The sequence below is a fragment of the Larimichthys crocea genome, chromosome X (genome assembly GCF_000972845.2).
Source record: "Larimichthys crocea isolate SSNF chromosome X, L_crocea_2.0, whole genome shotgun sequence".
In the NCBI taxonomy this organism is placed as follows: domain Eukaryota; kingdom Metazoa; phylum Chordata; class Actinopteri; family Sciaenidae; genus Larimichthys; species Larimichthys crocea.
The window spans coordinates 20290900-20412795 of record NC_040020.1 but is presented as its reverse complement, the minus strand read 5'-3'; the positions used below and the strand labels follow the sequence as shown (position 1 = coordinate 20412795).

Genomic DNA, 121896 nt, shown 5'->3' with positions numbered 1-121896 from the left:
CTTTTATACATTCATAAAAAGACACCCACACAAATATGGCATCTCTTGGCACAAACGCTAAGAAACGCAGCAAAATGTGTGCGCTCAAGTTTGCATGTAAATGCAAATAAACACACGCCCACACACACACCCCCTGGTAGCCATCTCCATAGCCACGATCACACACCCAGAACGCAAACACACCAACACACAGGAGAGGAGAATCAAGCAGGGAAGCACCGAAGAGCAGAGCCTTAGGAGGAAAAAAAAACAAAACAAAGAGACACACATGTTCATTTAGCAGCGCAGGCAGATCAATACATATACATGGAAGCAAGGCCACAGTGCTATTGATTATAATGGGGACTATTCTCTTCCACTGGCAGTGCCCATGCATGTGTAGAGCTTATTAACATCTCGTTAGTCAGCATATTTCATGAGACACAAATACCTCCAACAATTGCAGCTAATTAAAGTGCTGCTCACATCATTCAGGACACAACAAAACATTAGAACACACAAGAAACAATGCTCCGATCAAACACGCTGTGTACATTTGGTGTCTGGCATGAGTGTATGTGTCAGCGTTTGATCAAGCCGTCATAAAAGAACCCAATTCTGTCACACACATTCACAGAAACACACACAGACGGAGAGACAACAGGGATGAGAGACAGACAGAATTCATTAAGGGGGGAGAGATTCCTCTCTCTGTCTCTACGTCGCTCTCTCAATCTCTCCTCTTGAAACTCGTTTAGTGCGGCGATGAGGATTCAATCTGCCGCTTGATGCGGTACGTGGGATGTAATTACAGAAGGAAAGAACGAGGCAGAGCTTCCACTGATTAGAGAGAGAGAGAACTTATGATTATGTATGTACTGTATGTGTCTGTGTGGGAGAGACACAGGTGACTCTTCGACAACATCAGCACTGTGTAGTTTCTGTCTAATGTGAAATGAACAATAACATATTTCAGATCAGCTCGTACGTACTGGTTTATGTTTTTTAGAATCTGTCTCCTCCGTTTACAGCAGGTCAGCGAAAGACTCTTTGTGTTCCCGATCCTGACAAATTAAATTATACAAATGTGCTCCTTCAGTTCTAGTTCATGGAAATGAAGCTGGAAAATTGTGAAACATAAATATACACAACCATAGTTCTTTTGCTGTCTTACTGTGATTTAGTATTTTGTACATTTTTGTTGAGAACCAATAACACAGTAATCCCCTTTGCACATCGGCCAACTTGGAGATTATGTCCGGTGCCACAACAAACGGAAAATGAGATGAGATATGGAGGGATGAGATTTTGAGCATATGGTTATGATTCAAGCTTCAGATAAAGTGCAGAAAGAAACTCTGGAAATAAAGAATATCTTTATTATTTACAAATGTAAACATACAAAATCGAATAATCTAATATTATAGAAAACAAGATGAATCCATATCTTCATTTAGTCCATATGCCTCAATTGCATTCAACATGCCTTTCCCTGCATAAGACTTTATTCACAAAATGGCCTAATCTGGGAGATTTGTTTGATACTAAAATATGAGGATGGAGGCAAATCCATGATATGCAGTAACGTAATGATGGGCCATTATATACTTATATACTTCCTGTTGTGAACAGCTGTCTTAAAACTGAAGGTGTGGTATTGTGTACAAATTGTAAATCTAAATTCTTGGTTTATAATTCTGGCCTATACAAATAAAACTGAATTGAGTTGCGTTCTGCATTCTCAACGTTAAAGGCACATAAAATGTCTTCCCCTTGTATATGTTGTGTGTCCAAACATCACAGTAGTTACTGCACCTTATTAAACTCTGACTATACCGTAACCGTGATGTCATCCCTCAAGGTCTCATCATGTTAATCCTCCTTTTTCTGGATTGGAACATTACTAATCCTACTCTGTTGAGTGTAAGACCACAATTATCCTTTGCCTACACTTTGAACCTTAATTAAATCAGTAATGACTGAGGCCTAAAACATGTAGCCAGCATGAGCCGTGTGCAGCCATACACACACTGTCTGTGAGATATAGTACATTACATGTGTTTCACATTTTGTAAACGTGCATGTCAACTCCATGGTGAGGAAACATGTCAGGCACCCTGCTGTGCAAGATGTTACATGTTACTTTAAGCATGTTTTAAGCCTGACACAATACCCTACCTCACACACAATGAAAGACCTGAAGGTTGGATGACCAGGACATGTAGCTCAGTACTTCACTTGTCTGAGACAAAAGTGGGCAGAGAAAATGACAGAAACAAATCAAATCACGTGAAGACGTGACATTTCAGCCAAGCAGACAGTCAGAAGAAACATCCAAAGACAGAGGTAAAAATTTCATCCCTTCACTCGCACCCCCTCTTCTTGTTCATCTTGTTACTTTTTCATAATTAGCTCATTTAAATGCGAATGACTTGCCTAGGTGATACTTTAATAAAGATACACAGAGAAAGAAGATGAGCAAATAAACAGGAGAGAGAAAGACAGTGCATGTGAGGGTGTATGAGCAAAACGCATATGGCAGTGCATGTGTGAGTACTTGTGTGGGAGAGCCATATGCTGCAAAATGGCAGCCCAGAGGGGGTGAGAGACTGATGAAGATAGAGTGTGAGAACTGGAAACAAGAGGGAAAGACAGAATGGTGAATGCACGAAAGAAAGAGAGGACGACGTGAGAGAGAGAAAAAGTGTGTGTGATAGTTTTGAGACTAGATCGAGTGTAGCAGAGCTGTCAGCTGTGTGTCACATGGGGCAGATGAAACCTGACATACTCTGGCTATCGCCCACTCCTCCCTCCATCAGTCTTGCTCTCTGGCGGGGAGTGTCCCTCTCAGCCCTTTTCTGGAGAGTGTTATTGACTGCGCCGGTTCGATGCTGGCTATTTCCATTTTCTCCTGCGGGGAAAGAGGAGACAAAGCAACCGAAAATGTATTTCACTTTCACTGCGTCCGAGGTTGAAACCAGAAACTCATCAGTCACTGTGACACTCTCTATCTTTTCACTTTCCCTCGCTCTTCCACTCTGCGTGTGTAAGACAGTTTTTTTTTATATATATATATACTCAAAACAGCTTCCACACACACACACACACACACACACACACACACACACACACACACACACACACACACACACACTGCTCTCTGTAGTTCATTCCCAAGAGGGGCCCCGGTTGGTAGAGGGCATAAACAAAGCCAGGTACAGCAGTCCATCTTTACCTCACACACTGACACACACGGTCTACATGCACGTCACACACACTGATAAAGAGATGTGTCAGCTCACACATGCACTCAAACACATTTACATATATGCAGACATATAGTGACAGACAATCACACAGCGGTTTACATAGGGAGAATACGCACCCACAGACACACACACACACACACACACAGACACACACATACACACACACCTCTGAGCTCAGCTGTGTGGAATGAGGCCACTTTGAAGTGCTTAAAAACGTCCTCCCTCCATCCGCACCACTATCCGCTCCCTGCGGGATGTCTGCTATGGCAACAAACACCACGCACACACACACGTGCACACGGGCGCACACGCACACACACACACACACACACACACACACACACACACACTTTTGGTCCTCACACACACATATGCATCCATGAATCTAAACACGCATCAACACAAAGAACAGCATCGCACTGCGTGACCACAGCATTGAAATCACCTCAATCTGACCCAATAGTATCTGACAACAAAATACACACACACACACACACACACACACACACACACACACACTAACAAAAATGCAACTTCAGCCTCTGTGATAGCAAACATATGGAGTAATGTACTGTAATGATCTGGGGCTTGTTGGTACAAACTACAGTGTGGCAGAGAGACAAAGGAGAGAGAGACAGAGGAGGAGGCTGAAGGAAAAAATAAGGAAATAAAAGAGAATTTTTTTTTAGGATGTTGAGGATGGAGGTTTTCTGTCAGGAGACATTTTTATTGACCTCTAGTTGTATCTTGGTGCACACATACTGTAGTTTTGGTTGAATTTGTTTGGAGGTATCTGTCTCTGAGATTTCTGCCTACATCTTTCATGCTCCTGTTACTCCAGAAAACCCCAACAACATGCTGTCAGCACTGTTTACAGAAACCCATTTCTTCAGTAAAAAAGTGGCTCCAAAGGCAACTGTTGACAATGTGGGAGTATTTTGACATTTTTAAAATATAACTATACGCGGTGAGCCATACAAACAAAATTCCACTCATCCACAAATATCTCAGAATCTAGATAGATAAAACCAACACATGGTCTGCTTTTCGTACATTGGTTGAGCTTTGCACACAACGGCTGATTATGGAGTCAAATATATGATTTAAATACTCTCAATGTTGAGTTACAGTAGCAATTATTTTAAGCTTTTCCACACATGATTCAAAACAGGGATGAACCATTATTAAGATTAGAAGCTCAACTGTCACATCTTAAAGTCTTTTATGGATTAGGATCTCTATTTATCTCCATTTAGGCCACCTATCTTAATAAAAAATACTTCCTGTACTTAAACTTGACACTGATGACAGATTCAGTTTTAAAAACTAAGTGGCGCTTAATACCCTTTTTTTTTTAATAGCAGTAAATTACGCTCAGCAGGCTGACAGCTGAGTCTAATTCTCTTATCATTTTAGTCTATAGTTGTCATATATTACCCTTTGTTTTTTTCGCACAGTGTGTTTCCAGCAGTTTTTATCCAACAAATGTGTTCCAGCAGATGGAAACACTGACTATTGCTGAACTCCAACATGTGAGTACAGTACGTCACTAACCACCTGACCACTCAGCTTTCAGGATCTCACTTGGTCTTAAATTACACAACACTGCCTTGATCTCTGCCATTTGCACTGTGATCAACCCTTATGCCCTTGTAAACACATTCCTTCCTAACAAGCAAGCGGAGGTCGATACTACATCCTCTAATTCTAGCCCGCAGGCACACGCCACGCCCGGCCCCAAATCTAATTTTGCCCCAGGCTTTTTGGGGGGCCGCGTCTGTCAGAGCAGGCAGTTAGTCGCTTCTATTTCACAGGTAATCTCTCCTGTATTGACTTAATGGGTTCTGGCTCTGTAATAGAGGTCATTTAGAGTGATGGTTTAGTGCTGTGGAAGATTATGGGTGAAAGTGGGGCTTACCAATCCTAATGTTACATTTTAGCTGCAATTTGGGGATATTTACACTTTTCCCTTCAATCCCTAACCCCTGTGGTCACCCCCTCCCAAAAACCCCTGGAGTAGCACTCAAACAGCCCCTAGAGACCACAGATTTACAGGATCATCTTCCCGTTTGTGTGTATGTGCGAGCGCAGAGTGGTTTGTGCATGGCTGAGGGGTATACATTGATTTGGTTTTGTTAGGCAGAGAGGATTTGCACCACGGCGAAGCTTTAGCTCTTTTAAAGTCTCTCTCTTGATTCCTCTCACACTCTCTTCCTCTTTTCAATAGGGACAGGGAAGTAATTAACAGCTATTTAAATTCCCTTGATGGATTTTGTGGACAGAGGAGAGAGGGGAAGGGGGCAGTGTGGTGAAAGACATGCTCTATCCTGTGATGCTTAATGCTGCCATTTGCAGACAGTAATTTTGTCCTAGAGAATCTTTTTTAAAGATTGGTTCGAAAAAAAAAAATCTATTTCCTGATGTAGCATTATTCAGTAATGAAGTGGAATAATACAAGAAGCTGCTAATGCATTATGAAAACCTTTTTGCATTTATGTCCGCTGCCATCGATTGCATCAAAATTTCAACTCCCCCGCCTGTCCTCAGAGTGGTTCAGCTGCCTTGTCTCAAACACATGCTTTTAATGCCAATCAATCCCCTTCCAGTATATTCCATAAGTCAAACGCTATTTCCTATTGTTTACTCTCTAACCTGCAACCCAATAAAGGCTGAACTGCTGACTCTCCTCCTGTTACAAAGTAAAATCAATTCCCAACACGTTTTAATGACCCACACCACATGCATAAATCAACTTCCTGTTGACAAGTCTCCTGTCACCACTTGCCAACAGGAAGCCAGTGAAATCTTCATTCCTGTCCATCCACCACTTTTTTAACAAAAGTCAATCACAGGCGTATTTCACTTCTCCAATCAAACGGTTGTCCCCAGATGGAAACGGCAGCACTTCCTGTCAACATGTTTCAGCTTCCTCTCTGGTCCCCCTGTGATAACGGCTGTGTCATGTGCGTCAGGGCTGCCAGATCAGATGTCCCGTGTCCTGCGCGGATATCAAACCAGACAATGGACCTCCTGCTGCAGGCAGAGAGAACGTCGTCTACCCAGAAAGCATTCATTTCCCTTCACGGGCTAATCCTCCATCCCAGGAGAGACGAGCGGGAGGCTAATGAATACAGAGGAGGAAATGTGAGTCTGCAAGGCGCTGCGTGCCCCACGCCATCAAACGCACACCGTCTTTATACACACATGTACATTGTTTGGATAGATGCATGGATGCATCAACACATCCCATTTGAACACTCACACACACTCGCACACACTCGCACACACACACACACACACACACACACACACACACACACAGCATTCTGTTGTGCTCAACTGTTGGTCAGCAGTATAAATATTCAATGCAATGTAAGGTGAAACGCTTGAATGTGCTGAGCCACACACACACACACACACACACACACACACACACACACACACACACACACACACACACACACAGTTTATTTGCTGTGTCCAAGATAGGATAAGTCCTATTATGAAAGAGGGTGATTATAGAACTAACACGGCCTACTTTCCAGACAGGGATGTGTGTGTGTGTGTATAAGTTGCATAACATCAACGGCAGCTAACCCCATGCTGTTATACAGGCAGGAGCTCAAACAAGTTTTCTGTGTTTGTTTATTACAAGTTTTAAGTTACATAAATTCCATAACATAACATGATCCTCATAACATCACGATTATGAACTTTAGTTTCCTGCTTTAGTTTTTCCAAGACTGAGAGTGGAGCATGAAGAACATTTATTGAAATGACTGAACACTGACTAAAAACCAATCCAAATCCAAAAATCACTGACTGCATTCTTACATAAACTAAAGAAATGCCACAACTACATCTGTACATTTACATGATAAGAAAATAACATCAAATGTAATTAATAATATCAAGTGACTTAATCTGTGATGTGATCATTCTGTTATTATTGATGACTTTACCATCATGAAAATTGAATTTATAAACATTATCACAGTATATTATGTGTTTAAATCAGATTTGTATAATAAGATCCATTGTTACTTCTCCATATCTAATTTATTGATTCACTCGTCTCATCTCTATTCTGTGTAGCTACAGTGGCTCATTTCCAAAAGTGATTTTCTCTCTCTCTGAGATTTAACACTTAACTTTAACACAGCACACTGTATTTATCTATTTTTATCCTTTATCTGGAAAATAAGCTTGTCTCAAACTGGTCTGGTGATATCATGGTATTAACTGTAATGTGAGGTGGCAGAAAAAGGGAAGAGTCTTGATTCTGTTAAAGTGGGAGCTGACATCTCTATAGCTACCTGTCCAGCCACAAGCCTGTAATCTGCCTCCATCAGGTGTCTGATAGCTCTGCATATAAATACTCACCATTACCGAGAGCCTGGAAAGGGGCCGATCGAACACAGGCCTCCTTACCATGAGCACACGCACACACACACACACACACACTATGGACACGAAAATATCACCTCCTCAACTGGTAATCACAAGCAAATGTTCTCAAAATAGAAGTGATAACTTCTACTCAAAGCCGATATATAGATCCAGTGAAGTGTAAAAGTCCTCGGTAATGCTTTTAGGCCCCAAGAGCTGTGTGCGTGTCTGTGAGAGAGGGAGTCATCTCATGCTGAGAGACAGATGCCCCTCCCCTGGATCGATGGCCCTCGCTCTAGGTTTTAATTAGCTAATCAGTGGAACATGGGCTTTTAAGCGTGGTGGGAGAACGCGGCTAAAACCTGCCGTCAATACCTATTAAAATGGCCGCCTCAGCTGTGGCTGTGCAGGCGAGGCCGTTGGCTCACAGCCATCGCCTTTTATGGCATTCGAACCAGCTTAACGCTGTCATGAAACTTAATGAATAGCTGGAAGGGCAACGTGAGTTAAACAGCAGTGAACCGACACAAAACTACAGAGAGGTATCTGCTCATGGGTGTGTCTTCAACTTGCATTAGCCTCCATTATTATATTCTGTTATTCATCAGAACACGCAGAGGACAGTTTCACAACCTATCCCCTACATCTTACGCCACAATTAATCCAGCAATATTTTGTTTCTTCAGCAGACTGACAGTTATGTTGACATTCAGGAAGTACTGATTTATCAGCTTACAATAACACTGTTACGCAGTAAAAGGAGAGTAGTCCTGTGACTGACCGCTGTGTGCACTTGTCACGTGCTGTGTAGTGTAAACTGCTTTGCCTCTGTATGTGTTTGGTGTGCGTGCTGGCATGAGTGTGTTAATGAGTTGTTTGCTTTGTGCCCAAATCCCTACATGTGTGTGTGTGAGCACATGTGAATACCCACGTCAGAAACCTTAATTAATGAGTGTTCCGTGCATATCAGAAAGACCACTATGCGTGACTTTGTGCCGTGTATTTGTATACGCATGACTGCGTGTGTGTACTGGCAACATTTATGTTTACCTTGAGCTCAAGCGTGGAGGTGGTGTCTGAGTTTGGGTGACAGCTTACTGTTGGTTTTCCACCTGTGGTCACCAGTCAACTTCCAGGACAGCGCAAGGACCTCCGGATGAAAACACACTAACTGGAGGGTGAGACACAGAGAAGTTATTAGTAGATCCTGGTTAGCAGGATTTTTTTTTGCATACCGCAGCTGATGCAACTAAAAGATAAAAAAAGAAAGGAGAGGAAACTGCAACAAGATCCAGACTCAGAACAACCAGGCTTTGTTACCTGTGTGACACTTTGTTTCCTCTCGGTTTCCACACTAACCACTGACTATCTCTGGGACAACTCCCACGTAGCCAGCAGTGGCCTGTAATTAGGAGTTAAGTTTGATTTAACTCCACTGTGATGATATGGCACAGAGTAAGAAAAACACAACTGATGCAACCCAGAGCAACTGTTTAGTCTGTCACTGTTCAGACACCATCTGCATTCCCAGCTACGACTCAAATGAACTATGCCTCCAGAAACTCACAGTATGTGCTCTTGCATGCGTGGATGCAAACACACAAGCACGTCTGGTGCTTCTACTAGAGAAGATGACTCTATAAGTAGCATGAGATAACCTTTTAACAGCCTAGAGAATATCATTGTGAATGGCCACTGAAAAAAAATATCTACACTGCACTGATGCAATGATGTACACTCATTTTGGCCCCAGCAGTGTTCTGGTTTCTGCATGTAGTCCATGTACGATTGACCGATCATTTCTGAGGGGGTTTTGGTTGCAACAGACTGTGTGGAGATTCACATTGTCGGACAAAGATTTCGCTTTTTACTTGTTTTTTTAAAGTTATCTGCATGCTAACTGGACTGCAAAAACAGTCTTGGCCTGGATATTTGTTATCTATTTTACAGATATCTGCTGACCGGAAACCAGAAACATTGTTTGTTACTCTCAGAGGCTAAATCGTTATAAGACCAATGGGCTCTGGGACTGACTCCTTATATTAAGTGCACTGATGAGTTTAAAGCCATTCTTCTTTATTGATTTTATTTTAACCTTTTTATAGCCACCACAAAAGAAGAGATGTAGATAAAGACGAGGCAGCAAAGGTAAAGAATGTTTTCAAAGCTTTGAGAAGACAGAGAGGTGTGGATCAAGCATGTGCTTTGTTTTATCACACAAGTTTTTACATTTGACGGTGAAGATATTCTCACACGCACTTGTTCATGCAAACAAATGAACTGTTAACAGGATATTGCTATGTGATTACACCATCAGTTTAAGGCCATCAGTCCATCAGCTGCTGAAGAGTTTACCGTGTGTGTCATCATTGCTGTCCAATGTACAAAGTACAGATGCAACTGTTATGGGAATCCCAGTTTTATTACAAGCTTTCAAACAAACAAGGCACTGTCACTGTGAGACCTGACTGGAAATCCAAACCTTTGGACCATGTGTGCTGTCAGATGGACTGACTGGCTGCAGTCTGGCTCTACTGAAATAATTAGGGACAATCATCTAATATCTACCAACGTATAATGCAGCATTATGTATATTTGAAGGTTGGTTGGTGAGCAGAAACATTTAAAAACGCATTTTGAAGGTCTTGTCTTCGCAGGCTAACTACAATGTTCTTGTTGGATTAAGTCCTTTCGCCCTAAGCAGCAACAGCTCAAGCAGGAGGTTTCGCTAAAAGGCTCAGGCTGCCTTTTGTGGCCTGAGAAGAAATGTTTCTCATTTAACAAATCCACTTTCTTCTCATGAAGACGGCTGACCTTCAAACATTATGATGTTAATCACTTTCAGATAAGATCAACTTCATAGAGTCCATGGAGACATTTTGGAAAATGTCCCTGCAGCTTTCTGTTATCAGTTAACAGCTTCAAAAGCGTACAGTAATGTTGTTTATTTAACCACAGAAAATTGAATGGAAATTTTCTGAAAACAAAGCGCTGTCACAACTATTTTAATTAAGATGGAAGGTAAAAGATATTTAATTCAGTCTTGTGCCAAGTACAATACACTCAGATATGAGCATGCACAAAAATCATCAGTATATATTGAATAAATTATTTGAACTCAGTTTGTATTTTATGTGTGAAAAAAAAAAAAAGTTCACAAGAACCCAAGTACATTTACACATGAAGAAAAATATTAAAAACATATAAAATAAAATGTAATTCAATACGGTTTCGATCACTATACTAGCACTATATTGTGCAGACATTCACATTGTTTGCTCTGCCACATCATCCACCTGCCACAGTGCATGAGATCACCAGCACATTACCGCTTTACAAATCCACAGCTGCTTTTATGAGGTGCGATTGCTTGGCCCAGGGTACTCTGGGGATTCTTTTTTTTTTCTAAAGGTATAATACACACCAGTACCGAGCAATAAAAGAAAGAACAACAAAAGTGTCCATTTTCACTAGAAAGAAGCGAAGGAGGAAGAATATGAGGGAAACGGTCAGAGAGGGAGGAAAAGAAGAGCAGGAAAGAGTGTGTGTGTGTGTGTGTGTGTGTGTGTGTGTGTGTGTGTGTGGAATCGTTCAGTGCTTTAATATGATGACACCAGGCTGGCAGAGGCCATTATCAGCCTCGTAGACTGCTCTGAACACAGACAGAGAGACAGAAAGAGAGAGCACCCCCACTTTAATAAAAGGGGCCCTTTGCCACTGTCTGATTAGAAATATCATTTCCTGATGCCCGTTTTTTTGCTCCATTAAATTGGTCAGAACTGAGCAGGGAGAGACTGTATATAATAAGCTACAGGGAAGGAGGACTGTAAAATAAGTGAGGTGATAGACAGGGAAGGGCTGCTCTGGCTAACAAGCACACGCGCACACACACACACATACGCACATGCACACACCGTTGTGCACTTACTAAACCTGGTGAGGTGCAGGCGCTTTAATCTAAATCGTCTGCCTCTGCTTTGATTTCCTTCCATGAATTTAATCTCCTGCCTCTTCAGCCTGTCCCTCAAAGACAACACAGGCATAAATAACCCCCCTCTCCCATCACACACACACACACACCAGGTGACCTACATAACAAACCTGATCACCATCATTAACTGCAGTATCTTGCTCAGTGTAAGTCACATTATTTGCGTGCTCACACAGTTACTGAGATGATTGTCATGTAAAGTGTATTCCAGTGTGACATCAAGCGGTGTTCTTTCATTGCTATCACTGTGAATGTTACTATCAATTAGTATCATAATAATTATTCATGAGGATAATTATCATGTCATTTTTCACGTGTGCATGTTAGCGTCACTGCCACAGCAAATAGATAACGATCGCTATTATTAAATGCTTCATCTGTGTGTGTGTGTGTGTGGGGGTGTCTTTGCATGATTACATTATCATCATGAGGAGAAATGGTCGTTTTGGAATGAAACAGACACTCCTTCCCAGCTGAGTGAGGGAGATGGCCTGATAAGTGGGGAGGTAATAAATAGCCTGATCCTGCCGAGAGCAGCATGCAGACAGCCAAGCACACACACACGCACAGTCACACACTCTCTCTCTTTCTGTCTCTCTCTCTCTCTGTTCGGCCCCTGTGGCCAAAAAGGCATCTGCTGCTCATGCTGATGTCATCTGGAGATAATAACCGGGCCCAGCGTGGCACCGGGCCACAGCCATCTTCTCAGACCCCCTCCATGCTGCGTGGGCTTACTATGATCTGGCAACCCGCATCTGGGGGGACTGAAAACCTGGCAACCCACAGCTGGGTTGGTGGAGGTGGTGGGGGGTGGGGGTGTTGGAGACATGCAAAGTGTAGCCGCTGGGCTGGAGGGCACCAACAGTGAACAGTTAACAAGTTACTCTGGGTGTGTTCAGGGTCTGGCAGCCCACAAGTGGAGTGGATATACAGTCTTCTCCCCTGCTACGAGCCAGACAGCCGCAGTAACTGGACAGACGAGTGAGCAGCACTGCCTGCAGCTGAGGGGGATACTTCACAGACATCAGTGACTGCACATCGGTGACAAAGTCAACATGTAAACACAATGTAGATTGTTGCTCTTGGGTGCAGAATGTGGGCCTTGTTGTGATGCACAAGTCAGGTAATATTGTGGCTGTTATGTGCCCTGCTAGATTTTCTATTTTCAGTGTGCAGTTTTTTTTTTTTCCAATTGGCATGAGGAACTAATTTCACACACTGCCAACGATGACACAATGTTACAATTAATGTAGAATATCAAAATATTCACATTTAATGCTGATTTTCTTCAAGGTGTGACAACTGTATATTTGGTCACTCATAATACTCTACTTGTGTATTTTCAATTTACACAAAAATGAAAGGAAAGATCAAAAGATTTTAAAAGTGGGGAGCACATTTAGCAAGTTTAGGGAGTAGGGGCTGACTGTCAGTAGGGATTTGGCTCCTGCCTCCTGCAGACCTTCTTCATTATATGGTTATAACGTCATAATACAGTAAGTTCATGTACCTACAAAATCTGATCCCTTAATCCAGTCCCCCCTAACTTTTTAACCCTTAAGTAGCATGGACCGTTACAAAGGCAGACATGCATGATGGCACCAACACACACACATGCACACCTCCAGACACACCTCCAGTATATGTGTTACGTTCATAATGTGCATAATGCACAGAACCCACAGACACACACACAACTGACATTATGTTACCACAAGGTTGGCCACTCTCGCCATAATTCACCTTGCCAGAGTCCTCTGTGGGTTAGTAAATCTATCTGTGTACATGATCACTGCGAGGTAAGAGCACAGGATCTGTTCACCACACTGATGCGCTGAAAGGGGCTGAAACAAGAGAACAGAACAGAAGAATTGAGTTACTTTGGTCAGGATGGCTCCCTTTCCTGCCGCCCACCTAAACTGTGGTCCATTATAGGAGCTCTTAAAGGAGCTAACAGGCGTCAATCTACCCATTTGGACAGCAGCGAGTGGGTGGACTATTAAGTGGCTGCCTGGATGGCCTCTCCTATTGTCTTCCTCTGTTTCTCTCCTGCTGACACACTCAACCTTTCCCCTGCTCTGGTGTTTTCCTCGCTGGTTTCTGGCTCGCTTCTTTTCACTGGTACTTCTTTTTTTGCGTCAATCTTAATTACCTGTCCATTTATTCCTTGTTCTATGTTTTAAACTTCACTCTTTAAGCTTACCTTTGTCTTGCACCCCCATCCCTCTCTGTCTTTATCACTCTTTACCTCCACCTGCCTCTCTCTGTCTCTTTCTATCTGTGCCTCCTTCTCCTCTCAGACCTGCTTGTCTGCTATCTGTGAGCATCAAACTCTCTGTGCTGCCCCTGTCTGTGGAGGAGTAGGAAGCCTTGAAGACGAAGAAATCAAATTGTCTGCTAGCATCTAATTCCCCCCGACATCCACTTCAGCCTGGCTGTCTTTACCCGCATCCTGGAGGGGCGAGAGGGGAGGAGGAGGAGGAGGAGGGGAAGGATGGAGGCTGCAGAGGGATGCTGGAGGTAGTAAACGAAGGAGTGGGGGTGAAAATGTGTGTATGTGTGAGTGTGTAGAACAGAAGTGTGTGTGTGTGGGGGGCAGTTGGCTGGAGGCGGATTCTGACTCCCTGTGCTTCTTGTCAGATCGACCGTGGATCAACCTGAGGCTCAGACCTCACCTCAGCATGAATTTACAACACATGTGCACGTGAACACACATGCATACGCCTGCACGCACACAAACACTCATGCATCCTACAGTATATACACCACCCTTGCACACACTGCTACATTTCTTCGTGACTAGGTCCTGACAGGCTTACAAACAGGCAGTCAAAGTAAAAACTACTGGATCCTTCTCTTACAACTGCAAAGGGAACCTTCAGATTACTGGATGTTTTTCGTGAATCATTGCAAGGAGGTTTTTAGTCAGTACAATTTAATTTGGACATTAATAGGTGGAGATTAAATAGTGTAGTGAGACAAAAGTCTAAAATAATGTCCATTCATCTTTGATTTTCAGGAATCTTTTTAGCTGAGTTCATAAAAAAACAACATATGACATGCAGATAATAAAATGTACATGCTAAAATTAGACCTCCATGCATGTAAAAACCAGATGACTGTGCAGACTGAGTGGAGACTGTTAAGTAAATATGTTCTATGTATGCAAATATTCTGCATACAGTACTATGTCAGATCTTTTTGATGGACAGCATATTGCTAAAAAAGAAAATAATTGATATATACTGTAAAATAATCAGCATTTTAACTCAACATCAAAATTAGAATAAAAGTGTACACCCTCAGGTTGTCTCTCACAAGCTTCTATTTGCTAATAATTTTTATGAATAATTTAACAACACTCATCAGTTAGATCCTACTATGTGCTACACGTGTCTTTGTCTGACGTATTCAATTTTCAAAGTTCAAAGTTAATTCTGTTACACACTCATGAAAATGTAACGGTTGATCCCTGCTTTGAGACAAAACCCGTGAAATGAGGTAATAACAGGAGACCTCCAGTCTCATCATTATCTGTGGTGTACTGTGGGTAAATGACATCATTATCAGAGGGTATTGATTGTCTTGTGGCTGGGTGACAGCAGGTCAGCTAATAGATGGTGGTTATTCCAGCCGAGGCTACGTTTATAGACTGTAGAGAGCTTAAGACCAACACATTAGCGCTTCAGTGGAGACGGGCAGTAAACTACAAGGTGTGATTATCGAACCTAGCGCTGACATGATGTCTCATATTTATGTCAAGACTTTCTGAAGAAATTAAAACATCTCTGCCTGCAATACAGCGCTCATTATAATTATAGCCACAGCTGGCATGTGCACACAAACAAAGACACACCTGTACTCGCACACACAGACATATCATACATACCCACACGCACACTAGGTATGAGCCCTCTGACATACTGCATACATTATCTGTCTGAATAAATGACAGTCCTGCATGTTTCCATGGAACTTGTTAGAAAGGTGTATCATGTGCCAAGGAAGAACCAATTCAATTTTGGAAACATGAGCGAATACACAAATTATTTTTCACTTCCTCTACTATTGACCTTGGCAGAGGTCTGCTCTCTCTGAGTGCCCTTCTAGTCTAAACATGCAATTTATTTTGATTTTATTTAATCAAAAGCAGCCTTGAAAACTGTTTAAGCACAGCACACAGCCATATTTTTGAGTGTGTCACATGACCAACCAACCATGTACTTTCACACTCCAGGAGTATTTGACTGTGACAGTATCACCTTTATGTATTTCTTCTCAACTGTCTCTCTATTCCAACATCCCACCTACCGCCACATACATTTTTTATGAAGCCTTCCTCATTCTTCTTTGTGCACCTCTATTTAAATAGCTCCACTATTTAAAAGACACTTGCGCTGAAATCCTCTTTCCTCCTCCCTCTCCCTTTTCCTGAATGCTTCTTTTCCCAACTGTGCTTTATCTGGCTGAGTAGGACGATGCTGCCAAGCGGTCGGGCCATCACCGCAGTGACTCTGACCCTGGCATTGTATCTCTCTGACTCTTTCTGACCTCTGGGCACAATGGCTCCACTCACAACCTTCCAGCCCGCCTCGAGCCTCACTGTCAGCCAGAGAATGGAGGGGGAGAAAAGAGAAGGCGATGGAAGGGGAAGGGCAGAGTGAGACGAGCAGAAAGAGCGCGTTAAAGTATATACGTGTGCATCTGTGCGTGGGTGTGTGTGAACATACATGATAAGTAAGTACGGCTTCTACTGTGACATGCACATCACATGAACCCTGAAGTTCCAGAAATGGAAAAGAATAATAAATAAAAATCAAATCAGATAAAGTAAAATCCCAGACAGCACGCTCTATGAAAATACATCTGCCAGAAAATTCTAGATATCTTTGTGCAGCACTTTAATCTTTTAACATTTCACTTGATTCATCGTGATATAGGTGCTACCTTTACAAAAGGATCGGATCATAACTGAAAATTGAAATCACGCTCTGTGGGTGTGAACAAGAATGTGTCCAGACAAGTTTGTAATAAATGATCTGTGGTGTTTTGGAACAGACGCCAAACATCCTGTGTCTGCCTGCTCTGTTTCTTTCCCATTATCGCTTTTATTTTATCGACCTTTCACTTTGAAAACCTTATTTGATTTATGAGATTTGTGTTTAGGGGGATTTAAACCTGCCATCTTTAATGTCTTTTAATTAATAGCAGTCTTTCATGTGTGCTTGAGTATTACACAGATACAATACATTTACTACGTTTCTGTTACTAAGAAAAGCTGATGGGCTTGTCTTGGCAGGTCCAAGGTGAAGATGCCAAAAATCCATTCAAAACCAACAGCACTGAAAGAATGGATTTCACACCATGGGTCTATTTTCCCATACTGATATTAAACACAAGCCCAGGGTCACACTTTGATGTCTGTCTAGTTGTGGTTGATGAACACACAAGACAGTATTATAGTAAAGACCACCCAAACTGAGGCAAAGTCAAATCAAATGACCAGGTCATGACGAGTGTATGACAGGACCATGACCAGACGGTATATAGCCAACATAGGTAGCCAGTATTCACCAAATCTCTTTGGGTGGGGCGTGGTCCAAGCAGTCTGTTTTCTTCTGTGCTTTGTCGGTTCACAATTTAATGATATCCCTGCAGATTTGGTCTTGAACGGTATTGAAATAAAAATCCAGAGTCCTCTTTGTCTGAGACAGAAAATTGCAGATTTTAGTTTGAATGTAATAATATGTAATATGCAGGGTTAGGCAGTAGTGACACTACAAGTAGCGGCCTTACTAGTTTCACTACATTTCTTAGTCATGTGGTGTTAGCGTCGCCGTTTTTTAAATAACTTTTCCGTATTCTTTTCAGTAACTCTTCTATTGAGAGGTGTGTTTGCATCCACCCAAGCTACATTCTCCAAAACATTTCCCAGCAGAACCTGTGGCTGCGGTCTGAAATAAAACTGCTCAGGATAAGTAAGTGACACGACTACCATACGCGAACGTGTATGTGTAGTCAACAGAAGCACTTAGTTTGACGCTGACATCCTGTACCGATCATTGTCTACAGTTAACACTAGCCAGGAACAGTTTTTAAAATAATGATAAAATATAATATAATATATAACACAATATAAAATGAAACAAAAGACAAACCTAAATAAACAAATACAGCAAACATTTAACACTAACCAACAAGGCAGACAACCAAAATGCAAGTTTCTCCAGAACATGTGTTAGCTGAAATGATTTGTTTGAATTGTATGTAGATTTTGGATACTAAGCTGACGCATATCAAACCCACATGTAATTATTCTCAATTGCAGTGGGCCCTAAAAACAAAACACAGACAATCAGCACAGGTATTTATGGAATTCAGCTTAAAATAAATAAAATTCACAGAAACAAAACTGAAGAGTAAAGATAGTAGCTAAGTCACGTTAATAATGATTAAATACACATTGTTACTGTTGTTCATTGTAAGTCATGGGATGTCTGTTTCTCTCTTTGTTCTTGCTTTGTGCTGGATTGTCATTGAGCCCTTATGGAAAACTTTTCTGCATTTGCCAAGTCAAACAAGTCCATCACTCTCTACAACAACTTGTTTGGCAGCTTGTTTTCTGCATGTGTTTTTTGTAGATCTATTTTTATTTTCATTCAGGCTTGCATCAAGTTTTCTACTCATTCTTTGGGTTTTTGTGTCTTTTTTCCTACATTTCTACTGTGTCTATTCTGAGTGCGATGTTTGTGGTTTCAGTATAATAAACGTGTTGAAGATGTATACATGTTATCCATCACAGACTAATACACTAATTGTACACTTGTGTAATATTACTGCAAAAATGACGAGGAGCAGAATTATAAACAATGACGCTTCTGTCAGTCCTGTTTTTTTTCACATCTTTGCATTACAATCATGTTTTGGTGTACATTATTGGTTGTAGTGATATTACATTTACCTACACACATTATGAAACAAGAACTTATGTGCATTTTCTTTCATGGTTCAAAAAGAAACTTGTGATGATAGAAGCTAGATTAGCTGTTGGCACAGCACTTGTGTGCTAAGAAACTGTTGACTGAGCACAGTTCCCATGAGGGCTTAATCCCTGCTGGTACAGAAAGAGGCAGGGCTGCCCTCAAGGTGAGCTCTGAATGTAAGTGAGTGTGGAAGACAGACAGATGATTGCCTGGACAGACTCACACGTGGGTTTGCAGCCACTCTGTGTGACGAGTTTCACACCATGCCGGGTCACCAGAGGGCCAGCGCTCTGCAAGGGGCGAGAGAGAGACAGAAAAGAGAGAGATTTCTGTTTCAGTCTTAAATATCACCCTAAGTTTAGAGTTTAGAGAGTTTAATATAATTTGTGTTGGTTGCAACTAAATTAGAACTTACGAAATTACCATAACTAACAGCTGCGGGCTTTTGTCCACTGTGAATTGTCATTCAAATTCCTTTCTAACCAGTTTTACCTGGTGCTGTTGTCTTGAATGAAGAAGCTATGATAGATTTACTGTACATTACATTCCCAGCATTCCATGACAAACAAACAGACATCAGGTATCATCTAGCTGGTAGAGAAAGAGACATAAGAGATATTTCTCTTGGGAGTTGGCGTACACAAAAATAGAGATAAGATTGTGAACACTGACACAACACATCACACTGATGTCAACATTGTGAGCATCTGGACACGCAAAAAAAATGGCAGACGGTAAATGCAGCACACCACATAGTAAATAGGGAACGTTTTGAACACAGCCGGGAAATGGCCTCTCAAGCGCAGTCTGTACACGCCGCACTGTCCTGAGGAAAGCTCTAATTAGGCTAAATAAGTGAAAACACCTGTGTAGGTCAACCCTGGCTATGAGAGGATATAAGCAAAGGTGTTTATTGCTTACCAGTAGCAACGGGGGGTGAAAACATTATATTCTCATTATTATATAATGTAATCCATGCTTACATTTAGTTTCACATTTTTAAATTAGTGCGCTCACACGTGCAAGTTTATGAAAGTTAGGATGTTCAGTTTGCTGAAAACGTGTAAGAGAGGTGCATTTTTGTCTGTTGAGCTGTATTCCCAACATTCAGTCAACCCTCATTTAAATATGAGTGGCGTGGACAAAATATGAGAAACACCTCTCAGTATAAGACAATTTTTATGATACTGCTCCAGCAAAACTTCACAAGAATCCTCACACCCACGCGTATTGTTATCGCCAGATAATCACAGGTCTTTTTTCCTCCAAATTTGAATGGTCTTCATAGCAGTGTACTGCAGAGCAGAGCCCTATTGTTTTAATTAATGTGACAGTTTTACTCTCACATCAAGGAGAGAGGAATTTGGCAGAGGAAGGCGTCTCTGACCGTAGTATGAAATCGCTTGCGCTTACAGCACACAAAAACACAGCTCCTGCCTCTAAATCACAGACAGACACACGCACACATATGGACAGAGACGTGCAGGCAGACGCACGAACACACGCACACACAAACACACTCACTATGATTTAGGGTAATTGCAAATAACAAGCCTTCTGCTCTGACATCCAACCTCTATCAATTAAACATCAAATATTCTCCCCAACAGTTTTGCTGCCAAACACATTCTTCATTCCTTTAATCCCAAAAGCTGAAACTCAGCCCAGTTAAAATGCCAGAGAGTGAGAGCGAGAGAGAGGAAAGAGAGAGACAGGGGAATCAAAGCATGTTAATCGAGCCCTACAGTGCAGTATACAGTGTGTGTGTGTGTGTGTTTTTTTGAGAGAGACAGTACAAGAAAGAAAAGGGGAGCCAGAGTAGATGTGCATGTAATCATTTTTATTCTTGAACCCCCACCTCTCTCTTTCTTCCCCCTTTCTCCAGCCAAGGTCTCTCTAGCCTCTCTCCCTCTCTCTGTCTCTCTCTCTCTCTCTCTCTCTCTCTCTCTCTCTCTCTCTCATGTCACTGTCTATAATGCACTCTGACAACACACAAATCACTGGAGTGGTTTCCCAGCAACAGGAGGGAGGGTTTGGGGTTTTGGACCCTGATGGAGCCAAAAACGTCTTCCAGGAGAGGAAATTGATTCAGTGGAAGTCTTAAAAAAAAAAAGCCTTCAGATCCAGTCAATAATCACCACCAGATAAAAAAAAAAAAGAGGGAGAAGGGGTGTAGGGGGGCGGGGAGAGGAGCATTGATTATGCTTGTTTTCTCCTACTCAGTACACGCAGGCAGTAAAATCAAGAGCTGGGAAACAGCCAATGAAACAGCATGACAGTCTGATGAAAGACAGTGGTGCTTTAGGCTTGTGGTCAGAAATCAAAGTGCCCCCCTCTCATCTCTCCCTGCTCTTCCCTCTCTCAGTAGGAACCATGTTTTCCTCTCACAACCACTCCCTCCACCACATTTGTTTCTCTCTGCCTCCCCCCTGCGGTCACTGATGGTCATGGCAACTCTTTTAGCTAGAAAATAATCATCAGTCAGTAAATGTGTCTTATGAGAAAGATTCTCTGGCTTTTTAAGATCCAAGGACTCGTTATCTCTACATTTACAATAAGGTGCACTTACAAGGTTTAGACATTTTTACTAAGACTGGCTGTTGCGGACTTGTGATATTAATAGTTTCATAGATACTTTCCAGAAAAAGAAGAAAATTGTGTTCCTGTCCATGTGATCATACCTCAGTTCATTTCTCTAACCTCTTTACTGCTCATTGTTTGCAGAGACTTGAGATCTCTCATGTCACACAATGGCCTAGAATATCATTTTTACATATGAATCGATTGAATCAATTCATTTTTGAGTAGCGAAATCAACAATTATTCGAGTATTCCAGTTTTTGCAGGTCAACTCTTGTTGTAAAGTACCCTTCTGCCATCTAGTGACTTGTTTGTTCCCAATAGTCACTCACTGTTATTGAAATTATAGATTATGGTGGTTACATACAGTGGTTATCACAGCCGATAGCATATAGCTTATCTTTTTTTTAACGAAGTTGTCAAACATTCAAAACCAATGAACTGTTGATCTAAATTAAGATTCAGTAGTCTGACAAAGGTAGTGCTACATGTAGTAGTATCGTGACAGCAGACTGGTTGCACAGCTTTTCATTTTTACACATTGTTCATAGCAGGAAACTCACAGGTGTAGTTGATAATGATAGCTGCATTCCACTTAAGAGAGATCCTGAGATTGTGTCTGCTTAGTTACTGAGTTACTGAGTCTCTCAAATGACATCTGTGCTCCTCTCACTGTCACTGTGCTTTGCGTCGTAGAGATGCACAGAGAGCTGCAAATAAAGAAAGAGAGGAGAAATGAGGAAACATGTTTTTAGAGAAATGAGCTGTCCTTCCCTCTGAAGCATCACATGAAGCGAGGTCTGTTTCTGATAACTGTAGCAGCTAGTCACCGCTGGATCAGCTATCAGTCGACTGTAACACACTGTACAGACTTTTGATGGAATCTATGTCTGCACACACGTACACTCTGCTGATACTGTTAAAGACACAGTGATCAGTGTTTAACAAGCACCTGCACATGAGTAACAACCTGTACTGTGTCCTGCACTGACAATATGCATTTATATTCATTATTTACTGCACCTTACATACATTTACATGATTATTTACTAACACTTAACTTTATTTACTGATAATGTTATCATGAATTCAGTATTATATAACCCAATATAGGATTGTGTTGTCTTTTGAACATTGGAAATCATTTATTCTGCTGAATGTTTCAGGAAAGACTGGTTCGTCATGAATCATGTGACTTATATCAACCCCTTAAGTTAATGGGGAAAAATAACAGATCATGGAAAGACAAAATCTTTCTAATAAATGTTTGTGGTTCTTTCGTTAAGACAGTTAACCGAATGTTCACCTAGACAGTGGACCTGAAAACAAATAAAATATGGAACTCTGGCTGGTAAAAGCGGCTCTTGTAGCCCCACTCATGGCTCCTCAGAGACCCCTCCAAGCAGATATAAGAGCTCAGGGTTCCAGTGAGGAGCAAGAACAAATCAAATAAGAGACATGGGATGTACCCCTGGTTCACTGTCACTGTTACACTTAATGGAACTGAGCCATCCTTAATGTCATTAGGGCCACCTGTGTTTCTGATGAGTCAGAATGTCCCTTATGATGTAAACATATGATGTAAACCCCAGAAACCTTTGGGCTGCCAGGTTGTGAAGACAATGTTTAATAATTCATGCCCTCTAACTAATATGAAAAACATGTTTAAAGCAAAATAAATGTTTTATAGCAGTTTAAAGGACAATTCACAAAGCGCTAGCTATGCCCAACGACGGTGTAAAAAGTAAATTGCTACAAGGAACAGAAATGTCACATATTTGAAAATAAAGGAATATAAAGTGACCTCATTGTACTTATATCTTCCCATAATACATTAATGCTATTATAGTAAATATTAAATACACTAAAGTACAATAAAATGAATACAGCATAATTCAAATAAAATCAGTTAATTTGACATTTACCATTGATATTATAAGAAAGTGTGCCTCAATTTCCAGCTGTAGCTCAGCTGAGCCTGTTACAGTATATGGTGCTCACATTGTATAGACTACGGCCTGAGGGCAAAATGTCAATCACCTGCAGAGCTGTAGGCTAAACTGAAGGAGTGGAGGTGAAAAAAACATTCCCAGTCCACAAATTCACCTGAATGAATTTGTCCTCTTGAATGAACTAGTTTATTACACCGCTAAAGCCCAATTAAGCTAGCAGAACACCTACCTGTAATCCCCTGCTCTTTCTCTGTCAATGAAGCTCGAGGCAGCTCTAGCCAGGTGAGGACCCCCCGCCGGGGTGTCACAGTGTTTATGAGAAGTTAATAATATTGTCACTGAACGAACCAGCAGGTCTAGACACATTGTATACTAGACTTCTGTATGTTTTTTTCCCACTCCAAATGTCGTTTCTATCTTCTTGCTCCCTCTTCTGGTGACGCAGTTGATAATATGTGACCCGTGACCTTTAATTACGCACCGCTGACCCTCCTCATTAAAGCCTTAAATGATTCCACCTGAGACACCTTCATAAAATAATTATCAATACAACAATAGAAGAGAAAAGAAACATCTTACAATAATATAAAAATAAGATATAGACCTATAGAGGGGTTTAGTTTCTTAGTTCCACTCAATAGACATTTTTTCACAGCAGCCATTTCGACATGAAATATTAGGCTCAACGCAGGTGTTTCCAATGATACAGTACTAATTAAGGCTCAGTTCAGTTTAGTGCAGCAGAGACTTTCCTGTTAACCAACATGCACCACAGCAGCACCCTGACCCTGTTTGGCCTGAATGGAACGGGAACCTTCATTAGCATCATTGGTAACACCTGTGTTTACTATAATATGCCAAAATGGCTGCTGTGAAAAATGTCTATGGGATCATGGTTATGTTTTTTGATCCCCATAGACATTCAAGAATTGAGCATAAAAAAACTAATATTGCTGTTTGGTATAATTTCAGATACACTAAATATATAAAAAATGTCCTCAGGCATTTAATAATTTCTGACTGTAGAAAAAACAACACTAAAAAAAAAGAGTCCCCCAAACTACTGTATCTCTTTAACCTGTTATTATGTGATTTCCTTTTGATGTCATAACTAATTAAATATTTTATAACTAATATAATATTTTTCTATTAAATATAAAATAGAAAGACTCTATTAAGATATAATAATATAAGCATAAAATTAACATAATTCATACTGTATAAAGTCTCATATTTCTACAGGCCTATTTAATATGCCTCTTTAAACTTTTCCTGTCTTGACCCTTGAGTAAGCTCTGACTCTGCCTCTCTTTAAAGAACGAGTTAGAGCTGTGCAGCCTACGATTCTGAAGTATCTACAGTGTCTTCTCCTCCTGATGTAGGCAGTGAATACAGTGTATCTGAAGAACCTTTTGTGGGTTTTGTCTCTTCTGATTATGGTTCTCTTGAAGGCTGCAGTCCTCGTCTTTTTCTCGTGGGAAGAGGCAATGGTGGATGGCTCATTCTGCTCCACCTCATGGGCAACATGCAGCAGGTTGTTGTCCGGTTGTTGAGTGGAAGGACCAGGAGGGTCAAATGAAAATATGGAAGGCACGCAGATCTTAGAGGCCACTGTCTCTGCAGGAAACAACACATTTTTGCACATGAAGATTTTATTGATGTGAATAGTGAGAGGCATTGAAAACAAAAAATATTAAAGAAAACTCCATTGAAGAGTCTGCCAACAAAATTCACAGGACGTCAAAGGGATGTCATGAATAGTAGTCAGACAGACTGAATGTTTATGAATGCTTGGCAGCACCATGAGGAAGTCAGAGAGGTGATGAAGAGTAGGAGTAAGAAGAAGAGAGAAGCTTCAAAAAAGAACTGCAGTAACATCTGTGTCATGAACCCGACATACAGGATACAGTCCTCTCGTGATGGAGACTCTAATCACATGCTCTGCATTTCACTTTCAATCTAGAATCTTGCAAACCAATTGTAGAATGAGATATAGTGACAACTCTCTGCTGTCCAGTAATCTAAATCTAATTGATTTAATTGGATTAACATAAAAAATGTCTACAGACTGTAGAGGTTATGGATATGACAGATCCTGAGCATTAAAAGAAAATCCCTCATAGTGGGAAATGATCTACAACATGTAGATATACAGAACATACAAGTCATCACAGTATGTTTTAATGATACATGTTTGTTTTTAGAGGACACCTCACACCATTAAACAAATGCCTCAAAAAGGGAGGCAACATTATGTAGAAAATGTTTCTGGGTATAGTAAGTAGTGACACAGCTTCATACACAAGTACAATACATAGCACAATATGAGAGTCCTTTGTTCACCCAGTTACTCCTAAGTATCATAGATACATACTCATGTTTACAAAAATATTTCTTGTAAAGCTTGTTTATACTCTTCTAAGATATTATCAACATTTTATCATGTTAAAAAAAAGCCCTTTGAGTACTAATAATAATTCCTTCTATTTGTATATTTTCTGTGTTTTGTAAGATTCCGTTCTGTTCTGTCCTCGGCTTCACCACAGGTCAGGCTCCACCCAGACAATCTTCTTCTGCTCCTCCCAGATGATGGTGCGCAGGCTGGTCAGCAGGGACGTCTGGTCACACCAGGAGTCTGGAGCCATGCTGTGATAGAGACATGGCAGCTTGTCCAGCAGCGGCTCCTCGCTCCTCGAACACGCCAGCAACTGCTCCTCTGACTGGCCGTGACGCTGCAGCTTTGACCTGGAAGTGTAGGAGTGGTGAAGGAAATAAACGTCAGGAGCAGTTTGTTTAGTGGGAGAAACGGGCATCTACTGTATGGTCTGAAAAATCTTTTTTATTGCTATTTTTATTTCGATTTTGTTGTGGTGATTATCTAAATGTGATATCAGAGTCGTGACAAGTGCAGTGATTTAGTCAGTATTTGTATGAAGTAAAAGGAGCAGAGTTTACCTAAGTTTGCGAGCACTACGTGTAGTCTGGCCGATGAAGATAATGATGGGGAAGATCTCGGCCCGGTGCAGCCGGCGCACACAGTCCAGCCCCAGCGGCAGCACACAGTGAATCCCCTGTAGGATGATGAGAAGAATACATGGGTTAAAAAAAAGAGAATTTTACATTAAAACTTTTTAATTTGGTAAATCTTATAGAAGCCTGTACTTCTAAAATGAGAGCATCATTTATGACAGTGTCATAATGACTAACTAACAAACTAAGACTAGTTTAGTTTGTACGTTTGCTAATTAGCACTAAACATGAAGTATAGTTGAGGCTGATGGGAATGTCATTAATTTAATTTTTTTGTCATTAATTTTGCAGGTGTTGGTCATAAACCAAAGTATCGGACAAGTAAAATACTTTGACCTGATGATGCTGTTGGAGATAAAGGTCCCTGTTTTATAGACGTGTTCGTGGTTACATAACAGCCTGCTGTCGTCTGCATGTGATTTAATGAGGGTAAACACAGTGGACAATCCTGCGTAATGGCTAATGGTTTAATGCATCTACTGGCTGGAGAGTTTATTTATGTTTTAAGCAATATTCAGTTATTGTGCATTTTTTCCACTTGCAAATTTTTATTTCCATGGTGCATGAGAAAAAGGTCACCAAAGTCATTAGAATTCATCCTCTCATCCAGCACTACCATAGAGCTACAGTAACCTAACTCTACTTCCTTTCACACCGCAATTTATCGAGCCTCATTCTTCTTCTTTTTGAGTTACCTGCCACCACAATGTCCAAATCTAATATATGTGCTTGTGTCGAATGTTCTGACCTTCTTCATGACTTTCTCGACACTCTGCAGGGTGTAGCAGCAGTTTCTTCCCTGCTCGCACTCCTCCAGGATCTCAGACCTCTGCAGCAGGGCTGCATGCTCACTGGAGTTCAGCACCTCTGTATGGCAGAAGAGTGGGGAGGAAGGAGAGGAGGGAGAATCAGAGAAGTGATAATTTATTGAAATTATCTTGGAAAAATGCATTTATTAGACATACTTTATGGTCCCTATCGACAAATCTGTTCTAACACATTCTTAAACACATCTGCGAACCTGAAATAAACCTTTTGTGTGCATAGAAGAACATTTAATGTCAACTGAATTCTATGAAGACCTTCACTAGTGGGATCTTTAAATAATTTGGTATATTTTTAAACATTTATTATCTGATTTTCTTGCAAATGTAACTTTTTATATAACGTTTGGCACAGTCCACACCACAGAATTAAAATTATATATAAAATTAAAATTTAAATATTAAAATAATAATAATAAAATGTTGGAATGAAGGACCAGTGGTAGAGCTCCTTCTTACATGATGGGAGTAGCAGTCTGTTGCTGAAGGAGCTGCTTAAGGCCTCCACAGTCTCATGCAGGAGGTGAGAGTTGTTCATGATGGATGTCAGCTTTGCTACCATCCCACACCTCCTCTATGAAGTCTAGTGGTCAGTCCAAGACAGAACTGGACAGAGGTAGCTTGCCCTATTATTAGGCCCTGACTTACTTGTAATGACCAAATTTTCCCACAAAGATCATTGAACTTTCATTCACCTTACAGCTACAGGGAACACTGACAGCATTTACTGTCTTTACAGCCTCCATCATTTTTATTACTATTTATTCACAAAGTTTATTTCCTTCCTGGTTTGCAGCAACAGACAAACATGATCTGTCAAGTCAAACAGACTTATCGGTCAGCACAGGAAACAGTGTACCTCCTCTGCATCTAAAAATTTGTCGCCAGTGGCATATGCTCCAGCGGAAATAGACCCACATGCGGATTCATTTTATTATATAACAACACAGTATTTCTTACCGGGCTCACAGAGCTGAAAGCCTTGCCAGCCTGCTAGCTTCTTGTCCAGGATGCGTCCCAGGACAGTGGGCAGCAGAAGGACAGGCCTGCAGATGGGTGGGTAGTGGGGGGTGACCAGGGTGTAGGGCATGAGGGATAAACAACTTTTGGCTGCAGATGTGTCATCTACAAAAGAAATAATATATACGTGAGAAAAGCAAATCTTTTCAAACAGTAGATTCAAGATATTATACTTTAGTGACTGTGCTGCTGCAGACATTATTTACCTGAGTCTGTATTCTTGGTCTTTTCATCCTCAATGCTGACCCACAATGGGTTCCTTCCCTGGCGTCCAGTGCTGACAATCCTCACTGCCTTCTCCTTATTCTGGGCCACGGGACGCCACATCTGGTGAGAGAGAGGAGTGAGTTAGCACTGTGAGATTTTGGATGAGGTCACTGGGTGTCAGTGTTTTCGATCATTCTTACCTTTTGGGACTTCTTTTTCTGAAAGCTCATGTCTTCAATTGCTCGAATCAGAAGTCTCTGTGCCCTGTGTCATCAGAAAATCATTACAAACAATTCATATTTTGACTGTCAAGAAACTGAACCGATCCTGACTCCGACATTTCGTCAGTGTACCAACCTGTAATAGTTGGGTACAGTTCCACTCTGGAGGTCCAGCAGCTGACAGGGGTGAACTTGGCTAGCGTGCCATGAGTCCTCAGTGCTGGCGGGTCGTGTGTTTGTCACGTGAATAATGTCATTGCAGGACACGGCCAGCGTTCCGTTTGGGCCGGCGGGGAGGGACATGTTGACACGTACGTAGAAGGAGTCTCCGGATGATGACTCACTGCTCTGCAGCTGCTGAAGCAGCACCTCATAGTCTGCACAGACACAGGATAGCAGTTTAACCCAACTAACTAACCACTGTATATTTTTATCCTATACATTATTTACAAAACTGTCATGTAAGGTTTGGTTGTAGCTCCAATTCAGACTCAACAACTTACCATACTGTGACGACCTGCCAAACAATCAGTCACCCGATAAAAAGTCATCAGGTTTGTGCACATTTGCTCCTGTCATCCCGTTTTTCTGTATTTTGTTAACATGTTCGTTAGCACTGGTTTGGTCAATACTGGGTTTGAGGCAATTATATAAATCACTCCTTATGGCAGTGTACTGAATATGGGTGATGAAATATTCAGGAACCCTGAGTGATGAAACTGTTTGGTGGAATGTGTAACAAAACAACTTTTTTTTTATTGTGACCAGTCCAAAACACACAGTCAGGTGGACGGATTCTCTCACTCACCCTCACAGATTTGTGAACATAATTTATTTTAGAAATAAAATTTTGTGCTCATAGAATAAGTATGAGATATTTTACCACTCTCAACTCTATATGAACTATGTCTAATGACGATATATCATCTTTATCTAGTTGCATTTTGTTTTAATTAATCTGGTGTTTGATCAAAATATTTATTATTTGATTTTCTTCCATTTTTTGGGAAATAATTTTTTTATTTTAACTTTTGGCAGAGGCCACATAAATAAAATAATAAAACACCCATCTCTGGTACTGTGTGACATTATGTACATTTGTACTAACTTTCCCTTTTATTAGGTGCTTATTCAGTCCACATTATGACAGTATTCATTACAGATCATTTTAATGTCAAGTATTTTTGTTCTCTTAAATACAGTAGACCTTGTAATGACCAAAATTCCCCACAATTATTATAAAACTTTATTCTGCAAGAATTTACTGTCTTACCATTTATTTTAATAAAACTCCATCAGTTTTGTGCATGTTTGTTCTTGTTATGTTGTTTTCTTCAGTGAGCCTAGCACAGGTTAATATCTATGCATCATCTGGTTTGGTCAATTCTGGGTTCGAGACAATTATATTAATCGCTTATGTCAGTGTACTGTATACTGGTGATGAAATACCTAGGAACTCTGAGTGATGAAATTGTGTGGTGGAATGTGTAAGTTATGCATAGACTAGTCTAGACTGTTGGCTAAATGTTTTTGACAGTGTGGTGAGCCAGTTAGCAAGCCATTCATCATTTACTGTGATGCAGTGCTAGCTCCTGGTCCTGCTGCTCTGGCATGATTTTTGGATAAGGTCAATATACTTTAAGGGTCCCTGGGGGTTGGGCCTTAAGATGTTAAGCCCCAGCTTCTTATTTAGGCATCTACTCGAAAATGACATACACAAAATGAATAACTTTTGATACATGATAAATCCTGCTCTGCATCCTTGCATTTCCCCTTTATTCATTCATGTTTTAGTTTGTTTTCCTCTTATTGAAGACAACTTCACTTGCTGCTTTTGTGTGTTTCCTGCTTGTGTGATTATCTGTCCCACCCTGATCGGTTTACTCTCTCTTGTGTATTTAGTGTGTGTTCCCTTCAGTCTGTGCCAGTTCGGCTTTGTACCCAGTTGTCTAGCGGTCCCGCCATTATCTTGTGTTTAGTGTTTTCTAATCTTAGATCTCTGCTTGAAGTCGTCTTTCTTGTTTTCTCTACTACCAGTCTACCCAATCTGTTTTTTCAGGACATGTCTGAGACGTGCTATTGAGTCCATCTTCTTATGGTTGCTCCAGTTACAATACAAACATTGCATGTCTCAGTTCAAGTAGTCTTGTGTACTTTAAAGAATGTTGCAGCTCAGATGAATTCTTGCTGAATGTTTCATAATAAAGACACCCTCATAAATACAGCAGGTTGCTCAGCATCACATCCTGTTGTTACATGAGTCTGCTTCCTCATACTGATTCAGATGAAGCAATAAACTATTATTTTCCAGCTAATTCCAAGAGCCCACGTAGTTGCTGTCATTTATTGTATTACAGTGCTTCCTTATGATTTTATTCTTGCATGTGTGTTTACATCAGAAATGCTTGTATGTTTTATAAAGACGGCGTGGGACATACCATCTTGCCTAGGCCGGAGGGAGAGGTGACAGAGGCCTGTGATCTGGCCAAGAGCCCACATGGCTTCCTCTAAGGTGGAATCCTCCAGCACCATCCTCAAAGCCCGCTGGTTCTGCTTGTACTTCACCTGTAGAACAACAGTCTTATGAGAAACAACTTCATGTAAGCAGAATAATCACAATTAGGGATCAGAAATGGAAACCCACCTCTACTATCTGTGCCCCGGGGCTGATGCCCACAGTATGGGCGGCGCTTCCTTCTGTCACCTTGTGCACAAACACTCCGGTCTTATTGCCTCCAATCACTGCTAGCTGGCTGAGCAGCGCCTCTGCCTGGAAGGAGATGCTGAGCACACGGCCGTTGACACGAATCGCTTTTGGACGAGAGCGCAACAGGAAGGGAGGAGCTGAGGTTCTTGACAGGCTGGTGAGAGAGTAGAATTTGATTATTTCAAGGACCATACTTTCCACTTTTCCACAGAGAAAAATGTTACTGCTATACTACTACTATGCATACTGCTATTCTCTCTCATCGAGTGCCATCACTTTCTCAGTATTTGGTTTATAAATAAATACCTGTATGACTGATGACATTACCGTCAGTGTCAATTGTACACTGTGTTTAGTTTTCAACATGCTAAATAAGGATGCATGACCCACAGATATTGACACTTGGCATCACTTGGCATCCGGTGAGGCTCTGCAAGGGCAATACTGCAGCCATGTTTACGTTTGCCTTTCTCAAGTGCATCACTTGTTCAGGTCAGGTGAATAACTTGGCCGGTCAACAACACTGCACCGAACATTCATTAATATCTTTAGGGGCTGAAGACTACAAGTTCAAAAAACTGATATAAATCATTTAGAGGTGTGGAGTTTGAAATGTGAGCTCACTTGACCTCTGTAGCCCAGTTGTCATCTCTGCTTGAGGCTACAGTAGAAGCAAGATGCTACATTAACCTCTACTAGCATCAAACACTCGAATCTCCCACTGAACTGTCAACAGTTGAATAGCATTGTGAGTAATGTAGGTGGTGAATTAAAACAATAACTCTGGATTATGGATTGTTAGAGGAATGCAATGCTAGATTGGTGGAGTACTTGTTAAATGTGACGGTCAGCACTTCAATCATTTCAAATCCAGCATACATGATTAGACTCAAAACACTGAACATGTCACGGCCCCATTTTATGATTTAACGCTATGAGCCCTTACAGTATACCTCATACCATAATTGATTATTAAATCAAAGTTATAGGCTGAAGGTGGGTATGTTGTGCTTAATTCACCAGTGCTGATGATTGATTATTCATCTCCAATACTTTTATTACCCTCTGTTAGATTTATTACCACATTAAGTGTATGCAAGACCTTTAATGTGCAGTGTAGGTATCTTACACATTCAGGTAGACCGCTGTCTGCTGCACTCAGGAAAAAAACAACAACTGTAATATGAGACATGAGCCTCTTTACTCATAACAACGTTGGTCCAGTGGACCGTCTCACCCATCAGTGCTGGTGCCATTAGAAGAGGAAAGCCTGGGTGTCTGCTTGTCTTCACTGGCCGCTAAACAAAAGAGAGGCTGTTTAATGATTTGGCATCAAGGTTGTTTCCCTGGAAATAATGTGCCAGGGTTAATGTGTCACTTTACAGCTCTGGCAAAAGTCCAACGCTGAACAATAGCAAATGAAGGTCATGGCAAACAACAGCAAACCACCACCCGAAACAGACCTAAACAAAGGCAGTTCATATGTTTTCTATACATACCACTGGGGAGAAACACAAAGTCGTCCAATAGAGAGTCAGTCTCTGCTGTTTCCAAGCTACAAGAGAAAAACAAAACAAAACAACAGCTACATGAACACCTCATCAGATTTTTCTTTGTCTTTTAGTGGCATATACAAACATGTCTTTTGCACTGACAATTCTGTGTTAGCTTACTTTAATAGAGATGCTACGCTCAAACCCATAGACTGGTTTGGTGAGTAGGAATAATTATAGTCTGTTGATGACAAAGCTAAATCTTTTGTCCACACTCTGAACGGCACATCACGTCTATTCACGGTGTGCTCTCAACTGTGGTTTGTCTCCATCCTAAACACCCTCTTGCAGCTCTCTATTCCATAATTTGCTTTCAATCACAGTTATTTGTGTCTCCTGGTAACATCTGATCCCAATTAAGCCCCCTCTTATCTGTAATCCTGTAAATCAATAATCCACCTGGATGCCATCATGTTAACAGAAAGGAATGTGGAGGGCTACAACATCTTCAAGTCATCCTTCCTGGTGGGTGCACTGCCAACAGCCTTGGACTTAATGTACTTTCGAATACATGAGCACACAGTGACATACAGAGAAGAGGAATGCGGAAACACACACACACGCACACTCACACACAGACACACACACACACACACATACACACACCTGCTATCTACATAAAGGGCCTCCTCCCTTCTGCGGAGAGACTCTGGACTGGGAGGCTCAGCGTTTCGGGATCGGACACTGTTTACTGCAGCATCTTCACACTGTACACAAACATAACAATACACATGGCATACATGTAAATACACAAAAAGTCATTATTGGATAAACAAAAGTGCAATAATGAAGAACATTTTAAAACAGGTCACAAAATACACTAATTGAGTTAAGGTATATAATGTACTGGGCTGGCTATTATTTGAAATGTTTATACGATACCTGGATTTACGTCTACATACCCACGTTTTCATTCTTATTTTCAGTTTAATAAATAATTATTATTTATATTTATTATATTCTTCTTGTTGTCAACAAATAGACCAAAACCAACATGTCTGATGTGTTGGTAAGATCAATTGATTGATCTTGGTTTACTTTCTCTTGTCAGTGTTGAAAAACACACACACACACCTCTGAATTAAAGGGACTGTGTAACATGGGGTTGACTGCATCCATGCGGCGAAGTCTACGTCGAGTTAGGAATGTGGACTCTTCAGAGCTGGATCTGGAGTAGTCCCAGTCCACCTCGATCTCCTTTGACAAAAACATAAACATTATCAGCTCTGTATGTGTTGTGTTCATGTGTGCACTGATATGTGTTTGTGCAAGAAATTACTTGGGTACTGCTCTGCCTCTGTTCCCCGGGGCTGCGATTGGCCTGCAGACTGAAGACCCGCTCTTGGAACTCCACCAGCTGACACCTCAGGGTGTCCTTCTCAGCGAGGACGCGGGCGATCATAGCCTGGGCCTCATCTCTGGACAGGTACGCCTAAAAGCACGGGTACAGTCAGTTCTTATTTATTTTAGTTGTTATTCATGCAGATAGACAACATCATGTGGAAATCACAATGACTTAACTCGTCACACGCCATCTCACAGTGGGAACATGCAGGTCTCAGTCACTTCATTGTATAAGAATTAATGTACGTGCTAACAGTCATGTGGTATGCAGGAAGTTGCAAGAGTGGCGTCTGTGGCTGGCAGCTTGCTATCTTTTGACACATTCTTGTGAACATGACAACTCAGGAACAACACATAATAGAAACTTGACCTTGCAACAATGTTTGAGTCATATGCCTCTCACTATTTATAATCATAGAATAAATAACAGAACGCCTTAAACGTAACACCATCATTTTACAGATTTACTTTGAAGGATATATCTTGTGAGGAAAACGGCAGTGATATCTTGATGTTAATTCTTAATTCTACATTCATATGAAAATTTAAGAGCAAGCTCTGCAATCACTGCAGTCACATTCATGCAGGTCCTTTGTGTCACACATCATACAGCAAGCATGATCCACTAATTACATCTCGGAGCTGTCGACTTGTGCTGTTGGTTACAGCACAGTAGAGCAGCTGGCAGCTACAGTACGTGACTTGCTTGTGGCCACCTGACAGTTGTCAGGGTGTGGGTGGATTGTTCATTTTAATATTTATAGAGAACAAGCCCCAGTGATATCAAGAAGAAGAAAAGAAAACAAGAAACTGGAAACTGTTATTGTGTGGGAATGACAGGTGTTCCAAAACACGATGTTTACGTGCAAAAATTGTGTGCTTTTATTTCAATTCTGCTCCATGACGACATAAAAGATTGATATTTCCAGGAGAGGAGAGTTTAACCAATGTCCTTCATCAGAAAGAGATAGATAACTGCACACACCCGCAACCACACACACACACAACAGGGAGTTACAGACAGTAAAGATCCTGTTGATATTTGCTGCTCTGAATATGAATATCTCCCAAAGACAGAAAAGTTTGAGTGATGGTACTATTATCAGTTCCTTACCTGGTCTCTCTCTGCCTGCAGCTCTCTCATCTGGTTCTGGATCACAGTGTTCTTCTGCTGGTGCATGTCACAGTCCAGGGTCAGCTGCTGCACCTGGAGGCTCAGGCACTCCTTCTGATCCAAGAGCTGAGCGCAAAGACAAACATGTTATAATAAAGTGGCCTCGAGTGGTTTAGGGATATATTACAGATGTACAGGTAAGCAAGTCAATACGCTGTGTGTCTGTCCACACACGGAAACTGGCCTTAAAAATCATATTACATATAGTATATAATATTACCATTTAAAAAGTTTTACTATAGCACTGTCTGTTCACTTTAACTTTCACATTAGAATATGTCAGTATTAAACAGACTGCTCAGGAAGTAGCTTTAATTTGTGATTCCCCTCTGGCCAAAGTCCTTTGCATGTCACGATCAATGACACGATATGTTTTGCTGACATTTTCTTATCTATGATGACTGGAAAACATAAACAAACACACACGCACCCCTTGCTTCTCAGTTAGCAGCTTTTCATTCTCCTCTCTGTAACACCTGAGCTGCTCCGCAAGCTCCACCTGGCTGTCTATGGCCTCAGCCAGGTCCTGAGCCAAGATGTCCTGACGAGCCTGACAGAGACACAGCAGTGACAGCAGATGAGATACAAACATGAAGACACAGGTAGGCTCGAAATATTATGAGTGAAAGCTATCACTGTACCACATAAGTCAGTGAAATACACAGAATAAATAAGTGATTATTCTCACTGGGTCCAGTTTTTCCACCTTCACCAGCTGGCAGCGCAGACTCCTGAGTTCCTCTTGCAGTTGTGGAGTCTCAGCATAGGCAGCACACCTGAGCGAGCGTCGCTTCTGGAACTCGTTTTCTGTTTGTGCCTTCTGCAGCTCAGTCTGCAGCTGATACACCTGCAACCACACAGGAACAACAAAGCTGATGGGGCTGCAACTATAACTATCCATTTACTTTTCTGATTAATAATACATGTTTGTCTATAAAATATCAAAATTATGACCACAATCCAAGGTGACGAGCAACGACAGTATAAAGTGACGACCTAAAATTGTGTGTATTGTCTCACCAGTAGTTCCATAATCTTGTACAACTAATCAGTTATCAAAAGTATTGTTGATTAACTTCCTGTCAGTCAACTAAATGATTAATAAAAATGAATGTTTCAGCACAAAATGTTGATACACTACACAATGTAAGTCCATCACATGTTTAGTATCATCTCTGCTCTTTTATGATACTCATCATTGCATACTGATGACTACACAGTTGAGGGACGTTTGAGTGACAGATATAAAAAATAATTATCAACATAGATATATTAAGTCTTTTTATAGGAATAGGCTCCAAAATCACTGGATCCTGCCCACATCACAATGCATGTGTTATGTCATAATGCAACTCAGTGGCCTTTATTAGAGCCTCTGTGATAGGTAAAAACTATTCTGTGCCCCTGGTGTGAACTGAAACACTAAGTCGTCTGCTAAAAATGCCAATTTCTATGAACAGTCTCTAAGCCCAAGCCAAGATTACTCGAATGATGTCACTCAGAGAAAGCCCCTCCACAGCCACAAAAGACATTATACTACACTGTTTTTAAAGTCTTTGTTCAAGGTGGGTCCCAAGGCACAGATCAGAGCACAGATGCATAATCTTCTAAATCTATATCAACCCTCAATGCTCAGATTTCAGTTCTTTAACCTGTTCTTAAAGCTTTTGAGGACTTTCCCCTGAGATCACAGCTTTGTGTTCCAGGGAGGAGACTCGTTCTGAGATTTCTAAGGTGGGAAACAGACTCACTTACCTGCAGGTTGAGGTCATGGAAGCGCATGTTCACGGCAGATTTTTCCTCCATGGTTGCTGTGTAGCGCATGTATAAGTCACACTTCTCATCTTTCAGTTTGGTGACTTCATGCTGTAAAGAACACAAGTGTCTCCGCATGCGTTCATTTTCAGACTGAAGACATCTGGACTTCTCCTCCTGCCCCATTATCTCCCTAATCTCTGACTCCAAGGAGGAACAGCGTGCAGTCATTCTCCCAGCCTCACAACGCGCCTCCTGGAGCTCCTTCTGCATGCCCGTTACTGCTCTGACCAGATATTCTGTCAGCTCTGAGTACTTTATCAGGCCTGCAAGGAGATCGGTCCAAATGACACATACAGCAAATAAGACAAATTGACAAATATTCCCTTAAAATACAGAAAGACACTGACCACTGAATCTTGAAGGCTCAGTGCTGGGTTTGCGTCCAGTAACTTGGGTGTACAGGGTCGGGTAGTGGATCATCAGGCTCTCTAGCAAGGCCACAGCACCATTCCTCCCATGGGTCCTGAGCAGATCCAGCATATAGCCTGGAAACAGAAGAACACAGTGTAATACTATCTGTAAGTCCCAATGAACAAGTCACTGACCTGAAAATGAAAATACTAAATAGAGTCTATATTTAGCAGCAGTGTGCCCTCATTTTCCCAATGATTTTTGATTAAGTTATTAAGATAAAAGTTATCTTTTAGTAGAGCTATGAATGAAAAACGAGGAGATAAACTTGTTACCTGACCCAACCTAACCTTTGACTCAACAGACTTTAACTAAAGATATGAAGAGAATTACTGATCAAACCAACAGAGAAAAGTGTTTCCTGTAGAAATCTTTCATTTAAGAAGTAATAGCTCTGCATTTTCATTTCTCTTAAGAGAGAGAAAGCACACTACCAATAGTTTTGAATCAGCAATCATGAATGAATCATAATTATGATTAGCAATTTGAAAAAATAGTTAATAACAAGGACACTACAGTGTGTAAACTCTCAGGCAGCATATCGTGTTCTTTTACTAATAAATTGTTGTTCTTAGTATAGAGGAGCAGTGGGATTTTTTGAAAATATACTCTACAATCAGTGCAAACAAATCAGGTGCAGTAAAAGGAGGAAAAACAAAACAGTCATCTACAAACAGAGGTAGACTATAGTTCTCAATAATGCCATGGACAAGTTCAAGTCAAGTAAAAAAATCTCACTCGTTCTCATGCTGCGGTTGGTGAGGTTGTGGCAGGAGATAATTTCATCCTCATCCATCTCTGTGAGCACCCTGGCCTGCCTCAGGTACGGGATCAAGATGCACGGCCGCACCCCCAAAGAGATCCTGTGCCGGTTGTCGTTAATCAGTTCCCACAATTCCTCCTCGCCCATCTCTCCCAGGTCTGGACCCTCAGGAACACACTCCTCTGCCATCCTGAGTGTGTCTGATAGAGAGACAATTGCCTGCTGCTGAGGTGACGGTCACAGCCGGAGCAATCGGAGCGAACACACACCGTGAGCTGCAAAAACACTTGTCACGCACTCATTCCTGGAATACAGAACAGTAGACTGACTGGAAGAGGCAGAAAAGCACTATAAAAAGGCCAAGCTCTTTCCACGCCCCGTGGGTGTTTGTGTCAAAGCATGTGTGTGTGTTTATGTGTGGGCGTGTGGGCAAACCTGTAAGACAAGACCTCTGCTAAGGCAGAGCAATAAGGTACTAGTGAGGCAAGCGTGCTGGCGCAAACAGGGCTGAAACACAGGCTTTTACACTCAGCCACATTTCAGACACACACTCTCACTCTCACATATTCCTCTTCTATTCACACTCTTGTTTGCTTTTAACAGAGATGAATGGAGTCCGGCCACAGCCAGTGGCGTAAATGAACCGACTTGTCAACACGGAAAGATTTGATGACATGAGAGTTCGCCTTAATAATTCCTAATCACAGTAAAGCAAACACACATACCACACCGCTGACAGGAGCAAACACTGAGCTATGAAGTGCAAAGTCCTCTGTTAAAGGAAATAGGGTTGGGGGGAGTAGCTGACACGGGCTGTCAGCGCAAGGTCAAAAGGTATCCAATACTGTTAACTAACTTACCACATTTGTGTGTGAACTCCCTGTTGACTGTACTGTAAAGGGTTTATGCAAACACATGGCAGCTATCAGGCAGACCAAACCTTTTGTAAATGATGTACTGGCGTAAAGATTAGAGGAAAGCTAGTGAGCTCACCACCTACAGGAAATATGAAAATCAAAAGGAGAAGTTTGATTTTATAATTAAATAAAAATAAATTAAATTAAAAAAAAAAAAATTGTGTAGAGCTTGAGCAATCGGAGGACTCTCTCTCTCTCTTTCTCTCTCAAACACACACATATAGCTACACACACACACACACACCCACACACACACACACACACAAAGAGCTATTAATGTCTTTCTAATTAATATTAATTAATGCTGTGGTTTAAGATCAAAGAAAGTTACAATAGTGGAAACTATGACTCAGTGGATGTGGCATGTCACATCATGAACAATGACAGTTCATAAATCTTAGGTATAATACAGTATAATTCGACTGCTTGGCACACCAAATTTTTATCAACAACAAGGAGAGTTAACAAAACATGCCCCCCCCTCCCTGCATCCCGTATGCTTCTGTCAACAGTACAGAGCTTATCTCCACCATATCATTTCATACAGTGTGGGCCACATTACTAGGGATTTCCCCATAGAATATAAACATATTAACATACATAGATAACATACAAGGAAAACAGAAGAGAAATAAAAATAAAAACTATTCGGGGGAATATGCTACACACACAATACCCGATCGCTACATATTTCATGAACACCTATTGGCTTAGCTCCTTAAAGTTCGTGTAAAGTAAGAATAAATGTGTGTTCTGAGTTTGTCTGACCAAAGAAGAAAGTGTTACCACCACACAGCCAAATTTGAATGATTAAAAATATTGACAAGTTTATGTAATTAGGTGTTAAAATTGTGTAAAAATTAATTCTCAGCTCCAGGACTGTGGGGGTCCACTGAATGTGCTGAAGCCACGTCCACTCAAGGGAGCAGTCAAGAAGCAATTTTGAATCAATGAAACATGTCAGTGAAAATGACGTGACTAACTTTTAAACACTCTGAGTGAGATGAATTAATCTCTATCTCTCTGCTTGGGGTGCAGGGGAATGCTCAGGGTGGGCTCAGTGTGTCATTGAGCCACCCTTTAGGACCGCGCACAAAATCCTGGACTGAAAGCTGGTGAAAAACTGTTTTAACCCCTTACTGCACATTTCAATTATATATAGTTCGAAGTTTTTTCACGTTTTCAGCAATTATTTTCCAACATCTTTAATATATTTTGAAAGAAATCTCATATTTGCCTTTACACAGACTTTAAAGTCAGGCGATGTAACCATTGTAGCAAAAAGTAGTTATAACAAAATAATGTGAGAAGTACTGTAACGGTATTACAATTGGAGTCAACTGACTTACCCTTGAAACCCATTGGCTGTTGTCTGACAGAAATTTGACCTCTGGAGACAACAGCCAGTGTTTCTGGCCTTCCTGTGTAGCCAGTGGATATTCTGAAAATAGATAATAAGTATCTGGGCCGAGAGTTCCTCTGCAGTCTGATTAGGGACTTCATACAGAAGAATGACAAAAATGCCACATTTGTGCTAATCTCTATCAACAGATTAATTAAATTTTTAATGGATGGTAAGTGCTTTTTTAGGAGGAGGAGCTTAAGGTGCTGGAAATCAAACCAGCAAACCTCTGCTTACTAGATAAACTGCTCTATCTAAACTGCTCTATCTCAGCCACAAATAAAATAAATGCAGATAAACATAAAACAAATATAATATCATAGAGCTAAATCATTGTTAGATGATAGCCAATGGGTTCTGAGATTCCATTTGGAGCAATGCATTCTGCCTTTTTTGCTCTTCACACGGCCTGTTGGAGCCGAAGCCCACACAAACATGTTTGGTTAGTACTACTCAGAGTACAAATGGAAACCAGAAGCCAACATCTTGGCTCTGTGCTGACAGATTCTGCATTCATATACAAATACAGTTATCTGTTTTTAGAGATTACAGATATAGAGCAGTATCTACCTGAAATTTGCTAACCTTCTAGCTTACATTAGTCGTCATAAGCTACTGGTCACACCAGACCAGGAAAGGCTGTAGCAGAAATACCCCTAATTGTATTGATTTGAGCAAGAACTCAACTTTTAACTTTTGAAATAATGTCATATTTCTTCTCTCAAAAGTTATATAGTCTACATGTTCAACCTTAATGTGAGACTAAGAGCACACGTGCACTGCACAAGGTTCATAATTATGTTGTCTGCAAATGTTCTCAGTCATCCAGGTCATCTTTCTTTGAGAATAGTTGAATCTGGGTTAACTGAACTTGGTTGTAGATCCGTAAAGACATTTCACCTCTCATCCAAGAGGTTTCTTCAGTGGCCTGGGGCAGAAACTCACTATAGCCTTGGTGGGATCGTTAACCAGGCCATTGGTCAGAATCCAAGAAGCTCTTCATTTAACTGGGAATTGATTTGTTATAAGTACTTGACTAAACAGGTTACAAGTCTCCAGAAAAGATGACTGCACGAAATAAGCATATACAAAGGAAACGCATGTTATCTATAATAATATACGAAACAAATTATGGGAGATCAATACTTGCTGTTGATGCAATACTTGATGCTGTTAACCTGGAAGTGCAAGAAATGTCGTCACTGTACTGTACAGCTGAGTACATGGTGACACATACAAGATGTGTTAATTGAGATTTAGGTTAGAGATACTGTATGTGAGAGAGGAGTTTGAGTTCTTTGTATGAACTACTTGTTTAGCCTTGCTCCAGGGCCTATGCACCCATACTCCCAGTTCTAATGATACTCTGTAGGGTGCCCCGGGGTGCTGTGGAAAGTCCTAACAGTACAAGATGTTCACAGAAAGTACACAATCCAAGGAGCCGGTTCCACAGCATTGCATGACAAGGTTTGGTGGCCACCCTTGCAACGGTGTCACCTGCAGTATGTGAGGGTTGAAATAATTTGAAGTCAATGTCATGTGCAGCAACAGCATACAGCTGCTAGATATTGGACAAGTGGCACATGTTTATTTCAGCATTTGACAACGCAGACATAGTGTGAATCAAGTTGCCACAGCAAATAACATTTCCACCCATGTTAAATGTGCAGGGGCTGTGTTTTATGACTCCGCTCACAAAGATAAATAACACTACATCTGTAATTGAAACATCTTACAGATTCCAGCTACGCAGCAATGTGTGAAATGTGTCGTATCCAGGTTTTGTGGATCAACATCGGGCTACTTTGACTCGCTTGATTCACGTCAGATAGAAGTTAGGGCATTGAAGCAGCTCAGAGCAGTGCAGTGGCTGCACCCACTTGTTAATGTAATGTTTGAACGGTATACCATACAGGTCAGGTGAGGTAAATTCCTGGTGTGGGTAATGGTTAGCAAAATGCATTGTACAATAGGAAAATCATTAGCACTGATTATGAATTGTATAGAGTAGGAACTATATGCTAATTGCAAGCTTATTTTATACTCATAAGGCTGTTTTTTGATGTTAATATACTTTTTTTATGTAAATGATGTAATATGTGTATAAAACCAACCAACAAAACAAACGTGACTATTGAAAGCAAAATTTTATGTAAAGTTAGCTGGTCTGTTTCTTTGTGCATTATACTTAATGTGCTGACTATACTTAATTTAGCCAGTATATACAGTACATCACCAGTATGAATGCACTAAAAAAAGCTTCATATTGTATGTGAAGAGGCATTTGTTAAATAAAACAAAAGTGCATTTTCAGCATTTGCATTTTATATGCATAAATAAATCTTATTGGGGAGATTTACATAAAACGAACACTGTAAAGAGAGGCAGAATGTGTAATTTATGTGATGAATATCACATATTGTTTGGCTACAGTAAAATATGTTAGATGTCAACAATCAACAGAAATAAGCAGGTCTGTTTGCATAGTTACTTACATGCTTTGAGGATTTTAGTGGGAGTGAAACACACAGGATTTAAAAAGCTTAATGTGCTGTCTCCCTTTTTACTGAACAAATAAAATGTGTATTAGCTTAATGTATGATTAGACTGAATGGTTTCAGGTATCCAATTAGTTTTTTGGCCATTGCTGCACTAATGTTTGGGACAATGTTTCAAGCAACTCTTAATGTGTTTAACTAACCTTCCATAATTTAAAAGTGCTGGCAACTGGATTGCCAAACAGTATAAAGGATTTAGTTATTAGTATTACTGTTTCATAACTCTTTATTTTATCACACTGTTTCACAATCAGTATTTCATTCCAAGCATAAATGAATGCAAACATCAACATGCTTGACCTCATTCTCTCCGGTCATCACTTATCTAATCTTTCCCTTCATTTTTACTCTGCTCCTGTACTCACTGTCATGTCTATATCTTCCCCTGACTTTCAGGACGCCTGGGTCTGTGTCCATGCTGCCAGAGTTCTCGACAGTCTGCGGAGCGCCCCCTGGTGCTGAGGGAACTCCTCACACACGCGGTGCAAGATGGTGCTGGCAGCGTGCACACGCTCCATCTGGCTCTGCAGAAAACCTCCAATGGATTCGCTGGTGGACGAGGTTTGGTAGCTGCCCTCACACACCCCCTGCAGCTTTTTGGTCCGGCTCTGTAGAACCACGAGGTGGGCAAGGTTCTAGAGAGGGGTAATATAAAGAATGAGCATGGCTATGTTTTGTGCTTTCACAAGTTAGAAAATATACAACACTGGGTATAAAGAAGAACAAGAGTAAATATTTCTTGTATTCTTGGTGTGTGGGAGTGGTTTCATGAGTAGAAACTATGACGCAGATTGGTTTCAATTATAAACACTGTTACCACACCTCCATAAGTTACTGGCAGAAGACGAGGGTGGATATTTTAGTTCTGAATGCAGACTTGATTGACTGGTTATCATTTATTGATTGAATGTTGGTAGGTGAAGCAATGTATAGGAACAATAGTGACAGTGTATTTGTTTTAGGAAAATATACTTTTGTACTTTTTATGTGATTGTAGTACTTCAAATTTGTACTTCAGTACAGTACTTGAATAAGTTGTACATTCCATTCATGCACACAACATATGTAAAGACCAGTATATAAATACACACTGGCAACACACTTTTCAAAGCAGATTTGCAGTATGTTGTGGTAGTATGTGTTAATTTGTTGTAATGCAGTAAACAGAGTGTGCTCCTCACCCTGTCTTTGGTGTCCTGGAGATTCACAAACTCAGGGTCAAGGATGTAGCTGGTGCCGCAGAGTTCTAGCACCTGCTGCTTCTGCTGCGCAAGCCTGTCGCTCAGACTCTCCTGGTTCTCCTGTAGCTCCCTGATCACCTCCCCACACTCAACCACATGCTGATGACATACATACATGCAGGCATATAGGATAATTGTGCAACATGCTCCAGGCCCATGTGCAGATATGGAAAATCCACATCTCGTACCTTATGCGTGTCCTGGATCTTGCGCTGCAGGCCATGTGTGATGCGGTTCAGCTCACCCTTTGTCGTCTGTTTGTGGGTGCTCAGGACCATGGCCTCCCTGCGCAGGACGATGGTCTCCCTCCTCGCCACTGTTGCTTCGCTCTCTCTCAGCAGTCGCTCCTGCTGCTTCATCAGCTGGTTGAGTCGCACCTACACAGACACACACATGTTGAATGCACTCAAGACACATTCAAATAAATAAAATGAATGTACACACAATGAATAAATAAATGTACACACATCTATGTACAAAAAGCAAACAATAGATGACAATTCAAGATTACTGTACACTGTCTGATAAGGTGTAATCATATTGTGTGTTTACCTCCATACGATGTATTTCAGCCTTCATCATCTGGATGTCTCCCTGGCCCACCTCCGAGTCCACGGCTGAGCGAGTCTCTTTCACAAGCTGGGTCTTCTTCTCCCACAACATGATCTGCCGCCTATTGGCCACATGCACACAACAAGGGATAAATGTAAAAACCAATACTGAGTATGTGAAAAAATGGACTGAGATGAGCTGTCATTGACTAAAGTATTTCATTCCTATAGATATGTATTCATCATTGGAACAGTGACTGACTCTGCCTCCACCAGACTGTTGAGGAGTCTCTCTTTTTCCTCCTGGGTCTTCTCGTGTTTCATTTGCATCTCAATGGACTCCCGCTCAGCCTCCTGAACACAATACATCACATTTATCAATCGTTTACTAATAAAACAGTAAAAAAAGAACAAAGTTACAAATGAAGGAAATCATGCTGTGCCTTAAGTCTGTGAAGGAAGTCCGTCTCCATCAGTGTGTTCTCCTGCTTCAGCGCCAGGCTGAGCTGTGCGTCCTTGCTCAGCCGGGTGTTGAGCTTCAGCAGGTCTCCTTGCAGCATCTTTGCATTCTTCTCCAGCTCTGTTGCCTCACGGTGCTCTACTTCAATATGACCTAGAGGGATTGGAGTTGGTTTGATGGCAGCTCGAGCACAGGGGATGTTTCACTATGTGTAAATGGTTTTACACTAACATCAGGTTATTTAAAGTAGTGCTTACAACTTATTGACATCTGACTGACTGTGTGCCTATTTGTGCACGTGTCCATCTTTATAACTATATTACGTACTGTCCAAGCGTATTTTCTTCTGCCGCATAGCTGTGTACTCTGTCTGCAGTTTGAACATGTCCTTGCTGTTGGCTTCTATCTCCTGGGTCAGTCCTACTAGAGTCCCCTGCCGTTTCATCCAGAGCTGCTTGTCACTCCTGATATCCGCTGCCAACTCCTGATTCTGATCAACCATCGCCTCTATCTTTATTTGCAGAGGACTCAGATCCTCATGCTGGGAATGGAGACACACAAATCACAAAAGCAGCAAGTGTTTTATTTTGATTTTTCTAAGATGGTTTCTATTGAATTTATATTCCACATAAACAACAGACAACCAGGAATTTCTGCTTCCCGGTCTCTCACCCCAGTGCTGGCTGCGATTTCATAGATCTTTTTATTATAGTTGGCGATGGTGGCCTGCTTCTGCCCGATGAGTGTGACGAAGGAAGAAACCTTAGCCTCGCTGGATGTCAGTAACTTATTGTACTTTGTGAACTCCTCATCTAGGGCCTCCTGGGTGAGGGCCAGGCTGTCCAGATGTTGGCTGAGCTCGCTGCTCTCCAGTCCCACTATTTTTACATCGTTCTCCAGCTGCCACAACTGAGAGATCTAAAGGGGAGGGAGAGACGATGAGCAGGACAAAACTGTATATATATATATATATCCTTAGCATAGTTGTACGTGTGTTGTCTGTGCTGTTTTTTTAATGCTCTTATACTCTTGCTCTTTTTGCATTTTTTTGCATCCTTCATCGATCTCCATGGTATGTTACATAATGGTGTGTTAAATGGGCAGTTAAGTTCAGTTTACTTGTCACCAGAATATAGCAGCCTATAAAACAGTTGCATAATGTCTCATTAAAAAATAACCCTGGTGATTTCTCAAATTGAAACAGAAGGCTGAGTAATAAACTGTTTTTTTTAATTTAATCCACACTAGGGACTAAAAGTACTTCTTTAAATAACCTAGTACGAAACTGTATGCCTCAAAGTATACTTAATGTATTAAATAATATGATCGTATTAATGAGTATAATTAAAACATAATCGCTTGTGTGTATATGAAAGGACTCAAAGGGACTTTGATGGACAGATCTTTGCTGTCAGTGCCCTTTTTGAAACTTCAAATCCCATCTTTACCTTCTCCTTCTTGAGTGTGGCGATTTTGCTGGTGAGCCTTTGGGAGTATTTAGCGGCTTTGTTGTGGGTGAGCTTCTGCTGCATGTGGGTCATGATCTTGTCCTCCAGCTCCAGACGCACAGCACTTTCCTTCTCAAACTGCCTCCTCTGATCGCTCATTTCAGCCTGGTGGGTGCTGCTTTCCTAGAACAATGGAGGGAAAGAATTGGAGGGTGCATACCTCTCTGGATAAATTAGGTGCAGAGCTGTCAAAACAGAAGCCTTAGTCCTCTGGCTACCTTGGAGAGCCTGGCGAGAGTGCGCTCTGTCTCCCTCAGAGTGCGGAGGCAGGTGCTATAGTGGGCCTGCAGAGCCTCTTGCTGAGCCTGCTTCTGACTGATCAGCTTTTTGGAGGTGGCACCGTCCATCTGGGACCAGTTCAGCTGCATAGTTAGGGTCTCATTTTTCTCTTGCTCTTCAGCAGTGGATCTCTTGTAGCCTTCAATCTCTCTGTCCAGCAAGATCACCTGATGATCGACAGTACTGAGGTACACAGAGACAACAGTAAAGAATCAGTGGATGCATGCTTTCATTTTTGTTACTTTAACTCTCAGGTTATTAGTGTGTCTTACACATACTGTGTTTGCTGCATATTTTCTACACACATCTGCATATGTTCAAATGCATATCATAGAGGAAACCAATGATCTGTCACTGTAGAGAGAGACCATCTTTAAGATGTTGTTCATGAAGCATGTCTCCAGCAGAGTTAGTTATTTGTACATTTGGTATGCATTAACCCATTTAAAAGATTAATAGCATTTTAACATTCGGCCTCTCCTTGTGCTCACTCTCACCGCACAGCCTCCTGCATCGCGCCGAAGGCCTCATCTCGTCTCCTCATTCCCACCAGGCTGCTGCTCCACTGCTGCAGCAGCTGTTTGCGTGCCATTACCAGAGACTCCATTTCCATCTCAGCCTACACAGAGACACAAAAATGAGTAGACTTGTGTTGTGCCTGTTGTTGTAGAGATAATTCACAGACTGTCAGACAATATGAGAATGTAGAATGCATAGTATATGTTTTCATGTTTTTTCTTATAATTAGTTAAGTTAATCTCATTTATGGCTTTAGATTCTTCAGGGATTCCCCTAGGCTGTCCTATCACATCCAAATAAACATGTGGCTCTGCAGAATAAGATCTTTTGGATCGAACTATTTTCTGGGGTACCTCCTCTATTTTAAGGATGTCACTAACTCCTTTATACACTACTCGTATGGGCACTTTCATCCTCACCAGGGTGCAAAGGCCAATCCACCTGGGAGGGAGTGTGTTACGTAAAATATCTTCTCCACACATCCAATAACTGTCAGCTACAGCGGTTGTTTGTTCAGCTAAAATTTGGATACTAGGCACTGTCATGGTTATATTCAGACACGTCTGATCTACTGGTCCTGGGTTTTCATACCATACAGGGGTTGTAGGGAAAGCCGGAGTTACATTAGCATGTGGAAACCACAACAATACCCAAGTTACTTTACAATCTACAGTAGTGTTACCTACACTGATTCCATCCCAGTTTCTACTGTTATCAGCGAAGCCTCCACTAGCAAAGCATTCATAGTCAGCTGTGTTATCTATTTTATAGTCTGTAGGGGGCTCCTTCTGAGAAGTTAACAGGTTGAATTCAGCACATTAGTGACTAGTTGTAACTGTGTGTGACTTATAGGGCTATCAAATCCAGTCAATACTGTACTGTCTTTTTTAATTATTGATAGCATTAATAAGAAATTTGATTTTTTTTTACTAATCAATATCTTTACATTAACAATGGATTAAATGATTATGTGTAATGTTAAAGGTGCCACTTATAGTGATAAATTCACTGATAGGTTTCCGTAATTTTAGCATCTTTTAGCTTATTGTTTTGGTTTTCCAGATCCAGGTCTGCTGGACTGAATGTATGCTACCTGCAGCTAATAAGCCAGATACTGTATGTCAAATTGAGCTAAAAAGAGAGTGAATATTGGCATGCTAATGTTGCTCTGTATCCAACTGATATGTAAATAGACTGTTTGGTAACAGCCAAGCCAACTTCATGAGGTGAAAAATAATACTTGTTTGGTGATTAAAGGTATATACTGTTTTGTTCCCTTATATAGTTACCTCAGAGAGAGCCTCTTTGGCTGCCTGTGTCTCCTCTCCTTGGGCACTGGCCTGGGCTTCATACATAGCTATCTGCTCTGTCAGCCTCTCCATGTCCTTTGTCAGGCGCTCTACATACAAATCCTGATGACACATGAGTATTTTCAATTGATAACAGTCAATTCATCAATGATAACGCCTAATACAATCAAAACATTTTGTTTTTAATCAGACTGTCCACCTGCTTCAATTTCTGCTCTTCGGCCTGGCTCTTCTCAGCTCCCACTTTGCGTCTGGTGTTTCTCATGACTTTGACATTAGAGCGCAGATCTTCACTGACTCCTTGTGTAGAGTTGAGATGCTCCATTAGGTTGTCTATTTCTGCCTGCAGCTTGGACACTATAGAGGAGATACACAGGAGTTAAAATTAATACAATGCCCCAGACCACAAAAAGAACTAAGCAAGACCACAAAATGGCAACTCAGTCTCACCATTGGCTTTGGCTCTGCTGTCCTGGCTGGTAACTCTGGAAAAGTGGCCCTTCATTGCCTCTAGCTGATCCTGTGTCTGCTGATGTTTGGCTTCAACCTCTGCCTTGGAATGATGAAGGCCCTCCAGCTTGGTCTGGAGCCTGGCCAGCTGTTCCTGAATCCTGAACATGTCAATATTTACCTGCTGCATGTGGTTGGTATCTGCTTTTTCCAGTGCCAACTAGGGCAGTGGGAGAGAGAGCACAGAAGAATGAGAAAACAAAGTAACAAGAGTCGATCATTTTATCAAACTCTTGACACCATAAAAAAAAGAACAAACTGAATTTCTATACAGATCAACAGCACCATCTTCTGGACATATTGAGACCCTATAGATTTAAAGTGAGGGATCTTTTTTAGTATTTTTGGGGGCATTTTCACCTTTCTTTGAAAGTGAAGGTGAAGGCAGGAAGTAATCAACCCTGCTGCGCTGCAATAAGGACTCAGCCTCGGTACATTAGGCACACACTACAAGGTGAGCTACACATGAACTACATGTTATGTCTATGTGAGTACTAATAGAGCAAAGATTGTTAAGGACAGAAAGAAGTGAAAATGTTGTTGACCAACCTTTTCCTGCAGTCCCATGTTGATCCTCTCTAGCTGTTTGCTGAGCTGGTTGTTTAGAGCAGCTTGCTGTCTTCTGACCAGGGGCTGCAGAGAGATTAAACATGGCATCAGTGTCAATAAACCCACTGTGGTACAGATGTTTATGACTAGAAGCAAATTCATCTCAGCATTAACATAGCTTGCCTAGCTAAGGGTTACAAGTGCACCTAATTCACTAATATACTCAAGGCACAGATAACACATTGATACCATTATTCTCTCTGAAGAATTGTGAAGCAAAATCTAGTTATTGGATTAACACTGATTGCATAAAAATTGAAGGAGAATCAGACATGTTCAGAGTCAAGAAGAATGAACTCCTCCTCCTCCTCCTCCTCCTCTGGCAGTGGCTCCTGATCCTCCATGTCTTCTGATGTGTTAAGGTTTGAGAAGTGAGGTATCAACATCAGCTGAGTAACATTTTCTTGCTCTGAAACAGAAAATAAAACACATTCTTTAATCAATTACCAAATTCAAATGTGAAAGATATTGTGGAGTTTGGTCTTGTTTGAGTTGTCCCGTTGGATCTTCAAGATGGACATATTTGTATCTTCATCCATATATGGACCTACACTTTTGTTACCATGTTATTCTCTTTGTTCATTGGGAATTGTAGTTCCTCTATTGTTGATGAAGATACTGTAATCTTAGGCACAGTATTCAATCTAAATTAAGATAGTAACAAACCTTTGAACTAGGGGATCCTAAGCAAACTAGTAAGAAATTAGCTGTTGCACTGCATTCAGTTTGCCCTGATTTCTGAGCTCCCAATTCAATTATCCTATATGATAAATGATATTGTATTAAACTGTGAGATGTTCGGGCGGCATGGTGATACAGTGTTTAGCATTGTGGAACTGTTCTCCCTGTGTTTGTGTGGGTTCTCTCCGGGTACTGCGGCTTCCTCCCACAGTCCAAAGACATGCAGTTAATAGGTTCATGCACAAAGATGAAAGAATGAACGTGAATGCTTGAATGATGTTTGTCTCTATGTGTCAATTCTGTGATGAACTGGCTACTTGCATACCCTGCCTATCGCAGTCAGCTGGGATGGCCCCCAGTGACCCTGATAAGGATTATGGATGGGAAGGATGTGATATGCTCTGTCATACCGTGTCGCTTTGTGCTGACTTGCAAATCTAAAACAGGGCTAGTGTGCACCTGACCTGAATTTATGGCTGCAGGGGAGTATTCATTTGCACCAGCGTGGTCAGGGTGAAGCTGACGGGTAGGGGCATCGGACTGATCCTGTGAGCCATGCTGGGACAAAGTGACAAAACATGTATACATTTAGACGGCATATAGTGTTAGATGTCCACATGTTAGACTTTTACAGGAGATAACGATTGTATGCAAGGACAACATCACAGCACCAAGATAAAAGATGAAATAAATATACCCATGTCTCCATAAGGAGCCGATAAAGGAGCAAAAAGTGAAAAACGAGACACTAAAGTGCTTTATTCCTCAGATCACATACCTCTTGAGCAGGTGGGACAGTGGCTCCACACTCCTCCGCTGCTTCGTCTCTCCCCTCTGGACCGACGCTCTCCTCCCGTCCCTCCTCCCCGCCCCGCTCACCTCCAGCACTCTGCATTGGACCTGTGATGACGGACAAGTGGTCTGAAGATAGTGAACGTCGTGTTAGCGAACTTTCAGCACGTCGTTTCACGTCTCTAACTAATATTTAAGTAACAAATATATAATATGCATTTCTATTCTATTTCCATTTTTTTCCACTTGAATTGAAGGTGAATCTTCTCAAAACAAGTAGCTCGAAAGCCAGCACTAACGCTAACATCACTGGCGTCTTGTAACTTAGCCATGGACCAGTTCACGTCACTTAACGACGGCGTAACGGCCAGTGGAGCACAGAGAGGTCGAGGAAAACCTTAACCCACAGCTAACCTTAGATATTAAACACATAAGATACATAGAGGGTATAACTAAATGAAATAATACCCATAACTTACATTAATCTTGTCAACACTCGGCTACAGCTTTAATTACTTACCGCCGGTGCACTATCACTGACAAACAAGCGCACTGACGTTGCTAGGCAACTCAAACTTCCGTTTGTCATGGCAGACCGGATGCAGGGCAGCTTGTCGAAGTACAAGCCAAGAAGTGTGTGTTTAGGTGAAATGTGTGTGCAGAACTAAAGGACAGGGGCAATATATAATTGAAAGTTTCTGTTTTTATATAGAAATATACCTCTTATTAGCTAATAGACGTTTTTTTCACTGCAGCCACTTTGGCATGACATAATAGGCTAAACGCAGGTGTAAGCAATGATACTAATTAAGGCTGAGTTCCATTCAGGTCAAACAGGGTCGGGGTGCTGCTGTTGTACTTGTTGTTGGCTCACTGGAGTCTTTGCTGCAATAAATGGAACCTACCTTAATTAGTATTATTGGAAACACCTGTGTTGACCCTATTGTTCATGTCAAAATTATATGTGTTGTGTTATACCTAACTACCTAGCACTATATCAATACATTGTCCAATATTACATAATAGCGTAACACTGAAAGGCGCCATTCTGTTGCCAAATGAATACTTACTTTTGAACACACTAGAAAAGGCTTTGTTACAATCTGGAGCAAATCAAATCAGAAGGAATTCAGAATGCATAATATAAAGCAAAAAAAAAAAAAAAAGAGAAGTCCTTCATCAACAGAAATTTATTTTGCTCTATAAATAAGGCAGATACACATAATCACTGAATTTGGCTTTAAAATGATGATAATTTTAAAAAGTCATTAATAATTTACAGATACAAATCATGGCATATCTTCATATATCCTCAAAATCTCATTTCATTCTGTTTATTCCAAAGAAGTACACAAAAAAATACAACCATAACCCACCTCATGTAGTCATTCAAAAACAAATACTTAACAAGGAACCAAGGCATAAAGGGAAAGACAATCATACAGAAAACAATCCATTTCATATTACTGTGCTTTAGTATCCTAATAAGAAGAACTCCTGTAAACAATGTTAATGCAGATATTGTAGCACAATTGTAAATATTACCTCACCACACTGTATCAATACAGGATGTGTACCTTTAAGCAGAGAGATCTGGCACTGTAGGCCTAATCAAAAAGGACTTTGGTTAAAATTAGAAACATGACACAGTTAAAAAGGTATTTTCTGAAAGGGAAACTGTGGATAAGGCTTTACATTCTTGGCAATAGATGCTCTACTGTACAGTACGTACCATGACTTCATCCAATTGTGTACATACAGCATGGCGGCGAGTCTTTTTAAAGCACTGTCATATATCAAAGTTGGTCATTTAAATTCACTTCCAACAATATCATCATCTTCATCTTTATAAACATTAACACAGTTAAGTATAAATGATGTATAGATAAACAGGTTACACCACCTGGTACGCCATAAACGAACGATTGAATGACACACAAAAAAAGAAAAAAGATATGCAAGATAAGATAGTGTTTATCAGAAGAAAAAAACAAAAAGAAAACCTTCACTTGCATTTGTGCAATAATTTGCATACCACGGTCAAAATGTGACTGGGCAAAAACTGTTGTCATACAATAACAATAGGAACAAAATACTATCCATACATACATTCAACAGATGTGTTAGAGGCCTCGCACTCCGCATTAGACATACATTTTTATATATCTATACAAGATCGTACTATAGCCTATGTAGCGTTTCTATCATTGCACTTATTGGGTTGTGTATTTGTCATTAGTATGGAATAGACATAGTGAATGACACTTTTCCTAAATAATGCATGTCTGCTCCTAAGAATTATTTCCATATAGACATGGGTAAGGGCATCATTGGCATAAAAAAAAAGATCTTGGCAAATGAAGGGAGGTGTTTAGGGTGTGGTCACAGCACAAATGAATACTGTCAACTGTTAACACCTGATCAAAAACTGCTGACATAAAGCCACTTTAAGGTTTAATGTTATAGTACATTAACCTAACATCAAGTATCTGAATTTTTCCAGTACACTTCTTAAACCTGCTTACACTTTATTTCTCCACAACAGAAATGACAACTCTCCATCACACTCTAACCATTCAATATGAAATACCCCTAATATCACCATACATTATATTGTAAATCTCCACTTACTGTTAGAATGTTTGTAGAATAAAGGGGCTACTACCATACTCCATCTCGCTCTCTAGCCTTAGCAGAAACATGTAATCTGCAGTCTGTAAGGTATCTGGTGAATGCTTTCACATCAAAGGATATCATATGACATTATGTTTTTGTATACCCCCATATATTCGCCTCATTAACTTAAAGCAACCCCAATTCGGAGCCATATCTCTTCACATATCAGTACCTATTCAATAGGTCTTTACCGTCATATAAATCCTTCAAAAGACAATTTTCTTCAGGCAAGATAAATACTACTGAACACAGCAGCAAGCAACAGTTTATCTTTAGTGTTTCCATGCGTGACTCTACCTCATTCCTTTAAAATTCAGGTTGTCTCCTGTACGGTAAGTGAGAAACCCACTCACTACGGGAATGTATTTCTATGACAGTAGAGTCTGACTTATTGACTTTGGCTCCAGTTCCCATTTTGAGACATCATAAGCTCTAGGAAATACTGTAAACAATCTTTATGGCTGGCTGGTGCTGTCCCTGTCTGGCTGGGGAGGCTCTGGGTCCACTGCAGGGCAAACTAAGGGTCCGCCAGCTGTGCGTGGGTCCATGGCAGAATGCATGATAGTCAGCCACACATCATCCATGTTTGGCATTACAAAGATTTTCTAAAAGAGGAGAGAGAATGATAGATAAACAGTGAGTGGTCATTATCAATTTTTAGTATTCTTGACACATTTTTGACATTTTGAGCTTGTAATATTGTTGAATTAAGAACTGAATATGATTTATCCTTTGGATGTATGATGGCACGCTCATACCAGCAAAATTATGGACGAAATGCAATTATATTCAATGGAACTGCTGCAGAGGAACACATGGTGAGGTCAGCCTAAGCTTTGTCTTCTGTCTTTAAGTGTGTTACGTTGATTATGCATGTCTCATGCAGTTTGTCATTAAATTTAAAAAAAAGAAACAGCTTCAACAAACTTCCTTAATGTGTCTAGGCACCATGTCTCCAATTACAGAATCTAAAAAATAGAAATGTTATATACAATACCTGGAATTCCTGGTCCAGTTTTTTCTCTATCCAGTCTGTAACATGAGCCAGAGTGACTTCTCTTTCTCCCAGTTTAGGTCGTGCCTTCAGTTCCAGGTGAGGTGGTGTCCTAAAGCCATACCTGCAACAGGAAAGGTTAAAACCATCAATGATTTACTTAAACACACCATTTAAAATTGGCAAATGGCATCACAATGTAGCAAAGCAGTGTGTTATCACCACCAGCAGAGGGCAGTCATGTATTGAACAAAGTGATACATTTGATGTAAAACATGCAGTTGCAGGGTAGAATAAATAAGTACAGATATCTTTATCTTTATTTGTCACATGAATGATCCAACATTTAGAAACAGTATGTGCCTTTTAGGTAAGTTATTGCTGACACAAGACAGGAAACTGGCTAATTACGGGTCATCTGTCACTATCAACAGTTTGCCATTTCTAAAGATGTAATTGTTTGCCACTCTGACAGACATTCATTTTGCACAGCATTTCACCCTTTACAGAGAAGAAAAACAACACTTCCTTCACGTACCATATCCTGTCAGTGGGCGGAGGGGGTATGTTGACAGCCAGTGTTCCTCGGAGCTCCTGCAACTCCACTGTGAGCAGAAGGGGTGTGTTAGACACTTCCTCCATCTTCTTTTTGATGAACTCTGTTTCCGTGGCCTTCTGGAAGTATTTGGATTTGGTGATCTTGTCCACGAAGCGCATGATCTTGCTGGGTTTATGTCCTCCAGCCCAACTTTATTCAATAAAAAAAGAGTGTTAGGGTTTAAATCACATACCAAACTTAGTCTAGATGTACTTCCATCTAATAATATCATTTTTTATTTTATTTTATCTGACCAAGTAATGGATTATGTTGTCAGGAGAGTGAAGTGATTCAATAATGAATTCCTAGCCATGCCTGCCAACATATTATTGGCAGATAGTTTTCACTGTGAGGCCTTCCCTACCATGCTCACAACATGAAAAACTGTTGTCTCCACCTTTTTCTCAAAGCATTACTATATCCTTTTCTAAATTAAACACAGGTAATATATATATATATAAACTCATTCTCACCCCTCTGCTCCAGCTGAGTCATTTGAAAGCTCTGAGGAGTCTTCTTCATCTGATGAGCCTGCGCTGGATGACTCCTCATCACTATCAGCCAGGCAGTAAGTCCGTGGCCTGTATCTGGACACACATAAACAAACGCATGAGTTACAGTGAATACACAAGGACAAACGCTCTCACACACACACACACACACACACACACACACACACACACTCCTGCATGCATGCACTAACACATGCAAATGATTCTGTGATCCAAAAATGATAAATTCACAAATGAGGTGGGAGATGTGAGTGAGTGTGCATGACTGCTCACATGAACACCATCACTAAACCTCTGGAAACATCATCGCTTTGAGACAGAATTCAATAAGTTACCCTAAAAAAACAAAACTGCTTCTCAGTCTGTCTTCTGCAGTGTTCTTACCATTGTGACCTTTCAGATGTTGTCTGGTGTGAAACTGAATCTAAACTTGTTTGTTTATGAGATCTGGCAGAAATAAGCTCACTTCTCTTTTACTGGCAAACGGTCTAGACCTCAGAGGTACATACAGTACACGCACACTGTATTTTATGGATGCACCAATCCAACACGGTGGATTGGTAATGGCACAGACACTGACCATATTAAGTGGATCGGGTATCAGTACAGTTTCATGGTAAATGTCATTACAAAGCTCAGTGTGTCAGCTATCAGTTACATTCATTTAGCCAGTGACTCAGTTTTAGCGCCACAGTATTATTCAGTAGAATAACATACACTGAGATGTTGTTGTTGGGTTAGAAAGTTTGATCCGTGCATCTCTACCATCTTTACCCTGAAATATGTTCTGTTCCTCTCTATTGCTAAGATTGGACTTGGGGAGGCAAAAACAACCAGAAACAATGATGAGCTGAACACACTAAGAAATTAATAATTGATGAGATGAAGCACAGGGTGGTAAGATGAAATGAGCCAACCCCCAAAACTATAGACGCACAAAAGTAGAGAATGAGAGGCAAGCAGGAGAAATCATTATTAAGTCAAGCAGCACTCACCAAGAGCAGAAATACATCCAATTAGCAGCCGCAAAAAGGCAGAATCCAGAGAGCAGAGAAAAGAAAGGAGAAGATATAAAATATAGCAAAGATACAGAGCACTGAGTGCGAGCCAGACACAGTGTGGGACCTGACAAAGATTCAAATTATTTTAGAAGTCTTGTAGTACTGTTTGAAGGTCTCGGAATCAGAAACGCATATATATATATATATATAATATATATAGATATATATATATATATATATATATATATATATATATAATATATATATATATTTATATATATTTATTTCTTTTTTTTAATAATGTATTAGTTATTTATTTATTTTATTTATATTATTTTTTACACTGTCTGTCTCAGTTTCAGACAAAGAATTATTTACTACCACCATTACAGTGATTAAATGTAAAACTGCCTACTTTACAAGCAACCAGTAACTTCACTAATTTGTAATAAAATGTGCCACTTAAGGTGCAATCTGCAAAACAGTACCCACAGGAAAACAACAAGAAAGTATGTTAATTTTGTCATGCAACGCTTACTGAGATGGCTGGGACCTAGAAACTGCACTTAGAAAGGAAGCACTGTAAAGATAGTCAGCAAAGCTAGTCTTGTCTGTGTACAATGTGTTCTTGGTTATGACTTAGTCTCGGCTTAGGTAGTCTTGACAACAGTGCTGATTTTTAGGTTGCGTAGTGGGGAAAAAACATTTCTAAAAATGTGTATGATGCCATTTTACTGTCTTACCCATCTTTGCCAAATTCCCCTAAGCGCACACTCTCTCCCTCCTTGCCCAGGCGAATGAGATTCATCTTTGTTTCCAGGGTCATCAGGAAGGAACCACTGTAGGAGATTTCTAGGTCAAACCACAGACCTACAGAGAAACACAGTGGTTATTAGAAATGTTGATCTGAGAGAACATGTAGGAAGTGAAACTGAAAATTTGGAGATATAAGATAAATATGCAGTAAAACAGGTACTCCATTGTCATAGCAATGATGAGCACTGGTTCATAAATATGTTATCTTAAATATCATTGTATTGTCCGACCATATATACAATGGATAGTTAAAAGAAACAGACACAGAGAGTACTTCAGGCCATCGTCCTTCTCCCTGCCTGCTATATTTCTCTGCCTTTATCTCACTCCTTTGTTTCCACACTTCTCATATTCTTCCCTCACTGTCTCGTCCTTTCTGTAGCACCACTCTCCCCCACCCCCCGAGCATCACAGAAGCGGGGGGACCCCGACAGATTTTGTTTTCTTGATCTCTCCGCTTTGACTTGCTTTGACTCAGTGAAAAACTTGGTGAAGGAAAAGGGGAGGGAGAGAAGGAAAGATCACAAGTTCCTTTGAACAGAAGAGAAATAGTTGTGTGTGGGGGGGGGGAGACGCAATCTTCCCCTCTAGCCCCCCGTTTGATATCAGCAGGGGGGACTGGCTGCATAAACAGGGCTCTCCCTCTCTCTCACTATTCCTTTTTAAGTCTGCTCTGCCAAACCTGCTGTAATCTAAGTACAAACTCCTCAAAAGGCTCAGTTGAAAGCCTGACTTGCATGGGGCATGCTATTCACACAGGATCACATGTTCTTGTGTATGACCATAAATTAGGTCCAGTTTCTCTTTACAACACTGGGAGGCAGCAGAGAACAACAGAATGACACAGGAAAGAAAAAACCGAAACACCTTGCACTTTGCTACAACTACGACTGTAAAAGGCATACAAATGAATGAAGCCATTGGGTGCACAGCTACAAGAGTCTTCATAATTAGACTTGTAGTATGGGAAGGCAAACATGAGCACAGACATCACTGAGACCCTCCTCACTGCTGTGTTGGTCCTGAGCATAAGCTGGTTGTGCTAAATGATGTGATAATGCAAGTCCAGTGTGCGACAGAAAAATAATCAGCGAGTGAAAGCAAGTCAGAGAAAAACAAAGTGGGAGAGAAATGAAAGTCGAAAAAAAGTAAGAACAGATGGTTAGAAAGTCAAAGATGGTTTGAGAAAACGTGAAGTAAAATCAGTTTGTTAGGCAGTCAAAGTGAAACACATGCTGAACAATCTGAGTTTGCTGAAACCTGTGGGCTTTGCTCTACCTGCCTGGGCTGAGGTGTGGTGGATAATTAGACTGTGTCTGGCTCGGATGAGGTTTGTTAGTTTGTGGAGAGGAGAGAAGATCCTCAGTGCAAGCTGCTGTACCAAGGCAGTGCTTCCTTAATTGGGGTGAAGCCGTGTGGTGAAGAGTTGGGAGTGTGTGTTGCAAATATCGTGAGAAGAGAAATTCCTTTATACGTGCAGTGTGACAGCATGCACGTAGCCAGAAATGGATGAGGCAGGAGTGTATGTAAAAACAAATGTTCATGGACACAAATGGAGAAACAATTCCTTGTAGAGATATGCACACACACACACAGCTGGAGAGGTTCATCGATCCATTGCACTCAGCATGCTTGTTCCAGGAAGGACGGGGGTGAGACAAGGCAAAGGGAGAACTTGAGATGCCTCGAGGATAAGCTACAAACACAAGTGGAAAAACCAAACATAACATTTCCATGTAAAGTTTTTTGACTACTTCCTTGTGTAAAAAGAAACGTAAAAATCAAACATTCTGCAGAAAAAGGAAACAAACAAAAGACACGTGGATAGTCTTATTTTGGGGGATTGACCGCTTTCCTTTTTCCTAGAAATGAGGCACGTTTATGAGGCCGTTTTAGATTGATCAATTCACATGCAAGATGCAAAACATTTGGCGACGTATTAAGGTTTCTGCATCAAAGTGCAACCCAAGCTGACGTCATGTCCACAACTTCAACAAAATGATGGCCTATGTACAACAGTTTAGCTCGGAGTGGCTGCTGAGATGCATTTCGCCTGGAACTGTTTCAATAAATGCCGTCTCAGTCGGAGATGCAATCAATTCTTGCTCTGATTATAGGGTTATGCGGGTGCTGCAGTGATAAAAGTGAGGCGGCAAGTGACTCACGGCGCAGGAGGGAGGAAGAGAGACACTGACACTAGAGAGAGAGAGAGAGAGAGAGAGAGAGAGAGAGAGAGTGTGAGTGAGTAAGGATTGAAGGAGTCAAAGAGGAAGATGAAATGAAAGGGAATGAAAGAGGAAGAGAAAACTGGGAAGACGCTGAAGACTGTGCAGAAGAAGAGACAACTGATGTCTCGATGTGGTACATAAGTATGGAAAACCTGATGATGAATGTCTGAATAAAATGGCGTACAAAGCTCATTCTGATCAAAACTATAACACAGCTAGCTGAGCAGCGCTGATGCTTTATCTCTGCTTGAGCCAACGTGGTTGTGCAATTGCAGCAGGCAAATCTACGGCCCCTTACAAAGACCTCACAGAGCTAAGCTTCGATTGATCCGATCCACAGATAACCGTAAGTCGTGCTAAAGTGCTTAGAGCCTGGCTCTATTATACTCAGCTAAAACCTCACTAACCAATCAAATTCTATTACACTTGTAAAAACAAAGCTTCAGGTTATGAAGGGTTTCCAAGCATAGAGTACACGACACAATCCGTTTTGTAACTCGTACAACTATTCGGTAAACAACAACACCCTCCTGAACTCTGAACAGTGCTACTGTTAGTCAGACAGTCTGGCAGCAGCTGGAGGGGAAAGGGAAAGGTACTTTATTTAGCCAGCCGAGGACCTACAAGTAACAAACACATCTCTCCAACCTCGAGGACGCCACTGCCTGTCAAGCTGAGTGGGTGTAAGTGCATGTTGCACTCCAGTGTGATGAACACTTAACCTCCGTTTGCAAGGGCTTACTGAATGAAGCAGTTATTGTTTCTATTGGCTATAGTTTTACTATTGCTGACTTTTTGGGCCTGATATTTTTGGCTTGACCATTGCTGTAATCAAAAATGTATCTAATGGCTTTCCAGTAACCAAAATGATGATGTGACCTTACAGCTCGGTGCTACTGTTATCAGCATTCTAACTGGTTGTCAGAGATTCATGGTGATTAATATTGTAACCACAATCTCAGTCCGGGTGGCGTTTTTCACTTGAGAGTTTTTCGGAAGGAGAATGTGTCAGAGTCATCTAGACACACACACGGTGCTGTGATTTTATTCGTCCCAGTGAGAAGACTGGACAAAGAATGGGAGCAGTGACCAGTCATGATTCAGTGGATTGCAATAGTATTCACCCCATTTGACATCTGACTTTGTGAAAGACAGTAAAAGCTGTCAGTTTTTGATATGAGTACTGAGTAAATACATAGTGAAATTAAATGCATATTGATCTGTATACTCATTCGTTGTTCTTGTTTGCAATCAAGCTAGTTCAACTCTTTGTTTACACCTCTGAGCACGACACTGAAGCAGTCTGTGCGCCAAGTGATGGAAATTGTGAAATGTGGCATGATTCTTGCTTTTAAGAAGCTTTGCCTTGTTTACTGCACATACACTGTACGTTCAATTAATTAGCTACTTTCTGTTGCGTTTAATTAGTCCCGTGCTCGTGGGACTGCACTTGTGCATGCATGTATCATTTATATGTCAGAGTTTTAAGATTGATAAAACACGTTTTTCTGTGTTAGTTTGTACACACTTGAGTTCAAATTCATGTGTGTGCAAGAGCATAACAAATGCAACTCCATATGCGTGTGGCATAGAGTGATGGAGATTGAGTGATCTAACAACATACTGTACATCAAGACACCAGTAAAAATTTAAACCTGCAGCAAATGACCACACCTCTGTGATTATTGGAGTTAGCATAGTTACCAAATGTAGATGACCATTGCTTTATATTATTTAGATAGTGTTTTGTTGGCTCTTCTTTTTCTTCTTCTCCGACATTACATTCCTTGTTATTTTGATAAACTTTGAGAGAGGCGAGACACAGTTAATACAGATGTCATGCTGATTCTATCCAAACCACTTTATAACTTGTCCAAGGATACTTCAAGTCCCTGATTTCACCCCTGATGTAGTGTACATGGTATGTTCAGATAATTTATCAAAAGTTGTCACTTTTTACTTTTACTTTACAATATCGTGGTGTAAACAGTCATCTAGGGATCTGACCCGGGATGTGTCACATGTGAAATTGTACTTCCTTTAATGAGCCAGTAAATGCCAAGAGGGAGCACTGTGGCCCTGAGAACAGTTCCAAAATGTTCAAAGAAACTTGATTAAATTTTGTTTTAGTGTAAAATTCAACATCCAAGATGGGAACACCTTTTCTAGCTAGTTCTTTTTGAGGTATGTGGGGCAGGGTGTGGACTTAACACCTCCACTGACACATTTCTTGTGGGAAAACAACACTTTAACTACTTAATGTGTGTCAACTCTGTAGCAAAACATATCCTGATACACCTGAAAAAACTAGCCTGTATTACTACCTGCTTGTCTTTCTTATCTCTAATATGAACTTAGCTAACTGACCAACAGGAGATCAGGGCAAGAGTATTGTTCTTTCAAACACTCAAATGTGCTCTGTGGATAAGCAAATACTTCACAATGAGACATCCCATAATATAAAGCATAGAGCTCTACGTACCACACAGCTAGTGTTACCGGCCAGACATGCCAGTGTCTCTTTACAGAAACCACTAAGGGTGTGTGTTTGTGTGTGTTGATTATAAAACGGATTTCTCTCTTACCTTGGTAGTCAATGGAGGGTTTAGATGCCCCAAGGATTCTGGGAGTGGCTGAGCCCATGTCCAGTTCTGTCAGGGTTAGCTCATTCATGAAGTAAGGCAACTGAAAAAGACAAAAGCATACAACTGAGCTAAGCACATTGTCTGTGAATAATTCACTTGTAGATTATGACATAACTGACTGAAAAACAATGAATAATTCACTTGTAGATTATGACATAACTGACTGAAAAACAACAAAAACTGTATATCTTTCAAAGACTCAAAGGCTTGTGTAAATACACACTTAGGCATGGATGACACCGTTTGCCCGACACCACATCTTATTACGTGTCAGTCCCTTGTGAACTGGACTGTGCTCAATCTTTTTCCACCACTATACTGAGACTACACTGTTACCTACAGTCACACAGACCAAAGCACATTATATGATCAAGCAGAATAGGTTTTGTGGGAGATCAGAAAGAAACAGGAGGATAAAGACGATGAAGTGGTCTTCTGCTTCTAACCTAGTGTGGAGCTGCTGGGGCCTTTAAAAAGCTGTGCATCTCTACTCTTTACTTGAAGTTTCTTTCTTGTCCAGCTGTTTGAATTTCAACCGCTCATAGAGTAAAAGGCTATTAGGAGGCCTTGTTCCACTCACCCGTATCTTGCTGAGCTTCATCTGAATCTTCTTGGAGACTAGTTCAGCCCAGTGGGGCTCACTCAGGAAGTCCCAGACGACTCGGCCTAGAGCTGCATTTACCCAGCTAACAGTATCATCTTCCTCCTCCCCACTGGGCTGCGCTTGAGCTGAAGTGGTGCTCTGAAGCTAAAGACGGAGCAGGCAAGAGAACACAAACATTAGGAGGAAAGAATATGAATCTGATATCTCTGTTCACCCCCTACATTACAACTTATTCAACCTCTATATCTTTACAAAGAGACAAGCTGCAGCATCGGCTACTTGTTATTGTTTGTAATTACACAGCCTGAGTTGCAGCTTAAAATACAAGATTGTGTGCTACCTTCTTATCAGCCCCAGGGCTGCTCTGAGGACTCTGGAGAGTAGGACTGGCAGCCTTAGGGCTGACTGACGCCTGTTTTGGCAGTATGGAGGCCATGTATACACTGTAGTCCAATAGCGGCTTGGATTTGGCATTGCCTGCTGTTGTTGCGGAGGCCAAGGAGTCCTTTGACCTGGGCTGAGATGCCAGTGTCTCATCCAGACTGCTGCGGCTGCTTCTGCGACTGTGAGAGTTCAGAGCTGTGGGCCACAGTAAACATCAGAGCATGGTGAGGAATTAGATGATGCACCCAGGGTTTTTGCTGTTTACATTTTAGCCTTGAAAAAAGATGCAGAAGAGGGCTAATATCTTTAGGACACAAACATCAGCTGTCCTCACCACTCTTAGTCACCGCAACACTTGAAGCTTTCTTTGAGTCCACCTTGAGCTTGGAGGCTGACAAAAACCTCTGGAACCACGCCTCCTTCTCCCTCCCAGTCCTCCCAAACAGGTAGAGGGTCAGGTCTCTGCTGGAAGATGACCTCCTCTCCTGTGCTCCTCCTGTCCCCTCTCCCCTGTCCTTTGTGCTGGAGCTCTCGCTGGCCTCCCACCTGTCACCCTCGGTCTTTGACATGAAATCATCCTGTTTTCCAAGTTCAATGCAGATGGGGTATTTCTTGTTCCATAAACGCTTCCTGGCTAGGCCATGAGGAACTAAATATACCTGTGGGAGGATTATGAAGACACAAAGCTGGGTTTCAATTTCATACCTTTTTAAAGACTATTTGAAAACACAGAGGACAATGTCCATGTGTAGTGTCATTATGTTAAAATGTGACATTGTTTATTGGACAACATGTGATACAAAGTATTTATAAAAGGTACTTGTGTTATGCCTGACAAGACTCAACTGTTTCATAGGTAACTACAGCTGGCCATTCACCAAGTTGCAGGAAGATTAGAGAAACAATTTTCAACAATTCAACATTTTTTAAAGTATACTAACAACATACTTTGCTGTTGGTGAGGTCATAGATCTTCTGGCTGATGTAAGTCACATCGGGTTTTGGTTCGTTGTGTGTAGCACGGCGGGCGATGTTGTGGTTGGGCTTAGACAGACGAATGATAGAGCCCTCCACCCGTACATACACAGAGTGTGTCAGTGTGGCGTGGTACGTCTCTGGGTCATAGTTTGAGATCTCATTCATCCAGCCCTGGAAGTAAAACATAACTATTTTACATAACACAGATGCCATTCAAGGACTGAGTTCATATTTGAGATCAGTTTCAATATGAGATTAAGATTAGTATGTTTTCCTGTATGTATTTGTTGGTCTTTAAATGATTCATTTTGAATGTGTTTTGAGCACTTTTCAGCATCTAAAGAGAGAAAAATGCTTCTGAACCACAAACACAGAGAGGATAACAATCCAAAACTGTGCCTGGAAAATCAGGACACTGTAAATATCTCCACACAGTGGACAAATCATGTTTCTATTGTGACAGAAAAGGTTACGTATCTACGAACTTCATGCTAATAAGAGAGTATCTTTTGACCACTGTCTTTTCATGTGGAGACAGACAGTTTGCTGTCTTTTTCCCTTCTGTGGAAGACTTTGAAGTTCCTCTGGCTAAATTTAGCCCAGGATCCGTATTTAGTTTATTTACGGCATTGTCACTTCAATGCAAAAACTGTCATAGAAATATGCATCTTAAACTGCATGTTTGCCTTTAATCACAGCATTCTTTTTTTGTATTTGACTGTTTTCATAGTTTAAACAAAACATCAGAAATCTCTGGTATGTAAGATTAATGAATAACATTTGCTGTGATGGACTGGTGACCTGTCCAGGGTGTGCTCCACTTCTTGTCCACTGAGTGCTGGGGTAAGCTCTAGCCCACTATGATATCTTACACAAGACAAATGGATAAACTGATGGATGTATAAATATCATGTATCATATTATAATCTCTTATGTAATGCTGTTAAAATTATTGTTTCAGTGCTGAACTGACTTATATATTCAGAACCAGCAAGATTATTTAACCTCATCCACTCCAATCAGCTTAATAAACATATACATTTATTTTTTTTTTTTATCTTATAATAAACAGCAGATCAACACAGAAGTGGTATACATCATCTGAAAGCTGGAATCCTGAAGAAGAGACACAGCTCAGAATTGTGTATCAAGATTTTCTAGTCATAAAGATGTAATAAACACTGTTTAATTTAGGCACTTATTCAGTGTACATTATGAAAACACTATAACATGTAATCATGTAATTAATTATGTTGTTGCAACTATTTTGGGATTGGCTGATTTGTTTCACAGAATTGGTGCAAACTAATGATTTCTGATCACTCGAAAACTGATAAAAATGTTCAAAACACCCATTAAAAATACAACATTAAGACACAAAATACCATTTTGGTATCAAAAACTTGTGACATTTGGAGATTTCTGTAACAACTGCATTTTTTGATTGGATGGCAAGCTCTTGTATATCTATGCTCTAGGTCATACCGTGTGGTTAAGTTAAAAAAAATGGTCTTGAAATATTCACTAACCTTATAAATTTCTGGTTCCTTAATGTCCAACTTGGTCAGATTCCACAGCTTCCTGTGTCTGGAATGTCTAAAACTACTGCCGGAAGGTTTTGGTCCCGTCAGCCATACAACCCCAATGGCTAAAAGGAACCCCAGTCCAATCCCAAATAGCATCCCTCCTACGTAATCGGGCAGAGGTAATACAAAATACCCATAGACCAGTAGAGTAAGGATGATCAGAGTATAGTGTGGAACACTAGGCGCTGGCTCAATACTTTCGGATTCATCTTCACTGCATGGTTCTGTACTACCACTTAGTGGCACTTTAGTATGACTCCCTGTTCCGGTATCATCAGTTCTATCCCCACCATCACCTTCTGTGTCAGTACACGTCTCAAAGTCCTCGCTGTACAGGATACAATAATCCTCATCCTCTTGTTTAACAAGAGCAGACATAGAGCATTTGTCCAGTGACAGGGAAAGTAAAGATGACTTGTTGGGGCTTTTAGTGTCAATGGAAAGGGGAACAGGTGATTCACCAGAAGCCCCGCTGTTGGGGCTCTCAGCCTCCCAATCACCTCCTTCTTCCTCCTTGATGCAGTAATTGTTGTTGCTCTCCAAGTGACCATTGATAGCAGCAATGTTGGAGAGTTCTGTGGCACTGGCGGAGAGGGGCTTGGGGCGGTAAATGCTGCCACTCTTTTCATCCATGATTTTACTCAGCAGTTGGAGTGGTTCGGAAATGACCTCAGAGAGACGGCGCTTAGTGTCTTCAATTTTTGCTTCAACTTCTGCGACTTTGAAGAAGCTGCGATTATCTGGTGAGGTTAACGGAGAAGAAGGGGCGGTTTTAGAATCACTGGCTGACGACGCGGTAGCAGACGGCATCCGGGATTGTGTGAACTGCTTGAAGAGCTGCAGGTTAAGGCGGGGTTCTGGAAGACGGTAGGGTGTGAAGGAGGAGGAGGAAGAGGATGAGTCTTGAGATGTATCTGAAGATAACGATTTGACTAGAGTTTTCATCAGGTGCCTATGCCTTACTGTAGGTACAGGAACAGAGGGGATCCCATCACGGGACTCAATGTCAGAGGAGAGAGACTTCACTAAGCTAAGGAAGGGTTTGTCACTTGAGGGAAAGCTCAAAGATTTAGTAGGAGAGGAAGTTGAGCCTTTTGGCTCAGCAACACGTGATGATAGAGTCTGTGTGGGAGAACTGTTAGTGTGACGTCTAGAAAGTGGAGAAAGTCTGGAGGATTCAGGAATGACAGGAACCTCAGCTGCAGAGTCTGCTGGCAGCTGTTCGAACATCTCCTCACATGCTTCTAAGGCTGTCACAATGTTTGAATCATCCTGAGCAGCTGAGGTAGTGGAGACATTTGTCATGTAAAGCTCTTCCTCCTCCTCCTCCTCCTCTTCTTCCTTCCCAAGAGCTGAGAAGTGGATGGTGATGGTCTCCTTTGATGGCGATCGCTGGACATGGAGCTTGGGGGACACAGCAGGTGGCTGTTTTTTTGTGGAGTGAGCACTCTCTGCATGGCTAGGAGGCTGGCTAGTCATTGCAGTACTCCCACTGAGTCGCAGTCTGCAAAGAAGGAAAAGAGATGACACTAAATTAGAGTTGGAATGAAAAAATCAATTCATCTATTGGTCAGTTAAAAGAAATAAAAAAATCAGCAACAACAAATAATCAGTAAGTATTTTGTTAATCAAATAATCTTTTCATATTCATTGGTTCCAGGACCTCAAATATGAGGTTTTTCTTCTGTTCTCCATCACATATGACGAGTAGTATTAATTTGCATTTTGGCCTGTTGGTCTGACAAAACAGACACGGGATATACTGGAATTTTTTCTAAATATATTTTTATTAATTGATAAAGTGGTTCAACATTTACTCAGTATCTGGAAACAATACTGACTCTACTATCCTAAAACTCAGAAGTTTATGATCTGACAATAAACAGGTTTTGTAGGGTTCCCACGGGAGAAGCCAGACATGGGATTTTAGCGGGGTAAAATTCACAGCTTACTGATGTGGCAGCTGGTATAGTGATTTTTTAGACTGAATGAAAACAGATCTGTTCTATGTATGTATGTATGTATGTATGTATGTATGTATGTATGTATGTATGTATGTATGTATGTATGCATAAATGAATGAATGAATGAATGAATGAATGAATGAATATGTAAATTGTGTATATGTATATACAAATGTATGTACAGGAAACAATCTATTTTTTTTTTTTGCTTTTACATGGCATGAATTTTAATTCATTAAAAATCACTTTATTAAAGAATAAATAAGTTCAATATTTTAATTTAACATATACATTGTCAACCAATTCTAGTTCCACTGCTGAGAGCTGCTTTTTCTCTCTTACTCTGTGCTGCTTGTCACAGTTTGTTCACAGTTCACTTTTAACAGTTCACTGACTGTTAAAAAACAGTTTGTATATTGGTGCATATAATGGAACATATAAGCTGAGACAGATATATCTGTGATGGGCAAATGGCAAATATTAGACAACTGGTACAATGGTCCGGCTCTACTGGCAACACCATGCATTTTATGGAAAGCTCTCTGATAGTGACAAAAGGACTTAAGTGCACTGAATTTGGCGTTCCCTCTTTGGGAAAAAGGTTAAAAACATCCAACAAAAAGATGAAGATGATGGTATGATCTCAAAATCTTTTGATGTCACTAATCTATTCTATCTAAGAAGGCCAACAGCAGTATTATGTTACTTATGCTATTTCAAGACAAAAATGTATATTTGCATGTGTGCCTGTGTAGGTGCTGACAAATGCAGCTTTGTATCTCTCAACCCAATTGGTTGCGTCAGACGGCAGCAGCAATCAGGCATCTAAGATCTCAAACACACACACACACACACACACACACACACACACACACACACAGCTAGTTATTAGAACCCCCAATCCCACTCACCACCTGCTGACACATTTGCATATCTACCACAAACTGCTAAAATATTCAGCCAAATCAATGAGGAGCGATGAAAAACAAACATAGCTAGGCTAAAACAAGAATCAAGACTTGGTAGGCATATGAATGTTGCAGGTGCCTTTTGAAAACAAACCTCATACTTGACATTTGCACAAGAAAGACTTTACAGAGGTATTAATAATCTTGAGAAGTGTGAGAGGCATAGCATTTGTTGCCTGCTCTAGCTTTTTCATATTACTTACTTGTCTTGAGATTATGACTCCTAGTTTAAACCTTTGCCAAAAACATTGTTTCCACAGTCTCGACAGGTATTTAACTTAATCACACTGTGTGACATGTATTAAAAATTGTGTTGCAACGCAGCCTTTAAGGGCAGATTTCCAGAGACAACAGACATCAGCCAAAGTCCAGATAACAAGCTGAGGTTAGAATGATGTAACATTACATAATGATGCCACAAAAAGACGCCTGGAGTACTCTGAATGGCTGACTAACAGTGATTTCAGATGCATTTGTGTGGGTGGAAGAAAACAATGCAAGCTATTAATTGAAGGCTACATTAATGAAATAGCCAGGCAGATAGATACAATTTGAACTTATAAGGAAAAGGTCATTAATTATAGGCAAACTCTTCACATCAAAGTCTGTTTATAGATCTTGGGAAGTACTACCTCATAATATAGGAGGAAAATAAAATAAATTATCTCAAATGATGTCACTGCCGGTAATGAAGTGTCAGAGTTTGACAAGGAAGCAGAATGTATTCAACAAAAAAAAAGATGACATCTCTGTGCTACATGGACTTTGATGAACTGTCCATCGTGTGTCAAACAGTGTCATAGGAGTCTAAATCAAGTCTAAATCAGTGTACAGAGTACTCTTTTAGATAATTGCGTCTCAAGTTTGTAGAATAAACTTCTAGCTGTGTCAAATGCCATTTTTAGGTGGTAAGACGCATGACATCTACAGCTATGAATTTAGTCTGCTGTAGGGAAAAAGACAGGACGTACAGTATCTATCTGGCAACACAACCTTATCAAACTGTCTTTATTTACATCTATGTGACATCCTCTGGTAGTGAAAATACAATTATGGTAATGTCTTGTTGACATTCTGGCAATGGCATCCTTGTGCCTTGTCTGGACAACAGAGGTGGCATGAGACCATGCTGGCTCACTATACGGGCTCAACTTGGCCACTCATTGTCACATGGGTCACGAGTGAGCTTGTTACCCAGCCAGGCAGTCTGCCAGCCACCTCTGTCCCTAGCTAGCCAGCCTTCAGTCAGCAGCAACACAATGAGGCCATTCTAGTGGATCGCCAGTTGGACATGGATTTCATTTTAACATACAAGACTCAAAAGGACCTGGCAGTATTTGCTAACAGCACATTAGGACTGGTGATAAAGTGGGGAAGTATGTATGTGTTTGTGTGGTCTGGAAACAAATTCAATTCCTCAATTTAAAACTATGGAAATGGAACAAACAAACAGAGCAAAAGACCGGGCATATATATCTGCATGTTTATGCATTTGGCACCCAAGTGTGTATATGTACACTCTGACAATGGGGTCCCTGTTTATCTTATGTCCCCAGGGCCTTCCCTGAACCAGCGGATAGACTAACCAGACAGTGCAGAATGAAATCTTGCCATTGATGCTGATGAAGCCAATTACAGAAACAGGCCAGCCTCATTAACCCTAATGTTTTGCACTCATTAGAGACATGTTCACAGCTCACTTCTTCTGTATCGAGCCGCCCACACTGATAATGAGAAGAGGCTCGCAGAGCTATTACACACACTGACAACATTCATGAACTGGAGAAGGGCTCGCTGGTGAGGTGAGAAGACAGGAGTTGTAATTAAAAACTGTCATTTAATATAAAATCTATTTTGACAAAGTGGATTGAAGAAATGCAGAGTGGCCTAAAATAGATTAGTCTAATGTCTGAAAGCATGAGCTAAATCTTTATATTTAATCTATGATGCATTCAAATGTACTTTAAAACACGATACAGCATAATTTTCAGCATAAGAAAAAAAGAATATGACAATGGGAACAGTTCAAATGTATGTGAACCGTCACATAGCTTCATGTCAACAAATAACAGTTATTACATTGTGTGTTGCTCACTAATATGTATTGCATTCCCTCCTTGTAAAACATTTGCAAAGTCGACGTATTTTAAAAATCAAGCACTGAGAGCCCGACCAATATTATCAGCAGATATTATTCTATTGTAGACATATTGTATCAGCATATACGATATCCAATATGCTTCATACTTGTTTATCCAGTACAGTCAACAGTGATTTAAAAATACTGTGGCAAGCAGGACAGAGTAATAGAGAAGAAGCATCTCTCGGCAATGTCATCTAGAATTGTTCAATTATTAATATTTAGGAATATAAATAAGAGAAGCATTCTTCTGAGTACTTTTGCAGTCAGAAAACACAGTGGAAACAGTTTAAACAATCAGAAAAGTCAATTTTCATTCCAGTTAAAAACTCCACTAAATCTGTCGCCATATTGGTTATCAGTGAACTTTTACCCTCTACTGGTCTTAAAAATCAGTCAGACTCTACAGTAGTTTTCCTTTTTAGCTAGCAGTCTTCAAAGCTCACATTAGTAATAAAGAGTAGAAAATATGCATGCAGATGCATGTAGCATCTTATTAGTGAAAGAATGTCTGTAAACCGTAAACTGCAGTTTAGATTTTGGGTCAGAGCTTTTAGAATAGACAGGATCTGAGGCGGTCCCACTTCGCTTTCCAACTGTGATGCTGAAACTAATGAGCTGTTTTGAAATCAGACTGACTGTCTCTTGACTCCTTGTTTTCTCAGTATCGTCAGTTCAGAAGAGAGAACTTGGACTGAAGGGTCATTTCCTGTATCTGTGTCACATGGGGTTTGCCACTTCTTCTCCTCAGGAGACTAGAGACATGAGCGCAGATTTTGTACCATTGTCACTGAAGTGAATACTGGACTCATATCTTCTAAATATTCAGGCAAACAAGTCAGAAGAAAATTAACTTGAGACCTGCTTTCATTAAATATGATCTATAACAACTTAACTAAGACAACTTTCTGAACTATCACTGGTAACTGCTTTCATCCATACACACCAGGAGTGAGGAGATGATGCCGTCTTATTAGACGGAAAGTGTTTCATGTCTTTGGTGCAGCTTGTAATGCGTAATCTTCTGTTCTAGAAAATGTTTGGTATTGTTTTCTGAGAGCACGACCCCTGACCTCTGCTGTCCAGTCAACAAAACACATCTCAGAATGTGCACACAAGCCAATTAGTCAATCTAAGACTGCAGTGTCAATTGCCTTGTTTTTGTTGACCAGAGTAGTCAATAGGTAAGGTTAAGAGATGATTGCAGCTAACAATTCTCTTTCTATTAATTATTAATTCTTTATCAATTAATCTGCACATTAACATTAAGGTTAAATGATTAATCTTTTGGTCTATGAAATTAAATAAAATAGTGAAAAATGGCGATTCCAGTTTCTTGTGTCTTTAAATGTCTTGTTTGGTCTGACCAGAACCTAAAAATAATTAGTTTAATGAGATGTTAAACAGAGAAAGAAACAAAATCCTCACATTTGAGAGACTGAAAAGCATTTCATGACATTTTTACATACCAAATGACTCTGATGATTAATCGATTATCAACACTCCTAATTGGTTCAATTTATCATTACAGCTCTAAGAGATTATGAATGCCATGATTAAACCAACCACACGCAGCATTAGGAAAATCAGATAGTTGGTAATCAACAATAAGTACTTGCATGAGAAACCCAAGCCCTTTTTTGAAAAAGGCAGACATTTATGCTCTTGCATTTTTTATTTATCATTATCATATCTGGTTTAATATAAACACTTAAAAGGATAGAGAAACTTAAAAAAGGTTTAACCAAGTAGAACATCCACAATACTCAGCATATGTAATAAACTTCCTAGTCTCATTTTTCCATTATAGAGAAGGTTTAGGAATCTTTTACTGCAGGGTAAATCCAGACACACTAAAAGTCTTTTTCTGATTGAATACGCAAGCAGTGCAAATGTCATTTTTTCTTCACCGGATGACTGATTTAGTGCAAGTTTACAGCTATTTGCTAGCGATTTCACAATGTCATAATAGGAAATTTGGGAAGTCCTTAACTGAAGCAGAAATAGCTAAATGCACAACAAAACCTTGGCTTCCTTAAAATACCCACAGTTCTACATCGTTTCTGATGAGGTCATGCATAACTGAGTGTCTCATGATGTGACCGCCTCCTCCATGACCTCAGTAGGAAAGAAAGTAACCCCTGCTCATAGTAAGTCATGTGTCATTCAGACGGTTAACCTTTTCCATGCAACACATTAAAAAAGAGAGTCGCGTGGTGATGTGATAACTCCTGTTACTCAGAGGACCATAGTTATTAGTTCAATGGAAAATACTGACTCCTGAATCCATCTGAGGCAACAGAAGTCACACTAACCTATGTGTAAGCAAAAGGAGGGGATACAAGACTGAATCTAGACTGCATGGAACTGGGCAAAAGGCATAAGCTAGGACTAACCTCTGCTGTTCGATTATAATGATTTAAAGGAAAGACTTTTTGGATTGTCAAACTTCACATACATTTCCGCTGTTGGGAAGGTTGCGTCAGACAAGCAGACCAACTTTACACAGCAACTGGAGAGATGTGAGAAAGTGAAAACATAAGCAGGATTTGAATTTCTCGCTCAAGCTCCTTTTAAATCTTCACACGTCCTGCTTCCCAAGCACGCGTCACTGTTGAATTCTTTCTCATATGATGCTTTGCCCAGGGCAGAAACAATCGGTCACTTTTCCTGAATTAAATTCTGTCTAACTAAATCCATTTTGTATGACAAACTACCTTGGGCCTTGGACCAAGTAAGGAAGCAAATACCAGTCAACAACTCTTTGCAGCTCACTTAGGAGTGACCCTGAATCATAGTAAACAGGACTGTTAGGGTAATTGCTGCTATGTGACTAGGGGAAAAGATGTGCCACCTTGGGAACACCACTAGCCTTCAGAGTGCACAACAATAGACAACAATTACGCATATTGTGTCCGGTTTCCAGAGGCTAAAAAGAGTGTCTGCATAGAGACTGCACAGTATGCCTTTTTATCTTTTCTGATTCCTGGTTTCACTGGGTAAATGTTTACACAAGCAAATATAAGCAGGCATTTAGAAGTCAAATCTTCCCACATTACTGTCCCTATCTTCTAAATGCACATTGGACCTAAAATATCAGTAGAACTGACAGTTTCCTGTGTTTCCAGGCCAGTAACCAAACTAAAAGAGTATTTTTGCAAGTCATCCTGCCCATCACTTTCTGCCAATACAACACCAACCCTAACCCACTCAGAGCATCTCAAATGTCATACAGCAGTGTTTCAGATGACATCAGTGGGATATTAAAAGGACAGAGATTAAACTCCAAGAGAAAAAGCCACTTGCAAACATGCCTCACATATTCCCTGGTGGAAGACATAATGAAATCCCTGAGCACTATGCATTTTCCAGGTTGCCTAGGAAGGGAATAGAAGAAGTAACACTTTTAAATCCTGCTGTTTATTTGCACTAGTAATGGCCTTCCCTGTGCTTACACTGACAGATTCACTAATGACTTGCAAAGAGTCTTACAGCCCAGTGGTCACATTAATGCTACTGCCAACATTGCATCTACAGTAGCTAACAGTTATTGGCCCAAACGGCAATGACAATCTACAAATATCTGATATCTGCACAAGAGATTATATGCCCAGTTCTTTGGGGTCGGTAGGAAGGTTTGAGCTTTCTCTCATTATGTGATCCTTCAACTGGGTGATAAATATAAAAGACAGAACAATAATCTTTACCAGTTATGCGAGTTCGGTATGTAAGGGGTCTTGATTTTTCTCATTCATTCACTCCCTCTTTGTTTCTGTAACTGTAGAAATAAAGCACTATGGTAGCACTGAATGTGGCTAACTGCATTAGGTATTACAAAGGCATGTGTGTGAGTGTGTAGGGGCATGTTTGAGTGACTAAGAGACTGTGGGGTAAAATGGTAAACGCATTTCACAGAGTCCTTCTATAATCCAGGTTCTGGAGTCAAATAAACAATGGAAGCCCAACAGAACCGAAACTGTTGTCAAGAATGCTGACAAACTGGTGTGACAGGTAATTGAAATGCTAGGCCGTGATCTCATCACAGCCTTCCTCTGTAGAGCACACTTACACTTGAACAACAACTGAAACAAGGTAACATATAACATAGTTCATTTACTAAATATGATTGTGTTATTGCTTTTGGAAGGTCAGTACCACTGTTATCTTGCACAGCAGCAGTTAAAACATAAACTAGTAGTCTATACTGTTGTCTCGCTCATGATCACTGCTGTAAAATCTTCAAGGCGCCTTCTGTGTACTGGCTCTTTTTGAATTGAAATGAGTGAATAAGGGGCTCATAAAAAGAAACGCACCAATGTGCAATCAAAAAACAAACTTTTTAAACTCACAGCATCTGTCCCATGACATAAAATCAGCTGTGTCATGCTGATGGATAAGGAAACTGCAAATTAAACACAGCCTTGTGGGATATAGATACAAAAGTACAAATAAGCATTCAATTTAAGTAACGTCTTGAATACAAGTTTCAAATGGTCAGCAGGATTGTTGGATTGCTCAGTCACTGCCTGCAATGCCTAAGCTGTTGTGGATCACAACAGTGAGAACACAGTGGCTCGTGGAGAGCATGTGACAGAGCGTCCACCAAGGCCAGGAAGTGAAAAAGAATCTTGTATTTAACTAAACACAGAGGGAAAGAGACTGTAGGCTTTTACAACACAGTGACCCTAGCTTTATACAACCACAGCTACCCAGATCACTCATATGCAACTACTTGTTTTTTACTTACAAAGATCATAAATAAGCCTTTTGTTCCAGTTAATGCCCTGTATGGTCCAGCCTCTTTCAAACCAGTTCACTGACCCAGACGTTGTTCATGGTAAATAATACACTCCTCACTTAACTTCTTAACCCTGTTGACAAGCCCTCATTACTTTTGAATGAACTCCTTGGCTGCAGAGGTGACAAAACTCTAAAATAGATCAAGCACAGGGATCTGCTTTTCTGCTCCGATTACAGATACTGACTGAGTCAACCTGAACACTGCCTCACAGACAGGCAGACACATCTTTTTTGGTTTGAAACTAAAGAACTGTGATGAGTTTTTTAAACAGCACTAGTTTTCAAAGCAGACATTTGAGCTTGTTTTGTTCTTCTGTAAATGTAGTTCTAGTTTAGTTTAATTCTTCCATTGCTATTTTAACTATTCGCCTCATTTAGCCTCTATCTATACTCTCACATGTACATATCTTAAAAACAAGTCAGTCATTAAAAAACAAGGCACTGGTTATAGGAACAATCAGGAGTTAAGATCTCTGTCTCTATTGACTGCAAGAGATCAACCATGTAATCATGTTTTACAGACAAACCAGGGCTTTTTTCATAAGGCCATGGCCTGGTGCTTGGTTTAGTTATGGTTTATATTCCAGAGAAAAACAAACAGAGAAATGATCAACAACTACACTGTACTACACTTGTTTGCGCTTAGCACAAGTTTGAACCCTGGCCGTTAACCTAACAGGCTTCTAGGCACCAAAAGATTCATCCAAAAACAAGTCAGAGTGAAACTAAGCTTTCAAACTAGCACAAGAACATGGGGATGGTGTAGTGAGCCAAACCACAGTCTGCTTCCAGGCCTTGGGGCAGCCATTTGCCCAGTTAGCCACATCTGGTCAAACCCACGGGAGAGCTGGATCAACTTCCTGCTTTGTCCCAGTTCCCAGCACATGTAAAGTGTCAACAGACACATTAAATAATCCAGCAGTCAGTATGGTTGTGACAAAACAAAAGAATCTTCTTCTGCCTTATCTGTAATTACATTTTCATGCCACCCAAGACAGCAGCAGGGCTTGATGATAACACTGACCAGGAGAACAGGTGGTGGAGCTGAACATTTAGTTCATGTATAAAACAAACAACTTTTCAAACAGAAACATTTTTCATTGTTGGACAAAGTGAAGAGAACTGGGGAAAGCATTTCTCAACCAAACTGTAAAGACAAAAGATTACACTGTTATCGAGTGTAAGAACGGCTCACGGGAGACTGAAATGCTCTGTCTTGTAGATCATGGTGAAGAACTGCTTAAAATTTATAAGAAGTGGCTTTAATCTTATAAAAAGACAGCTACATAATTCCTCGGGGCTCAAATTAACACAGCAAATGGATTCACTGATATTCAGACATCTCATGTTTTCCTCCGCATCCTTGCTCTCACACAAAATGTTGGCTGTGTGAATGCATTGGAGCTTTGTGAATAATGTTTCAGCTTCAATCAAGTGAGAAACCCTGAAGTAACATTTATAGACTAGGTTATATTTATACATCTTCCCACCTCCCACCTCGCCTCTGTCTCTTTCCTCTGGTAGTGATTATTATGACGGCAGTCGGATGAATGGTACTGTCAGTGCACAATGGAGACAGCACCTGAAAACAGGCCTGTAGACGTTTCTGGCTGACACATTCTCCTGATGTCTCAGTAATGGTCATTATTTCAGTGGTTGGATATGCGAGGGAGTAGCACCTGTCTGCAACAGCAATGATGTTTGCCAGCACCTGCATGAATGAGCAGGAAGCTCAGGAGAGGCAAAACTAGGCCACATAACAAAAGGCTTACAAGTATATTGAACTTTGAATTGCAGATATTATTATAGACAAGGAAAACTGTTAATGGCTGCTTATGTCCTTATATGTTGCACTGTACTACCAGTATCTTACTGTCAGACGTCACAGATGTCTACAAAAATCTAAAAATACTTCTTCATCGACAGACACACCCCTGTGTGGAATTCTGGAAAGATCACATGTCTAACAAAGCCCTAGATTGCTCTGATAAAAACTAAGTTGCCTCCACAAGCACACACTCATGTGACAATAGGCTAGGCTTATTGCCTTTGCATTGTTGTCAGAATTGCTAACTGTGCCAAGCTGGGCCAGTGTTGATGAACAAAAAAGACATTCGCCTGTCTGACCTTAAATTCTGTTAATCAAACAAAGAAATGCTGACTTGTTTAAAGGAGCGTGACAACATTGGTTGAACAAGCCGTGAGCAAGGAACCCTGAAGCAAGGCACTTACCGACATTTGCTAATTAAATTAAAAGCTGGGTTATTTTTACCTTAATCTAAATAAGCCTGAGAACTGTGACATGTTTACTGTTCAAGAGCCAAAAACCAAACAAGATTTTGCACATGAGAGGAGGCAAACTGAAATTTAGTTGCAGGAAAGTGTCTTATCTCTTGGGTGTGGATCAGAGGTAAAAACAGATCACACCGGAAAAGTACTGTACTATGTTTGAGCAATATATAATAGCCTTCTTTAAAAACTGTAATGGGCCATTGTGAAGGTAAGAGATCAGTTTCAGCAATGGTATGAACATACCTTGTAAGTACAAGGTAGTCCAATTGTCATGTTAATTCCATATCGCTGTCCCAGAAAGGGCTATACAGATACATTTTTATTTCATCACAGATGGTCAACGCTTTCACAGAAGCTTGACCAAAATATGAAAATTTCAGTTTTATAAAAATAGGTTCAACCCGGTGAGAGCTTGGAAGGCCACAAAGTGAGTCAAAGCTACGAACAGGTGTACAGTCAACAGGGGTGTAGGCCAATTCCTACGCAGAGTATGATAAGAAGCCCATGTTCCTCATCTCAGCGTGAAAAGATTAATAGGACACGAGCATTTGAGGAAAATAGCACTGGTGAAAGGTCACCGCACCTGCTGCTCCCTAAACCTCCTTCTGTCTCTCACAGGCCTTCAAATCCTGTTTTTGTTGTTTCCTGTGTCTAACAAACAGATACCTTCCTCTATCACTCGCCCTCTCTAAAATGACAGCTAAGCAAACACGGTGTGCCGGTGCGGTCTCTTATCTGTGACAGATGTCAGGTAAAGGATTATTTTAGCTTTTCATGATCAACAAATCTTATGAATTTGTCTTTTATAATCAACACAAAAACAATGAATGAAGTGTGTATGTCAAGCCAAAGCCTCATACAGCTTATGCATCCTTACTGTATAAATGTCCCAGCCTACACTTTTTTAAATCAATGATTATGATTAGTAGGGGATGAAGCAACTACTAAAAAAGGCTCCAAGTTCAATTTTGTTGCCATACGGTCAGCAAGACAATATTAAAAACTCTTGTTATTTTCTGTAGGTAATTCATTCAACTTAGTATGACTCCATATTTTCCCCCCTGGTCATCCACTGATGTCTGGTAACTAGTTAGTGTCAATTTCCCAAAACATAGGTTGTTTTTAACTGGCCATGAACCATTTTTCTAACGCACACATCTGCATTTTTGCTATTCAGGCACTGCCATTTTAGCTACATGTATTCTCACCTAATGTAAAAAATATTTGCTTTGTGGATTTAATATGACCTATTGAAAAGCAGCGCCATGTTTTAGAGAACCACAAAATTTAGTAGATTAGTAGTTTTGATTCACATAATCTAATAAAAGTAATGTTCGATGCAATGACATGTTACTCTTTGCATTATTGTTGTTGTTTTTTTGCAAAAACAAAAAAAGACATTAAGGCATACATGGGGAGTGTAAATGCCAGCTTATAAACCGACTTTAGTGTTGTTGCAGCCTTACAAGTCATTGCAGACCTCTCTTAAATTTTAAAGTGATTGCTGAATTATTAGATAAAGTCTCTTGTCCTTGATATTTATAGGATGTCTGCTCCAATCACCTGGATTACAGCTTTTACAATAGTTACTCAGAAAGAAGTGTAGTCTATACGCAAGATCTGGTAAATCCTGTTTTATGCAAATCTGATCCTTGTTTATTATGTATTGTTGACTAAACAGTTTTCCTAACTAAACAAGACATTAAGAGAAGAAATTAGGGAAGACAATAGCATTACAGAGAGAATACTGTAGGAGTGCAAGACTCAGGACCAGAATAGTGTAGAAATATACATGAGACCTGCAAATGATCATGTTAAATAAATTATTATGAGGATATGGAGACACAAAAGGGAACAAACACGGTCTAGCATGTAGTACTAGACCATCGTCCGGTGGTATGAGGGTGTAAATCCCTTCAGCAGATATAGGAATCAATAAATCATCATTACATGACTCTCACTCCAAGACATCAAAGCCTATTAAAGCAGCAGCTGTAGCTTTGTGCCCTGTAACACTATTGTGACATGCTGAAATTCCCATAGGACACGCTGAACTCTGCCCGTCTGTCTTTCATGCTTGTCTCTAAGAGCAACAGCTACATGCCAAAAATGAAAACTGAGACAATCAAAACTAGAAAGACCACTCAGGGCCACTAAAGAGACAGAAACTGGTTAAATGGGAAGAGAAAGAAACCTTGCGTAGCAAGTTACTTAACATTTTAAACATACCTGGGGGTCAATGTGTGCAAAGAAACCTGTAAAACATCTTGCTGTTATTGACTTTAACCATCCAGACTTCAGGGCTTTTACTTGTAGGCCCTGAAGTGTAACTGTAGGCTAACCCTTCAGGGGACAGCCTTGGCATTTATTTCTAAACAGTTTGAGTACAAAACAACTCACCTCTCATTCGAGGGTCTGAGGGTTTCTAAAAGGCGTTGGACAGTCAGTACTGTAGAAGCCACGCTTGAGAGTTTTACAAAGGCTTCATGCACCAGCATCACCGGCTGTGTTTACGTGCAGTTCGAGCTGGTGCTTGAAACAAAAACGTCAATCCTGCTCTTCGCAGTTATGACTAAGAGGATATTTTGTAATCTCTTTTACCACAATGGCTCTCTGTGTTCCTTCAGGTTAGAAAATATCACCACATATGGATTTGATATTTCGCTAACGTTTGCTTCAAACCCTGAAATCATTTGTATACACTGGTTGTTGTGCATCCCCACACTGATCTCCATTCTCCTGAGCCGTGTTTGTCCACCCACCCTCTGTCTTTCTCGACTTTGCCCTCACTAAAGGTCATTTGTAGCTCAGGAAACCGATCGATAATGAGTTCAAATTTACTGGCAAAGTGCTTACCTTGTATCCTTACTGCCATTCAATCCAGCCTGGGACTTTCATCTGCCTGCTGGAGAGTCAAGTTTCACATGTTCATGGTGCTCAGGGGGCTTCTGAGAAACACATTAGCAGCAAGGAAAAGGGAAATCATTACAGATGTAAAAACACAACCAGAAAGACTGACAATGTACATGCATATGTATACATTTAAATATCTACATTATACACATGCGTGTGTGTATATATGTATATATTTCTTAGAGGGTAAACAGTTGTATTGGTAGTCTTTGTGTTTGTGTACAATGCTTGAGGACTCACCATATGGCAAATAATAACAACCATTTTACGTAGCAGTAAAAATATAGGCTAATAAAATGCTAACGTGGTCTAAACAGAGACTTGTCAGCCCAAACCTAACAACGACTAAAAGCAGCCCGTCTTATGATGCAGGTAAGATAACGACAACAACGTCAACTGACAGACTTTATGTGTAGGTATTAATTATTAAACATGCCTCCACGTTGAAGTGTAGAAAAGGAAAACTAGCTCGCTACAAACTGAATGTGTTTTAAAGTCCCTGCTGGCCGAGGCAGTGTCACCAAAAACTCGCAGAATGTTTGAAAAAGAGGCGAGTCAAAGATAGCTCACCGTGTCCGGGAGACTTCATGTTTCTTTTTCTTTTTTTTTCTTTTTTTTATCTGGATGCACCGACCAAAACTGAACTCTCACACGGGTCAAAGGCTCCTCGCGACGCGTTCGTGTTTTCAGCTCCACGTACCAAGTCGAACCAACGGCTCGTTTCCTCGCGCAGCCTGTTGACAACTGACTAACTGGCCTCAGTTCCTTAAAGAAAAAAAAAAAAAAAAACGCCACCGAGGCCAGAGCAATCGATACCGAGCAGCGGGAGAACTGGTTTGACCATGGGTTTGACGGTTGACGATTGATTTTTCGACAGAGCGTCTTTTGTGGCCTGGAGAACAGATGAGGCAGATGTGAGAAGGTAAACAGTGTAACATGTAAAGAAGTTATCACGGTGTTGTCTTTTGCTGTCTGTCTTATGAATGGAAAAAAAAGAGCAATAAAAAAACGTAAAGTAATGTAATTCAGGTTTTGAACCCTTGTCAAATCAAAAGCTTGCCATCCAAAACCTACATTTTCTAATGTTTTGACCAGGTTTATCAACTTATCTTTGTATGTGTATGCGAATAAACCACAGTTATATAGTAAATAAACTGTTTATATTAAAGCTTATGGTTTGTCGGATTAAAAACTTTAAATTGAAAACCTTGTTAAGACCAGTGCATTTCAGCCGTGTGAAAACATTAAATTTATTCTACATTTAAAGGCCAGTTCTGTGATTTAAATAGGCGCACATGCTATAAGAGAGTGTTGCCACCTAGTGTTAGTGAATTGAAACTGTTCTCTGTCTCTAAATTGAGGCCAATGTAAGCTTGATTTGCAGATCCGAAAGAAACACATTAAAATTGAAAACATCAGGATCTTTCAGTGATAAAAAAAATGATACTTTTATTATTGGTTGTTCATATTACAGTCTATATTCTAAATGATATGTTGATCAACACTTTGTATTTTAAACTTCAGCTACACCACGTTATTACGCCCATAAAGGATACCTGTCATATAACCGTGTTTAGTGGTTGTACAGTATGTGTGTCAATCTGAACCGCACCATAAATGTCACATTACTCTTTCCCACGTCAGTTAAACCTGTCTTATTTGGAGAAATCATGGCAGCAGTACAGCGTGATCAGTTTAATATACTGTATAAACTCCTTTTTGTAAGTCTTATAAGTTAGCAATCCATAGATCTAGATAGATAATGATGATTACACAGCATTAGTTAACAGCGACGTCCATTCAGTTTGACTTTTACACACTTGCCTAAAACATAATTTTCTCATAATCTTTTCAGGGCTATACAAGTTGAATTTCACATGCAGTACATTGAATGTGCTATTTCATGCATGACTCCTGTCACACAACAGTTTAATGGAGAAGGCAAAGTCCACTGTATAAGCTAACAGTGTAATACTGGCAACCACTGTTTCAATGATAACCAGTTGTGCTCTTTTGTCCTGGTTTAGTCCTCTGGGGTCTGTCAGCTGCAGTATCTTGGTGAAACAAATCACTGTGGCCACCATGTAGAGTAACACCCCAATCAGACTGAAGCCAGCCAAAAATCTGTCGAAAGGTAGAAAACATCGCCCGGCAAAGTCACCTAATATTACCACCAGTGTCACAAGAGACATGAGGATACAGATGCTGTATGATATGCTGGAGACCCATGGCTGCCAACTAGCGTCTTTATTAGTCGACGTGACGACCGCCTCCTCAATCGCCTCCACAACCGCCTCCACAACCAGGGGTATCATCTGACAGCCTCCCCAGAGTTGAAGTGTCTTGAGGAGGCCAGGCATGCTGCCCATGTAGCCTCTTTGTTCATGGGCTTGGGTGCAAAGAACATAAGACTCTAAGGTGTAGGCCAGGAAGGTGAGACAGGAGGCCACAGCAGCTGCCACAGAGAGTGCTGACAGCTTTTGATGATCCATGATGATCCAAGGGAAAATCACAGAGGCACTGAAACACATCAGGGTGCCTAAGACTGCCACTGTCATAGTCAGGTTCTTCCAGGATATTGGGATGAGGCTGTGAAACTGGATGACGCTGAGAATGTGGATGAGGAGTGTAAGGGTGAAAAAGAAGCACCAGATAAACATGCAGAAGATCCTGAACCTGTCCTGGCCGAGGTTTGGTTGATTTTGATTTAACTCTGAATGGTCCAGCGAGGCCACAAGACTGAAAGTGGTACAGCCAGATAAGACTGCCCATGTCCGCACCAAAAAAAGGGGACTGGTGAAGTCTCTGGCCTCTAGTACAATCACAGGCATTGTCTTCGATGTAAGTGATCCAGTATCCAAGAAGACAAAATATCCTTAGATGTGTCAAATAATAATTCAGTTCCTCTAGATTTATTTTGAGAAAATCCTGTAATTCTTTGTCAACCAGCAAGTATTGTCTCCAAAAATATCCAGCTGATGTTTAGTTCTGAACGACAGCCCAGTACAAGTCCATGGAGACAGTCACCTCAGATAAATCTTCACTTGAAAAGGCGGGTTTCATCAAAAACATGTCTTCTCTCTGTTCTGTTCACCAGAGCTTCATCCTGTTTACATACAAAGTAAAACTTCAAAATAGTATCTCTTGGAATATATTTTGTAGCACCGTCACTGTCAAAAAAGGCCTCGCCTACTTCCTTTTTGAGGTTGCAGCAGTGCTTTCAGTCTCACTGGAGCTAGGTGCAAATGACCACAATAAAAAGCATATGCAAACAGAGCTACCTTCCTCCTACCCTTGGTTCTCATGAAATGCAGTTCCTTTTTCTGAGGTAATAAACTCCTGTGGGTACAGATTCATCTTCCTACCAGGCTGTACTTGACCATTTTGACATTATTGTTTGAGAAATAAAATGTGGTCATGGGTAGTTGTCTGTTTGGACAAGTTCCGTTGATTTGTTGAGTGCTGTAGATCATTTGAGTGTTGCAGAGGATCTGGTTGTGGTTGTAGGTGTGAGTCTGCTCTACCCTCAGGGGAGAAAAGCTGATACTGTGAAGAGCATGTCTCCCTTTTCATTTGACAACACTTGGAAATGTGTTTGAGCTGTTTGGATAGAAATAAGCATTGTCTGGCTATCTGTAGGTGCCAGCAGCAAGCTGTAAATCATTTACTGTTTGAATATATGTATGCATGGGAATGGCTTTTATCTTGCATACATATGAATGTGCATCCAGAACCTATCACTGTAGATCAGTTTATGTGTGTATTTATTGTACATGCATGTCTTTCTCTTTCTCTCGTTCTCTGTGTGTGTATTAACAAAAGTGAGTCCTCAGAGGATCCCAACCAATCACTTTGCCTCTGTGTATCGGCACACCTGCTCTCTGTGTTATAAATAGACGGGGGATACATCAATTCCCTCGTGTCACACAGCTCAAGTTCAAAAACTTCTGTTTTTGACAGATAGGAGAAGACACACTCCACAAAGACAGACAATCCCTCATAGACAGTGGTAACCTGCTGCTACAGAATCATGGCTGTGATGTGTTTATTGGTGGTTTGTATTGATATTAGTCATATTAATCACATTTAGTCACATTTAGTTGTAATAAAAATCCACAAAACTGCATTGTGGGAACTAGATAGCATTTCAGCTTTACAACACAAAAAGGTGTTTTTTATTGCCAGACATTAAACCTGTCTTTTTAATTACATATGTATTTTACCCCAATGACTTCTAAATGAAACAATATAAATAATAGTTTAATAAATCTTGCACAGAGAAAATCATTCTAATCAGTTCTGCGTGAAACTAGTGCCTCTCTGTGGTAATTATATTAACTGCAACATTTCAGAGGCCCCGGAATATTTGAGTCGAGACTGAAACTGCCTGTAGAACTGACAGAGCAGTAGCAGAGGGTGAACATTAACCTAATAAACACAGAAGCAGTGTCTGTATCATCCAACTGTCAAACCTTCATCACAATTTTATGAATAAACATACTTATTGTGTTAATTACCATATGTTCTAGTCTGTGAATTATAATATATCATTGCTGCCTGTTGACAATTGAACACTCGTAAGTCTTAATCTAAAAGATTTTCATCCATGGTTTTAATGGGGAAATGACAAGAAATATTTCCTGAAATTGAAATGTATTTTTGTTTATACTTGATAATCATTACCAAGAGGCCTTAAATAATTTTATCAATAAAAGTAATAAAATTGTTAATTGTTCAAAAAAAAAGTAATAATAATTGTTTTAATGCTTTCAGAGTGGTGCACAAAACATAAATAACTAAATAAAATCATAAAGTAATAATAAATAAAATAAAATGCATACTTCCTCATTCTAGTTAAAGGGCTCGACCACAAACTGTAAATGAGATGAGCTGAACAAACACCAAATGTGTGAACTTTTGCGTGTTTTTGCAGGGCTGCTATGAATATTCCACATTCATGTGGGTTAATTGTGTCTTACATACGAGAAACTTTTGCGATCATTTCACACATCTTGCAGTATATACGTTTAGAGATTGGTTTGTTGTATTTTAAGGTGAGGTGCATCTGCAAGCTTGCAGCACTGGCAGAGAGCACAGATCTACTATGACACAGGAAGTCTTGTATGCATTTCTTGAGATGTCTGTCACTGATCTAAACTGAATTATTTGTACTTTTTTACTCTAAGAACCATATTTCTGATATATTTAATTGTTTTCTCACAGTCATAATAGGTATAGAATGAGGATTGTTCTAATGAACGTAGATGCCAAAATGAAAACAAATCTCATTAAACAGATTTTAAGGCGCTAAACCTGCAAAGATAATTGTGTGGTTCTTTACAGTAACTGAATGACGGTTTACTCAATATATTGTGTAACTTTTTTCTCGACGTTTAAACTAAAGTTTCATATAACAATTACACAAATCAACAGGAGGCACATGCACAATGGTCATCAGTGCAAATGGAAATCAAAACTATATAGACATGAATTAACATTATTGTGTGTTGCATGGCTTGAATATCAAAGGCCTTGAATTAAGTTTATTCTTATATATAATACTAACAATAGCATCTTTTAATATTGTGAGGCGATACTTAATTGCAGTAAATCTACCGCAAAACAAATCTTCCTTTTTCAAGTGGATGAACAAAGTCAAACATGTCACATGTTGGTTCATATGTTAGGTGAACAGGGAGTACCATACTAACAGTATAAAGAATGTGTACTTTGTGATTTTATATTTAAAAAAATAATATTATATTATTTTTAATTTGAGTTTGAACTAGCACATTATTATATATATAATAATACACTGAAGAATAGACTGTTTTGTATTTGAAAGTGGGATGCATCTGCAAACTTGCAGCACTGACGGAGAGCACAATTCTACTGTGTGACACAGGAAGTCCTCATCTCTGGAGATGACTGTCACTGTCTTTATTCATGATTGCTATCTCTACTACCAAGCATTTTATTGTTGAATCACCAGTTATTTATATTGTCTATAAATGTTTTCTTGTTACCCATAAATTATCTTTTTGTCAGAAAAACTGAAATAGACAGCCAAAGTAAAAACAACTTCCTAAAAATGCTTCTAAATGTACAAATACATGACAACACTAATATAATGACACATATAAAGAGTCCCTGGTTCAGACGCTCATTTTTAGAAGTCTCCAAAGAATTTAATAATGCATATATCTATCATATAATACTCACATCACAGTGATAAAAATTCTGAATAATTGAAGGAAGCATTTAGTTGAAGGAGAGAAGTCATGAGGTGGGCTATAAGCACCAGCCAAGTATTGTCTGCCATAATCGCTAAAAAAAAAAAGACGAAAAGGTCAGCTTCCTCCATGTCTCCTGCTGTCAGAGGTAGGCCAGGTATAGCATATCCTTAATTAGGCTCGTTAGAGCTCATACTGCTGAATCACCTCTTTTGACCTGAATATGCATGTTTTTTTTGTTGTGGTGAAAGACAGGCAGTGACTCTGCTGTCCATAACATGTGTGCCAGAGTGTAGACTTCAACCATGGCTTAAAGGTAAGAAGCAGTAATTCCCCTCACTGCCCTGTAAGATCTGCCTTGAACTGGATACGAGTTGCAACTGGGAGCCAGTACAGTGAGCAGAGAAGAGGAGTTGAGTGGGAAAACATTGATGTTGAATATCAGATGGGATCCAGCAGGGCAGGAGTTGCAGTAGTCCACATGTGATTTTTGCTTTTTTTCAGATTCATTATTGCCAATTGACACAAAGTGGTTCCTATCCTGTAAATGTGATTTTAACCAATTTAGCATAGAGCCGGAAAGTCCTACTAATGTTTTCAATGTCTGTTGAGCACTATTTTGTGGTCAACTCTATTGAATGAGATCCTCTAATACCAAAATCAAAAATTTTGATGCTTTATTGCTCAGATGAATGTTGTTTCACTAAAAAGGACCACACCAAAATTCCTATCCTTGTCTGCTTACACTTGTCACGCAGGACTTTAACTATATTCTGTCTTGGCCTACTTTCTATGGACTGTTTTATTTCAATATCCTTTACATTCAGGTCCAATTTATTTCTGAGTATTACTTGCACTTTTATTTCGGTTTTCACCCTTTGCCTCTTGGACACCATCTACAATAATATTGCTTCTCAGTGATTTCTTTCTAAAGGGTTTTGACTGAATTTTCCATGTCCTTGTCCAGTTATTTCTGTTTTTTCATGTTTTTAATCATGAAAATTTCATATGTAAAAAAATGAGCAAAGTTATTGCATGAGTTGGTGGGCAGCAGTTCAGGAGGGACTACTGCTGACAGGTGAACAGCAAATAAATAATAATAAGTTATCTCTCACTTTAATATGGTTTGAAGGAAGTACAAATGTCACACCTTTTAAAGCATGTAAATTTAGTAAGTGTGAGAATGACAATCACATGACTCCACCAATGATATTGCTTCTCAGTGATTGGTTTCTGTATTTGTGTCAAGATTTTTCCATGTCCTTGTCTAGTTGTTTTTGTCATGAGAAATTGATCTGTTAAAAAAAAAAAAAGTTGCATGAATTGGTCGACAGCAGTTCAAGAGGGACTAATGCTAAGGAGTTTTGTTAGACAATAAAAAAGCTGTGTGCATTATTGTTATTTCAATAAGACAATTTGATTCACTTAGAGATGTTCCTATAAAACACAGTTTCCCCTAGTGGCCATTTACATTTCATCGTATCTCTCATTTAAATATGGTGAGAATGTCACACATTTTTAAAGCATGTAAATTTAAATGTGTGAGACTCACAATCACAAGACTCCACCTCCAAATCAGTACTATAACAAAAGTCAGATAGTGTAAGTTACTGAACAGAGCTTGCTGTCAGCAGCCACGGTAAGACCCCTGAGTTATCTATATATGAAATATGTTATCTATATGAAAATGAACAGTTTGAGTTCATCCTGTTCATTAGCACATTGCAATCCTCTTAAGGTTTAAAGTTTAGATTTTAAAGTTTACATTGTTTAACTGATTCTGTCCATTATCTTATCTCATTTCATCTCATTAACTTTTCAGATGGCAAGGCTGTGGCATTTCATGCTCCTGTGCTGGGCATGGAGTCCTCTGTGTCAGCCATCCAGTTTGCGCTTCATTGGTACCCCACAGGAGTGTGAAAAGGCTCACTTTGTCCCTGGTTACAATCTGGGTGGAGAAGGCTTTGACATCGTCACAATGGAGCGGAAAGGTGCCTATGTCATCGACACTGAAACATGGAATCTTGGTAATAACACTTGCCGGCTCTACAAAAACAGCTACATGAAGGGTGACAAGCAGAAGATCCCAGTTTCTGTGGTGGACTGGAGAACCCTCCCGAAGTGCAGTTTAAAGGTCTCCAGTACAGTCTATGATTCTGTCGAAACGCTTGTTAATGACTCCACATCATCGGTGTCCAATGATTGGAAAATTGGCCTTGAAATCCCTGTAGACCCTTCTGTCACTGTTGGGGTTGGCTTAGGAGGTTCCCACTCCAAAGACGCTACTTTTGGCATGCAAAAGTCAAAACAAGACCGATACGCCTTCTTTCGCCATTCTGTCTTCTGTAGCTTCTACCGGTGAGTTTGGAGACAGTTATTTATCTTTGCATCATTAACTCTGAATTTATTTATTCAGTGAAGAAAGCAACATTTAATTTTAGCTTATCTGATGTCTCAGTACTGTAGTTATTTCATGAGTGTGCTAAATAAAATAAATATCAAGATGCACAGTATCTGACAAATAATGAATAGCAACTGTAACCTCTGAATGAAACAATATTGTTATTTTTTTGTAACTTGTTTTATCCCTGTGCTTCACAGCTACAGACTGGCAACAAACCCTCCACTGAGTCATGAGTTTGAATCAGCAGTGAACTCTCTTCCTTCGTATTCATGTAAAACAGCACTCTCATATCGCGATCTGATCGACACATATGGTACACATTACATCACACAAGTGTCTCTGGGAGGAGAAATAAAAGCAATCACTTCTGTCAGGACCTGTGAGGCAACCATGAGTGGACTGTCTGCAACAGAAGTCAGTGACTGTTTGTCTGTCGAGGCCTCTGCTAGCTTTGCAAAAACAGCCAGCATTAATGCCATGTACGAACACTGTCAGGCAAAGAAGAAGAAGTTAAACTCTCACCAAAGTTTCAGCAGCACATTTAATGAGCGTATTACAGAGGTCACTGGTGGAAACATCAACGGCGCTGATATTCTTTTTGAAGCACAATCAAACCCCTCCATCTATTACAGCTGGCTCGAGTCACTGAAGAACACACCTGATGTGGTCCGATACAACTTAAAGCCCATCCACATGATTCTGCCAAGTGGTCATCCTGCCAGGGCCGGACTGAAGCAAGAGGTGGAGAAGTACATCATGAAAAATGCGGTGTTGAAAAAATGCTCAGAAACCTGTAAGATTGGACACAGATCCAGCAAAAGGGATCCTTGTGCTTGTGTTTGTGACGGTTCTCAGAATATCAAGTCAAACTGTTGTCCTGCTGGGAAAGGTCTTGCAACGTTAAAGGTCTTTAAGCTCTATGCACAGGGTCTGTATGGTGACAAGTGGACTCAGACAGATGGTTCAGTTGAGGTCAGATATGGTGATCAGATAAAGCGCACTGTTATCATAAGTAACAATGACAATCCTAGATGGCGGGAGGTATTTGAATTTGGGCCTATAACCATCAACATGAAAAACAAACTTACGTTCAGGGTTTATGATGAGGATACTTACTGGAACAGTGATCTACTTGGCAAGTGTTCATTTGATCTGCGTAGTGGGAAGGTGACAGACAGCTGCATGTTAAATCATGGAACCTTCTTCTTTTCGTACATAGTCGAGTGTGCACCAAGTCTCAGTGGTGACCAATGTCAGGAGTACATACCATCCCCCATGAGTCCCTCTCTGGCCAAGATCTTCTATACCAGAAATGGTGTCCTTGTTGGAGAGGTGGAGAAGCAGTATGATAAATCAATCAGTCATTCAGGTGAAGGTGAGCTGTTGAAATGAGATGGCATGATGAAAGAATAAGGATTTGATTTGAAGATAATCTCACATGTAGTTAATAGCATCTTTTGCACTGTTGCTCTCATCTTTCTTTGTTTTTTCTGTTTGCAGAAAATAATTACATATGTTGTCAATTTCTCAAATTGAATCCAAAATGTTTTTGTGAGAAATTGTGTTTGATACTCTCCCTTTTCTTCTGCTTCTTTCTTGTTAGTTAATCTGCCAATAAAGCATCAACAAAGACAACACAGGTGTCTGTCTTATTTCATGTTTTCTCTAAAATACTGTGTAATTATATCGTTTATGTGTAACATTGAAATGGATACTCATAAATCCATATAGACTACAAACCAACCACCCAAAATAGTCAAATATCTAACCAATACAAATAATTTTGTTATAATATTATACTTACCATAACAATATGATTATAACTTTAACATGAACCGTTTCTCTTTCTGAATTTTTTTTTCACTGTTTGCACTATAGATATAACAGTACATTACTTACTTGAACTTTACTCATGTGTACTGATAGTTCTTGCATTAAATTAAAAAAAAAGTATATTAAAAATAAAAAAATAAAATAAATAATAATAATAATATATAATGTTTGCTGTACAGACATAAAATTAAATTACTTACTTGAAATTTACCCATGCTCACAAATAGCTCTTGCATTAAATTAAAAATAAACAGATTGGAAATATTTTTGATCAGTCAGCATTTATAATTTCAAATGACCTTCCCTTTAATCACAATACTGTATGAAACAGGTCAAATATTGTTTTCTGGGATTTGGCAGAATTTTCACATTTCATCCTCCCAATAAATATTAAATAGAAGTAAGGACTAAAGGACTAAAACTGATCCTTAATCAGCAGTTTAATGCAATGACAAAACTATTCTAATCAGCACATTATCACGATTATTTGGTTATATCTAAAAGAAATGCATGTAACAACCCCACAAAGTCATACAATTTTGTAGAGGGCGAGCAATGGAAACCCTAAATAAAGGAAGAGAAAGACATTTGAATAAAAGAATGTGGTTAAAAAGTCAAGGGGATACGTGAGAAAAAGTCAAGACAAGACACATACCAGCCTTGTTTATCAGAGTGTGAGTAATGGGAAACATTTTGAAGGTCTATGTTAACAGTTTGACTCATGCATAGCAGCTGTATTAGCCTGTACTTATCACAAGACAGTTCTACATGTCTCTATGTTTGACTAATAAAGACTTGCCACGCACCATTCTTTCGATTGACACTACATTTGCATTAATAAAAGGAAGTTGTGCAAAATAAACAGCATTAAACCTGCTGCCTCACCATAATGTGAGCTTCCTGTTTTTAAAAAGAGTTCTCGCCTTGTTGTCTTATGCCCGGTTGAACCCATGCTTGTCACCTTAACCTAGTTTTGTTTGCACAATTTATATTACATTCTCCCTGTTTTTCCATTACTAAGCAGACATTCAGACCAAATTCAGCCCCAAGTTAAAACAATGTATGGGAACTAAGTAACTGAACTGGGGTTGGTTTAGGAGGTTCTCACTCCAAAGATGCTACCTTTGGCATGCAGAGGTCAAAATTAGGCTGCTACACCTTCTTTTGCCATTCTGTCTTCTGTAGCCTCTACTGTTGAGTTTGGAGACAGATATTTATCTTTGCATCATTAACTCTGAAAGTATTCATTCAGTTAAGAAAGCAACATTTAATTGTATCTTATCTGATGCCTCAGTGCTATAGTTATTTCATAAGTGTTATGGAATTTTCTGTCCTTAGGTCACACGAGGTCATGTGTGGGCCTTGAGGTCCTCAGCAGTATTAGTTGTTTGGCTTTGATTGGAAACAGTTGGTGCCAGTCTATCTCAACACTGTGGTGGCCAGGGTCAAAGAAACCTATTGCTGCCTGCTTAGACATAATAGATAGCTTGTCGTTGATGTTCCTATTGACGTAAACAGACACCTGCAACACCCACAACAATAAGCATTCTGATAAATAAATATGAAGATGTAGTGTACTGGCAATAAATGAATAGCAGTGGTAACCTCTGAATAAAACAATATTGTTATTTGTTGTAACTTGTTTTATCCCTGTACCCCGCACTACTATCATAAGTAACGATGACAATCCTAGATGGCGGGAGGTATTTGAATTTGGACCTATAACCATCAACATGAAAAACAAACTTACATTCAGGGTTTATGATGAGGATACTTACTGGAACAGTGATATACTTGGCTACATGTTAGATCACGGAACCTTCTTCTTTCTGTACGTAGGAAAACAGATCCAGTCAACACATTATCACGATTATGCTGTCATTCTTCCACAAAGCTAATAAAATCACTTGTACTTAGCAAATAAGTGATAATACTATAAAAGTTATAATAATTTACACCTGGAGTTGCCATAGAGAGAGAAAAAGAGAGACCACGTTTTACTACATTGAGCATTCACCACAAACCAGCCTTGTTTATCAGAGTGTGAGTAATGGGAAACGTTTTGAAGGACTATAAGTTAACAGTTTGACTCAAGCAAAGAGGCTGCATTAGGCTATATTTGTCTCTTAGTGTCTTATCGTAGTGTCGTAGTTTATATATTATATCTAACAATTTTAGAGTGTTTCATAAGCATACAGCAAACATGAATGCCAACATACTAGATGCCAAAGCAGCACACTGAACTAATGCATGAAAACTGTAAGAAGAGGAAGAAGACATGAGACAGCACCTGGCCATATATGTAGGTCAACCAATGATTATTTAATCAGTGATGGATGAGACAGCTCAATGAGACTGTTTGCTGTTTAAAGATGTTAATGGACACTCAAATCTGTAGTGTAGTTCATAACTCGACTGATAAATCTGAGAATTATTCAGAGTAACATTAGGCTTCATGATCAAATGACCTGTCTATATGCATGATCCATGCCCCTCTCTGTCTCTCCCATTGAATTTAAAACTCTTTCAAACACCCAACACAATAATCTTAAAAAACATTCAGTCTTAAAAACTTGTCAACCACCATGCTTTCTATTGACATTACGTTTACACAAATAAAGGGAAGTTGTGAAAAATAAACACTATTAAACCTGATAGAAATCAGCTGCTACCTCGTCATAATGTGCGCTTCCTGTTTTTAAAACAGGCCTCTGGCCTGGTTGTGTTAGGCCTTATGCTTAGTTGAACCAACGCTTTTCTCCTCAACCAAGTTTTGTTTGCACAAATTATATTCCAAGCAGACATTCAGACTGAATTCAGTCTCAAGGTAAAACAACATGAGGAGCTGCATTGGTGGGGGTGTATTATACAATCCGAGAAGTCCAGGTTCAATACAAGATGAGATAAGACCGCATAGAATATGTGCATGTGTGTGTGTGTGTGTGTGTGTGTGTGTGCACCAATGTATCAGTTTCTATAGTTAAATAAATGGCACCATCTTCTGGACAAACCAGAGTTCACTTTTGGGGATAATGTCCCAGAGTGGTTTACAGCCCATCACACCCAGGACAAGTTGCCAATTCATCACAGGGCACATAGAGACAGACAACTCACATTCACTCTTATGGGCAATGTAGAGTCATCAATAAACCAAATAACCATGTATTTGGTCTGTGGGAGGAAGCTAGAGTACCTGGAGAGATCCAACACAGGCACTGGGAGAACATGCAAACACCACACCGAAAGGTACCCAGCTGAGGTTTGAACCAGTATCCTTCTTGCTGTGAGGCAACAGTACCAACCACTAACTGCCCAACCGCAATCATAACAATATATGAAAAGAAAAAAAATGAAATGGCTTTAATGACATCATTACTAATGAAAGGACTGAGCCAATTTACAAACAAGTCTGAAATCTGAATTTGGCTTTACATAATACCATACTGTATGTGGAATCATTGGTGTATTAGCTGCACATCCAAAACTGTGGACACGGGTCACATATGGATTTGCAATCTGTCCCACGGGCATGGAGTGGTATAGAACAGGACAGAGAGAAATGTCTCACTTTACAAACAAAAGCACTGGCCATTTGTTCAAACACTTAAAACAGGGATGTCCAGCCATATTATTGTTCATATTGTGATCACTAGGTGTCACTGTCACTATAGTTTGCTCTATCTAGCCCAAAGCAACCTCTGCTGCTGTGGCTTTGGAGACCTGTGGGTAATGTCACACAATGTCCATTCCTCATATGTAAGGTACCAAAGAGGCTTTGGGATGGACAGAAAAGGCAACGTCAGTCCAGCATCCAGATTGTGTGAGCTCTCGAGGTAAAGGATCGTGGATGTGTGGTGAAAGGAGAGCTGATGGAACCTGTTGGCTTCCTCCCATGATTGGAGTGAACGTTCACGCTGGTGGGGGCTGGATCACACATTGAAATTCAGGTCACATGCTGTAGAACTGCTTCCACAGAGTCTTCTGGGTTAATCGACATGTCACTCACATGTACCATGCAAAGCAAGAGGCATACAGTGCATGGGATGTAGTTTTTTCTTTTTAATTTAATAACATAATACAACAGGTTCCTCTGCATTACATCAGATGGAGAAATACAAAAACAGTTATTTACAGCTCATATAAAAAAGTAGTCCATTCACAGGCGTCTCTCTCTCTCTGTTAGGGTCTGCAGGCGTACAGCAGCGCCGCCTCCACAGGTTCACTCCTTAAACTTCCACTCCTGTCGGCACATTGGACACTGCTGCTGGACCTGCTGCGAGTTCAGCCATTTCAAGATGCAGTGCATGTGGAAACAGTGGGAGCACTGACCCCAGACCAGCGGGCAGTCATCGCCAGGCACTTTACCTGGAAAAGAAGTTTAAAATTGTATCTCAGTTACAACTCAGTGTTTCTTACTTATTTACTGGAAGGCATACTGAGAAAAGACCATCAATACATATATAAAAATAAATGGTTACTATACTGTCAAGATCAAGATGTTTCTTTGTGCAATTAAATTCTTTCTTTGCTGTCCACACAGATACTGGCATAACTTAAGTAAAATAAATAAAATAAAAACAATAGTATGCAGTAGTTTGTTAAAGTGTCTGATGTGCACTGCAATGAATGCAATGGAGCATGCAAAAACAGTTGTGCAAGAGCACAGTTGTAAACAGAAGTGTAAAGTGACGGGGTGGTACATGTTAACTGTTCACAAGTCTGATAGCAGAGGGAACAAAGAGTTTTTGAAACTTGTTCTACATTTCAAACTTCTGTACCTCCGGCCTGAGGGTAGAAGTGTGAACAGTCAGTGTTGTGGATGGGTGGGCTCTCTGAGCATGGAGGCAGTTCTCCTGTGGACTCTGCGGTCATAGATGCTGTGTATTATGACTTCATTTCTGCATCATATTAGTTTTACTATTAAAGTTCAATGTACTAAAAGCAATGAAAAGAATGTTCATTTATTAGATTCGAACATAACAGTTTTAAAATGAGTTTGGAAGAGGAGTGCAGTGTTTCCCCTACAGATTCATTCAGTAGCAGTGCAGCGCCAATGCTAAATTATGAGCGCCGCTGCTGAAATATCAGAAGATCATTAATATCATTGCCCCACTAATGATTTCTACTCGCACTGTGTGAGCACAACAACACACAACGTTATTTTGGACTTGTTTTGAGTCATTAGCTAGCGCAGCAAATCCTGTCGGACCCTCTTCTCATTCTTCAAAGGACATCTACGTAAAATGTAACATTCAAGTTTATACACGTCTATGTGTTAGAGTAGCGAGTAGCATAATGTTAGCGTAACATAGAGTAGCGTAGCTCCTTATGGCAGTGTGCAACACGTGAGGGAGCAGAGGAAGCAGTAAAAGTGAACAGAGAAGCAACGGTACAGAGGGAAAGATTGCAAGGAGAGCAGTGAAGAGAGCATCAGGGAGAGATGCAAGGAGAGGAGCAGAGAGAGGAGTGAGGAAAGAAGCAGGGAAAGGAGCAGTGAGGGGAGCAGCAGGGAGAGGAGCAGGGAAAGGAGCAGTGAGGGGAGCAGCAGGGAGAGGAGCAGGGAAAGATGCAAGGAAAGATGCGAGGAGGAGAATCTAGAGACTATTTTTTCTATAAGGCTGACCTGAGAACAGACTACAGGGAGAGCATCTGCCCATTTGCATGTGTGTGAGCATCAATGGCTGCCCCACTGCTGAGAAAAAGTCCAGAAAAATTGGCTGGCAGGCTGGATGTAGGTTGTGTGTGGTTCCAGAAAAATTGGCTGGCAGGCTGGATGTAGGTTGTGTGTGGTTTAAAAAAATATATATTTTCTACTGTTAAATGTCAAAAGCTGTATATTGAGAAATACAAACATGTATAATCCTGTCTATAAGGATTCTAAAGTCATTTAATTTGAAACTATTCTATATTCTCGCATGATTATGGGTCAACGTTGCATCCTCATGGACACAGACACAGCAGCACTGCTGCTAAAATAAAGTCTTCTTCAGTTGCGGCCATTAATTTGACATCACGTTTTAGCTTGTAATTAATCATAAATGGTCATTTTAAATGGACTGTACTTTTACAACACTCTTCCACTACATGCCTCACTCTCTCATCATGAGTTCAGAGTCTTGCCCAAAGAATCTGAGCCAGCCTGCACTACCTCCACAGCCACTGTAACCCACATGTATGTGAGCCATGCTTGCATGACTACATAGCAGGCTGATATTGGAACTAAATTATTAGTATTTTGATGCTATAATATGTTTTTTAAATAATTTGCTTGATTTGTTATTTCATAGATTCCTCCATGGACACATACATGTACTGTAGTTTGAGAACTAGTTAAAATACTGACTTCAGCAGACATTTATTTTCACTGGTGTGTGTATATAACCTTTGACGAAATGCACGGATTAAAATTCAGTCATTAAACACATGATGTGTTCAGGTTACTGCAAACTAAAACTCCAAAAACCTCAACCTGTGACAAACATAGTAGAAGAATGGAGATGGGGAACGTACAGTATGCACCTTTTTAATGGCTATGTGAGTGGTGGTAATTCTATTTTAATATAAATAGACCCTTTTCACAGCAGGTGTTTCCAATAATACTAATTAAGGTTCAGTTCCATTCATTGCAGCAGAGACTTTGCAGTGAGCAACACAGCAGCACGCTGACTCTGTTTGAGCTGAATGGAACGGGACCTTAACTAGTATCATTGATAACACCTGTGTCGTATGAAGGCTAACCCCGGCTCGGTTACTCACAGTCTGGACAGCAGCCATTGAACGGCATCCTGCAGATCCCACAGTTTTCATCATTGGCCACCCACAACCAAGAGGCCACTCCGTTCCACTGGCGGATCTCCACCTTCATCCTCCTCCGAGTCTAAGAGAGCAGACACACGAACAACAACTCCACATGAACCACGGGAGCTAATGTCGACAGATGACTGCTGCAGCTTACAAGAACTTACAAGGCAGCGCCTCCTTCAGATGTGCAACAGAGTTCAGTTTTAAAATGTTTCCTGTCAAAAATAAATCATGTTATGGCCGCTTTGCTGGTGTCAGCAACATTAAGCTAACGTTCAGCGAACATTTCAGTAACCTTCTTCTTCTACTACTGAAGTCCGGCTGTGTCGTATGCTGGGAGGAGAACACTGCCATTCACAGTCCGTTTAGGTAAAAGACTGTAAAAAGTTTAAAAAATAAAATGTTCTAATATCTGTAATGTCTCACAGTTATTGTCAATAAATTAAAGTATTTATTTTGAACAAGTCCGAGAATTTATATCATTTACAGTTTACTATCCTTATATGAACCCCAAATTAGCATTAATGCGCACCAATTAACATATTTTTATATTTTTCCTTTAAAAGGTCCTTAATGGCAAGACAATGGTGCTATGTTTGTAATATAATGTTCAAATTGTTCAATAAAAAAGTTTGTCACAAAAAAAAAAGAAATGTCATATCTTATTATCTTTGCATAAACATTGTCCATGAGAAAAGGTGCTGAAATTAGTGCAACTAGAAAGTGACTACATATGAGATAGATGAGACACATAGATTTTCAGGTACCTGTACTTTACTAGTGTAGGTTGTTTCCAATAGATTTCATAATAAAAAATATATATATATTTTTTTTTTATCCACTACAGATACATGACTGCAGGACTGCAGGTTCTTTCATATACATACTGAATTCAATGACTACTGAATTCAATGACATCTATTACATCACTTCAATAACTTAAAATTAACGGCATACAGCTTCATACAGCATACAGTTCATCTTGGTTCAATTCAGATAACTAAGACTGATGACATAACTCATTCATCTATTCAGTTTAAGAACTTTATTAAATTTACACTACATCAACTACTACTACTACTACTACTATTACTACAACTACCATAAAATCACAATAAAATAAATATAACACAACACAAGTCAGATCAACTTTGCCTAGTTACACTAGACACTACACATGGTGCCATTACTAACACACAATCCAAAATGAAATAAATGTAACACAAAATAAGTCAAATGAGGGAGAAAAGTCCATTGTGTCCTCGTCATTTCTTGTCTTCACACCTCTATTTCTTCAACTTCTTCTTCCAATTCAAATTCGTATACCATTGCCACGCCAATACAGTCCCCCATGACGTTGAGTACAGTGTTGCAGTGGTCTCTGAAAGGACAAACATCAGAATGTCTAATCTAAAATGTTGTCTCTTTCTTACTGATCAGGTCCCGATTAGCCAAACCAGCTGTTCAAACGTAGCCTTGTTGTAACGCAAGTGTTTATGTGGAGACTGGGAATATGGAAAAAAGCAGCCGTAATAATTAATCTATTGATGAGACACTTTGTATCACTTCTTATTCCTGAACAACAGATTTTACGTACAGGATCCATTCTACAACCACGAGAATGGAGGCCTCCTTCGTAGGTAGACCAACCGCCGTCAAAACAAAGAGAGTGGTCGCTGCTCCTATAGCTGGCATCCCTGCTGCTCCTATGCTGCACACTGCTGCTGTCACACTGCAGGTCAAACACAGAACTTAAAGTCACTTCCTCTTAAAGGTATTATATATTTTAACCAAAATGAACTCTATGATTTCCTAAACAACAGGAAGAGGGACTTACCAAAGGGTAATTATCTCTCCGAAGTTGAGGTCGATGTGGTTCAGCTGGGCTAGAAAACTACTGCCACCACTTCATAAAGAACAGTTCCGTCCATGTTGATGTTGGTCCCGATGGGCAGCATGAAGCGAGTGATTCTCTTGTCGATCTTGAGTCGCTCCTCACAACATTGGTAGGTGAGTGGCAGTGTGTCAGAGCTTGAAGAAACACAACACACATGAGTGTAAATCTCAGAAATCAGGAATGTTACATGGTCTTACCTGGACGAAGAGGCCAGTGCACTCCTCAAGGCAGGAAAAATCCCCTTGATAACAGCAAAGGGGTTACGTCTCGTAAACAGGAAATAGATCACTGGCAGGACGATTACTCCATGGATAATAAGCCTGAAACACACAAAAATGCACAAACATTACTAATTCAATTGAACACAGTTACTAACAACAGTCAGAGTTTGCATTCACAATGAGGCTGCTAGATGAGACTTAGTGAGAATAAGTGAGAATATGTCACTTGAACACAGAAAGCACTGCAATTCATTTCCCAGGTATGGAAGGCTTTCTGTAAGGGGTTGTCGCCATTCAAAGCCCATTCAAACTACCTTGGCTACTAGCCTCCATTGTTTCCTTCCCAGGTGGTTCCCTTTGTACAGGAACATATCTACTGGAATCTAATCAGTAGTCTGCTAATAAGCACAGGAACCCAGCCCCTCCATATAAAAAATATACCTCTCTTTACCAAATCCTGCAAACTCTCTCCACGGTTTACCTGTATTTATCCTTTTCCCATAGAAAAGATCATCAATCCCTCTGCTCTTAAACTCACTCTGCCTGCCAACATGAAAATCCATTCCACCTTCCATGTCTCCCAGATCAAGTTGGTCTCTTTCAGTCCACTTTGCCTGCCTTTATTTTGCTGTTTTTTGTTTCGTTCTCTAGCCCTGCCACACTCACCTGCCCTGCCGGACATGCGCAGCCTGCCTTCAATTCTTCTCTGGACTTCACCCTCATGCCCTGGATCACTCTCCCTTTCCTCCATTGTGTTTTTTTTTGTTAATAAACCTTCTCATCCTATTTTTGCCTTGCCGTGTCTGCATTGTGAGTTCAGCTGTCTGACCAAGCACAAGTTTAACAATCATAGGGCAAAATCTAACATTAGCCCATAAATGCTTTTTGATTTATTGACGAATTCAACTTCAGTTGTATAAGAGTTATTTATTCTTTAAAAAGTTGCATAATATCAATTTAAAGGCCCAGTCTGTATGTCGTGGTAATTGTTTAGAAAATTGATCATAAATACAGCTGTTGCTCCCTTAAAAGAGTCCCAAACTAGTAATCAGTTTGAGAGTGGCAAAGAGTGTATCACTAGTCGCATGCAAGGTCAGAAGTACAGCTAAATGCAGAGTCAAAGTACGTTTTTGGCAAAGATAAAGGTGAACATACCCAGTAAGAACCACTACCATGAGCTTTAGGAGTTTGAAGGTAGTTTCCCAGTCGTAAACCTCAGTGACATGGCTTGCAATCAGGAACAGCACTCCGATTGGCAAGTAGCTGGAAAGAAAATTATGAAATTAAAAAACAAAAATAAGAAGACAGTAATGACATTACAGTGAGCAGTGCATAAAGACTCAAACTGCAGGATACGTACTGTACATATACTGTACTGTATATGTACTGTAATGAGTGAATCGTAGATGTTATAATATGTCGCTTTACCCAAGTAAAAAGTCGACCACACGTGTTATGGCCTCGTTGATGAGAGTAAGGACCTCTACTAATATTTTCCCTTCCTCTCCCATTGCATTGAGAGTCACGCCAAAAACAAAAGACCAGACAATCATGCCCAGTATGTTGGCTCCTTCAACATACTGCCTTATCAGTCACACCTCTGTTCTATTGTGTAACAAGACCAGAAAGTCACTGAGCATAAAGCTCCTAGAGGAACGGCATACTGAAAGATTATCGCTGCAAAGATAAACCTCACAAAATAATATCTTCATAGTGATAGAGAAAACATATTTACTGTTTCCAGGCTAAAGTTTTGCTCAAACTCTTCGATTTCAACCTTATTATAGTACCATACTGGTACTATAATAATAAAAAAGTGTTAGTTAGTGTTCACATCATAAATGTGGTATTGCTGCCATGCCAGACAATTTTTTTTAATCAGTTATCACATTATAACATGATACGCATAACTGATTAGTTTTATCGAGGCCAGCTCTATAATATTGGACACAGATTAAATTTGTGCATCTGATCGGCGTGACGTCAGGCCAATGGAGCATAACTCTGACTCTACCTGTTGTATTCTGGCTTTGTTTATTTCACGTCCCCAGCTTCTAGACCTGAGAGAGCTAGACAGTCAATGAGAGTGATCCTGATCCTGTCTGAATACACACTTCTGCCCCCTACCAGAGACTAACTTATCACGTTGAAACATGTAAATTATCATGTTATAACGAGATAACTGGTAAAAAAAATGTTTTGTCTGACATATCAGCAATACGCTTCCATATAAATGTTACATGGAATGAGTTGTATGTATTGTAATGTGCCTTCATGAAAAACAGACCTGTTGGAAGCTGGCCAGGATCAGGTTGGCTGGCGTCATGTTCCTATAAACAATATACAAAAGTCACACTTAGCAGTAAACTTGCAATGCAAACCACACAACACATGGACATTATGTAATGTTTTCTGGATGATTATGTGACTTATTAATTATATATATGTAAGTTGTTTCCAATAGATTTCAGGGGAAAATATTGTTGTTTTTTATCCACTACAGATACATGACTGCAGGTTCTTTCATGTTTATTTATCAATACATACTGAATTCAGTGACATCTATTACTTCACTTCAGTAACTTCAAGACAGCACACTGTTCAGCTTAGTTCAGTTCAGATAACTAAGACTGATGACATAACTCAGAATATCTATTCAGTTCAAGAACTATTTACACTACATCCATCACATCCAATGCTACATTGTACATCTATCATAGGCAGCCACATTACTAACACAAAATCCAAAATGAAATAAATATGACACAACACAAGTCAGATCAACTTTGCCTAGTTAGACTAGACACTACACATGGTGCCAATACCATGAAAGCAAAATGATGTGATGGGTAATAGAGGGGATTCCAAAAAAGTTGGCAAAATGACTTTTACAGAGTTCAAGGAGATGTGTGTATGATTCATTTGTCAACAGTCATGAAGGAACACAGTGTATCTTTCAAGTCATACATAAAGAGGTTGAGACACGAGCAAGAAAAGACAACTTAAAACTAGCTTTTATGCTCAGTAAAGGCTCAAGGCACAACTAATATCTTATCAGTATGGAAAACCATTTGCAGATATTGACTCAGGAGTGTCTCACAAAAGGGGCTCGTGTTTATCAAGTCTATATATCCATGACTTTTGAGGCTGACGTCGAAACATTGTAACAGCAAGACATACTGCTTCTCTCACATTTTTTCAAAACCGTGTAAGGACCCTGGCAAGAAGCATTCAGGCCTACACCACTCTGTGGTAAAAGAAAAAGAACCTTGGTCTCCTTTGGTCTCCCACCAAAAAGCCACATTCAACAGCTTTCTGATCAAACCAAAGCTGTTCATGCAGTTGTGAGCTTGTTTCTATTTGCCTACTTCACAAGCTCACAATAATGGATATTTAAAATCAGATTACTGTAACACGGTAGTTTTGGCAGAAACTAATTCAAAATGTTTACATTTCTTTGCAGGAGCCTTGGGCCTTGCCACCCTTGTTGCATCACCCAACTAGCTCCATTCAAATGAATCAGCAGATTGTGTTTTTTCATTCAAGGCTGCTGTTCTGGACATGGCCTCAGAACTCAAGGACAAATATGTAGACTTCATCTCCTCTGAGTGCGGGAGGGAGGTTTTTTACAACTTGCAGGTTAAATATTGGTTATCACCATAGCTTCATCCTTTTTACATCAAATGCTAAAATTGTACTTTAAAATATTTTTCAAACAGTAGTAATATAAAAACAGTAATAATAATTGTTTTAATGATTTCAGAGTGGTGCACAAAAAATAAATATAAATAAATAAATAAAACATGTGCTGTAATTTTTCAGCTTCCTCATTCTAGTTAAAGGGCTCGACCACGAGACAAAGTGTAAATGACGAGATGAGCCAACACTTAATGTGTGACCTTTTGCTTCATGTGTTTTTGCAGGGCTGCTATGTCCAAGTACTGCACATTCATGTGGGAGAATTGTGTCTTAAGTATGAGAAACATTCGTGATCATTTTATTAAAGTTTAAGATTTTAGGTGAGATGTATCTGTAAACTTGCAGCACTGACAAAAAGCATAGTTCTATTACAGATACAGAAAGTCTTGTGAGCACCTCTTGAGATCTGTCACTGTTCTAAAATTCACAGTTGTAATACTTTTAATTACTTTTACTAATCTAAGAACTATATTTTCTGTGTGGCATTTGTTCAACCACTGTGTAGTTACAGTGCAAAACATGCATGCATTTCTGATGTGGAATTGTTTCTCCCTCAGTCACAATGGCTGTAATTACAATCAAACAGAAAAGCCAAAATGAAAACAAATTTCATATGGGTTAAAAAAAGGTCTATTCAATATATTGTGTAATTTCTTTCTCATAGTTTAAGCTAAAGTTTCATATAGAAATGACACAAGTCAACAGCAGGCATGTGCTGAATGGTCATCAGTGGAAATGTCTAACTGGAAATGAACATTATATAAATATAAATGAACATTATTGTGTGTTGCTCAAAGGAACCCGATTGGACACAGATTGGAATTGGGTTTAAATGGTTTGACTTGCGTCTAGTTTATTCTTATACATAACACTAACATATAATGTATTTTAACATTGTGGCGTAAAAACTTAAATACAATAAATTTATTGCAAAACAAATCTTCCTCATTCCAGTGAAAGAGCTCAACTGTGAGAAATATGTCAGATGGAAAATAACACTGGTCACATTGTGGTTCATGTGGTAGGAGCACAGGGGAACAGGGGAACACTGTTGCTATGATGGGAACCACACTAACTGAAAAAAGAATGTGTGCTCTGATTATGCTTAAGGTTCACAGATGATGCAGATTTTCTGTTTGAAAATAATACATTTTGGTTCTGGTGATAATGTTATAATCCTAATTTATTGTAGCATTATTCAATACACACTTGTTTAGATTGCTTTGTATTTATTAAGAGTGAGATTCATCTGCAACTTGCAACACTGACAGAGAGTGCAGTTCCAATGTGTGACACAGGAATAAGATGCATCTCTGGAGATGACTGTCACTGTTCTTTATTTATAATTGCCATCTCTACTGCATAGCATTTGTTGTTGAATTACCAGCTATTTATATTGCCTATATTTTTTTTTCTTCAGAAAAACAGAAGTAGTCAGCCAAAGCAGAGAAACAACTTCCCAAAAATGAGTCCTAATAAAGTAAATATAAAACAACACTGGCACACACAAGTGCGTTATAGTCACTGGTGCTGACGCTTTTCTATAAAGAATCTAATCCTGCATCATAGATCACATAATAATCACATTACAGTGATAAATGTTATAAAGAATTGAGGCATGCATTAAGTTGAACGAAAGAAGGTGAAGGTGAAGGTGCAGAGAAGTGGAGTTGAGTGGCACATGTAGCACACATTATAGCCAGGGTGGCAGTTCTTATTGTGAAAGAGTGACTGGAGTAATGAACAGGAGAAATGCTGGACAAAGAGAATATGTAATAGAAGTGCAGGACGGCATGGGCTGAAGTTAAGGTTAGAAGTGATGAATTTAGAGCAACCGATAAAACCAAAGAATGCAAGAAGTATTGAATGGTGCAGATGGTTTGGATGAAGATGGTTAGAATAGGAGGTTAGAGAAGAAGCCGTTGCTGCCAAGGTAAACGTTAAGGTATGTGTTTTGATAGCCATGGTTGACTGGGACGGTTATATTGTACTGGTCGTGAAAGCAGTGTCTGTTGCTTGAAGTTCGGAAATATGACAAAAAGGGTTATAAGAGCAGCATTTATAGATTGAACATAAGGTGTGAATATGGAGGAACCAGTGTGGTGATTTTCTTGCAAGAACCTTTAGCTACCTCTTATCACAAAGTTTCAGATAACCACTAACTACATGTTTCTTTTGCAGGCCTGATCTCCACTCACTCCCCGCTGAGGCAACACAGGACCTGCACACACACATATTGTTAACAATGCACACATTCAATAAAACATTTGCCAATTTGTTTGTGCCTCATTCTTAAACATGTTAACTCATTGTGATAAACACCAAAAGTACGTAATGAAGACTCCCTTTATTACAAGATGGTTGATGCAAAACACCTTCCTTGAGGTATACTTAGGTGACTTAGTCAAAAATATACCATCTGATTTGATCAAAGAGGCCCTTCCAAGGTTTAATTCAAGGTATTCCTCATAATTTTCCACGTCATGTTTGATATTAATAATTTGCCTGTTATAGTCCTTTCTTTCCTTGTGTTAAATTTAGTCACTAGATTTCTCTTTATTCAAACTGTTCTCAAATAAACCAGATTTTATATTTAGATTTTCTTTAATAGTTTAGCTGTGTGTCTCTTAACAATTTCTATAAATATATCCATGAATCATTATTTGAGATGTAACTCCTCCAGTGACAGGCTTGAAGCAAGAGGTCTTGATTAAAATACAGGGCTGTATTGCTGGTGAAGCAAATTAACAAAAAAAGTAATGCTGTATGCATGTCTCATAAATCTTATGCCATAACATGGCATAGCTACAACTAATCACTTTTACAATTGGCTTAAATTAACCATAAACATTATGAATAACAGCCAACATAACTCATTGCTGCTTATCACAAAGTGGTGCTAAACATCCTTTTACAATCTTCGTCTCTCTTCGCTTCTCTCTTATGTTTCCATAACAACAACATTCTCTTTCACTTCCTTTTTCTAGCTTTATTTTAGATTTGATCTTATCTCTCAATATGGTGAGAATGTCACACATTTTTAAAGCATGCAAATTTAAATGTGTGAGAATCACAATCACAAGACTGCACCCTTTAAATCAATACTATAAAACAGGTCAGATAGTGTATGTTACTGAACAGAGCTTGCTGTCAGCAGCCACAGTAAGACCCCTGAGTTATCTATATGAAAATTACAGTTTGAATTCATCCTATTCATTAGCACAGTGCAATCCTCTTAAGGTTTAAAGTTTAGATTGTTTAACTGATTCTGTCCATTATCTTCTCTCATTTCATCTTATTAACCTTTTCAGATGGCAAGGCTGTGGCATTTCATGCTCTTGTGCTGCTGCTGCGTATTCATGTAAAACAGCGCTCTCATATCGCGATCTGATCGACACATATGGTACACATTACATCACACAAGTGTCTCTGGGAGGAGAAATAAAAGCAATCACTTCTGTCAGGACCTGTGAGGCAACCATGAGTGGACTGTCTGCAACAGAAGTCAGTGACTGTTTGTCTGTCGAGGCTTCTGCTAGCTTTGCAAAAACAGCCAGTGTTTTAGCAGCATATGAGCATATTACAGAGGTAATTTGTGGAAGAGAACAAACTAGGTTCCGTTGTTTGATGGAAACTCAAATATGGCACCTTCTTTTATTGTTCAAACAGATAGGCCTGTCTGACAATAGTGTGAGAAACCATCTTTTAAAAAAGATTTTTTTTTTTTAACCTTAAAAACTGTTAAAGCTGTGAAAAATCACACTGTGACAAAATACGTTCACTGCATAGATTTGCCCAATGAGAAAAATCCCAACACTTCTTTTATTTCTGGTCTGGTTACCGTCACAAATATCCCCTACTTTTCCCCTACTTTTCAACAGGCAGTAGCTAACTTTATCTGCCAGAGTAGTTATTTAAGTCTGCCTAACCCTCACCCTAACCCCTAACACACATGCTAATACAATAAAATAATCTAAAGACAATATTATGCCCTTTCTTGTTTTAAAATGGTTTTTTTTCTTGTTGTTGTTGCTGTATATATTTTTGGCCTTACTCTTTAGCCAAGTTTCACCTCTTGTCTTGTGCGCTATGTGTTTTCTTGTTTTCGTCACTTGTGTGAGTTGTTAATTTGAGGTGGATCACTTTACACCTCAGCCCCCATAATATTGTCCAAATGTCACTAAAATCCTTGTTTCCCCTTTTGAGACATTTTTATTTTTTTCTTACATGTAGAGTGTGAAGTGGATAGAAATGTGTGAAAGAAGTTGGTCAAATACAGAACTTGTTAAAACTTTGTATTATTACATAGACATTAAAGACTGTACCTCCTCAACACCAATACTTAAAGTAGGACTTCGTGAGCCACTTAACACAGCTTGCTGTTGACACAGTAAGGTAACACACCTGAGACCATTCTCCTGTGGTACAGATAAGATTTTGCTGAGTAATCTCTCACACCAAATATATCATATTCAAAGTGTCAATGGTTTAGTAAAATTTTGTATTGAAAAGGGACATTCGGGGTTTGCTTTATTTAAATATTTTTATTTACATGGCTTTTACCTTCTGTTACTTTTCATTTCTTCCATACAGATGGCAAGGCTGTGGCATTTCATGCTCCTGTGCTGGGCATGGAGTCCTCTGTGTCAGCCATCCAGTTTGCGCTTCATTGGTACCCCACAGGAGTGTGAAAAGGCTCACTTTGTCCCTGGTTACAATCTGGGTGGAGAAGGCCTTGACATCGTCACAATGGAGCGGAAAGGTGCCTATGTCATCGACACTGAAACATGGAATCTTGGTAATAACACTTGCCGGCTCTACAAAAACAGCTACATGAAGGGTGACAAGCAGAAGATCCCAGTTTCTGTGGTGGACTGGAGACCCCTCCCAAAGTGCAATTTAAAGGTCTCCAGTACAGTCTATGATTCTGTCGAAACGCTTGTTAATGACTCCACATCATCGGTGTCCAATGATTGGAAAATTGGCCTTGAAATCCCTGTAGACCCTTCTGTCACTGTTGGCGTTGGCTTAGGAGGTTCCCACTCCAAAGACGCTACTTTTGGCATGCAAAAGTCAAAACAAGACCGCTACACCTTCTTTCGCCATTCTGTCTTCTGTAGCTTCTACCGGTGAGTTTGGAGACAGTTATTTATCTTTGCATCATTACTCTGAATTTATTTATTCAGTTAAGAAAGCAACATTTAATTTTAGCTTATCTGATGTCTCAGTACTGTAGTTATTTCATGAGTGTGCTAAATAAAATAAATATCAAGATGTACAGTATCTGACAAATAATGAATAGCAACTGTAACCTCTGAATGAAACAATATTGTTATTTTTTTGTAACTTGTTTTATCCCTGTGCTTCACAGCTACAGACTGGCAACAAACCCTCCACTGAGTCATGAGTTTGAATCAGCAGTGAACTCTCTTCCTTCGTATTCAAGTAAAACAGCGCTCTCATATCGCAATCTGATCGACACATATGGTACACATTACATCACACAAGTGTCTCTGGGAGGAGAAATAAAAGCAATCACTTCTGTCAGGACCTGTGAGGCAACCATGAGTGGACTGTCTGCAACAGAAGTCAGTGACTGTTTGTCTGTCGAGGCCTCTGCTAGCTTTGCAAAAACAGCCAGCATTAATGCCATGTACGAACACTGTCAGGCAAAGAAGAAGAAGTTAAACTCTCACCAAAGTTTCAGCAGCACATTTAATGAGCGTATTACAGAGGTCACTGGTGGAAACATCAACGGCGCTGATATTCTTTTTGAAGCACAATCAAACCCCTCCATCTATTACAGCTGGCTCGAGTCACTGAAGAACACACCTGATGTGGTCCGATACAACTTAAAGCCCATCCACATGATTCTGCCAAGTGGTCATCCTGCCAGGGCCGGACTGAAGCAAGAGGTGGAGAAGTACATCATGAAAAATGCGGTGTTGAAAAAATGCTCAGAAACCTGTAAGATTGGACACAGATCCAGCAAAAGGGATCCTTGTGCTTGTGTTTGTGACGGTTCTCAGAATATCAAGTCAAACTGTTGTCCTGCTGGGAAAGGTCTTGCAACGTTAAAGGTCTTTAAGCTCTATGCACAGGGTCTGTATGGTGACAAGTGGACTCAGACAGATGGTTCAGTTGAGGTCAGATATGGTGATCAGATAAAGCGCACTGTTATCATAAGTAACAATGACAATCCTAGATGGCGGGAGGTATTTGAATTTGGGCCTATAACCATCAACATGAAAAACAAACTTACGTTCAGGGTTTATGATGAGGATACTTACTGGAACAGTGATCTACTTGGCAAGTGTTCATTTGATCTGCGTAGTGGGAAGGTGACAGACAGCTGCATGTTAAATCATGGAACCTTCTTCTTTTCGTACATAGTCGAGTGTGCACCAAGTCTCAGTGGTGACCAATGTCAGGAGTACATACCATCCCCCATGAGTCCCTCTCTGGCCAAGATCTTCTATACCAGAAATGGTGTCCTTGTTGGAGAGGTGGAGAAGCAGTATGATAAATCAATCAGTCAGTCAGGTGAAGGTGAGCTGTTGAAATGAGATGGCATGGTGAAAGAATAAGGATTTGATTTGAAGATAATCTCACATGTAGTTAATAGCATCTTTTGCACTGTTGCTCTCATCTTTCTTTGTTTTTTCTGTTTGCAGAAAATAATTACATATGTTGTCAATTTCTCAAATTGAATCCAAAATGTTTTGTGAGAAATTGTGTTTGATACTCTCCCTTTTCTTCTGCTTCTTTCTTGTTAGTTAATCTGCCAATAAAGCATCAACAAAGACAACACAGGTGTCTGTCTTATTTCATGTTTTCTCTAAAATACTGTGCAATTATATCGTTTATGTGTAACATTGAAATGGATACTCATAAATCCATAAATCCATATAGACTACAAACCAACCACCCAAAATAGTCAAATATCTAACCAATAAAAATAATTTTGTTATAATATTATACTTACCATAACAATATGATTATAACTTTAACATGAACCGTTTCTCTTTCTGAATTTTTTTTTCACTGTTTGCACTATAGATATAACAGTACATTACTTACTTGAACTTTACTCATGTGTACTGATAGTTCTTGCATTAAATTAAATACAAAGTATATTGAAATATATATATAGTCATAATTTCAAATTACTTTCCCTTTAATCACCATACTGTATAAAACAAGTCACATGGCAAAATTTTCAGATTTCATCCTCCAAATAAGTATTAAAGAGAAGCAAGAGACTAAAGGGCTAAAAAAGATCCTAATCAGCAGCAATGACACACACACACACACACACACACACACACACACACCCACGCAAAACAAAATCTAATGAAGACATTATCATGATTATCTAAAAGAAATGTATGTAACATCATAAAATTATTAAAGGTAATACATATAAAATTATATGATTCACACATTTAAAAAACAAAAACAAATCAGAATATATTTTACCATTCATATTTTCAAATTCTCATGAGGTGAATGAGAAGGCGTGTATAGGTTGGTGGCGGTAGATTGCTGTGTGTGTTTCATGAGCATAAGGCAAACACCAACATACTGGATGCAAAAGCAGCACACTGTATGAAAACTGCAAGAAGATGAAGGGGAAGTGAGGCAGCACTTGGGCAATATGAGGATTTATTAATGATAATCTAATCTACTAACTCTTCTTTGTGCGCATGCGCGAAAGCTGTCTGTTACGCTCCTCCAGCCTTTGAGGTCGCTTTTTGACTTTTTTCTCTTTTGTTCGTTTTTGTTTTCTTCACTGTAACTCTGTGCAATCCCGCCCATTCTAAAAAAGGATGTTTTTAGAGAGTTTTTGTGCTTTTTGTCGTGTTTTTTCTTCGTGTTGTTTTTTTAAATGCCGCTTCCACATGGACACGCTGCCTTTGTTTACTCCGGGGAACAGCTGATCGCGCTAATGCCGGCCGGCATAGAAGCAAGACCAGCCGATATACCAGCTGAACTCTGGAGGATAACACACTGAGGATGCAGAGGAGGGTCGGGACGGGACGGGATTATAGAGAGGACAGGATCTGGGCCGTGTCTCCCTCTGTTGTTATGGAAATGTGCGGTCTCCTAGCAACAAATGGACGAGCTAACGCGGTCCACGCAGAGTATGAATGCAGTCTGATGTGCTTCACAGAGACATGGCTGCACAGGGACACTACGGACCAGATCATCTCCTTTGATGGCTTCCACACTGTCCGTGCCGACCGGGATTGAACCTGTCACAACAGCTCTGTAGCCCGGATGTTGAACTGTTGACCTGCTAGCAGTTGTCCATCCCTCCCTCTGCAAACCAACATCTGCCTGCAGCACCATTGGACCTTTTAATATATATATATATTTAATATATATATATATGTTGTTTTTGTTTGTTTGTATACTGGAGTATTGCAACAAAAAATAATTTCCCGCTGGGATTATTAAAGTATATTGATTCTGATTCTGATAATTTAATCATAATGGATGAGACAGCTGTCACTCTGTTTGTTGTTAACAGACTCAATAGTGTACCTCATACACTTCAATGATATATATATATATTATTCAGGGTTGCATCAGGCTTCATGATCAAATAAACTGTCCATATGCATGACCCCACTGTCCCTATTCAAGTTAAACTCTTTCAAACCTCATGTCTCTGCCTAAAACTATTGCTGATGCACAATATTATATTTCTGTCTTTGACAGAAGAGCACTCAGGATTCAGGATTCACAATTATTATAATACATTCATATTCATGCTGATTGATTTAAAGAGAGGAACTCACAGTTCAGCCTTCATTCATCCACTCTCTGTATGTGTTTATCATGATCACAGTTAAAGGAGGCTGGAGCCTAGAATAGAGCAGGGGGAAGTTCTATAACCACACACAGGACTGTGAGCAGTTAGGGGCACCTTGGCAGTGCCCAGGAGGTGAACTGGCACCTCTCCAGCTACCAGTCTGCCTTGCATACTTTGGTCCATGCTGGACCTGAGAGACCCTCTGCTTACCAAATTAAATCCCTACAGACTGAGCTACTGCCTATCAGCATGTGTGGCGTGTGATGGGTTGTACATACAGAATAGTCACCAGTCTGTCACAGGGCTGACACTTCATAAGTAAAAAACATTTCAGTTTACTTCACGTGCTGTAAATGGGTGGGGTATTCCAAAAGGGCTGAATAGTTTAGCCCTGTAAGACCATGATTAATTTTATTTACAAAAACAGGAAGCTCACAAAACACTTCTAAAAACTTGTCACACACCATGCTTTTTATTGACACCACATTTGTAGCAATAAAAGGAAGTTGTGCAAACTAAACTAAATCAGCTACTACCCCACCACAATGTGGGCTTCACGTTTTTAAAGACTTCTGGGCTAGTTGTCTTAGGTCTTAGCTGGTTGAACCCATGCCGCAATGTCAACCAATTTTTTTTTGCCCAATTTATATTCCATTCTCCATGTTTTCCCATTACTAAGCAGACATTCAGACTGAAATCAATTCTGAGTTAAAACAATGCAGGGGGTTGCATTGCATTGAGTCCAACATGGTCCTTTTTCCTTATGACAGTACTTGAGTTACTGTTTTGCTCTTCTTATGGCAGAGCTGGCTGTGTTAGTGACAGAAAGAGTCAGAAATCATGAAGACAGTGATCAGTGTGACTGTCTCTTTAGCTGACACAGGATCCACCTTTGTTGTCCTTTGTTGCAGTCTCTCTTAAGGTTCTCTCTTGGGTTTGACTCTCCTGGAACGCACACTTGAAAGTTTAGGGTCCGTTTTCCTTTATCTTAGAATTAGTCAACTTTTTATAGTCAAGTCAATTGCACCATCTTCTGGACAAACTAGGAGTACATAGATTACAGTTTTGTAAAATCACTTACAACCTGCCATAGATGGACTGAAACAAGAGGTGGAGAAGTACAGGAGAAAGATTGGGCGCAGAACTGGTAGAAGGGATCCTTGTGCTTGTGTGCACCAAGTCTTGTTGGTCAGGAATGTCATATCCACGCCCCTGAGTCCATCTTTGACCTTGGGTTTTGGTTAGGGAAACTGGTGAGTCATCTGCTAAATGAGTTTGTCAATCAGGTTGAAGCCTGCTGGTGATGTGAGATGGAATGAAACATGGAGATTTAACTTTGCCATTCAAAGATAATGTTTGTTTTGCTTTTACAATGTTGCTTTCACAAACCTTCATAAGCAACCATAATGTCCTTACTTTACAATTACAATTACAAACATGGTTGTAAAACTTTCACGATCCAGCTTTTTTGGGGTTGTTTTTGTCCTTTGTGACAGGTAAAGCATTTACAGAAACAACACTGGTGTCTGACTGTATTTAATGTAATGCAGGGACTGTAAATGAAAAGGAGTGTGTTTTTCATTCAATACTGCTGTTGGTCTGAACATGGCCAAAGAACTCAGGGATAGATTGACAGATATGCGTACTTCATCTACTCCGAGTGTGTTAGGGAGGATTTTGTGGCCGTTAAATCATCATTATCATCATTGCTTCATCTGTTTTTTATCAATTGCAAAAATATTTTGTAATGTTAGCTGTTAAAGAAGGTTTATTTCCTTTCTGAGATTGTAGCTTTCAGTGTCTGCTTTCAGTTAGGTGCAAATGCACAATGGAAATATGCAAATAAAGCAAATAAATCTTCCTCCCACCTTTGATTCTCATGAAAGCTGTTTCTTTTTCTGAGGTACTAAACACCCGTGGGTACAGGTTCTTTTGACTCTACAGGCATTATTTTACCACTACATGCCTGCCTGTTCTTGACCACTTTGACATCACTGTTGGAAGCATGAAGCATCATTGTTTACCTGATGTTGGAAGTATTTGTGTTTGGACAAGATCCGTTGATTTGTTGAATGCTGTAGATCATTTAAGTAAAGTATTGCTGAGGATCTGGTTGTGGTTGTAGGTGTGTGTTTGCTCTACCCTCAGGGGAGAAAAGCTGATAATGTGAAGAGCATGTCTCCCATTTTTATTTGACAACACTTGGAAATGTGTTTGAGCTGTTTGGATGGAAATAAGCATTGTTTAGATATCTGTAGGTGCCAGCAGCAAGCTGTAAATCTTTTATTGTTTGAATGTATATGGGCATGGGAATGGCTTTCTCCTGTTTACATATAGGCACGTACTGTATGTATGCATTTATCACTATAAAAAGGTTTCCTATCGGTGTAAGTGTATATGTTTATGTGCATGCTTGTGTGTGTATTTACACAAGTGAGTCCTCAGAGGATCCCAACCAATCACTTTGCCTCTGTGTATCGGCACACCTGCTCTCTGTGTTATATATAGACGGTAAATACACCAATTCCCTCGTGTCACACAGCTCAAGTTCAAAAACTTTTGTTTTTGACAGATGGGAGAAGACACACTCCACAAAGACAGACAATCCCTCATAAACAGTCATGACCTGCTACTACAGAATCATGGCTGTGATGTGTGTATTGTATTAATTTACCAACTGCTTGGATTTAACCAATCATTTAATTGTGGTAAAAGGTTAATTGTGCAGTTCACAGATATGTATATGTTCACTACTGATTTCCCCAATAGAAAGTAAGGATCGCACAATTTCTTTGGAAAGGTTTTAACTTCTAGTTTTGATCAGATTTTTATATATTAAGAATGATTTAGTGATTTGTGCACAGTTTAACATTAAAACATTGAAAATTCAAGGATTCAAGGATTCAAGGAGTTTTATTTGTTATTACAACACATGTAAACATGGGATGAAACGAAATTGGTTTCCCCTGGTCCTGGAGCAGCCCAATATCCAAATATAAAATAAAAATATAAAATAAATAAAATAATATATATAGAACATAAAATATAAAAAGTAAAGGCAAATTTAAATTTAAGAAAAAGTATATACAATAAATAGAAAAACAACAACAGTATAACACCATGGTAAACAAATGTTTTGGACTCATAAATATGAAGATTTACTTAGCTACAAGTGAGTGCTGCAGCTGTCAGTATCTCACATCACTGGTCATTTCTGCATGAAACTAGTGCCTCTCAGTGGTAACAGTATAAACTGCGACTCGTGGCATATTTGAGTAGAGATTAAAGTCTGCCTGTAGTACTGGTCGAACAGCAGCAGAGGGTGAACCACTTTATGTTATGCACTCAGATGCAAATGCAATGCTACACTTTATCTGCAGAATGTGCCCTATAAACTCTTCATAATGTTAATGAATAGCACACATACAACACTGATGTCTATCATTGTTGTATATTGTCTTATCGTACAATTTTTGTCAGACAAAGTTTTAAATATTTTTACGAATGTTTCATATGCTTTGTCAGTGTTTTGCTCTTTATATATAATTGTCCAATCATGTGTTAATAATTAATTTCTAAATGTGTTCATAGACCCTACTGTTCTCACTTGTTTGTATCTGAATGTATTAATGTTATTATCCTTTTTATAGTATGATGAAGTCATAAATTGCAAATACTGGTAAATGGTGACTGATATCATTTATTAATAACCCACTCACTACATTATTATTCATAACATTTGTAAATATATTATCTATTAGCGTAGCACTGTGACTTGAGATTCTGCTAGGCCTGGTGATTTTTGGATATAAACTCATGCTATACGTTGCATTGATAAACTCTTCTGTCATGTTATGCTTATTTGGATTTTATAGGTCTATATACTGAAGTCCCCACAGATGAAAATATCCTTCTGTTTTACTTTCCCAAAGACTTCTTCCATCCAATCCTTAAATGTTTCAATATTTGATCCTGGCGTTCTATATATACACTTTACAATTATGTTCTTCTTCTTTTCCATACATATTTCTAATGTGATACATTTGAACACGTTATCGACCACAGTTGTCATGTTTTTTACCACATTGTATTTTAAGTGCTTAACCACATATAAAGCTATGCCACCCCCACTTCTGTTCTTCCTGTTAATCTAGTTCAGTTCATATCCGGAAAACTCAAGAAAGAAAGTCCCCCTCCGTCTCAGGTCTGACCCAAGTTTCAGATATAGGTATTATTGTAAATGGATTTTTGAACTGACCTAAATATTCTTTGATATTTTGGAAGTTGCCATATAGGCTTCTAGTTTGAGCAGTTTGTCTGAGGAGAATGGGTAAAATTTGCACATATTCATTTTACCTCTACTGAATATTGACTGAGGAGGTGTAATCAGTTATTTTGTGTTTCATGCTTTTAATTTGGGGATTTATTTACTCTTTGAATCTTTTCTGCTGCATGCCAAAAACACATTATTGCATTTATAAAAATTCAATAAAGAAAAAGTCCAGGTGGTAGGGATACTTTTTATATACATTTGTATCAGAACATCTTCTCGTCAGCCTTTTGGTACTTTTGGACACAAAAGCAGCACCCCCAACTACTGCACACTGGCATTCTGCAACCTGCAAACATCTACATATAAGCATATTGTGTTAATATATTCTGTCAGCAGATGGTCAGCTTTGCAACAAGTTTGTGGAGCCACAGTATCAAATTTCTATCTAACCATCAACAAACATGATCAGTGTTGTTATTGTGAACCGTCACTCTTATCGCATCACTTGATCATTTGTGTATTTTCCACATAAACAGTTTAATTTATTTTTAAAAAACATTATTGAATTGTTGTTTGCACAGCACATACTCATAGATTTAAATGTGTGAAGCTCACTATTAAGCTGATTATGCTGAGACATAGTTCACTCAGGCCAAACACATGCCTTTTCATATGCATCTGCAGGAAATCTACAGTTTCTATTCATCCTATCTTATCTCGCCTACATGTGTCAGGCCTGAAGGCCGAGCTCCAGCTTGTTGTGAGGTGACGGTGCTAAACACATTTGATTCATTGTTAGAATTTCAGTAATAATGGTTAAAGATGGTAAAGAGGAGGCCGACATATCCTCATTTTCAGTTCCTGGTGAGTCAAGCTTAGAAAAACACTGGATGCTTTATGTGCCATAGCACAGCTCGATGGTGTCATCTGTTAGACTATTTCAAACTCTATTGCCCAGTTTGGAGTCTTGTGTCAACTAGAGTAAGAGTTTGACCATGCTAGTGGCTCTGTGAGGTTGTACAAAGCATAAATAAACTTCTTTGTAAGCACTGATAACACGTAAAATATTCAAATTATTATTTTAACTGTGCTGAAAACCAGACTGTTCAGTAGTACATGTCTAAAACCAGGAAGGTTTGGACAAAATGATGATGGCACTTGAGTTACAGGGTAATTAAAGTTCATGCTGAGAACATGGATATGTGTATCAGAGGTATTGGCAATACACAGGATATTGTTTACTAAGGCATTTCACTGGAAACCACAAATACACTAGGACTTCATAGTGGCACTTAAAATGATGAAGTCATATGGATTCATCATCTGTGGACTCTGAATGTATGTACAAAATTCATGCAGTTCCATTAAATAAGTAACAAGATATTTCAGACAGAGTGAATACAGTAAATACTGATGATTTTTTGTTTCTGTAAAATTTCTTCATGTAAGACATTTTTACAGGTCCAGATTCTGAACCTTGAACCTGAACCTGGACCCATGAAGGCAAAACTACGTTTTACAGAAAAATGTCACAGCGGTTGCATCCTGGTGCTTCGTTTAAATTAGTCAAATAGTATTCAAGTTGTCCATTTGTCAGGGACTCATTTTGACAAACTTGAGCAACATGGCACCATCATAGAATAAAAATGCTTAATTATTGCTTTAGCCAGGTTCAGTCTAAAACAAAAAAAAAAATGTTGCTTTCATCTTTATTACTGCAGAGTAATGAAATGGGAAAATCAATTTTATTTTGATTGGACTATAGTACATGGCCTTCTCTTTATATTTCTGCTCCAAATGTTTTAACCAGCCTCCTTGAGCTACATTCTCAATAATACTCTAAACTTTTTCATCTTATTTCTCATGATTCTGTTGAAACGCTTGTCAATGACTCCACATCATCTGTGTCCAATGATAAAACTTGGCTTTGAAATCCCTGTAGAACCTTCTGTCACTGTTGGAGTTGGCTTAGGAGGTTCCCACTCCACAGACTCTAACTTTATTATGCAAAAGTCAAAACGACCATTCTGTCTTCTGTAGCTTCTACCGGTGAGTTTGAAGACAGTTATTTGTCTTTGCAACATTTAATTTTAGCTGACTATGTGCTGTAGTTATGTCATAAGTGTGCTGATAAATACAGAACATGTACTGTATCTGAGTATCAGCAGTGAACTCTCTTACTTCATATTCAAGTACAACAGCACTCTCATATCGTGATCTGATTGACACATATGGTACACATTACATCACACAAGTGTCTCTGGGAGGAGAAATAAAAGCAATCACTTCTGTCAGGACCTGTGAGGCAACCATGAGTGGACTGTCTGCAACAGAAGTCAATGACTGTTTGTCTGTCGGGGCCTTTACTGGCGTTTCTCCTACTGACAATGTTAAATCAATGCAGAAACATTGTCAGGCAAAAAATAAAGCAGCTCTCCATGCCGAGTTTCAGCAGCACATTTAATGAGCATATTACAGAGGTCACTGGTGGAAATATCAACGGCGCTGATATTCTCTTTGAAGCACAATCAAACCCCTCTGTCTATAACAGCTGGCTCGAGTCACTGAAGAACACACCTGATGTGGTCCGATACAACTTAAAGCCCATCCACATGATTCTGCCAAGTGGTCATCCTGCCAGGGCCGGACTGAAGCAAGAGGTGGAGAAGTACATCAAGAAAAATCCATTGTTGAAAAAATGCTCAGAAACCTGTAAGATTGGACACAGATCCAGCAAAAGGGATCCTTGTGCTTGTGCTTGTGGCGATTCTCAGAATATCAAGCCAAACTGTTGTCCTGCTGGGAAAGGCCTTGCAACGTTAAAGGTCTTTAAGCTCTATGCACAGGGTCTGTATGGTGACAAGTGGACTCAGACAGATGCTTCAGTTGAGGTTAGATATGGTGATCAGAAAAAGTGCACTACTATTATAAGAAACGATGACAATCCTAAATGGCAGGAGACATCAACCCATCAACATGAAAAACAAACTTACGTTCAGGGTTTATGATGAGGATACTTACTGGAACAGTGATCTACTTGGCAAGTGTTCATTTGATCTGCGTAGTGGGAAGGTGACAGACAGCTGCATGTTAAATCATGGAACCTTCTTCTTTTCGTACATAGTCTCAGTGGTGACCAATGTCAGGAGTACATACCATCCCCCATGAGTCCCTCTCTGGCCAAGATCTTCTATACCAGAAATGGTGTCCTTGTTGGAGAGGTGGAGAAGCAGTATGATAAATCAATCAGTCATTCAGGTGAAGGTGAGCTGAAATGGGATGATAAAATAAATTAAGCAGTAGCAGTAGCTGCTGTTATCTGTTTTGCTTATAAATTATTACTTTTGTTCCTAAAACAAATTTGATATCTTTGTTTACTCAAATATACCATATGTTCTGTTGGAAACATGAATAATACAGATTCTATGCCTCTTTCTAACTAACATGTATGTCAAAAAATCTGTAAAGCATCAGCAAAGACAAAACTGGTCTCTGTGTGATTTTATGGTTTCAAGGTCAAGGTAAAGTTTATGATGTAATTCCAACTAAGCAACCTGATTGGTCAAGTAGACATTTAAAATGTGCTCAGATCAGCATGACAGTACACATGACTCACCACTTAAAATATTACTCCACCATCTCCACATTGTCAAATTCTGAAAATACAGTATGAATTTAATAATGTAATAGTAACTTGAATGAATATTCTATATTTTATTGTGCTGTTGAATTGCCTTGTTAATAAAGGTGTGTACCTCGTCTGTGTGCAACACATCGCCGATCAAACAGTTCGGTGACTGCAGAGAAAATCTTGTTTCTGAAGAACCAAATGTTGACTAATATCAACTGAAGTGAAATATTTCATTAGAAAAAAATGTGACTTTTTGAAATGATGACATTGATCTTTTTTTGAATATGCAAAACAGTTATAAACAAAACCAGATATAAACAAATAATAATATAGAGTCCCCTCCTCCATCTAACAGACACACACACACACTTATGCACAACCTCACGTAGAGAGATCATTTCCAAGCTCCCTTGATCTAGCATACACTGTCACACA

At 39.8% G+C, this 121896-nt stretch overlaps 6 protein-coding genes and 2 long non-coding RNA genes across 13 annotated transcripts; 3 read left to right on the top strand and 5 right to left on the bottom strand.

Moving 5' to 3' along the window:
* Positions 1-1454: 1454 nt before the first annotated feature.
* On the bottom strand, positions 1455-23723 carry LOC113746640 (uncharacterized). Its single transcript, XR_003463006.1, has 5 exons — positions 23373-23723; positions 21755-21901; positions 18835-18901; positions 8688-8808; positions 1455-2890 (listed from the first exon to the last, which is right to left on the bottom strand). It is a non-coding gene; the product is annotated as an uncharacterized LOC113746640 (long non-coding RNA).
* A 1054-nt stretch (positions 23724-24777) lies between these two features.
* Positions 24778-39228, bottom strand: card14 (caspase recruitment domain family, member 14). The gene is made up of 20 exons (XM_019273818.2): positions 38191-39228; positions 37389-37526; positions 36979-37304; positions 35912-36070; positions 35654-35773; positions 35164-35289; positions 33985-34137; positions 33780-33902; positions 33312-33412; positions 32652-32707; positions 32390-32450; positions 31090-31306; positions 30884-31010; positions 28582-28822; positions 28425-28488; positions 28224-28344; positions 27958-28122; positions 26922-27040; positions 26099-26214; positions 24778-25888 (listed from the first exon to the last, which is right to left on the bottom strand). Exons 1-20 carry the CDS (start codon positions 38402-38404, stop codon positions 25681-25683), a joined length of 2955 nt encoding a protein of 984 aa, XP_019129363.1. The 5' UTR covers positions 38405-39228; the 3' UTR covers positions 24778-25680.
* A 4072-nt stretch (positions 39229-43300) lies between these two features.
* Positions 43301-52189, bottom strand: ccdc40 (coiled-coil domain 40 molecular ruler complex subunit). Of its 2 annotated transcripts, none has more exons than XM_010734130.3 (19): positions 52073-52189; positions 51539-51681; positions 51225-51318; positions 50352-50488; positions 50020-50103; positions 49411-49630; positions 49160-49317; positions 48940-49062; positions 47629-47750; positions 47071-47314; positions 46793-46975; positions 46017-46262; positions 45672-45885; positions 45328-45497; positions 45147-45238; positions 44886-45006; positions 44522-44710; positions 44274-44432; positions 43301-43727 (listed from the first exon to the last, which is right to left on the bottom strand). In XM_010734130.3, the coding sequence occupies exons 2-19, from the start codon at positions 51653-51655 to the stop codon at positions 43485-43487; spliced, it is 2916 nt and encodes a 971-aa protein (XP_010732432.3). In that variant the 5' UTR covers positions 51656-51681; positions 52073-52189; the 3' UTR covers positions 43301-43484. The 2 variants fall into 2 exon arrangements, with proteins under 2 accessions (XP_010732432.3, XP_027138904.1); XM_027283103.1 differs by having other exon boundaries at positions 51539-51660; positions 52073-52169.
* Positions 52190-52727: 538 nt separating this feature from the next.
* Positions 52728-82425, bottom strand: LOC104921557 (testis-expressed protein 2). 2 transcript variants are annotated; one of them, XM_019273897.2, is made up of 13 exons: positions 82222-82425; positions 81595-81686; positions 66518-68078; positions 64959-65159; positions 64345-64669; positions 63967-64205; positions 63603-63770; positions 62963-63062; positions 58077-58203; positions 56294-56407; positions 55761-55970; positions 55226-55346; positions 52728-54833 (listed from the first exon to the last, which is right to left on the bottom strand). In XM_019273897.2, exons 3-13 carry the CDS (start codon positions 68051-68053, stop codon positions 54684-54686), a joined length of 3291 nt encoding a protein of 1096 aa, XP_019129442.1. In that variant the 5' UTR covers positions 68054-68078; positions 81595-81686; positions 82222-82425; the 3' UTR covers positions 52728-54683. The 2 variants fall into 2 exon arrangements, with proteins under 2 accessions (XP_019129442.1, XP_019129443.1); XM_019273898.2 differs by having other exon boundaries at positions 56294-56401.
* Positions 82426-82552: 127 nt separating this feature from the next.
* Positions 82553-91923, top strand: LOC104921560 (perforin-1). Of its 4 annotated transcripts, none has more exons than XM_027283112.1 (3): positions 82553-82573; positions 89707-90242; positions 90486-91923. In XM_027283112.1, exons 2-3 carry the CDS (start codon positions 89707-89709, stop codon positions 91678-91680), a joined length of 1731 nt encoding a protein of 576 aa, XP_027138913.1. In that variant the 5' UTR covers positions 82553-82573; the 3' UTR covers positions 91681-91923. The 4 variants fall into 4 exon arrangements, with proteins under 4 accessions (XP_027138913.1, XP_019129384.2, XP_027138914.1 ...); XM_019273839.2 differs by lacking the exon at positions 82553-82573 and adding an exon at positions 84926-84979; XM_027283113.1 differs by lacking the exon at positions 82553-82573 and adding an exon at positions 88180-88200.
* A 4240-nt stretch (positions 91924-96163) lies between these two features.
* Positions 96164-99101, bottom strand: anapc11 (APC11 anaphase promoting complex subunit 11 homolog (yeast)). The gene is made up of 2 exons (XM_027283119.1): positions 98878-99101; positions 96164-96486 (listed from the first exon to the last, which is right to left on the bottom strand). Exons 1-2 carry the CDS (start codon positions 98984-98986, stop codon positions 96341-96343), a joined length of 255 nt encoding a protein of 84 aa, XP_027138920.1. The 5' UTR covers positions 98987-99101; the 3' UTR covers positions 96164-96340.
* Positions 99102-100536: 1435 nt separating this feature from the next.
* Positions 100537-101795, top strand: LOC113746641 (uncharacterized). Its single transcript, XR_003463007.1, has 3 exons — positions 100537-100660; positions 100746-100932; positions 101545-101795. It is a non-coding gene; the product is annotated as an uncharacterized LOC113746641 (long non-coding RNA).
* Positions 101796-108726: 6931 nt separating this feature from the next.
* Positions 108727-111547, top strand: LOC109141868 (perforin-1). Its single transcript, XM_027282328.1, has 3 exons — positions 108727-109134; positions 109333-109868; positions 110111-111547. The coding sequence occupies exons 2-3, from the start codon at positions 109333-109335 to the stop codon at positions 111303-111305; spliced, it is 1731 nt and encodes a 576-aa protein (XP_027138129.1). The 5' UTR covers positions 108727-109134; the 3' UTR covers positions 111306-111547.
* The last annotated feature ends 10349 nt before the right edge of the window (positions 111548-121896 follow it).

Coding starts and splice junctions, on each gene's coding strand:
- LOC104921560 (XM_027283112.1), top strand. CDS start 89,707: ATGGCAAGGCTGTGGCATTTCATGCTCCTGTGCTGGGCATGGAGTCCT. Junction 90,243..90,485: donor GTCTTCTGTAGCTTCTACCG/GTGAGTTTGGAG, acceptor TGTGCTTCACAG/CTACAGACTGGCAACAAACC.
- card14 (XM_019273818.2), bottom strand. CDS start 38,404: ATGGCAGAGGAGTGTGTTCCTGAGGGTCCAGACCTGGGAGAGATGGGC. Junction 35,290..35,653: donor TGCTAACTGAGAAGCAAGGG/GTGCGTGTGTGT, acceptor CTTTGCGCTCAG/CTCTTGGATCAGAAGGAGTG. Junction 33,903..33,984: donor AGAGGCAGAGCAGTACCCAA/GTAATTTCTTGC, acceptor TTTTTGTCAAAG/GAGATCGAGGTGGACTGGGA.
- LOC109141868 (XM_027282328.1), top strand. CDS start 109,333: ATGGCAAGGCTGTGGCATTTCATGCTCCTGTGCTGGGCATGGAGTCCT. Junction 109,869..110,110: donor GTCTTCTGTAGCTTCTACCG/GTGAGTTTGGAG, acceptor TGTGCTTCACAG/CTACAGACTGGCAACAAACC.
- LOC104921557 (XM_019273897.2), bottom strand. CDS start 68,053: ATGACTAGCCAGCCTCCTAGCCATGCAGAGAGTGCTCACTCCACAAAA. Junction 64,206..64,344: donor TGTTGCGGTGACTAAGAGTG/GTGAGGACAGCT, acceptor TGTGGCCCACAG/CTCTGAACTCTCACAGTCGC. Junction 56,408..58,076: donor GGGGAATTTGGCAAAGATGG/GTAAGACAGTAA, acceptor ATGTGTGTCCAG/ATACAGGCCACGGACTTACT.
- anapc11 (XM_027283119.1), bottom strand. CDS start 98,986: ATGAAGGTGGAGATCCGCCAGTGGAACGGAGTGGCCTCTTGGTTGTGG. Junction 96,487..98,877: donor CAATGGCTGCTGTCCAGACT/GTGAGTAACCGA, acceptor CTTCTTTTCCAG/GTAAAGTGCCTGGCGATGAC.
- ccdc40 (XM_010734130.3), bottom strand. CDS start 51,655: ATGCAGAGTGCTGGAGGTGAGCGGGGCGGGGAGGAGGGACGGGAGGAG. Junction 50,104..50,351: donor TTCTTCTTGACTCTGAACAT/GTCTGATTCTCC, acceptor ATCTCTCTGCAG/CCCCTGGTCAGAAGACAGCA. Junction 45,886..46,016: donor AAATCGCAGCCAGCACTGGG/GTGAGAGACCGG, acceptor CTCCATTCCCAG/CATGAGGATCTGAGTCCTCT.